At 35.8% G+C, this 144,179-nt stretch overlaps 1 long non-coding RNA gene across 1 annotated transcript; it reads left to right on the forward strand.

Annotated features, from left to right (window-relative positions):
• The first annotated feature begins 12,147 nt into the window (after positions 1-12,147).
• On the forward strand, positions 12,148-101,156 carry LOC142872292 (uncharacterized). The gene is made up of 3 exons (XR_012920502.1): positions 12,148-12,540; positions 85,407-85,523; positions 100,932-101,156. It is a non-coding gene; the product is annotated as an uncharacterized LOC142872292 (long non-coding RNA).
• Positions 101,157-144,179: the final 43,023 nt, after the last annotated feature.

Here is a 144,179-nt window from a genome sequence, read left to right on the forward strand (position 1 = left end):
TAGAAATTCAGGTTCAGGAAGGTTTTGTGTATTGCTGAAAGTCAAAGAGATAATAAGCAGCATGGACAAGTTTGGAATGCAGACCTGATTTTAGAGCCAAATTCTAAATCACCAGGTTACAGTGCTCTGGTCCACCAATAACAAAGTGTGACTCAAAAGCTGGAGAAGGATTTTTTCCTTCCTATGCTTCTCAACACCTTTCCTTCTCCAATTCCCATCCCTTTCTCCCACTCGTCTACCTCCCCCACCACCTATGGATGGACTATTGTGCACCAGCCTTGGAGCTCTAGAGCTATCCACAGAGGGTGTTAGCACAAGAAGAACTATTCTTGGAGAGAGATTCAGACTAGGGACTTGGTAAGTGAAGTATCCTGAGGGAGGGGCCAGGGACAAAAAACATCAACTGGCTCCTTTCAGAGCACACCAGAGCTTCTCTCCTGAGACTTCTTGGAAATAGAGAAAACCGTAAGAAGGGCCCAATTTCCTAGATGACTTGGGAGTTAACGTTGGTGGGATCTCCTTGGTTCTCCTATGCTGACAAGGCCCAGAACTATCCAGTTACACTAGTAACTGCCACAGACTATGTATCCACCAAACTCTTCTCAAATGCTTCCAAATCTGTACAATGGAGGGATGAGATGACATGGTGCTGAAAATTCTTTTTATAATAGCTCTTACAAACTACAAACCTATAATTCATTTTCAAACACCATATGGGACTTGAATTGGGAAACGATGAGAAAATGTTTTTATACTAACTATGATTCTATGAAGAAGAACCTAAGGCCACTATGAGGGGAGGGAAAAACAGAAGGAAAGAGATGTGTCTCAGAGCTAAGCAAACATCTAGAAAGTTAACATTTTTGAGACAGAACTTGACTAAAATGTTTTACTTCGCTTTCTTTATCTAGAAAATCCTAATATGACCAAGGAAATCATGACTGTAATCCTTTTTTACTGGGGCCACCTGCCCTGGCCTGGAGCCCCTAATTGCTTATAATTGGTTCAGACTCCTGGGCTTCCATCTTCTGAAAGGTGCTCAAAGTTATTATTCCCTTTTCTCGGTATTCATGAGAATCCCCATAAAAGTTAAATAGATGAAGGAATTAATTTATATAATCATCTTTCTATCTGTCCCTCTATCTATCCTTCCACCATTTATTCAATAGCCATTCACTTAGCACCTACCATGTGTCAAATACTGCGTGTACACTGGGGAAACAAGGTCCAGAAAAAAGACACTTTCTGCTCTTGGGAATCTGAAAAAACATCCAATGTAAGTGCTATGGTTTGAATAATTTGTGTCCTTCCCAAATTCATTCATATGTTGACATTCTAACCTCCAAGGTAATGGTATTAAGGAATAGGGCCTTTGGGAGGAGGTGATTAGATCATGAGGGTGAAGTTATCATGAATGAGATTAGTGCCCTTATAAAAGAGACCCAAGAGAAACACCCTTTCCCCTTTCTTCATGTGAGTACATATTGAGAAGTTACCATCTGTGAACAGAAAACAGGCCCTCACCAGAAAAAGAATCTGCTGCTGCCATGATCATGGACTTCCCAGCCTCCAGAACTATGAGAAACAAATTTCTGCTGTTTATAAGCTCCCCAGTTTATGGTATGTTAGCCTGAACAAAGATAGCAAGTGACAGGCACAGAGATCAAGACAATCTGTTAATTGCTATGACTGAGCTTGAACTGTAAACCAAGTTGTGTGCAGCACAGAACAGGGATACTTTATAAAGCCAGCAGGAGGAGGAAAGGCCTTTCAGAGAAGGACAAGGCTGAGGTGGATCTTAAAGTATGGGGCATTCCTGGAAGCAGACACATAGAAAGGTATGGGTAAGGGTTTGCACGGCACACTTAGGCAATAGCAAGCAGTTTTACATGAATCAAGCACACATGGTATCAATGAGGGGGAAGAAAAAGATGAGGCCATTTCATAGATAGGCTGGTGTAGTTTGCCAAGATATTTGATTTATCATGAGGATAATAGAGTTATTGAAATAATTCAGATGGGAGAGTAGACTTATTCCTCAAGAGAATTATGAAAAATAAGGGGTCCTTAAATTTACAATCCACTTGTGACTCCCAATGCCAATAGTGACTTCTTACCACCTATTTTCATTTAGTGGCATCTTCCTGTGCAATTGTTCTCATCCTTGTTTTTATCATCCCCAGTATCACCTGGGAGAATTAAAAGCCCTAATGACCCCACTCTACCCTAGTCCTGCTAAGTCAAAATTTCTAGAGCTAAAACCTAGACATCAAGGATATTTTAAAGCTTCCAGGTTATACCAAGTGACAGCCAAAGTTGAGAACTGCTATCCTGGTGGCATTCTAGCAGAACTGCATGAGACCACTCTGTCATACACCCTGTTGTCTCAACTTTCTTTTGCCACTCCTTAAGATACACACTAAATCCCTTTCCTGTCAGGTTTCATTCGGTATTTCTAAAGAAGGACCTCTCAGGGAGTTGCATGGGAGTTCCCTCCCTCAATTCAACCATAGATTATTGTTGGAGGCTGAAAATTAACTAAATATTTCAATATGGTGAGATAATTACTCTAATTTTACTCCTTGCACAGATAGCTGTGGAAGAGACACATTCAGGGAGGCAGAGGGAGATGAAGTGTGAAGGAAGAGAAATACTGAGGCAGAGTACAGGGTCCCAGGGATTAAGGACAAGAGGGTTATTCCAGGTAGAGGGATCAGAATGTGGAAGGCATGGAGGCATCAAAGAACATGTCAAAGATGCAGGGTCCATAGCATTTTTAGTCTATTCCCCACATTGTTGTATATAGTTAATTGTATACAGATCTACTCCTATTTCTAGCCTATGAGGACTTTGAGAGTAGGGGAGAACTTCTGGGGAGAACACAGCATGGTCTTTATTATATAATAGACTGTCATAAATTTGTTTTGTAGGAAAAGAACAAAATATAAGAGAGAATTCAGTCAGACAGAAGGTTGGAAACAACTAGCTTAAATATAATGAAGTGACTTAAAAATAAAAAAGAAGGAACATAAATATTCATGGGAAAATATTCACAAGATGAATTGAAACAAGGAGCTATTCTCACGAATGTAATACCAACTTAAGTGTTTAAGCAGTGTCTAAATCCCCTAATACCTGGTTTTCTTGAAACAACCTCCTCAATGCAGTGACTTGCCTTTGGTCAACATCCTTATCAATATGATCACTTCTCTCAAATTTTTCTCTCATTCTTTGAAGTCACACTTCAATTCATAAGGAATTTCCACTCTTCCTTACAGCTGTTGAGTGGGGAGTCCTAATAAGAGGAAGTAGCCCTGTGTGCTCACCCCACTTCCTTCCTGGCTGTGTCACTCCTGGGTCTGGGTCATCTAGCTGCAGCCAACATTCCCAGAGGATGTTGTGAATATTACTCACAGTGTAAATGGATCTAGGACACAACTGCTTTAGAGCCATATCTTCTAGCTTTCATTGTGTTAAAATTAATCACAAAGTCATTTAAACTTCACTGACATTGTTAAAACCAACATGGCTGAAAGTGGTTATGAATGTGTTTATTGTATACCTTTATTTCAAGGTTCTTACTTTCTTGTGTAGTTATGTATTGTCATTAATTTTTATAAAAATTTTTAAGGTGGAAATCAGGTGGTATTATCCTCATTTGGATAGATAAATTGTAACAAAGATGATTTCTTAAAAAGTTTTTGAAACAAATGTGGATTTATAGATAGGGCTTTTTTTTTTTTTTAGGTTAAAGCATTCTCAATAGATATGCATTGACAATAAAAAGGACACATTTGTCCTTTACTTTACTAAAGGAGGACAGTTTGGAGTTACATGAAATAACAGCTTCGTATCAGGATGTCTCAGGGTATTTTCCTAAGTGAGCTGGTTAGATTGGGTTAATATTCTGTCAATGGCTCTTCCATCCTTCTTAAGTTTGCCATTATCATTCCAAGAAAGCTAGTCTTGTCATTATTATAAAGTAGATGTTTGAAGCTCTGTAGCTGTCCTCTTGGCTTCATGTTTGAGCTTTAACATTTTGAAGATCTCAGATATGTTCCATTCCTTATTCACACGAAGTTCATTGGGTTCATTCATCCATTTCTTTATTTTCTATGCATCCCCCACCATTATCAGCAAACACCTCTTAATGACAAAGTACTTTACATCTCTCTGATTTAAACCACATATTGCTGTTTTTGAGCTTCAGTTTGAGCAAAACAAAGAAACCAACAACCATATATGGTGTAGAATTAATTGAAGAAAAAATGCCTTAATGTAAGGTTATTAATATGACTATTTTAAAATGCCTTCAGTTTATCTTCTCTAGATATGCTAATCTCAGGGTAGAGGTAGGTGAGGAAAGAGTTTATATGACTGCTCTTTCTCTGGGATTCAAAAAATAAGAAAATAAATTATGATGTTCAATTCCAAGGCAGCGGTAAAGATCAAAGACTCATTTTATTACAATATTTTTATTTTTATTGAGCAGATTCACTTTGGACTTTGGATTGCATTTGGAACGTTTACCTTTTAATAAGTGATCTGTTTAAATGTGGATCAGAGAACAAGGGTTTCTGTTTTACAGTTCAACTTTTGACCTTGGGGGATGAATGGGTGGAGGCTAAGAGGAAAAGTCCACTGTGTTTCTACTGAACTTTTTACCCTTAAAAAAAAATGAGCAGGTTTAAAGTTCACACAGAGCACAAGAGGTCTCCACTGGGGATTTCTGGTATTATTAACTTCCTGACCTCAGATAATTAAAAAGGAAGAGCAGAGCCACCTCAGACTGTGACTCAACTTTGAACTTTTAACCTCCCAAGTAAAGTATTTAAATTGTAAATGGTAGACCCTGGAAGCTTTCTTATTGCTATTAACTTCCTTCATCCCTGGTCACAAAGTTATAATCTAGGCCAAAAGCATAGCCTGATCTTTCCTTTTTATTTACTTAACCTCTTTTAGCAGAAAGGACTGAGAACACTATTTACCTAGAAATGACAGGTATTCTGGTGAAAGAAGTTAAGCTGAATTTTGGAGCTAAAAGCAACCATAGTATGTGTCCAGCTCCCTCAGTGTGGAAAAACAATACTGAGAACCAATGGGTTGAGTGACTTCCTTAAGGTCAATTAATAGAACAAAAGAACATCTCTGATTCATTAGCTGTATTTGTTGTATTTGTTTCAGTAGTAGAGGGACTCAAGCATGATTGGGGATAAGAAATATTTTCCTATATAAGGGTCACTGTACAAGATCTATGGCTTCTATTTTCACATAAAATTTTGTGAAGTGGAAAAATCACTGCATGGGAGTCAGGAGATCTGGGTCCTAAGTGACCTCTTCACTCTTATATGTTTTATGACTTTTGGAACTCATTTAACTTTTCCAAGTTGTGATTTGCTTGGTTATAAAATGGAATGCCATTGGAAGGAGGTAATAAGCATCTAAGACCCATTTTTGTTATAACATTTTTTGGTTCCATGGTATTCTTGCCTTAAGAATTCTTGCTGTGATTCATATTTAAACACTGTATAGATATACAATTCTAGGGAACACCTGGGTTTTTAAAAAATGTAGGGTAAGGCTAGATGGCTGTGGTTTTAGGATAATTGGTTATGTCATGCTGGGTTTGACGTTGATGATGAGGCTCTTTTTAGTTTAAAACAAAAATCTCAAAGGAAAGGGGAAATATAATGTAAGCAAGCATAGGGACAGCAAGAGGAAGAACAAAAGAAGCAGGGCAAACAAATAAGGGATGACCAGGAGAAAAGGCATTAGAAAAAAAGGGTGACAAGTAGATGGTAGCTCCCTTAATTGCAGAGAGATCCAGACAGAGCTTGCAATAGCGATGAAGCCAGTGAGGATGTTGTGAATCTGCCGGAGCCACATGCTGTTAATACCGAGGCTTAGATAGGCAGCTCTCGCTGGCACTTGCACAACACGCAGCACGTGGGACAGCCAGTATTGGGTGGGGGCACAATCTTCCCTCCTGCTATTTGCTAACACCTTCGCTTCCTCCATTTAGTTACTCACACCACTCTTATTCCCATATGTCAAGGAGAGTTCCCTTCCAACATTCTGTCCTCCTTTTCATATACGAGAAAGAGACCCTCCCAGTGTGGCTGCAAAGCGCAGAAAGATATTGAGCTCTGAAATGAAGGAGTGGGGTTAGCAATGATTATCTCAAGTTTCCTAGGTCCAAGGAGCAAGGAGGATGGAACTACAGGATGGGGCCTGGGACTCTTATGCAGAAACAGCTGGAGGAGAAGCCAAGTGTGGTGGCTGTCTGCCTGGAGGCCTGTTTGCATTGCCCTGGAAGCAGGGCATCCTGGTCACTGTCTGGTGAAAGTGTCAAACAGCTGTATTCAGCTTTGCTCACATCATAGATGTTTACCCACCTATCTCCTAGATCACTCTCAGATGCTTTAAACCAGTTTTCTTCTACCTTACAACTTCCTCTCCACGCTCTTCCTTCTGTGGGAGCCAGTCATGGCAGGTGATTATTATTTGAGCAAGGGACTGCACTAATATGAATGTCTCATGAGGCAATTGAAGTTGCAGACCAGTGGGCTGTAAATAACTGGTAATTGGGGTTTTTGGTGGGCAAAATTACCCAGTTATTTTCTGTGCCTGGGAAGCTCTATTCATTCACTAAATTCCTCCTACATTTTCTAGTCTTAAATACATTCTTTCCAGTGTAGATATCCAGTGCACAATCACATTAACCTAAAGAGTCCCTGAGGAGAGAGGTCAAAGGTCACCAAGCAGAGCATAACTGCTGTCATAAGGCAAATCATATTGTCCCATTGTCACTTATCTATGTCAACATCTAGAAAGGAAATAAAGCACTGAGTTTTGTCTGCCAGCTACCTCTGCAATGGAAAACAGAGGTAGCTGTTTTGCTACGATGCAAATATATTGCATTTGTGAAATTAAAAGGATATATGCCACTATTCTCAGTGATGAGCTACAGCAAGTTCCAGGTGGCCTAATTCAAGGCAATGATGATGATTCTATTTTTTTATTTACTTATTTTTCCTTTTTAAGAATCCGTGTAACTGCACCAGACCAATCTAGCTCAATTTTCAAGTAACAAAGTTGTGAGTTGCCTGGCATCACCTCATTGCAAGACCCAATCAGATCATGCCTCAGTATCCTGTGCTTATAAAACCCGACCCAGCCCCTAGCTTTGGGAGATAGAACTGTGTCTGACTTCTGTATCCGTGTTGTACTATCTGGCAGTAAGACTTTCTCATTGCAAAAACTTTCTCATTGCAAAAAAACCCAGTGCTTTGGTGTTTGGCTTTTCATTGTGCACAGGCAAATGGGCCTGGTTTAGTTTAGTGACATTCATACCTTAAGGCAATGAAGCGACAAAGAATTAAGCACAACCCAGAAAGCCAGTGCCGAATACTTTAGTATGTGAACTGTCTGCAGTGAGTACTTTCCTAAGACCAGGGCCAGTAATCCCCCAGAGTCAGAGGGCTGGGAAGGACAGCCAAGCACCTCACCCTGTTTCTGATCTATCCCAGCCCCACCCAAGGTAAGTTTAAGAGCAGTGTGTAATAAGTAGCCTTTGCTGGCTCTAACCACTCCCCACTGGAGATAGGGTCACAGTCCCAACTCAGCTATGAAGCCAAGACCTTACCTCTAGAAACAGCCAAAGGCTGGTGCATTCTCTGCAGTTGCCTGTGGTCCCTGGAAATGTTACCTCTTTTGGCATGAATATTTGAAAATATGATGACAAAACTGAAAAAAAATTAGCAAAATCACACCAGCAAAAAGCTGACAGGTGATTACTATTTGAGCAAAGAACTGCACTTTTCTGTTTCCATCCTCCCTACATTTAGATAAAGTAGATCCCCATATATTTGTCTGATATTATTCCTTTGGTTTGATGCACCCAGCTGGCAAGAATAAGTCATTTTGGGGGATTAAATTTAGTAGAGTATCCATGCAAGTGCCAGGAGCTCCAGAGCCCTTAATGGAACTTTGGCAGACAAGACAGCAATAATTGTACAGCAGGTACAATGGGAGTAGGAGGCTGGTAGTGCAAAGAACTGTAATCTTCTCCCTTCCTTTTCCCAGCAGTTCTGAAAGTGAACTAGTATCTAAAGTAGGTGTTATTTTAGATTGCAACTTGTCACAGCTAATGGAAACGACACTATCATGCAGGCAGATACCAACTGGAAATTTATTGGTATCTAGGGATGGCAATTGTTGGCTCATTCATTCATTCAATCAGTCATTTAAATAACATGTTTCATGCTCATCAAAAAGATGTATTAGTTTCCGGACACAGGAATCCCTTGGTGATCCCTGAGATATAAAAGAATGAGCTAGGAATTAGCACTGCTAAATTTCTGTTTATCCAGTACTGCTAGGCAGAGAGCATGCCCTCAGAGAAGCTCTAACAATTTGTGGAGTATTGCTGCATACTCTGGAGACTTCATTTAAAAACCAGACTTGATTCTTCTTATGGAGGGCCAAAGACACAGGCCCATTCTATTTCCGAGGGGAAAATTTGTATACCCTACATTTATGGTAGTTGTGTGGATCATCCTCTGTTTTACCTCCTTAATCTACTGTAACCATGTCAAGTTGAGGGAAGTACAGTCAGCCAACATATTACTAACTTATGTAGTGAATATCTACCAAATGCAAGGCATCGTATGAGACAAAAGATAAACATGGCCTTCCTTGACCTAAGGAAGGAACAACCTTTTCATATATAATTGTAATATAAGGGTAATTCTAGTATGGGCCATAGGAGAAAACGGTTTATGGTAAATTGTAAGAATCTCAGAGAGAAATGTTATTCATGAACATAGAAAGACAGGTATAAACATACATTTAAAATAATGGTACAGATTTTTTAAAAAACTTAAAACACTGCTTTATAAACACTGAACTGAGACAAGAATGTTAAAAATTTAGCAAGTAAAATGGATTACTACATTACTAACTAATGTAGTAAATAATAATTCCTTAGACTCTTGAAAATGGTAGTGTTTTCTTTTTTTCAATTAAAGTTTCCAGGAAGCCAGAGACTTCTGGGTAATGTTTAAATCATTGGAAATTGATCTGACATTTAATGGCAAAATGTTGACTCTCTAATGCCAAAACAAGGTCAATGGGTCAGGAGACCTCCATTACCTAACCTTAGCTGAACTCTTTATATGACATATCAGAGTATTGATCAATCTTGTTGTGCAGGATTGGGCAGAGAGTTCTATACCCCTCTTTTAATGTTCTTAAACATTAAATTGGGTCTGGAAAACTTATTACAGTCTACTATGATCTGCATTTATGTCTGATCTCAGTGAAGGAGTCTTTCTCTGTCTTTTCTTTATCTTCCTACTTTTATTTGGCTGTGGTCGTTACACAAAATTTAGGTCTTTTTATGTACATGCTGTATTCAGGATCTTAACACGCTCTAGACTTCCTCACTATATTTTTGCTTTCAAGCTTCATTGATCCTACTGGAATGGTAGTCACTTTTAATGTTCTTTGAGCTGTAGTTCTGAATGATAGAATGAAATTTGCTATGTTGCTAAATCTGCCTTTATCTTTGTGACCCATTATCAACAAACGAGTACCAGCTTAACTATGAACCATATTCTATTCTTACTTATGTATACTCTGTCTGGACTCTATTCAAGGGTTGATTGCTTTCTCAGTTTGCTTGTTAGTCCTTATCTTTTATTTGATTATGGAAATGTTGGGCATCAGCGGTATAAGCCTAAACTATGAACAATGAAGGAATCATTCAATTTAATTTCTGACACTGTTACATAATGGTTTTAGCCTTTCTAGGCAACTTTTATATATATTTTCTTATTCAATTCTCATCACACTTATGTGAAATAAGAATATGTGATAGTTCATAAAAGGACCCTAATACTTAATCAAGTCATTATAATGCATTACCATTGCAAATGACAAATACAAGCTAAATGAATAGTTTGTTCTGCAAAGAACCCAAGGCAGCTGATTCTTGGACCTTCATCTCCTTCTCAAGTTCTTATTATGACTATAAAAGTACTTAGAGGTGTGGTGGAGATTGCAAGTTGACCACTAAAATCTGTGCCTTACTTCCTCCATAGTAAGACAGAATCATAACTGGGACAGAGCTACCCAGGCACAAACTATATTTTTCTGCTCCCTCTGCAGTTAGCTGGGGCCATAAGATCAAGCAATCTCAAGTAAGTGACAGTAAAAGGGATGAATGCCATTCAAATCTTGCCTTGAAAACTTGCATGCTGTCTTTTTTGGCTCTTTCTTCCCTCCTATGTGCTGAAACGGTGATGATAAGAGGGACCTAAGAAGCCACATGTTGAAGATGGCAGTGCTAACCTCATTCTGGGTTGGGTTCCTGAGTGACTGAGTGGAGCAGAGCCTCCCCCCAATCCTCACTCCCAACACACACACACACACACACACACACACACACACACACACACACACACACACACACCCCTACCTGAACCTCCAGCCTTGGACTGCTACTTTAGAGATAAATCTGCTTCCATTTTATATGAGCTGTTACATTTTGGGGAATATTTACTTCAGTAGTTTAGCCTACCTAATTCATGTAAGTGACTACTTGATTTTACCACAAAAAACATCAAGAGCATTCAAGCCAGGGTTGGTGATGAGTCTGAAAATTATTAAAGCCCTGTCCATCATATATTTGGTGGGGAAGGGGAAGGATAGGAGAACAGGGGAAAGAATAAAAAGGGAGTAAGTTAAGAGTGGAGGAGGCAGGGTGGAGATAAGAGTTGTACTACAGAGATGTTCACATTTCCCAGAAATGAAAGTGAAATAAAAGCATCAAAAAATAAAACCAGACATTTCCTCCTTATTTTATTTTATGTTTTTTACTATGTAGAGTAAAAAAAATACCATACTCCTTTATGATGGAGTATTCCGAACTCACAGGATGTCACCAGGTAATGAATTCTAATTTCTTTGTGTTTGATTCACTGTACTGAACGAACAGTTTTATTCACTGTAGTAAATCAAACATGAAACTAACAAGGGTTCTAAGATACGCGCTGGAGAACAGGCACCCTGTACACATATTGCAAAGTAACCTCCTCATTTTCTTAAGTCTTTCGCAATCAAATTGTATCTTTTCTCTTTAATACTTGTCACTTAGTTATTTATCTAAGTAGGTCATCTCAAAAGTCTTGCATACTGAAATCCAGAGAAATATAGAGATAAGCATCACCAACATTTATTGATGAAACTATTACTTAATATCCTCCAGAGGTGCTAATGCAAACACATTCACATGAAAACAGACCCAGTAGAAACTTTAAAGAGATCTCACACGAGAAACCAAGGGGTTAGTGTCACATAGTCATCACTGCCCTAATGGTATCTGATCTGAACCTGGCAGAGCTTCAGAAAAAGCCATGTGTTTAGGCTAAAACAAGAATGAAAAAAAGGAGAAAGTTGCTTTCTTCTAATGTGTTAACTAGGGCATGAAGGTTTTATATTTAATAGTTTGCTAGTAGAACCAGTTGTACAAGTTCTCTACTCACCCTTAGGGCTTAGCCTTAAGGGAGAAAAATATTTTTATTCAGAAAACACCTTAAGATTTATGGCAGAATGTTTGAATTCGGTGTGTGGAATAAAGAACTGAGATTAAAGTTGTATATCTGATTTATTGGGACCAAGTTTGAAACTGAAACTGTTATATTTAAAAAGTTTTTCATGAGTGCTATACTTTCCACTTCTGTTTTTGGCATGAGGAAGTGATAAAAGATAGCTTCCTACTTTTACACCTCCTTCTGTGTTCCCTTATTATTAAGTTTTGGTAAATTTCTCATATTCATTTTCATCATTCTCCCAGATTATTTCAAATGTCCAGAAGTGATCATTCATTCATTTACTGGATCCAGGTGTTCTGCTCTCCTCAGTTTGAAGAAGAAATAACTTTATGTAAGAAATCTCTACAGATTATTAATATGTATGTCCCTCTAGGTTATTATTTGAGAGAAAGAGAGAGAGAGAGAGAGAGAGAGAGAGAGAGAGAAAGAGAGAGACCCATAGCTAGAAGCATAGTGTGACACAAAGAGAGGAGACAAAGAAACCATGAAGTCTTAAGGTAATAAAGTGATTTACAAAGTTATTGAACAATAACATGGTATTTGCACATTTTAAATTCCATTTTCTTTCAAGTTTCAGTGTCTCTCAACAGAGCCTTGGTGCATTCTACCGCGGACAGTACTACATGGAGTGCAGAGATGGATAATGAGTAAAGGAATATATGTGTATTTGTATGTGGAGTTTATTTCCTTTATTCCTCTCTCCTAGTCCAGTTAGTGGGAAGTATTTTGTTACTGTTTCTCTCATTTAACAACTTGTCTGTTTTGAGGAAGACAAATCAACTTCAACTTTTTGTGCCCCTTAGGGAAATACTTTATATCTAGTGGTAAAACTGATTGGTTTTATTAAAGACACTGTGCAATCTCTGCTGAAGGAAGAAAATTATATTTTCCTACACTGAAGATTGAACAAGAGAAAAAAATCTGAGTAAGTATTGTATGTTATATTCAATTTTAAAAGATATATATGGAGAAGGTGTAGAGATTGCCTTTAAACTTCAAGTTAGGAAGTATATATACATATACATGTATGTTACATGTTCATGGTTGGGAATATGAATGACATCATAAGGACTTAATAACTGTTCTTATCAACTCACAAATTAAAGTTTTCATTGCATTTAAGCAACTTTTTATTAACCCAGAGCAAAGTTCTTTTATTCCTTTCCTGCCATCCCTCCCTTCTCCCCACGTTTCCTCCATTCCTTCCTTCCTTTTTTTCTTCTCCTTCCTTTATTGGAGGAGCTAAAATAAATTTTCATTCTTAATTTTTTATCTTAAAAGCCTGGCTATGCAGCAGACAGGTGGCTTACAAAGGTATCTTTCATCCTCTTCCACCAGAACCTCTCTGATTATTTAGGGTCAATCCTGTGCAGAAGTTTTGAAGTTCTGAAACAATCGCAAAGTTTTATTGTCTCTAATGATTCTCCAGGACTATGAGAACTCAGGTATGTCAGTAAGACATTTGAAAGGGACAAGAAGTACAACAATTAGCTTTGTTTCATTCAAATTAGAGTGGCTGCATTACTTTTGTTTTTCCAGTAAAACCTGCTTCTCCCCATGTTTTTTTTTTTTTTTTCATATCCCTGAAGCCCCAGCATTCTGGATTACAAAAATATGTGACAATCCTATCAACAAATAGCCCATATTTTTGTTAAGTAAACAGAGGAACATAGAATTGATTTCTTATTACTGAAATGAAGCTGTTGTCAAATAGGGACAGTCTAAGCAAGAAGGGGAAATTCAGCCTGTTGCCACATCACTCAAGGCAAGGCTGTGCTTGGCATAAAAATGTATGGCAAATGAGTTGAAAATGAAGACTTACTACATTCCCTTTTGTACTCAGCTCTTCCTTCAACCTCTCCCAGGAAGGAGAATGTGTTTTTCCTCCCAAGCAAGGAGCAGCAGGGGTTATCTTTCCCTGGACAAGCTAAAATCTGTCTCCTTGTCAGAGGAGACAGACCAGGTCAAAGAGGACTCTGCCTCCCAGAAACAGAGTGCAGAAGTTGAGATTCTGGTTCATGACAAGAACGACAGGTTCTTAGGGAGGAATCAAAATGCCATCTTGCTTGCCGGGCCACAAATTGCAGCACTGATTTAAAAATTATACATATGACTTTTTGAGCCATGCCAAGAATGCTTTTTTCATTTTAGTGTCAGTGGTAGTTAGTTTGTTTGTTATGTGTGATATCTTTTTTTCTAAGAAGCATGAAACTATGCAAAGAACAGAAAGACCACAGTATAGTCCTGTGGGGATACCACAGCTTGAAAACAAAAATGCTAGTGTATTCAACATGTTCAGCAGGGAGTAAGAAGAGTAAATTGTTTGAAGCAGAATACATGTATTTAGAAGTATTTTCAAATGTCTTTTTCCCGCAACATTTTATTTTGAAAAATTTCAGATCTACAGAAAATTACAGGTATAGTACATAAACACTCACATGCCCTTCATGTAGATCTGTGCTGATAGAATAGCCACTATCCAAACGCGGATGCCTCTTGGAAAGTGGCTGGTCCAAATTGAAATGTGCTGTTCTATAAGTCTTTCTAAAATATAACTAATTCCTCAAGTTTTCTGAAAAGTGAATTTGGCCCTAAACCAAGCATATAAAAATTAAATATATGTATATAAACATAAGCTTCTATAGATATATAAGCTATATCTATTATATATATATATATATATATAAAACACATATATGTGTATCTATGTGTGCACATATGTATCTGTGGGTCTATCTTCTCTTTTGATACATCATTCAGAAAAAAGTGATCATCTGATAGGGGATGATGAGGGTGTAGTTATCCAGCTTCCAAAATGTCTTTGTTGTTTCTCTTCCTGCTTGGTAAAGAGTAGACTCAGGCCTAGTGAGGTAATTTATTCTCACATCAAATATATAATAAGTTAGAAATAACAGAATCTCTCTTTCCTGGAAAATAAAATAAAAACATAAATTAAAAATGGAAATCTTAAACACTACATTTCTCCTTGAGGATAGTGAATTTTTTTCTTTTTCTTTTGTATTTTTTTGGACAGAGTGTTGCTCTATTGCCCAGGCTAGAGTGCAGTGGTATCATCGTAGCTCACTGCAACCTCAAATTTCTGGGCTCAAGCGATCCTTCTGCCTCAGCCTCCCAAATAGCTATGACTACAGGAGTGAGCCACTGCATCCAGCCATGGCATTGTGCTTCTGTAAGCCAGTTTTAGATCTAAAACTCATCTGTGTAAAAGCCTCTTTGTTTTCCCACCTACTCCAATGCAAGGTAAAATATAAACATAGAGTTGTCACATTTATTTGGGATTAATTGTTATCCAATAATCAATATTCAGTGATTCAATATTGGTAAAATAGTGAAGTCATTAAAAATTTTAAAAGTTAGTGGTCAGTGACTTTGAGCCTCTTTCAGTCCCCTTCCATATACAGTGTGAACAGCCTGTTTAATAAGTAAATAGATCATGTCCAGATAGATGATATCCCCTTTCAGTAGTCTCTCATGAAAAGTTTTTGTTTATTTTGGTATATTTCTATTATAGTCCATAGCAATGCTGTGCAAGTTCCTTGGTAAATGGGTATGAATTTTGCAAACTGGCAAACTTGTTTAAAGCCAAGCAGAATGATAAGATTGACAATACTACTTGTATTATTAGTCAGCTCAGATTGCCATAACAAAATACCATAGACAGGATGGCTTAAACTACAGAACTTCTCATAGTTCTGGAGGAAGAGAAGTCCAAGATCAATGTGGGGGCAAGGTAGGTTTCATTCTGAGGTCTCTTCTCTTGGGTTGTATGTGGCTGCCTTCTTAATGTGTGCTCACATAGCCTCTTCTTTGTATCTCCTCTTCTAAGGACATTAAACTGAAGAGACCAGGGCCTCATCCTTAGAGCCTCATTTAACCTCAATCTTCATTAGTCTTATCTCCAACTTGACACATTGAGAGTTAGGCCTTCAAGATATATGAATTTTGAGAGGACACAGTTCAGTCCATAACCCTATCTAACATGAATTTTTGACCCAAGAAAAGGCACTGAATATAAAGAACAAGGCTAATTTTATGCATGTGTATGTTTATGGCTTAAACAAGCCCTGAATATATTTCCAAATGAGAGCTTCAAAAATATTTTATGGCATGTCAGTTTTGTTTGAGAAAATATGTTAACCACTTTTTTCTTGTTTTTAACCAATAAAGCAGCATATTTATTTGCATGAATCTTGGAAAATGAAGAAAGAATAAAGAAAATTGAAAGTATCATATATTATTAAAATTTTCTGGAGATCATTTTCCCAGTACCACATAAACACACACACACACACACACACACACACTATATATATGTATATATATATATATATATATATATATATATATATATATATAACTTTTACAAACTTGGAATCATATATCTAAGGAATGTTCTTCATCCTGCTCTTTTCCATTTAAAATTATCTCATGAGCATTTCCAAATTTTTAAATAACTTATGAAAATTTTTCTTATTTAAGGACTTTTTGTTGTTTTCATTTTTCACTATCATACATGTGCCATGAATTAATTCTTGCTTTTATTTATTTCTTGAACATAAATATTAGGTGCAGGTCTGATTATTTTCTCAGTATAATTCCCAAAGAAAAAAATTACTATGTCAAAAGGTATTAATAATTTTTAGATACTTGATTCATATTGCTAAATAGCTCTCCAGTAAAGTTGTATCAAATGAAACTTTCACATGATATTCGAGAGGGACAATTCATTTGCCAACACTAGTCATTATACTTAAAAACATCTTTCTCAATTTGTAAAGAAATCTGCATCTGGTTTTACATTTCAAGTGAGAATCAACTGTTTTGTTTTGTTTTTCATTGGCTTATTCTTCTTTTTCTACTTCTACTTATGAATTGGCTGTCCACATCCTTTTCCCACTTTCTTTCAGGGGAGTCAAAGTTTTCTTATTGACTTGTTTTTCAATTGATTTATTATTATTATTACATTCTTCATCATTTAACATTGTAATTTTTAAGCTTTGGTTTTCTTTTGACTTTTGATTTTGTGTATTTATTTCATAGAAATTTTCACACCTGTATAGTAAATCACTAAATCCCATCCTGCCTTGCAGTGGTTCTCAAATGTAATGTGCATCAGAATCTCTTGGTGTTCTCATTAAAACAGAGATTCTTGGGCCCCATCTTCAGGGTCTATTATTCAATCAACCTTTGATGTGGCCCTAACAACTGGTTTTAGCAAGTACTCCAGCTGATTGTAAATGAAATAGTTAATAAACCACACTGTGAAATACTGTGTTGAATTAATACTTAGAGTTTCTCCTAGTAATATATTGTTAGAGTAGAAAAGTAGGAGACAGGGCTGACACAAGATGTAGGGGCTTGAAAATTGGCTGCAGGTGTTAAAGTAAACAACACTTAGGCAGAAGCTAACCAGAGGGACTGATAACTGCAGGCAAGAATGGCTTCAACTGGCTTGTCAGCTATCTCTGCCACCTTACATGAACTTTGACTAATTACACTATCATTTACATTGTGGTTTTAAAATTTCTCTGACCTTGAAATCACCATGACAGTTTTGAGACAACCATATAAAGTATGAAAATTGGAAGGGACCCAATTCTAGGGATTACTATCCAGATTCTTAGTAAAAGCCAAGCCCTTGGCCTTGAATGTTCCTTCCCTCAATTAATAAAACTACAAAAGATCTAAAATCACTTTCTTTCAGTGCAGCTTCTCTTTTTTGAGCCTGATTGCTCTCCTCCTGAGAGTGTACTTTTGCTTTCAATAAAAGCTGTCACTTTCTTGGCTTACCTGGTGTGTCCTGAAATTCTTTTCCCGAAGAACACCAAGAACTTGGAAAAACCTACCATATCACATAAATAACTATCTATATTTTCTTACGTTTTAATTTTTTTACAACTACCTATTTAATTCATCTGGGATTTATTTTACTATGCACTTTACCCTCAAATATGGAACCATTTTTCCTAGTATAATTTACTGAAGAATATTTCCCCCAAATTTACAATTTTAACCTTTTTGTTTACTACAATGTTATAAGTATTTGAGGGTTTTACTAAGCTTGTCTTTCTGTCCCATTGATTTATCTATCTACTCCAGCTTATCATTGTTTTGTCTTCTTCTTTTTTTTTTTTTTGAGATGGGTATCACTATGTCACCCAGACTGTCACAATTTCCTGGGCTCAAGAGATCCCCCTGCTTCAGCCTCCCAAGTAGCTGGGATAACAGGTGTGAGCCACCATCCCCAGCTCCCAGTATGCTGTTTTATGTGTTGTATCTTTTGAGTATGTTTAGTACCATGAACAATGTCCCCTCCTCGTTACTCCTCGTACTCAAAAATATTTTGGCAATGCTCACCTATATAATTAAAAAAATCAGTCTTTCAAATTACAATAAATTGTTAAAAACTTTTGACTGGAGTTGTATTTAGTCTAGACTAGAAAATAATTTGAGGAGACTTCACATGTGTGTGACATTGTGGCTTCCCATATTAAAACATCATATATTTTTACTCGTATTTATAGCTTCTTTTTTTTAAAAATTCCTAATTGTCTTCATATAGATCTTCCTTATTTTCCAAATTTGTTTTTGTACTGTATATTTTTAAAACTTCTATCATAAATTATAAGTGGAATACTTCTCTATACTCTTTATAAATGACAGTTGCTAGTGTGTGTGAAAGCTACTGCTGTTTACTTACTTATGTAGTAATCAGGCAACTATTCAACTCTTGTATTCTCAGAGTTTCTAAGTTGGTTCCCTTAGGGTTTTCCAAAACACAGTCATATATCATCTGTACATATGTTAAAAATTATCTCCTCCTTTCCAAAGTTGTATTTTTCTTTTCTTGACTTATTAAGTTGACAAAAATTCCATAGTACCAAAATAAAATGACAGTAGTAGTCATATTTATCTTTAATTTTACTGCCTAAAACATTTTAATATTTAATATTTAATCATAGTTAAATATAATTCTGCCTATCAATATAAAATAAGCATTCTTTATCATGTTAAGGACGAGTCCTACTTATTGGCTTCTACAAGTTTTATTAGGTAAAGATGTTCAATAATTTCTAAAAATCAAATCAACCTTACTTTGTCATGTCATTTTCTTTACTTAGTGTTTTAAAATTTACCAAAGTGGTCATATAGTAGTTCCTCCTCTAATGTAGTAATGTGATAAAAATTATTTTTATAAATATTAAAATTGATTTTAGAAGATAAAACTAAATCTTGCTATGGTTTGTTATTAATTGATGTAGTAATTCTTGTCAGGATATATTGTGAATAATTTAAAAATATTATTTAAAGTATTTAACTCAATTGTGTACTATTTTAAAAAATAGAGCAGATTTAAGATTACCATTTGCATTCTGATTTAGTTTTTGAGTGGCAGAGAAAGGAATAGTGCTACAGCTAAATTCTATGAATTTTAAATAATCCTGAGTGAGCCAAATGAAGGTTCTAAATAATGTGTCATGGTGAAAAAATAGTTGAGATATCCTTTGGGTTATAATTTTCTAGTGTTGTATCACAAATGAAATAAGTCTAGGGTTTAATTGGTAGACTTTGCTAAGTTTTAGGATCATGGTTATTATTTATGTATATATCTAGTTCTGGCATACATGTTCAATTATAGTTCAATTATAGCATAGTAAATATATGTGATACCCAGATACTTATCAGACAAAGATGGGTCTCATTACTTTACTGTAGTATCATTTTGGTACTCTAGCAATGATGAGAAATGAATAAGTAAAAAGAGTTTCAGTTTCAATAGCAGTCTAATGATCTGCTCTTTTCATTTGTAAAGTTCATATTTAGCCTTTATTTAACTGTATTTTATATTAGACCCTCAACTTGTCAATTCCCTGATTTTTATGGCTCACATAAAACTTCTCTGTTTTTACATAAAATTCTATTTTTCTGGATACCAAAATACAGAGAAAAATATTTTTTCTTTTAAAAATTTTAGTTGGTTTTTGAAAGCCTTCATAATAAAAAGCTGGGTTAAGTTTCAATGTTCTAGTTTTCGAACATTGTCAAGATTGACACTTCCAAAATCAAAATTTGTCATTGCTTTTTCTCTGTCCATTTATGAAAGTTCACATGAAAAATTATAAATAAATACAAAAAGATTTTTCTCCTGATAGTTCAGAACTTTATTATACTGTTAAAATTGTTCCAAAGCAGGATAAAATTTAGTTTAAATTTGCAAAAGAAAGTCCTTTGCAAGATGATCGGGGTGGATTCCTTCCTGATGTCCCCAAAGGCAGACATTTCCTGCTCTATTCTTGTCTCTTCATCTTACTCTGATCTGTAGCTTCCCACAGGCATCTCTGTTTATCTGGTTTCCTTCCCTTCACCTGGGGCCAAAGAGAGAGAGGGAAAAGCTTGATTCCATATTAAGGCCTATTTGGAAGCAATCCTGGGGTGTAGAAGATATCAGATTTCACTGCCAGGCAGTGAGAAAGATGGGAAAAGGGAAAGGTAAAACAAACCAATTTAGTTGAATTTTTAAGACTTCCAATTCACCCTCAGGACAGGGATTCACAAAGATGTATTTCTTGCTTTTAAGAGTATTATAAAATAAGGACCAGGTGTGATGGCTCATGCCTGTAATCTCAGGACTCTTAGAGGCTGACGTGGGAGTATTGCTTGCAGCCAGGAGTTTGAGACCAGCCTGGGCAACATAGTAAGACCCTGTCTCTACAAAAAAATTTAAAGAATAACCAGGTGTGGTGGTGGCTCATGCCTGTAGTCCTACCTACTTGGGAGGCTGAGACGGGAGGATTGATTGAGTCCAGCAGTTCACCTGGGTGACAGAGTGATACTTGTATCACTTGATACTTTTTGTATCTAAAAAGGAAAAATAAAAGCATATTATAAAACAAGAGGAAGTGACCAATCTCTTCTCGTAACAGAACGCCTGGGGGAACATTAACTTCAGGCATGTGGATGAAAGAATTCTTACTAACTCTGAAACAGCAAATGAGCCTTCTGACTATCACTGAGTTTGGTGTGCTCCAGGGAACTATAGCTGGTAGGTTGGCCCATGGAACCTTACAGAGGTTCAAACTGTAGATACGAACTGGAGCAGCTCTAATGTATTCTTTACAGCAGAGACTGTAGGATTGTTTGAGGTCGTTCAAGTAGTATAACAACATGAGGGTCAGTAAAAAATCCTGTGAAGTGTGTAGCAGGGCTCCTACAAGAATATGGCGTATGGAAACCTGTGAACAAAAGCATGTTAAGAAACTGTGGTAAGTACAGACCAGAGATTTGGTTGATAGTAACCATATTAGTTTCCTAGGGCTGCCATAACAAAGTAATATAAACTGGCTTAAAACAATAGAAATTTATTGTCCCACAATTCTGGAGGTTGGAAGTCTGAAGTCAAGGTGTCTTGAGGGCCAGTTCCCCTCTTAAGGTTGTAAGAGAATCCTTCCTTCCTCCTAGCCTCTGGTGGCTTGCTGGCAATCTTTGGTGTTCCTGGGTTTACAGCTACATAATTACAATCTCTGCCTTTGTTATCACATTTTCTCCCTGTATATGTGTCTTCAGGTGGCCATTTTCTTTTAAGGACACCAGTCATTTTGCATTAGTGGCCAACCTTGCTTTAATATGACCTCATCTTACCACTAATTACATCTGCAACAACTTTAATTCCAAATAAGGTCACATTCTGAGGTACTGAGAGTTAGGACTTCAACATATCTTTTTTGGAAAAGACTCAATTCACCTCGTAACAATATCAAATATTATACAAAGTATGATGGACACACAAAAAAGATCAGTATACTTTACATTTAGGACATGATTGGTTACTTTTGAGAGAGCTGAGATCTAAATAAAAGCCAAGTTCACAGCAGTTGATTAATGAGTGTGAAGTGGAGAAGTGGAGACAGCAAAAGGTGAAGACAATGTCAGAGGCTGGCACAAGAGTGACAGAGAATAAGACTTTCTGAGGATCAATGGGTAGTCATCAGTACATAAAGCAAGTAGTCTGGAGTTAACAAGCATGTCAGTCAAATAAAGTAATGTTGGAATAATGCTCTAATCATGCAAGAAAATATATACAGTTTTATGTCCCAAAATGATGTTTTGGTAAATGATGAACCACATATATAATGGTGGTCCCATAAGATCATAATCGTGTAATTTTACTATATCTTTTCTATGTCTAGATACACAAATACTTATCATTGTGTTACAATTGTGTATGGTATTCAGTAAAGTAACATGTTGTACAGGTTTGTAGCCTAGGAGCAGCAGGCTATACCATACAGCTCAGGTGTGTAGTAGGCTATACCATGTAGGTGTGTGTATGTGTACACTAGGTACTTAGTCTATTTTGTACAACAAAATCACCTAATGATGCATTTCTCAGAATATATTCTCATCATTAAGTAATACATATGACTATAGTTCATAAAATTCTACTAGATCATGATGTGTTTCCTGTTAATATAAACTCCTAAGCTATTCTAATGAGTATTAAAATACTACTACTGATATATGTTTATTAAGTCAATATATATGTGTGTGTTTACAAACATACACACATAAATCCATACATACATAAATATAAAAATTTTCCATGCCTTTTACTATTTCCTAATATTACACAGCTACTAAAACAAGCAAATTTGCCATAAAATTGAGGTCTAAAATGAGAAAGGCATTTACAATTTATAATCTGATATATTTATTTTCCTTTCAAAATTTAGAAAACCATTTCACTTGATTTTTCTATAATTAAGTAAAAAACTGTGTTATTAAAATTTAATTCCCTCCCCAAACTTTCCAGAATAGTGAAGGCTTCTGGACGGTTAGAATTTTCTCTGCTAACCATACCTTCTATATTTAAATATTTATGAGTGTGTGCCAAATGTATATTCTGAAACACAAATAGAGTATGTTTTCTCGTATTTGAATACATATTTTGATTAATTAAACAGATGTTACACTTGTGCATCACTTTAGGGTTATTTGATTCAGAATAGCACTTGGTTTCAGTGATAACCTGAATTAGGTAAACTACTTACAAATATGCTCTTATTTTCTTCTCATAATCTCTCTCCTAAGGCAAGTAAACAGGAACAGCTGAAAAAGAACCTAGTGCTCCTCAGAGGCTATTGTACTGGCCTGGTCCAACTCAGGATGTGGGGGCATTTGTCCTTGAAAGGACAGCGAAGTCCTTCTGTGAAGGCCGTGGTGTTATTCATTCATAGGGAAGCTCCACACGGCTGGGAAGAGAAAAGCAGACCCCTGAGCAGTTTCAATATTGCCCCCCTCAGGAGCACCTGTGCCATGGACAGTTTCAATTACGATCCAACAGTGCAAAAAGCAGGGATGCAGTCAGGCCAGAGAGAGAACTTCTATTTTCAAACACAAATGAACAAAACAACCAATAGTATAAAGAAATCATTGTTCTCTCTGTCGAACTTGAGGCTCAAACAAACCCTCCCTGATTTAATGTGCAGATTTTGGCCTCACCCCCGTGCTCTTCTTGATGGGTCTGTGAGGCAGCACTGTCTGTAGCAGTGTGTGCCAGACGCAGGGACTTTTCCAACTGTCTCATGACTTTTGGGCAACCTTGCATTTTTGTTCAACTTTGAGCTGGGCTGTCTATGGTCTTTGCAGGTTTAGCTTTGGGAAGCTGCCCTCTGCTGGTCTTCGGTTGGTGGGAAACTCTTAGGTTCAGAGAGGGAAAGTGCTATAGTTGGCCCCTGGCTGGACCCTGGACTTTGGAACCTCCTGACAGAATTGCTTACCCTCATGTTATCAACCTGAAAACCTCATTAAGTGTTGCATCTCCAGTCCCCTGACTGTCTTGTGACCAACTTGACGGTATTAGGCAAAGCTCATTCCAGAAGGACTGTCATAAAGTTGTTGACTGAACTCTGTCTCGGGAAAGTTTAGCATGCCCTGGCGACTTTTATGCTCACACCACTAACTCTGAGAGGTCAAAGGTCTTATGTAGTATAGTAACGTTCTTAAAATTGACTCATAAACAGAGCTATGCATAGCAGACTCATTCCTGGTCTTACAGAGAGGATGTCAAATGGCTGAGCCGTGCACTTTCTCAAAGTCAACGGCAGCAGGGACGAGGAAGGGGCTGGTCATTTTAGAAGGAGCCTGGACAAAGGCCAAGTTGACACCAAACAAGTTGTCAGTCTCTGTGCTTTCCACACACGCTCAAGCGTTCCACTGAGCAGATACGGGGACAAAAGGAAGATAAATGTTACATGTTGTTTGTTCTGATATAACTGTCACTATCTCAGGGCACACACTCTCCATGAGAACACCTCTGTTTCATTAATCAGGTTTCTTTTGAAAATGTGACTAAATGTAAGTGATGTCAATTTATGCAGTTGCTTTTGCTTTGTAAATAGGCTTTTTAAAAAAACATATTTGGTAGATGCTAATATTTTCATGTTGGACGTGAGAAAGGTTATTATAGTACGTAATGTAGTAAAATATTTGTTTTGTTTAAAGAGAGAACTACTCAACCACTTTTATTTACATTCTTGGTCAACTTGGGTCAGGCTGCCTTAAAGAGTTCTATTTTCTAAAGAATAAGTCTGTGGAATGACTTCATCATAAGTTCATGAAACAAATACAACTTCAGGATTTTTGCTAAACACAGTACCCTTAATTTCCTAGAATAAGACAAATCATAGTTATCTTAAATAATTTTGGATAAAACTCTGGTTTATTATTTGATTCTAAAGACCTCCATGAGTTTGAAATAATCAAAACAAACTATTATTTTTGCTCAGAATAAGATAAAAATAACAAGACAAATCTACTAGTGAACTAATTTTAAATGCAACCTAAATAAAATATATATCTTTAAAGGACTGATTTTTTTTCTTCTTATGATCAAAGGCAGACAAGCTACAGAATTGTCTTTAGAAATTTCTGTTTCTAAAATGCATTGATTTCAATGAAAGAAAAATGGAATAAATCACGATTAATGATAAAAAGTTAAATTGTGTCTTAATGTAAGAAAGGTAAGGGGATTTTTATTTATTTTTTATTTTTTTAAGGAGCAAATAGGGCAGAAATTAGAGTGGCCAGCAGGAGGCTTCTTTTAGGTTTCTTCTCTTCCCCCCCTTAAATTAAGACCTAACCTGAAAATATATTTTACTTTTTAGTTTTATAAATAAGGAATATAGGGAAAAGTCAGGACTGCTAGATTTACATTGCTTCTGCTAGTCTAAACAAAACATCTCTTTCTTCTTTTCAGTTAATTCCTCTCTTCCACTTCCCTTCCCACCAATGTTCTTTCTCAAGACCTGTAACATGTGATCCCAGCAGTCTGGATTTGCCACTGCTGCCTCTGTCCCCACCACCAATGAAAAGTCTATCTTTAAAAACCTCCCAGGGAGGATTTGAATGATGGGCTTCCCACCAGACATAAATTAAAAGTAAATTAACAGCAAAGAAACATATTCTGGTTTAATGATTTAAATAGTAGTTACAAAAACCTGGTTTCACTCTGAACCTCCACTGAGAGGGATTTATGAAATCAGGGGCTTGAGTAGTAGTATGAAAGGTAGTGGGTAGCTATGTAATATGACATTTTAAAAGAGTGGTGTGTTTTCCCAGGAATTAGAGAGCGTGTGAAAAGCCTCCACAACTAGTAAGCAGAGTCTGAATCATAAGGAACTATAGCTCCATCATCATCCTTTCTTACATGCCTATTTTATAAATGTTGGCTCAATAGCTTTAGTAACAGAGCAAAACAATTAACCAGATAGTGTATTAAAAGGCAAAATTGTGACATTTTGTGTTATCCAGGTGAAATCTCAAGAGGAATTGAAACTGACCACATGTAATTTTTCAAATAAGAATTAGAGAAAGCAAGGAATATATCTATAATGATTTTTTTTTTTTTTTTGAGACAGAGTCTCACTTTGTTGCCCAGGCTAGAGTGAGTGCCGTGGCGTCAGCCTAGCTCACAGCAACCTCAAACTCCTGGGCTCAAGCGATCTTCCTGCCTCAGCCTCCTGAGTAGCTGGGACTACAGGCATGCACCTCCATGCTCGGCTAATTTTTTCTATATATATTAGTTGGCCAATTAATTTCTTTCTATTTATAGTAGAGATGGGGTCTTGCTCTTGCTCAGGCTGGTTTCGAACTCCTGACCTTAAGCGATCAGCCCACCTTAGCCTCCCAGAGTGCTAGGATTACAGGCGTGAGCCACCGAGCCGGGCCTATAATGATTTTTTGAAGTTCCAAGTAACCCAAAAGTCAGGAATTCCAAGTTCAACATGCAAGATACAAAATTACGTTAGAATTTTGTTTTACTGATACAAAATGAAACTTTGATTGTTGGAATAAAACAAATAGTACAGAACAGGCTGGCTTAGAGTCATGTTTCCTAAACTGGGGTACATGGCATTGGGACATGGGTTATTGAAACCACGGAATGAGCCTGCAGCCTTTTTCCCATTGTGACAATTTATGTGTGGATTAGGGATAAAAGAAGATTAGTAATTTAGCTGGCAAGAATTTAAAATACTTTTATGCTACCCTACTAGGGAAATTTTATAAAGTGGAATATAAAATTCAAATGATATTTTCTAAGGCCTCAATGTTTATGTCTCTTCATGTGTTGACATCCTCACCCCCAAGGAGTTGATATTAGAAGGTAGGACCTTTGGGACGTGATTAAATCACATGGGGTGGAGCCCTCATGAATGTACTTAGTGGCCTTATAAAAGAGGCTAGAGAGAGACCCCGTCACCTCTTCTCCCATGTGAGTACACAACAAGAAAATGCCATCTATAAAGCAGAACTTTAGCCCTCAGCAGACACCAAATCTGCCAATGCCTTGTCTCAGACTTCTCAGCCTCCAGAATGGGTTGAAAAATAAATTTCTATTGTTTATAAGCCAGTCAGTTTATGGTATTTTGTTATAGCAACCCAAACAGACTAAGACAATTTGTTTAAGATTAACCTTCAAGAAATTTTGAACATGCAAAGGTCCATTATAGCATGACTCCCAGGTATATTAGTTCAATAAATGCTTTGGCTGCCAAACTATCAGATTTCTTGTCTTGGCAGAGTGGTTGATTGATATGATTTCTGGCAAGTTAGTTAATTTTTCCTGCATTAGTAAAATTGGTCACAGCTTTTAACTCAATTGGGGAATTATTAGAAAATCAGAATTAGAGTCGAATACAGTCTTACTTTAAATTATTTGTATAGATAAAGAAATAAACATCACTATAAGTTCTTTTATTCAAAGTCTTGGGATCTACCTGAGAGCAAAAGAAAAGAGAGGGGTTGGAAGCAGAGATATCATGACCTATTGCAAAAACATAACTGTGATTTATATGTGCTTGCATAGCTTTGTCCTTTACCGTACCTTAGTTCTCAGGGTTATCCTTCAAAACAGGGAAGAGATGCATTTTTATTACTGGGTGATTTAACTAGTGGCCAAGATTATGACTTATAACCTTGGATTTTAAGACTTCTATGGGCATAATTTGAGGCTGAAATTTAATACGTTCCCTCTCTGGTCCTAAAAAAGAGGTCAGTAAGGGAAGTATTCTTTTATCTAGTTGTGGTTTATAAAACAATTCCTGGGAATGACATCACAGTGCATCTTGGTCCAAATTACTCCTCACTATCTATGAGTACAACTACCCCAGGGAAAAGATGTCCTTTGCTATTACAATGGGCCTCTGATGAGCTTTAAAGGAAAAGTGCAAATATAAAACCCCCAATATTCTTTCTTTTTAAAAATAGTGTATCACTTTCCTTGTTTTTAATTTCTTTTGCTCTTTTTGAATGGGAATGAGAAGTGAAAGTTAATGTATGTAATCATGCATTCACTGAATGTGGTTATCCTTTGAATTTTCCTTGCCTGGTTATTATACTATTTTGAAAAACTTTGATAGGAAAATATTAAGAGGTAAATGAATGAAAGGTGTATCAGTCAAATATAAGGCATTACCTTTTAATTAAAAAATATGCCTAATCTTTTTTCAGGTGTAGGCTATTTATATCCAATTACACAAAGCCTATTGGTAAACAAAAGATAGCTGATTTTCTTTCCCCTATATTCCCTCTTCACCCTCAGTGTATTTTTTAATATTTTGTGCTGGAGGCCTCTTTACAAAAACACACAATGCTATATTCAACAAATTACATGTAGAAAAGGGATCTTAAAGCTTATCATGAGGTGATTGTACTAATGTATCTAATCGTCCATGCCTCTGTATTTCATGCCCTTTAGTCGTGACCTCCCCCCACTGTCCTAACTTGCTTGTGTGACTTGCTTTGAACAATGGGATTGTAGCAGAACTGATGCAAGCAGAAGCTTGAAACGCATTTCCGTGATGCTTCTTCCTTTTGTAGATCCCTGCCACTGCCATGAGAGCATGCCCTGGCTAGCTTGCAGGAGAAATGTAAGAGGAGTCTAATGAGGGCAGCTGAGTTTTCCCAGCGATGCTATCAAGATCACCTAACTATGGTTAACCATCCAGCTAACAGAGTTGCATGAGCGAGCAACTGAGCGAGCTGAGGTCAGGTGGGCAGCGTCCAGAGAGCAGAACTTCTCAGCCAACCCATTAGTTGAAAGAAAATAATAAGTGGTTGTTATCTTCAGTCATTAAGTTTGGAGTTTTGTTATGCAGCAATGGCTGATGGATACAGGATAATTTGTTCCAGACTTCCCATATAAGATGTAAGAGATGTAAGAGAACTGAGTCTGGGGATTTACATTTTCCCCCACTTTATTGCTAATACCTCCCAAATTTTAGAGTTGAGAACTCTAGTTCTAAATTACGTAAAAGCAAGAATAATTACTGACAAAGTTCTCAATCCTTACCAGCTAATTCCAGGTGATAAAGTAATAAACAATGTTTCCTGGAATTACTTTGATTAGTATTACACATAACATTAAAGATTTTGCCAAGCCTAAGCAATATATTTCATTGCAGAAATTGTCACTCATGTGAAGTGATTCTCTTGTGCAAAGGAAAAGCTTCATATAGAGTGCTGAATTTGTAGTTGCATTTCATGCTTAAAGGAGTTAGCCCTGTGAAGCATATTACAAGTGTCCTCTAGAGACTGAACTGGTTTCCAATTGATTTCAAGTTGCCATTCAAATCACTGTCTTTCACATATAACAACTACATTGTGTCAATTCATAACTTCTCAAAAACTACTGGAAATAAAATCCTAAACTTTGGAACTAAAGAAAAGATTACTCTGGAATATTTGTCATAATTTTCATAATTTTTAATATTACATGGCTGTATACTTTCCAGACAGCCCTTGTATGTAAGGGCAACAATATTATAATTTAGGAGGGTGTCTTTCAATTATGACTTAAGCTTTTAGACCTAAAATATGGAGCTTCTTATGGAATGATATTTCTCTTATGGTATTGTATTTAGATTGATAAATGTATAGATTCAGAATGGTTTTCTCTTCTACCAGTGATTTCTTTTTATTAAGTAGAAATCTCATTTTCTCTAAAATACCTTAATGTCCTGATATAGTAGTTTATTAACTATATGAAATTTTTTCAGCTTGTTTTTTATTTTTTGATCTTGGAGATAGGCAATAATAAACAGTCCCTAAATGCATTTTTCATTTTTCTGATGATGATTTGCCTTTAAGGACCAGGTTTTCAAAACATAGAGCACAAAGCACTGGAATTGATTCACTCTGGTTTTCATTTATTTATTGGGTGTTTGCCTTTGTGCCAGTTTTACAGTGTCATCAGTTGACTACAATAAATCTATATGTATTCTGTTTGATTTCTCTAGTCTTCCTTTCCCAGCTTAATTTATTATTATTATTATTATTATTATTATTATTATTAGTGTGTGTGTGTGTGTGTGTGAGAGAGAGAGAGAGAGAGAGAGAGAGAGACAAGGTTTAAAAGACTTAAAGAGATAAAATGTAAAGACATAGTTTTGGGCAGAAGAGTTATGCCTAAAAGTTTAAAGACCTATGCTCTTCTTTTACTAAAATTGAAGAGAACCCATATGGATATTATGGTAATTATTACATTGTTCCAAGTCATAAGTTATTTTGTCCTTCCATGAGACCTAAATTCATCCCTATACAAAATAAATCTGATAAAGATTTCCAAGTCTTTATTGCAAATCACTTTTTTCTTCCTTCTTATATTTCTCTCTCCTCACATTTTGGTATTCATTATGAAGGTGAGAACAAAGACCAGGAAGGGATAAGCTTCCATCAAGTATAAATTCACTTTAAATAAAGGATTTATTCCTGTAAACTAAGGTGTAAATTAGTTTTCAGTGTATGAATAGAGAAATTATAAATACATTTTGGGGGCATAATAATGTCTAGAGTCAAGAGGAACTCTTTCAAAAAATAAGTATCTCTTATAAATTTGTATTCTTGAAAATTAAAAAATTTAAATCTACATTTTATTACTCCTCAGACCATCTTTCTCTTAACTGTAATTTTCCTTTTTCTCACTATTCCTGAACCTGTTAGAGGAGAAAAAAGTGAACATGTTGGAAAAACATAAAAAATGTAAAAAAAACAAAACCCAAAGAAACAAAGTCCCTAGTGTATTAGTCATCTATCGCTATACAACAAATTACCAAAAACTAAATGGCTTATATAAACATACATTTAGTATTTCACAATTTCTACAGGCCAGGAGTTGAGGAGAAAATTAACTGGATCTTCTACTCAGGACCTTTCACAGGGTACAATCATGGTGACCTCAGGGGCTGCGGTCTAATCTCAAGGCTCAACTGTGGGAGGGTTCACTTCCAAGCTCATGGATTTGGTTATTGGCAGAATTCAATTCCTTGCAAGCTCTTAGTTAGAGGACCTCTTTAACATGGTAGCTTTCTTTATATTAAAGCCAGCAAGATGGCCACTTCCGTTGTTTCCACATCTTTGCAATTGTAAATTGTGGTATATGTATATTATTCAGCTATAAGAAACAATGGTGATATAGCACCCCTTATATTTTTCCTGGATAGAGCTGGAACCCATTCTATTAAGTGAAATATCCTAAGAATGGAAAAATAAGCATCACATGTACTCACCAGCAAATTGGTATTAACTGATCAACACCTAAGTGAACATATAGGAATAACATTTATCGGGTGTCAGGCAGGTGGGGGGAGAATGGGTATATACGTACATAATGAGTGCGATACACACCACCTGGGGGATGGACACATTTGAAGCTTGGTGGGGGCAAGAGCAATATACATAACCTTAACATTTGTACACTCATAATATGCTGAAAAAAACCCCATTAATATACCACATACACACACAAAAAAAAGCCAGCAAGAGAGGGAGGATATGCAAGCAAGAGGAAAGCCAATCTTTTGCAATGTAATGACTAAAGTGACATCTCATCACTTTTGCTATATTGTGTGCATTAGAAGTCAATCAGTAAGTCCAGACCATACTTGAGAAGAAGAGATCATACAAGGGCATGAGATTATACAGGAGGCAGGGATCACTAGTGCTTGTCTCAGGAGTCTTCCTACCACAGCTAGAGAAGTCCAATTGTTATTGTCCTAATGTTGTATCCTTTTCCTATAAATATGTTTTAAAGCAATTTTTTTGTTCATCACATTTAATTACATATAATGTAATATCACAACCAAATGATAATATTGTAAGATGCACACACACAAAAACCACATTAAATTTGCATGAAATGGTTAAGCATTCCTCTCTGGAGTGCTCTAGTAGGATTAGTGTCCAATATTTTGCTGGGGAGCTGTTTTCAGGTTTCACTGTACCTGTGATTTGTTCTCTTCTATAAAAAGAAAAAGTGGGTTATATCTTTTTGCTCTGCTCCAGGATGGGTCAAATAAGATACAGAAGACAACCACATTGAGAAATGAAGAGATGCAAAGGCCTAGCATGATTTTCACTTGTAAATGGTATTTCCTACAATATTGGAGAAACAAATTTCTTAAATTCATTGATTGTGCATTGTATTGCAATGGCTAGAGCTGTAGAAATAGTTAATAAAGATTCTTTAAATGACATCTAAATGTGAAGAATTTCAGAGATTGAGAATTCTCTGTAATTGACAATACAGACTCTGATAATATAAAGAGCAGGTCATTCCAACACACACTGGCATAGAAGAGCAAACTGGGAACTATGGAAGAGGAGAATCCAAACCAAGTCAGGTGAGAAACATTTCATTTCTCCTGAAAAGGTTTTTATCAACCCACTAGTATGAGGCTAAGGTAGACATGAATAGTGCTCACTAATATCCAATTCTTCTTTCCCTCTGTGCTGATAGGAGGTTACATTTCTCAGATCTTTTGCAGTTAGGCAGGATCATGTGACTTTCTGGCCAACGAGTAATGATCAGAAGTGAAGTGTGTCACTTGTACACAAGAATGGGCCTGAGATCTCCACGTATTTTTTTCCTTCTGTTCTGGTGACCAGTGATTTTTCAAATGGTAGAATCTGTAGCCTGAGTCCTTGATTGACTGTGTAAGGAAAAGCCTCTGCCATTGACCAGTGATGGACATGTGGCATGTCTGAAGTGGTAATTCTTTTTTATGTTAAGACCCTTTGTCTTTGTTTTCTACGGTTGCTGTAACAAGTTACCACAAACTGAGTGGCTTCAAACAAAGCAAATTTATTATTTTATTCCTCTGGATGTCAGAAGGCCTAAAGTCAAGATGTTGTCGAGGCTCTATTTCTACTAGAAGCTCCCAGGGAGAATCTGTTACCTTCTATACTTTCTAGAGGACACCTAGTTGTAGTTGTACAGGAGAAGCCAGGTTAGCAGTTAATAGACAGTCATTCAGAAAGGGAGTATTCTGAGTGTAGACTCTTCTTTCTAGAATACTCTGACCCAAAGGATGAAGATAGCACAGTTATTAAAAGAATAGGTCAGGTCAAATGTGAATCATTTTAGTATATGAGAGACTTGACCATAATTATGCCCTGAGGGAAGATGGCAGTGGAGGACAAGTGGTTGAAAATGCAAGCAAATATAGGATTATTGATGGAGCAAGTCTTACCAGGCAAGGGGACCTGATACACGGAGAGAATGGTGACAAAGCTCTGAGCTTCTCCTAAAGTAGAAAGAGAATTGTACAGTCAACATTGCTTGATTGCACTGGTCCCATTCCTTTTGCAGAACTAAATACTTAACCACTGTCAGGGAAGAAAAACACTTCCTCTCCTTATTTACGTTCAGTGGTTGGGGACCCCATCTCACTTTGACAAAAGATAGATAGGATTAACTGACTCCCATGATGATGGCATTAATCTATTTATAAGGGCGGTGCCCGCATAACCCAAACACTTCCCATTAGGTCCCACCTCCCATCACTGCCACATTGGGAATCAAATTTCCAACACATGAATTTGTGGGACACATTTAAACTCTAGCACAAGAAAATTGGAAACATTGGTAATATATCCAAGGCTTTCATGTGGAATGTCATATTTGAGAATGATGTGGATGGAAGGATAGACTAGCAGGAAAACAAAACCTGAAGTCTATTCATATGCATATGGAGCACACAAAAGAAGCATCTCACTAAACAGCTAAAGTTAGGGCTTATAGACCTAATTTAAAAGAGAATATGGAGAGAAAAAAGCTTCTATGGGAATAACACATGAATTTCTTTGGGAAAGACAAATGGATTCTTAGTGGAACAAATGGAAGTTAAGGAAGTTTGTGATAATGTTTGTTTATGCAAGTGTGGGTTGTCTTTTCCCATCTTCTTCATGGTCATAAAATTCCCCCAGAGAGAGAATTCATGATGGCTAAATTCTTTTGAAAGTTTCTGCTTTTAGGCAGATAAGAAGGATGTAAAAAAAGATTCTTCACAGTGGATTCTGTCGTTCCAGCCTCTGCTTCTGAATCCCATCATTTTTTCCATCTGAAAGTTTACTTAAAGCTTCACAAATAAGGGGCTGGGTTATTTGATCGACCCATATCCTGTTGAACCTGTCTTCCATTTCTATGAATAGGTTAATCTAGATAAACAGTTGCGTTTCAGTTCAGGAGGTGGTAGTGCAGGTTGGGGTAGGGTAATCACCAAGGCCTTTACTTGGGGCAGCAATTATGTAACAAGAGGCATTTCTATAAAAACAAAAGAGAAACAGAAATTCATGGTTGGAACAGACTATAAACCTAGTTTGTTTGTTTTGTTTTGTTTCTGAGTCCAGAGCACAGCCAGTTGAGATTTTTGATATTGGGTTTGAAGTACCTTTAGGTAGTGGAATGAGGATGATAGGGGCAGTGTCACAATCATGGTTATTTTTGGGACTAAGTGTGGGAAATGTAGATGTTGTGGTAAACTTTCTGAGTAGCCCACTCTATGATGGTGATAAACCCTTTGAACTTATATCAAGTCCCTCAACTTCATCTTGCAGGACTTCAGGAAAAGTGTACATTTTTACTTCTCAGTGATGCCAAGTCAGTATGGTTGGAAAAAAATTGAAAACATTAATTACTGACAAATTACACAAGACAGAAGGATCCAGTTTACAAAGAGGTAAAAAATATCTCAAAGGCAATAAATAGCACTAGAATCTGATAACTCACAAGGATTATAATTTTCCATTGAAACAATATTTCTCTCTATAATCACCTCCATTTTGATAACAAAAAATTAAAGAAAAATTGCTAAAATTACTATTGTTTAAAAAATGTCTGGTCTCATGGCCTGATCATTTATATAAATGCAGCAAGAATGGTAATTGATCACATAGGCTTTTTAAAATTTGCTTTGCTAGAATTTTTATAAGGAATCTCAGACTGTATTTTTAAAAATCTTTCAAGGCTAGGAAACCGAACCAAAAACTCTCACCATCAGAATCCACTTGTACCATAGATTTAGGTGAATTCCTCTCTTCTTAAAATCCATCAAATGTCCTAATTTTCCTGAGTCTGACAGAAAGTGACTTTCCCTACTCATCTGTAATGCTGGGAGCCCTATAGCCTAGGCAGTTTTTCCAAGAAGGCTTTGTAAGTATTGGCTCCATAAATTCAACCCTAGATCCTTTAAAACTGCCTCGTCATATCTGATTCTATGCACATCATTTTCAAATATGACATTCAAAGTCAAAGCCTTGGATATATAACCAATGTTTCCAATTGTGCTATGGTTTAAATGGGTCCCCCAAATCCATGTTTTGGAAATTAGATTCCCAATATGGCCGTGTTGGGAGGAGGGACCTAATGGGAAGTGTTTGGGTCATGGGATTACCACCCTTATGAATAGATTAAAGCCATTATCATGGGAATCAGTTCATCCCATCTCGTTTTCACTCTCTTGTCCTCTCTTTGTCCTTCTGCTTTCTGCCATAAGAGATCACAGCAAGAAGGCCTTGTCATGTGTCAGTCCCTTGATCTTGGATTTCCCAGCCTCCAGAACTGAGAGGGAATAAAATTTTGTTCTTTATAAATTACCCAGTTCCAAGTGTTCTGTTATAGCAGCACAAAATGGACCCTTACAATAAGAACAAATTCTTATTGAACTTATGCAAATAACTATATTTCCATGAACATAAAAACAGTAAGAGTTTCCAAATTCTGGAGGGGTCAAGTAGGGAGATAAAGATAAATGCTTTATTTTTGTTTACTAAAGTATAATCTACTGAACTGTTGTGATTTTTTAGATAGCTTAAGAGAAAAGAGAAAGGGTTTCCTTGAATACTCAAGAATCAGTAATATTCTGAGAAAGAGTCATAAAAAGTCATAACCATTCTCCATCAGTTTATTCAGTCTCAGGTTATTAAATCTTGTTCCCTTTGATCTTGGGTTAGCAGTTTTATGAACTTATCAGTATCTCCATTAGTTCTGGAAATTTTTACTTAGTTCAGTGGTATAATCTAAAAGTTATTTTAGGTGATGTCCTCAGATGCCTATATCCTAGAGTACCTGTCACAGACCTTTCCATGGGTCTCTGGATCTTTTTTGCTAAAGACAAAGCACAAAGCAGTTTGGCCTGTATTTGATTGCAAGAGCTTTCAGGAAGTCATCAGAGGGGGAATAATAACTATTTGTGAATGACAAAAGGCTTAAAATAGCCATGGTTAAGGACCTGATGAGAGATAATTTTAATGCAATTGATTAGAAAATTTGGTTGTCTCTGTGACATAAGAACATTGAAGATAATTGGAATTATGACTGATCACATTATACTAGGACATATCATGGACAGAAGGACATTGTCAAATTTCTATAAGCCTTATATAAGTTTTGAAATACTTGTATTAGTAACATATATCCATATAAATATAAGCTAGGGAAGGTTAAGTTGGCTTCGTATTTGACAATGGTTTCTATGTAATTTAGCACATCAAATAAACCTAATTAGTTTAACATCTCTCTTTTTATAAGGTGAGAGAACAAATCCTTTGTGAGTTTTCAGTGGCCTCTCAGAGATTTCAAAGTCTGGTTGAGGTCAAGAAAATTTCACTTAGAATTTGATTTTGGAAAGTTGTCAAAAATATCAAAAAGTTTGAACACTGATTAAATAGGATCACAGATCACTATGAACCAATATTTATTTATTTGACCAACATGACAATTAAAATTTTAAGAGTAATATAGGAGTAACATGATTATTTAAATAAAAAACAGAACTTGGCTCTTTTAATATGGAGAAGATTTGGTTCTTTTAGATGATTGAAGATATGACAAAGACAACATAAAGCACAGGAAAATATGAGGAGACACAGAATCTTTGGTCCCTAGGTGAGTTACTCAAAAGACAAAGAAAACCCTTCTACAATCTCATATAAAGAGGAGAGAAATAATCTAAGAAATCTCTGTTCTTTTAACAGAAAAAGGGAACCAAATTCTAGTTTTCCATGTGTGTATTTTGCTATTTAAAGCTTATTTTAAAACCCTATAATAAATCCATTCAATCTTAGCCAGCTTGACCATATTAGATGTCTCTCTCCCTCTCTTCTCTCTTGCAATCTTTCCACTCTCTCTCTCTCTCTCTCTCCTTTTCTCTCTCATTTTCCATGGAACCTTTTCAACTTTGTGTATCCATTCTGGTTTTTGCCCTTCACTGTCCCCTTTCTCATTCTGGAACAACCTATAATCAATCTCTAAACATTTACTTTATTACTCTCCTTTTTTCCTTAATAAAAACACATCCTACCTTCTTGGAATACTTTGCACATAAAGTTTTCCCCTCACTCTTATTTTTCCTAGTAGTTTCATTTACATATATTGATTAGAATTCTTAACCCTTAATAGCCTTAATTTCCAGACAAAATGATAAAGCAGAGCTTTGAGTTACTCCTAGGATCATATTGGTCTTTTTACAAAGACAAAATTTGTAAGATGAGAATTACTGATTTTAATTTCTTTCTCTTGTTTACTTGCAAGCTATTTTCAAAAAATTGATAATGTTGATCTGCCTATCCAACCACATTTTTAAAAATCGGTTTCTTTTAAATCAGGGAGAAGATTTTTTTTTAACTAAGGTGGAAATCAAAAAATGTCTATGTTCTGGGACTTCTGTTCTAAGGCACACTTTAGAGCAGTGTGTCTTTGGCATGTGTGTATCAGTCATTTGACAAAGATTTTGGGAGGCATTATCTCCCTAAAACATAGTTCCACTTTAACCCAATTAACCTTCAGAGGGAAGGCTTCTATATGAAAGAGTTCCTGTTAGGACTTGAATATCAGCCTCCAAATGTGTCAACTTCTCATTTACAGGAGGGCCTAGAAGAGGGTGTGATCATTTGTTATGTTGGTAAGGAGGATTTTTTCCCTCCAGAGGGCTATCTGGCTTGTTGCATGATCACAGAATAACTGTGGGTGAGAGGTTTATGATTGATGTGGATTTTAATTTTTTGTAAATGTGATTTCTGCTCTATAGTTTTGTCAAAAGATTCTTTTAGGCTAGCCATAATACTTTTGTCTTTCTTTCAATTTGATCCTTCCATAGGTACAAATAGGACATTGGTTTAGGGTAAGAGTTCTCTAAAAATATTTTTTAAATATAAAGCTTTTTCAAGGCCGGGCGCGGTGGCTCATGCCTGTAATCCTAGCTCTCTGGGAGGCCGAGGCGGGCGGATTGCTCGAGGTCAGGAGTTTGAAACCAGCCTGAGCAAGAGCGAAACCCCGTCTCTACTATAAATAGAAATTAATTGGCCAACTAATATATATACAAAAAATTAGCCAGGCATGGTGGCGAATGCCTGTAGTCCCAGCTACTTGGGAGGCTGAGGCAGAAGGATTGCTTGAGCCAGGAGTTTGAGGTTGCTGTGAGCTAGGCTGACGCCACGGCACTCGCTCTAGCCTGGGCGACAAAGTGAGACTCTGTCTCAAAAAAAAAATAAATAAATAAATAAAAATAAATAAATAAATAAATAAATAAAATAAAGCTTTTTCAATCAAAAGATCCATCATTTGACCATTGATGATTTAGGATCTCCAAAGGTATACCTGTTCAGAAATGTGGCTCAAAACCAATATGCCTTTTTATGGCTTAATCATGGACACAAGAGGCACCCCCCAAAAGGGTGCAGAAGATACAGTTCCCATGTTCCAAAGTCATTACTATCAATAGGTAAAGATAAAGATAGAGAATTAGATGAGCCCTCTGAAAGCTGGCAATGTCAGTAGGATGCAAGTTCTAAATGGGATGCTCAGGCTACCCAAAATTCTGTCCAGCCAACTACAAATTCTTAAGGCCCCCAATATGATGGTTATCCACGTCTGAGCATAGACCCCACAACCTGTTCCTGACTGGCAGGCAGAAAACCAGAAAAAGAACTCTCTCACTAAATCCAAGCCAAGCTTTCAGGACACAAAACAAAACCAACTGGACATAATGGTTATTCCTGGGATGAAAAGGATATATAACAAGAATACTCAAACCAAGAGTCACAATACCTAATGAACTATTATCTATAAGTGTTTTCTTATGTTACTCTAAATCTTGGTGAACAAAGACAAGGAGAAGTTCTTATTGCCCTTATTGAACTGGACACTGAGAAGAGATCAGGGAGTCTGACTGGTAAGGAAATTTACATTTGCTGGCTTGGTGGCTTGGTCAGAGATCCTGAGATCCCTGCTACAGCCTCCAGAGTGATTCCAAATCCAGACCATCCCATTTTCATTGACAATCTGCTGAGGAGGAAACACTATTATTCTACCACTTAGGTTCATGTCTTGGAGGCCTGCAGATTAAATTGGCAAAACACAGACTAGCAAGAAAATTAAACGCCAAAGTTTATTTATATGCATATGGGAGCACACAAAAGAAGTGGCTCACTAAATGGCTAATGTTAGAGGCTTATTTACCTAATTTAAAAGGGAAAAGGGAAAGGGGAGAAAAGTCTCCTATGGGAAGCACATATGGGTTTCTTTAGGACAGACAAATGGATTCTTAGGGGAACAAATGGGAGATAAGGAAGTTTGTGATGATATTTGTTTATGAAGGTGTGAGTGGTCTTTTTCCATCTTCTTCATGGCCATAAAACTCCCCCAGAGGGGGGGATTCATGATGGCTGAATTCTTTTGAAAGTTTCTGCTTCTAAACAGATTAGGGAAATTCTGAAAAAAACTCTTCGCAGTGGTGTATTATAGATCCCTCCACCACAATCCCATTACAGCTATTCTCTACCTTAACTTCCAGGTTTGCCCTGCTACATAGTGTAAGATATAATTCCTGGAATTTTCATAACTAATGACAGTGATGTGAGCTGTATTAAATATAGTATATATTATATATATTTTAAATCATAGAATAGTTGAACTTATTAGATGTTTTAGCTATCTTTATTTTTGAACCATTATGTACTGTAGGAAATGCATGAAAGAATGCAGAAACCTTGGCTAACATTTCATTCTCCCCCAAAGCTGTGTGATCTTGAGTCTCTAATTTGAAACTTGTTTTTGCTTTCTTATGTGAAATGAGAACACTAATAACCTTATTGATGAGCTATAATGAGATAAAGATGATGAAGGAGCTTGACAGACTGCTTGGTGCATAGTAGGCATTCAGTAAATTTCAGTTGAATCTAAATCTAGCTGAACCCGACTTCTCATGATGGCAACGAACTAATCCACTTATATTTTCCATTGCTTCCATTCAATCCTTGTCTTGCTTTTAATATAGTTTTAATCAGAGAGGGAGGCAATAGTATATTCTGCCTTTTTCACTGAACATTATCTGATATATCTTTACACTACATTAGCATCATGTTATCCCTTTTAAGGTCACTGTGCTATGTTGTCACTAAAAATCAGTGAAGTGGAATCACACAGTCATTTGCAAGCACTAGATATTTGTTTGGCAAGGTGGAAGCTTATACTTTTAGATCATAAATTAATGGCTAAGTTAATCTTCCTTTTTTAATTAAGAAAGGTCAACCAAGCATAAATGTTGATTAAACAGATGATGGTACCAAAAGCAGCCTATAGATAATATATATTACACAGATTACTTATCCTGTATCTCTCCATGAAGAGTAAAGAAGAAATCAAGGTGATTGTCCAAAATACATATGCATAAAATCTAACAAAATAATTTTTACCTGAACCACATCTGTGAATTTTTTCATAAATTATCTGTTTAATTCCTTTGATAATCCATTTAGCTCTTAGAAATTTTATCTTAACCCTCTGTGTTTCAGCCATTAAAATGATTATTTTTCCCTTCACTATTTTATTCATGTAAAGATTGAGATGATAAATAGCAAAAAGAATGACTACTAAGGTCTTTATAGGAGACCAAGAATAAAGGCAAAATACAGAATATAAAAAAATACAAAATACAAAAAAATTACAAATTTCTCACATTGTTCTGAGTGAGAGTTTTTTTTGTTGTTGTTGTTGCTTTGGCCAATATCTCTTAGTCTTGGGCAAAATCTTAGGGAACTGGCAACCTAGATTATTTCTATAGGGTGTAAATTCATCTGCTGTTCTCCCAAATGAGTTATTTATTTTTAAAGAGAAGTCAATGTTGAAGTTGTGACTATATCAAGTTAAAAGGTAGCTTAAATCCAGTGATGAAAGTGCTAGCTCTCATTCCTTCTCTCTTATCTGTTTGAATTCAGGTGTCTGTAAACCTCTGGAAATCTTTGCTTTTTTCCCTCTCACCTCCCTACTAGTTCACACTCAAAGAGGAATGGGGTATAATGTTTGTTGTCTAAGTGCTAAACATAAATTGAATCATTTAATGGGTTTAGACCCAAAGCAAAGGAATAAACCTCCTAAGAGAAAGGAGACAGATTGTTTTTCTCAAAGAACAAAATATTTTAACTCCATTCATTTGGTATTCTACTCCATTTGGTAGGTACTCTTTTCCTCTTATTTTCTCTGTTTATGTTCAAACATCTAAATGCATTTATCAGCTTGTCTTTAGAGACTCCCTGTGAGAATAGGGATTTGCATTCACTTTCAAAGATCACAGCATCTTGGTATAGAAAACATTCACACTGCTGAGAAAAGAGGCAGTCTATACTTAAAGTTTACAAGTGTCACTTGAAATCTGAGCTCTTAAATAAGAAGGATGACATCTGGTCATACGTCTTATGCTCTCTATACTCCTGCAGTCTGAGCAAATAACCAAACAAGTAACCAAACAACTGTTAATTGCAGTAAAACCTCTGATTTACCCTACATTGATTAAAAAATGTAAAATAATCTAAAAGTACTGATGTTTAGTTTAGAGGCATCAGTTATATAATACAAACTTGGAAGCATATAGAAAGTATGATTAAGGGTTAATTGAACGATATCTTTAGAGGAATTTTGCAAAATTTCCAAGAAAATAAAATAATATACAATATTTTAAAGGCTTTATAATTCTGACTCGTTTATTACTTGAGTGTAGACATCTCCACCCCAAGCCAGTCCTAAGCAGTTCATATTAATGAAGGATTTTATTGCACATTCAGTTTTCTGTCAAGGACACTATTTTCCCAGACACTCATGTGACTTTCTTCTTTTCCTTGAAGTTTCCACTCAAATATCACCTTGATCAAACAGCATCCTCAATGTCCCCAAGGCACAGTGTAGCTCTTACCATTGACATTTTGTGAATTTATTTGTTTTGTGTCTGGCCTTCCATTAGACTGTAAATTTTATGAAAGCAAGGACTTTACTGGTTTTGTTAATTCTTTTTTCTCAGTACCTACAAGACCTCCTGGTATATAGTAGGCTCACAATAAATATTTGTGGAATGAAGGAACAAATGGGATTTGCTTGACTCTGCTGCAAAAGAATGACTAAAGAAAAGACATAAATGAATAAATAACTGGTAGAATGCTAACACAATCAAAAAAAGGACCATTTCTTTTCATTTGGATGTCTCAAATCTATTTGTTGTCGTGGTGTTTTTTTGTGTGTTTTGTTTTTTTGGCTGGGCTTGAAATGTAGGCATTCAGCCAAGAAGCTGCATGCTGACTAATGAGATAGAGATACACATTTAGCCCAGCAATATTCATGCATTCTATATGCATTCATTTTTCTGTAGTGACATTTTAATATATTTTGGGGAAGATATTCCCAAGATAATGAAGATATGTCGAGTGAGCATTGAAAATGATGAGTCTTTTTCTCCATTATCAAAGACAAATACAGGTGTGTAATATATGCAGAGCATTGGAAGTAGGGGAAGAAAATGAGAGAATCTCAAGTAATGAAAAGAAATTAAAGCTCTCCAATAATTGAAAGAAAGGCCAAACTGAAAACATAAATCTCTAGACTCAGCAAGGATTTATACTGATGTGGAGTGAGTGGACCAATGGCTTTCATGATGTGATTCATTTTGAAAAAATATGTCATTTCCATTGCCAAGAAGGGTTCATGGTTTAGTGAAAATTTCATCTTTAGACTAATCACATGAGCTAAATTCTAGCCCTATATATTCTGATATGAAGAATGAGCTATTTCTAGCTTATTCATGAAATTCTAAGCATAATGTCAAGGAGGGATAGTCACGGCTAAGGTATGATCTTGATATATTTGCATTAGGCCTTATGTTCAGTGTAGAAATTTCCCTGTAACATTACATGAAATAGCTTAAAGTCCATTTAATTGAAGAGTGCTTTGTACCCTGACCAAATGACCAAGAAAGACATCAACTCACTTATAAAACAGTCTTGATGGTCAGACCAAAGGGTATGTGATGGTGAATTATTTTCAGCCGACATACACAGAACAAGGCAGGAAAGAATCTGAACAAGTCACTTTAAAGCAGGGCCGAATTTGAGATAGAGAGAGATCAGTAAGTTTGGGGACTGGGCTACAAATAACAACTTTAATTAATCATTTTTAAATAATTGATCATGATGCAGTAAATTGAATTAGAACATCTCCTGTAATACTAGTTATACAATAGCAAAATTAGGGCAGGTAGTTTGCACAGTTTTTATACAAGGGTATTGATGATTACAATGAATCTAGCAATTTATTGGGAGAATGGGGAATCTGTCTAGACGGTAAGTCAGGCAATAGTAGCTAATATAAAGAATACATAGTGTAGATCATCTTACATTTGTAGGTATGCTGTATTTTGGGTTCCATATATTATACAGTTAAACTTTTACTTGTCTTTTCTCAAAACTTCAGGAATTGGGCTGTTTAATTCAGTCACTAATGAGTTAATCTTCATTTCTTCTGATTAGAATAAGTTAATATTCATAGAAATAGAGGAGAAAGAATGGAGGACAAAGAATAGGTATAAAGGTAGATGCATGAGTGTGCATCATGGCATTTGTTGTCAAGCTTGGATTTAGAACAGCAGTGGGACTACTTAGTACCATTCCAGATGATGACTGCCAGGGAGGTGGTCTTCTGTTGGAAGATTGTCTACTTGATCATCCAGGGACTAAAAGCCAAAGTTGAGTCATCATAGTTTTTAAAACTTAGCAGTTGATGTTGTCATACTCAAGAGGAATGTATTTTTAAGTCGAACAAGATTGTTATAAGTCATGACGTCACCCCTTGACAGATCCTCTATATCTGTGTCTGCCTGCAAGTCTCCAACTTGTTCCTGTAGATTTACCCAGGCTTTGTTTGTTCTTTTATTTACAGAAAGTGATACAGATACAAATTGACATAGGAAAATGCCACTTTAAAGCTCTAGCCAGTATTTCCATTTGTTCTGTTCTGAATTCTCCTAAAGTGGTCAAATTCCAAAAGCAAACTTAGAACATGAAAAAAAATAAATAAATAATGATCTGAAATACAATGCACAATTGAAAAGCTTGCTCTTTTATCTTATCAAGTGGTGGAACTTTTGCCAAGATATATAGAGTGAGTTTTCCAATGTGATATATAATCAGCATAACATTTTTCTTTTTGGAACTAAAATTAATTTAATTATACTATTTATTGGAATAAAATATACAGAATACAGAATAGAAGACCAAATACAATTAGGTCCCAGTGAACTTCCAAAATAGTTTTCTCTAACAGTCACATATGAAAAGAAAAAACAAACAAATAAATATAAAGGCTTGTTTTCCTGAAACACCATCTGTTATTTTTGTTTGAATTAAGCTCGGTGCTCTAAAGGTTGTGGATACTGTGCAGTAATTAGTATCATTATGGGAGATGTTGTTACTTCTATGTATTGGACTTCTCCAATTAACAACTCTAGAATTCCAAAATGATCTTTTATAAGAGGTGGGACTAAATGTCTTGCTTTCTCTAAAACATGGACAATATAATATTGCATTATCAATTTGCTTAGTCTGAAATGCAAATAAAATAGAAGCTTGTTTTGTATATTTTCCAGGTAATTGTTGTTTTCTTTATACTACATGTATAGAGACTTTGAAGAAAGAGGTTATCAAATTATTATCAAATATCTATAAATACTATTAATTTCTCTACCTGAGGAAAATTCATTTTCTTCTTAGTTATAAGAGAACTAGATTCTTTTCCCCAAAGTGACATCAACAAATTTCAAGTACTTTTATGTACTGTATAAATATCAATAAATTCTTTATGCATCATTCTCCCCCTGCAGAGCAAAGATAAAATACTCTTTTGAAACAGTTGTGCAGAAATATTTAATTGCATGACATGTGGTTATATATATTTTATGTAAAGGCTATATCTGTCTCTTAACTTACAATTAAAATGACAAATTTAAGATTCATGTTTCTCATGCATTGCTCTTGTAATATTAAAAAATATTACACTTGAAGTAAACCAAAAAAGAAAACTAAATGGTGTCTCTACGTAGACCAAAGCTATTCAAATCAAGTCTTTTACCCCAACTGTAAATTCCAGTAGAGAGTATTTGAAAATTCACAAGACTCTGTAGGGTGCAGCAGTGATCTGGCCATGAACTTTATGAGAGTTAGTGCTATGTCATTGGGCCCTCTGGTCAGTGTCAGGGATTGCCACCTGGTTAATTTATCTAATGATAATGATGATAATAACATTAAGTGTACACTCAGTATGTACTGAGTGCTTTACATAAATTAACTCATCTAGTTATGTCAACAAACTCCTTATGGTAGGTATTACTGTTATCTCCATTGCACAGGTGAGAAAATTGAAGTAAGATACTCTGTGGTCCTAGGGAAGAGAGTGGCAGATCTTAACCCAGGAAGCCTGACCTCAACACAAAAAAGTCTCAGCATAAATAACCTCTACCCAAAAAAGACTGTCAGCAGCTGAGATTTGCCTTGTGACTGTCTTAAAGGGCAAACTGCATAAAGAAAAGCCAGTGCATGAGTGAGGGCTCAGGCTTTATGATAGTCATAGCAAGCCCTCAGATGATACTTCTGTATGCCAAGCACTTTATGTATATCAATTTATTATCTATTTATTTATTTATATTTGTTTATATCTTTTGAGACAGAGTCTCGCTCTGTGCCCTGGGCTAGAGTGCTGTGGCGGCATCAGCCTAGCTTAAATTCCTGGGCTCAAGGGATCCTCCTGCCTCAGCCTCCTGAGTGGCTGGTAGTATATAGGTGTGCACCACCATTGCCTAGCTAATTTTTTTTCTTTTCATCTTAATTTACAGATTTAAGTTTATTTGCCTCTTTTTAATTTTCTTTTTTTTTCATTTTTAAAAATTCCAGAATATTGTGGGGGGTACAAACATTTTGGTTACATATAATGCTTTTGCCTCACCCAAGCCAGACCTACAAGCCTGCTCTTCCCCCATACAGTGCACTCAGCAACCATTAGTTGTAAGTTTACTCACCCCTATCACCCACCTCCCACCTGACTGACACCTGATGAATATTACTTCCATGTGAGCATCTTAGTGTTGGTACTATTTTCAGTAGAGACAGTGGCTTGCTTTTGCTCAGGCTGGTCTCATACTCCTGACCTCAAGTGATCCTCCCGCCTTGGCTTCCCAGAGTGCTAGGATTACAGGCATGAGCCACCATGCCCAGCCTTATCAGTTTATTTAATCTTCATAACGCCCCTAAGATAGATATTCTTTTAATTTCTACTTTACAGTTTTGGAAATTGAGACACAAAGAAATTAAATAATTTGCCTAGAACTACTATAGGAGGTAGGGACACAGGGAAAACGTGGCTGCTTGGAGCAGGATCTCATTGACTTTTATGGGCTCACAGTCACATTTGTCTTCAAAGGCTCCCTCCTCTCTGAAAAAAAATACTAACAATTATATTTTATCATTGCTATGAAGATTAGTAAATTATTATATAAGAAATGTCAAACATTTCTTTGACATGAAAGATTTTTTTTCCTTATTTTAAAGGAATTAAGACATTTTCATGGACCTCTTAAAAAATTGGGAATCGTAGGCACTGGGTCCACAATGCCTAATGTGACTTTTTGAGTGAAGTGGACTTTTTAGATAAAGAGAGAAACTGTCAGGATAGCTACACATTTCGATTTAGTTAGGCTTGTCAAAGCTTTTTCAATTTTTTTTTTTTTCTATGAGACACTTGTAACTTGTCTTGTTGGTGATGATACAAGTAATATCAATGCTGGGAAGGGTATTTTTCCTCACATATTCTTCCATCTAAATGCTTTTCATATTTAAACTGAAAGTTGTTCATTTCTACCTCCTAACTCCTTTATGGTCTCAAGGGTATAGAATATCTTAAATGTTTGTTATGGAAAGGCTTGGGGTAACTTATCTAAGTTCCTGGACTAAGTATTTTTACTTATACTGGAGGATTTTTCAAATAATTTCTCCAATACTCAACATTATATTTTGTCTGCTGCATTCATGATAACTTCTCACTAAAGCATATGTCATTAGTCCATCTTTTATAAGTAAAATATTAATAAATCAAGGCATATACTGTATTCACTGAGAAATGTGCATTAATGTATCTTACTTTTAAAATGACATTTAATTGTGGGTAAAATTGATCAATGGGAGAGACATCTTTTCTCTCTTGGGGACACATGAAAGGGCTTCTAAAGCTTATTCAACTTCCCCATTATGAGCCATTTTTGAATCCTTTCATCTTTGCTGGCAATGATATAAATGAAATAACAAAAGCAGGATGAAAAATCTGCAATTCTTTACTGAGTTTCAAGTCTAATAGGTTAGACATGTGACTAATCTGACAAGGAGTATTATACCTAAGTGACTGTTTCATGGTTTTCAAGTGAGATTGTCATCATAGGACTTTAAATACCAAGTGAAGCACACCTTTGGAGAAAAATCACAGCTTGTATAGACCTGTGGGGTATAGAAGTAGCAGTATTTTTACAAGAAATTGGGTGGCTTATTTTTGAGAAATTGAAACAAACTAAGGCTTTGCAAAATGCCACTGTAGCTACACCCTGGAGCCCTTGCCTATGTGAGTGGCTATTGGTTCTCAGTGCTACTGTTAGGCTGCTGACACAAATGTGCATTGTATTCACCCTGAGAACTGCCATCTTGGAGAGCAAAGGATCACCTTCTATAGCAATGAAATAGGTATGAAATGGTAGAGCAAGATTATCACTCACTTGGGGGCTCACTTAATCTGGAAACATGGTGCCTGTGGTGGTTAATCTTGTTTGTCAACTTGACCAGGCCACAGGGTGCCCAGCTATTTTTTCCAACACTATTGTGGGTGTGTCTGTGAGGGTGTTTTGGATGACATTAACATTTGAATTGGTTGACTAAGTAAAGCAGATTGCCCTCCTCAATGTGGGTGGCCTCAATCTAATAAGTCCAAGGCCTGAATAAAACAAAAAAGTTCATACTTCCAAGTAAGAGGAACTCCTTCTGTCTGACCACTTTGAGCTGGGACATTGGTCTTTTCTGGCCTTTGGACTTGAACTGAAACATCTGCTCCTCTTGATCTAAAGCCTTTTGGCTTACAGACTGGAACTACATTATTGGCTTTTCCAGGTCTCCAGTTATCTAACTACAGATCTTGGGAATTTTTATCCTCCATAATCAGTGAGCCAATTCCTTATGCTAAATCCATATATTTTTCTATCTGTCTCTAGCTACCTATCTATACAAACATCCTATGGATTCTGTTTCTCTGGAGCTCTCTAATATTAATATAATGGGTATGGGTTAAGTAAAGCTTTAAGTTCCTGCTTTGTAACATATCAAATATTTATCCTTCATAATTTGGTCAAAGTAAAGCTAGCACATTGTAGGCTCTCTAAAAAATTTATTACATGGAAAAAAGATGATCAGGCACCGTTTCACAATGGAAGTCTTTGTTCCAGTCTAGCCATCCAATTTTGCAAGTTTTCTTACTTTATAACTAGTGAGCAATGGCACACTTCTGCATGATGAATGGGCTACCATGAAAAGGTGACCCTTTAATGGCAGAGGAGGGCATGAGCGGAGGGCAGCAAGGACTGGGCATGTGTACTAAGGACCTCCACTGGAAGCGGTGCCCTCCTGCTTTCACCGGAAGTGGGTGTGGTGCAGCCAGCAGGGCGCCATTGTGTGGTGTCCCATCCTACAGAGATGAGACCTTTAACCAAGATGAAACTGAGCAAAGAGCTGAATGAAAGAGAGGCTGATATTGCATTGGTACCTAAGGTGTCCTGCCATTCTGTGTACAAGGACAGTGCCTGGATCTTCCTGGTAGGGGTTCTTTATGAACTGACTGAAAGAGATATCATCTCTGTATTCTCCCAATATGAGGAGATTGTTGACATTAATCCCATGTGAGAAAGGAAGACAGGGTAATCTAAAGGATTCTGTTTTAAGTGCTATGAAGACCAGAGGAGTACAATTTTGGCTGTCGACAATTTCAATGAAATTACGATCAATAGTTGATCAATCGTGATCAACTATCTGAGTTGATCACATATGCAACCATCACCCCCCTCGGGATTCAGAGGACTTGGATGACACCACCAGAGAGCTCCAAGGAAAGGACTATGGGGCCCAGACCCCCTCATTTAGTTTATCTGAAGACTCCAGTGACAAAGCATTCTCCTAACAGTGCAAAGAAGGAAAACAGAAAAGACATAAGACTGAAGTGAAGACTGCTCTGTGAATTAAAGACGTGGAGGGACAGAGAGCAGCCACCGTCCATCCATGCCAGCCAGAGACCAGGATACAAAAGAGAAGGACATCCCAGGCTCCAATAAACATAGTAAAGTGAAGTTAGAGTCTAGAGAGGTGCACAAGCCCTAATTTGTCCTGTGGGCACGACCACTGCTGCAGGCGACTGCTTCCTGCAGGGCCCAGAAGGAGCGTGAGAGTGAGATGTGGAAGAATAACCCAGATTCTGAGCCCAGCCCTTTGGCAGAGGCAGGAGGAGAGCATGGTTAGGGCCAGAGGTTGAAGCTCAGACACGTTTCAGCCGTTCTGAAGGCATAGACACGCAAATTCTTTAATCCCGGGAACCACAGGCCAGACCAGACTGTGGCTTCCTCAGATCCTTATAGTTTGAAGTGAAGTGTGATATTTAAAATGCTATGGGTTGGAACTTTTTATTTGATACTTTCTGTAAAATAAGTCTCTGGGTCAGAATTTCTTTAAAATTTGAAATCTTTTTTTGTACAACTATTCAAAAAATTATTAATAATTGAAATTACATTACAGGATTTATATGGCTCCTTTTGTAAACTCCCTGAAGTTTTTGATGCCTCAGAATTTGAATAGTACCCTGTAGTGGTTCACTATGTAGTCACTCCCCTCCCACAGTGTCCTGATTAAATATTACCATTTTCTGTGTGACAGGATGTACAGAGGTTAAAGCACTGGATTAGATGATCTCTATAGTCTTTAATAGTTCTAAGCTTCTTAGGTCACTATGGGAGAATTTCAGCCAGCATAGTGGGAACTAATTGCTATTATGTATTTTAAGTAAGCACTAAAGAATATTTAGGCTCCTACTCCTATATTATTTTATGGATCAATAGTAATGAAAGATTTGTTGTTGTTTCCACTATAACTTTAGCTAATGATAAAGTTAAGGACAAAAGATATTCTTATGGAAAGTGATATCAACTGAAATCTGTGACTGATCATGGTGGATTAAAAAGAGTATCTCTGGTAGCACATTCTTTCTATTCTTCTCTCTATATACTTATAAATACCTATACATACCTGTATATATAAAATTTAAGAAAGCATGCTATTTTATTCTCTTTCACTAGAAGTTGTTTTATGTGCTAGGGATCTTGGGATATGTAAAGTGATATGGCATAATTGGAAATGCATAATGTTTCGTGGATTCTGTTAGTATGTGATGTTTGATTGATGAGCATTTCATTCCCATTTGCAATTTCACATTCTGCATATAGACAGAACTGCATATATGAACTTGCAAAGGTTGCTACTTAGGGTGGAAACCTTAAGCTAACCTTTTAGAAATTGCCTGTTCACTGTAAATAAGAAAAAGAAACCCTGAAATTCTAATATCTTGAATGATTTTGAATATATTGTGACTTCGGGCCATTCTTTGTACAGGAAATTTGTTTGGCTTAAAAATTTTCTCAAAAAAAAAAAAAAAACAACCAAAAAACTTCTACTAATTTTGTTCTACTATGTAAAAAATTACCAGCATTATAATCAAGCGTATTACTAATCAGCATTTACTGATCTATGAAAATTTCTATAGTAGGCATTTACTATGGATTTTGAAGAGTTCTCCTTTTTGATTGTAATTTGTTCAAAAATTAACTAAAAATAGAAAGTTCTCATCTAGTTATCAAAACTTGACTGTTTTTCATCTTTGCCCACGTGTATGCATATTTTGCATAATTTTAGGTCCTTAATTTACTCGTTTATTTGTTTATTCATTCATTCAAGGAATATGTCTTAAGTTTCTAAGCACCAGGTGCTATACTATAGTTGGGATTACAGAAATGAATATGACACACTGCCTGACCAGAGGAGGTTATAGATAGTGAAGGAGATACACATATAAACAGTTAACTTAGAAGTATGTAAAGAGTATTTTCAAATTGTAAAATGAGATGAGACACAGAAAACTAAAGGGAGCAAATGACAAAAGACATTGCAGGCAGAGTTTTCAATAGGTTCTTGAATCTAGGGGAGATGCAAGTAGTTCAGCACCAGTAGGAGTACAATGTTCCCTGCATAACAATGGGAAATGAGTCTGTTGAGAAAAGGAGGGGTGCGAATGTTCTTGCGTGCTATTCAAACTATTTGAGCCTCTCTTAGCTTTGAAGGAGTCAAGGATTTTAAAGAGAAAGTGATCAGAAATATATTTTTGAAAGAACACATGCTGGGAAGGTGGAGGATGAATTGTGCTGGGGAGGATCTGTAAGCAGAAAGATGAGGAGGGTGACGATTGCAGTAGTTTAAGGCAGATCCTGAGGATCTCAACTAAGCAGCTCAGTGTAGGAGATAGAGAGGAACTAAGGTTCCTAAATCAACAGATATTTAGGAGGTAATTATAGGAGGAAAGAGAAGACTCAAATTTTTGACTAGAGAACACAAGAAAAGGAGCAAAGTATATGTGATTTTTTTCAGTAGTAGTGGGGAGGAGAGGGGAGCAGTAGGGAGGAAGTGAGGGAGTGGAGGGTGATGGCAGAGAAGGTTGAGTTTATTTTGCCTCTTGTTGAAGTCATGCAAAATAACATGTTCACAGTGGCACAGAATTGAACAATTAGGAGATTATTTGTGACCAGAGTAGAAGTTCACAACAAAGGTGGGAGAGAACACCAGATAGCCCTGAGAGGTGAATAAAGAGAAACAGCAACTTCTAATATTGTCTTTTGCTATTTTTATATGACATACGCCTTTCTATAATTTTAATAGTTCTGTAATATGCAACATGATGAATATAACATAATTTAGCAAGCTTTGAATTATTTTTCTCTTAAAATAGTAGCACATTGAGCATGTTTATACATATGTTTATTTCAATGCTGTTGTTTTTTATATTATTTCATGGAATATTTTCTCAGCAACTGGATCATTGGGTTGCAGAAATGAGTAATTTTTGCTTTTTGTTTTTTTCCAAGCCATTTACCATCATTTATGCATATGGTATTAGGGAATAGATTCATTCTTAAAGAATTTAGTGAAATAAAATGACAAAATTCTGAACTGAAATTCATAGCCTTGGTAAATATGACTTGATATACTATTCATTTGGCCTAAGGCTAATAGTTTTTCTCTACTATCATCCATTTGAAATAAGGTAGTTTTTGAGTTACTGAGACTCCCAACAAAAGTCATTTCTTGATTTCATCATACTCTTGCTTGGGTGGCATACTTGTTTTTCTTGTTATTTAGAATTCTAATAGAAGGAGGCAAAATACTCGTTTTATTTAACCTTGGGAAAGTTAAATTTTATTCTTGATTCTGTTAGGTGAAAGTGAAATTGACTGTGTCATTTGAAACTTCATTTGTGGAGTCCTTGGTGGTTTCCCAGATTGCTTCACAGTTGAGCTGCCTCTGGAAGAGCAAGCAGGTTATATTTTTGATGCTTTGCATTTATATGGAGGAGTCCATTTATTGTTTAAAATGTGTGACATTAAATAACCACAGTTTCTAAATTGAAGATAAAGTGTAAGTTAAATATTATCTGTTATCAAAGATGATTACTTTATAAGAATACATAATTTTGGGTGAATCCATTACATAAAATTTGATAATTTGTTCTGAAATAATTAAGTTGTCTTGATAGCCGTAATGTTGATTTTACTGTCTTCTTTTCCCCCAGTGTTTTTGCTTTTCAGTTTGTACAAGAGGAAGAAGACACATGATATGCGTTTGGCTCATGTGTCTGACTACGGCTCCAGCGGGAAGACTTTATACAGCTGAAGCCATTGCTTTTTAGAGACCTTTTATTTTGAGCAGCTGCCTTAACAGCCTTCATCTTGTTACATCACATGAGATATATCTCTGCAGTAGGAAGAGAAAAAGACATGACTGTGCAATAATTTTTGACTAAAATTTAAAATTGCAAAACCCAAAACAGAGATAGATGTTCCTGAAGCCATATTTTTATAATATGTGAGAGATACACAATTTTCTTATCCTCGTTGTAAAGCATTCCTCTAACCCCCAGGATGTTTTGTTTTGTTTCATTCACATAGTCAAACTCTTTGTTTGCAATAGACTACTGTATTTGGGTTTAATAATTTGAGCCCTTATCCAAAAGGCATCTCAAAATAGATTTCAGGGCTGAACATTCTGAAAGACAGTTTAGTGCTTCCTTTACCTCCCTATATGCAAATCAAGAGCCTTAGTTCACCAGTTCTTAATTTAATATAAGGGATAAATTATGCTTATTTATCTCATTACACTTAACCAGAGTAGTAGGCTGGAATCAAACCATTGCTTTATATGTGAGATGTGGCAAGATGTGGCTTTTAGCCTGTAATACCAGAGTCAGCAGGCAACATGGCTGATGAGAGTGTCAACACCTTTCAGGCATTCTTAGTGCTTTTGAGTTTAGAAATTCATAGGTTCTCTAAAAGCAACAGTAGTAGCATACTTAACTGACACATAACATTTCAAGCTACATGTACATAATTGCAGTGTATATGATTAATATAAATTATATTAATTGCTTGTTTTACCCGTATTGCTAATTGGCTGAATTTACTAATTGCTTTGGTATGTTAAAAAATGATCCAAATTACCTTTTCATTTCAGTTAAGGAACTAGTCAGAGAATATACACTTTGATTTGTTGAGAGGTGGAAGTTCTGTCCTAAAACAATGTCCTTGGGCTTCTAAACTAACACCCAAATGGAGCTGCAACATGTATTTTGATGCTTTGATTCGTTTGATTCTTTTACTCTTTAAAGGCCAACATTTGACCATAAATACACACCTAAGATAAAATATATTGAGTTCAGGAGTTTGGTCTTCTCAGTCGGTGAGGACTTCATATTTTCCTCTGTAAACATAAGTTTTAAAAGAATGGCACATAGTAGGCAATAAAAACAAAATAGGAGGTATCAACTTACCAGACTTCAAACTATACAAGGCTATAGTCATTAAAACAGCTTGTGACTGGCACAAGAACAGGGACATTGACCAGTGGAACAGAACAGAGAACCCAGATATAAAACCATCCTCATATAGCCAACTAATCTTCGACAAAGCAGACAAAAACATACACTGGGGAAAAGAATCCTTATTCAATAAATGGTGCTGGGAAAACTGGATAGCCACATGTAGAAGACTGAAACAAGACCCACACCTTTCACCTCTCACAAAAATCAACTCACACTGGGTAACAGACTTGAACCTTAGGTGTGAAACTATTAGAATTCTAGAGGAAAATGTTGGAAATACTCTTCTAGACAATGGCTTAGGCAAAGAATTTATGAAGAACACCCCAAAGGCAATCACACCAGCAACAAAAATAAACAAATGGGACCTGATCAAATTAAAAAGCTTCTGCACAGCCAAAGAAACTGTCAAGAGAGCAAACAGACAACCCACAGAATGGGAGAAAATTTTTGCAAGCTACACATCTATCTGATAAAGGGCTGATAACTAGAATCTATTTAGAACTCAGGAAGATCAGCAAGAAAAAAAATCAAACAACCCTATCAAAAAATGGGCAGAGGACATGAACAGAAACTTCTCAAAAGAAGACAGAATAATGGCCAACAAACATATGAAAAAGTGTTCAACATCTCTAATCATCAGGAAAATGCAAATCAAAACCACAATGAGATATCACTTAACTCCCAGTGAGAATGGCCTTTATCAAAAAGTCCCTAAACAACAAATGTTGACGAGGATGCAGAGAGAGAGGAACACTCCTACACTGCTGGTGAGACTGCAAACTAATTCAAACTCTGTAGAAAGCAATATGGAGATACCTCAAAGCGATACAACTAGATCTACCATTTGATCCAGCAATTCCACTACTGGGCATCTACCCAAAAGATCAAAAGTCACTTTATGAAAAAGACACATGCACTCGAATGTCTATAGCAGCACAATTCACAATTGCAAAGCTGTGGAAACAACCCAAGTGCCCATCAATTCATGAGTGGATTAATAAAATGTGGTATATGTATACCATGGAATACTATTCAGCTTTAAGAAACAATGGTGATATAGCACCTCTTGTATATTCCTGGATACAGCTGGAACCCATTCTACTAAGTGAAGTATCTCAAGAATGGAAAAACAAGCACCACATATACTCACCAGCAAATTGGTATTAACGGATCAACACCTAAGTGGACATATAGGAGTAACATTTATTGGGTGTCAGGAGGGTGGGAGGGGGGAGGAGGGGATGGGTATATATAACCACAATGAGTAAGATGTGCAACGTTTGGGGGATGGACATGCTTGAAGTTCTTACTTGAGGGAGGAGGGAGGTATGGGCAATATATGTAACCTTAACACTTGTACCCCCATAATAAGCTAAAATAAAAAAAAAGAATGGCACATAGTAGATGTGATAATGGAAACCAATGCAGCAGAAATATGGACCACAACTCTGAAAAGTCCAACACAAAGAATAAGTAATATTTCAGAGATGTGGCCTTTCTTTGGTGTTTTTTTTTTTTTTGAGACAGAGTCTCGCTTTGTTGCCCAGGCTAGAGTGAGTGCCATGGCTTCAGCCTAGCTCACAGCAATCTCAAACTCCTGTGTTCAAGTGATCTTCCTGCCTCAGCCTCCCGAGTAGCTGGGACTACAGGCATGCACCACCATGCCTGGCTAATTTTTTCTATATATATTCGTTGGCCAATTAATTTCTTTCTATTTATAGTAGAGATGGGGTCTTGCTCTTGCTCAGGCTGGTTTTGAACTCCTGACCTTGAGCAATCTGCCCACCTCGGCCTCCCAGAGTGCTAGGATTACAGGCGTGAGCCACTGGGCCCCACCTCTTTGGTGTCTTGATCACTCCAGTGAGATAGACTTAGAAGAGAGTAGGGCCAGGAAATCCCTCTCTGACAGAGCTTGCCTTTGGCGTCTGCTCGAAGCTGTGTTTGCTAGTAACAAGCTTGAGTAATTGGCTAAGTTTTATCATGCCATCTCATATTTAAACTCTTAGAAGACTGATATGCTTAAATAAGCTTCAACATAGATTGGGTTTATACAGGGAGCTAAACTGAAAGAATAATCACAGAGCAGAAATAGATTCATATGTAGTATTTTTATACTTTAAGTAGTTACTTCTCAGGATTAGTATTGTATTTCATTTGATTTAATATATAATAAATAATATTAAGAGTAAAGGTATTATACTATTAAACTCCTTAATTGGATATTTCCATAGGAATGCGTATAGTTTTTGTCCTTAGCAATTTTAGTTAGTAATGATAAACAGACAATATGGTAATTATTGAAATATTGTGTCAGTGCCAATAACAAAGTCTTATGTTAAAATGCTAAGGAAATTTCCGTGTAAAGGGTTACCGTATTTTTTATTATAATTTTCTTTCCACAATATATTTGAAACATTTCTGGCATGTTTCTTCATCTTGTTTTTGTATTTTTTTCAAACAGGATTTTTCAATATTTTGTTACCACTGATATAGGAAAAAGCAGACCTATTGTTAACATTAAAATGGTATTGAGATTTCCAATGCTATTGAGGTTTCCTATTTTTCTTTATGATATAGTGTTTGTATCATAGTGTTTCTTAGAATAGTAAGCACTTTTTTTTGGAAATAAATTTAGTGAATTGCCAAGTAATTTCTCACGTAAAATTGACAAAAAGTAGTACCATCTGGGCTAAGCCATTAAAATATCAGTACAACAGTAACTACCCATTATATTGACCAACCAGTGCTTATCCATTTTTATTCATCCTGATCTAGATATACACTTTCAAGATAAAGAAGGATTTGCTTCCCTTTTCAATTGGTTATGAATGGAAGTCATCAATTTCTTTTCTGGCTTTTCATCATAATGGTTTGAAATAAAGAGTCAGATGTATGGCTTTTCAATTTCTTTTACTACTTTATTTTATTACTTGATTATTTTAAGGTCAAAGGTTTCCATTTCCAAAATACATAATAGAAATAATAAAGCAGTAAAATTTAGACTTAGATAATATGAACATTTTTCTTAAAAGTGTCAACATGATTTACAAATTACTAAAAGGGCAGTAAAATTTGAATTGATAATAGCATAAACTTTACCTTAAACTGTCAGAATCATGATTTTAGAGTTATTTGATTAATCTATCACTAATAATTATTTTTCTTATCAACAGAGAAGATGAAGTAAAACCTAGTTACCTAAGCAATCATTAGAATTGGAAACACTATATGTTCATACATTAATTTGTTTTTATTTACCCAAAGTCCATATTTCTGCTACATCTATATAAGATCAAGTTTATATAATAAAACAGCTGAAGGAAAGTGAGGTTTTCTAGTTGAATTAAACTCAAATAGCATTTTTATGCAATTTATCTGGAGAATTGAATTAAGATAATTTCTTTTAAAGGCTGTATGTAGGAGATAATTGCATCAATTTTTTAGTTGCTATGATCCTGACCATAATGTCTTCTTTTGGATTTCTTTTTAAGGTAGGATTGCAAAATCCTTGTAAAATTTGAAACTGTGTTCCTCATCTAGATAATTTAGCATCTTCACAAAAATCCTGTCATAATTCATTTGGAAAATAATACCTCTGCATGTCTAAAATATTTTTTCCATAAGAAGAATGTTCCATAAGGAAGAACGATTGGCCTGTTCCTAGAGAAAATGCTATTAAATAATGTGTTATGGGAACAGATAGCACTTTATGATTTTTTTCAACATAAATCTTGGTCAGAGAAATTATTTCACAATAGAAAAGCATCAGAAATAGTATAGAAATGGTTCTGCTGATGACTGTTAAGTGAAAGGGCACCAAATGAAGCCGTCATCCATGATTGCAAAAACTGTTGCCATCCCCAGGAGGCTTCTAGCATTTGGTGTTTCTAGAAAGCTACAGTATAAGTAATGCTGGAGGGGAATGCATTTTTTGCTAACTAATGCTCCCTAATGGCAACAGACCCCCTAGAAAATAACTGAAAATAATTATTATAATATGTTCCGTGTATCAGCACTGTATTTATTATCTAATGCACAGTGTTCAGTATACATAAACAGTAGCCAAGATATTAACCACCTTATTAATATACTTGTTGTTAAAGATCTTTGAAGAAAAATCTACACACAAGCTTTTTCCTTAGGGAACAGTAGGAATGGGTTCCTTAAAAGTGTACAACTATTTTGAAATATCCTTGACCTATCCCAGTGGGAGAATACTTACATGGTAGGACTATTTGGCAAAGTGCTTGAAACATTAGGACATAGCAAAAATGGCTTTGAAATGTTTTCTTCCTCAAAATACTTGTGTTACCAGGACCATTTTACATCTCATGCCTGGAGTGCTTAAAACACTGTGATACAGGTGTCTGATTCTGTATTGGTCAATATTTAAATCCATGTGTCAGTAGTAAATGTGCTGATTAGTAGAGTGGAGGACTTCTGGGAGCTCCCCTGTCCTTTACTGACAATTCTTCTGTAAAGTAAATGCCAGTCCTGCAGGCTATTAATAAAGACAGGAGCTCCCTTGTTCATTAGACACAGCAGTAAAATGGGTAACATAGCTATAGAAACATATTTGCAACCTGTTCTTTTTGCACAATTTACATATAATTACTGCTATCCCTATTTACCCAAATTAGCAATGTAATGGAGTACTCATAGCCTTTTTGTAGGTTCCTGTGACCTTTAATTGGCACTCATTTCAGACAATTGTCATATTAGATATTGCTATCCCCATCTTTTGCAATTAAGTTTCAAAGTTATTATCATGGTATTTTTAATATTTTGACATGTCTTTTTTTAACTTTAAGTTGAAGACCATTATTCACCCCTGGAGGACTCATCATGTTGGGTTCTTTCAATTGCTCCTCTAAAAACAATGCTTCACTGGAATAGGTCTCATCTCATCAGGAATATGGGTAAACAATCAGCTACTTACCTCTTTTGGCTGAAGCCAAAAGAATCCCAAATGAAAGAAACAGACACAAACCAATCTGGTGATGGTGATTAGAAAATTCACTAGTGAAATGAAAGCTTATCAGTAATAATAATAAATAAACACATATAATACTTCCTATGTACCTGGCACTATTCTATTAATAAAAACTGTATCTATATTAACACAGAAGTTTTTGAAGTAGATACTATTATTACCCCTATATGTCAATTGAGAGAAAGGAAGTAAGAGAGCTTAAGAAACTTTCCTTAATCATCCAGCTAGAAGCCACTGCAGGTAGAATTTGGCCCCAGACGGTCTGGCTTCAGAATCATCCTTCAGTCATCATGTTTTATCACAGACTTCATTCCATGATGTCTTTTCTCCAGGCTTTTTATTTGATTGTTTTGTCTAACTTTATTATTTTTGGGGGGGCAAACATTAATGTAATCTTTCATATTTTTTGTTCTTTCTTTCTTTATTGAGGCTTTAAGAAACATTTCTTTTTAATAATAAAAAGTTACAGTTGCTACAAAATTGAGCACCTAATTTTTGAGAAGTTGTTCTAAGCCTTCATTTGTTTCTGGCCTGACTTTGTCTGAATCATCAGTCACAAATCTGAATAAGGCTGATCTTATAATATTGCCATGTCCAGGTCTCCAAAAATAACTGTTGTAGAACATGACCTATCATTCTTATGGATTCTGTTGAATGATGAGCTCAGCTACTTGTACAAATCATTTTATTTGCCTTCTCCTTTAATACTGTTTTTCAGCAAATCAGGGAGCAGTATTTTATGTTGTGATGTTGCTCAAAATAAGAGGATTTTACATTTGTAAAATGTGTTTTTATATCTTAGCCCATTGTCTGTTAAAAACAAAACCAATAAAGTTTTGCCATGTTATCGCTGTTTTTAAAATAGGAATTATTTTCCAAATCAATAAATACCATGTTATCATTGTCATCTCCTTAAAATACTTTTAAAAATTGAAGTAAGGGAGGCTTGCTAAAGATAGAATTTAGCAAATGGCAAAGGGAAAAAATGATTTCTTGATTGTTGGATCAAATGCAGTTGAATTTTGACCTATGTGTGATGGCCTTGTCCACATTCAATGACTACATTGATTTATTTTTTTGTTGATTTGAGGATTTTTTTGTCAGCTTTAAAGATCAATTTTTGCCATATTGCTCAGGTTGTCATGTACTTTATTTGATTTTGTCATTGAAAGATAAAAGATTGCTCATTTATCAATCAAAGATGTGTCCTCGGTAAAGATAGACAATAAAGATGTTATTTGAGGAAATCACTGATGTTGAGGAATATAACTTTATTAGTATTTTATTCAACCAGGTTGGCTATTATGTTTATCAAATTTTGTAGATAATGATTTACATGCCACTTATTAAATGCCTCTTAGTATATGGTGATGATCTATATTTTATGCCAAGTCAGCCAAAAAGCCTTGTATAGCTTTTGGTTTATAATCTGGGAGAGAAGAAGCAAGTATAATTTTAAAGTGTAAGTTTAAATAATGGATTTATTTAAATGTGGAAAAATCACAGAGATTACTGCATTTTCTGGTACCCAGGACCATCTGAGAGTGTTTAACAAAGGGAGGTCCCCCTGCCTTCTAGCTAGTCAGAGAACATTTCTTGAATAGGTGCATTTTCAAATGCAGTTAGGAAGAGAGGAAATAGCTGTTAGTAGGCTTTATTTGAGATAACAAGGGCATTTTAGGGGTAATCTATAACATGGGAAAATACAGATGTTGAATGCTAGCACTGGGGGTAACATTAAATATAGACCTGGAAATAGACATAAATAAAAAGAAGGTAGAGTTAAAAATTGAAGACTTACCTTAATTCTATGAAAGTGGTCTTTTAATGAAGCCAGAGTGCTATGAAAATCCTGTTTGCACCTGGAAACAATGTGTAGAATGTGTTAGGTTTAAGTTAAGGTCTCATCCTCTAACATATTAGTCATTAAATATATATTGTAAAGCTCTTTCTTAACCTGTGTCTGAAGTACCTGGAAAGCACTCATTAAAATTTCATTTATACTTGGCGATAGGCAGATTATTCCCTAGAAGATTGTCTAAATGCTGTTGAGAGATGTAATTTGACTAGTAAATTAATGATTTCTGGTGATCTTAATGTTAACATAACATTTGGAGGCATTGCTCATCAGGGGTGCAATATTGTGTTTCACAAGATGCATGAGACAAAGGCATTTAATGAGTTTTGGCTGCGCTGCACATATTGTGCACAATTCTGTTCAAACTGTTACAGGCTTCCTGCCAAGATATGTGGGAGAAATTGCCTAAAAGATTAGTAGGAGAAATGGTCCCATCCCCTGCTGTGTACCCTTGTGATTGGTTTGTCAACAGTTGGGGAAAATTTTGGTATAGACAGTAAACAATTAGTTAGTGTCAGTTCATGGGAAGGCTGGTCTCCTCAATAAGATTTATGAATAGGGAAATAGTGACACTAGTATATTTCCTTCTTTGTGATAAGTGATGGTTTTAATAGGCAATGGCTACTCCTATAATTCATTATTCATGCTCATTCACATTTTAAATAAGTATTTCCTGTGATAAATTCCATTTGCTATACTTCTAAAATGAGATGGCTAGATACATTGCAAGTTTAATATTCCATTTTTGTATATATAGCAAAAATTTAAAATTATTCATATCTTCATTAAATTTTAAACATGAATAAATAATAATTAAAGTTGTTTCCCATTAATAGTCTGCAAATGAAAAGTGGCAAAGGCTGTTATTTTGCATGGTCTACTGCTTAGAGGACATACATACTTAAACATTATTTGTGAGTTGAAGAATCATCGTACAATGGAAAAATAAATTACCTATAAAACTTTAAACATACACAACTGGAATAGTTTTATTAAAGATGGTTTTGCAAATTTTTAAAGATATTTTCTTTGCTGCCTTTCAACAATTTTTTTTGTATGTTATTTAAAAAATAGCCATTCCTACTTTATCAGTGTATAAGTATTTCACTTAGTAACAAACTTTAATATTTTTTGTTACACTGATGCAAAACTTCTTAGGCAACATTTATTGAATGTTTGCTATAGGACAGGAACTATTCAAAGTGCTTTATGTGTATTTACTCATTTAAGTCTCACAAAGATCCTAGGAGGTAATTATTGTTATCAGCATCATTTTATAGAAGGAAAAAGTGAGAAACTTGTCCAACTTTCACAGCTGGAAACTGGTAAAGTGAGTTTTTAATCCTGATGGTCTGACTACTGAGTTAGGCCTTTGGGCCACTATGTGTGCTACCTTTTCCAGATTACCTGGGAATAAATGTGCTGGGTAGAAATGAACGGTAGAATGTTTCAAAATTAGAGGCTATTTTTAAGAGTGCATAAGAGTTCTACTTTGCAAAACATAATAGCCAAACTAAGATTTTAAATGATTGTTTGCATTCAATACTATTTTTTTGTTTTTACCATTTTAACCATTTTTAAGTAGACAGTTCAGCTAATATAAGATACATTCCCATTGTCATGCAAGCGTCATCACTATCTATCTCCAGGACCTTTTCATCATACCAAATTGAAACTTAATGGATATAAATCCATTAAGTAATAACTAACTCCCAGCCCCTATTCTCTTCTACTCTCTAGCACTACTCTTTTTTCTGTCTCTATGAATTTGTTTATAATATTATAAAATGCTTAAACAGTTTATATTCATTTTAAATAGGTTAAAATTTTAAGGATACTTACATTTGCAATTCTCATTCAGAATGCAAAGTTAAAGTTCCACTCCATCTCTGGATTATCACAGTATTCCCTATTAGTAAAGTCAGATTAATGAGACTTTACTAAGAATTCCAAAAGGCTACCCTCCTACCAGTATTGCTGGTGGTTACTTGGACATTGTTGATACCAACTGGGTATTTGAGAACAAGATGAGCCTTGTCCTATGGCTTGTTTTGACCTTTAGAAATATACCACTAAGTCTGGTGAACACTTGTATATATATTTTGAGATTCTTTTCAATCTTCTTAGCTTTTTAGATTCCTAGGAAGCACAAGGATTACCCATCACCAAGCAAGCAACAGATATCAGGGATTCTCTCTCTCTTCCCTGGCATACCCTAGACCACTTTTTTTAAAAAAATATTTTTGTTCTTAAGCATGATAGGTACAGGGAAATGGAGAAAAATGTTTATTTTGAGCCAAGTAAGGCAAAAAGATTGGAAATTATGGTCTCACTCCAAAAGGACATTCTTATTCTATTTAAGAATATTATAATAAAGAATGGTAGACAATTGGCCAAATTTATTTCCCAATGAGAAGAGCATCCTGATATAAATTCATGCAGTTTTACTTGGACTCCCACAAATTTATGTGAGATTGAAAGGAAAATTCTCTGACAAACTCAGATATCACTGTTTAATGTCCAATTTGGGTAAGCAAATGAACAAAACCAATGATGGGTAAGCCCGGGGAATGAATAAACCCACTAGGTATTTTCCAGAGATCATTTTTCTGGGTTTGGGCTTTCCTAATGTGGCCCTGGGAAGTTTGCCCCATCCCATATGAAACCATCCTTGGACCTGATACAGTAACTGTGACACATAAAGCTAGTTCTTTTTTTTTTTTTTCTCTCTGGGAAATTGCAACAGAAAAAAAATGAAATATGATAACACTTTACATAAATATACTATAGCACATCCTTGGCAATATTGTTTCTTAATGGAGAGAGGCTGCATAAATAAAAATATAGTTTTGCCAAAGCATAATCTCTCTTCACAGCTGTAGACTACAAGAAGAGTATTTGCATGGTTGAGTTCTAAGATGAATCCTTCATCATTTGAATTGCCTGCTATTTCATTACTATTTTTCTTCCCACAGAGAAATGCCTTCATGATGCCTATGTATGCACGTGTGTGCACACATGAGCGTGTGTGTATAGGCAGTGGGTGACAGGGAGGCAGGATAGGAAGGATGAAAGTTTGAACAAATACTAGCAAGAATGAAGTAGATACTTAGTTCATCAGGATTCCAGTGAGATGTGTGAGTGTGTGTGTGTGTGTGTGTGTGTGTGTGTGTGTGTGTTGGTAGAGCTTGCGGAGTTGAGGGTAGATATTTCAGAATCAACTGTGAGACATTTTCAAACTACCGTTTGTTACTTCCCACCACAGTTCTCCAGATATCAAACTCTCCTGAGTTTTCGAGGAGTAAGAGTTTGTGTCATTTGTAAATGCCCTTTCGGTGGTGGTTGTGGTACCTCCCTAAAGCCCACTTATACACATTCTTGCACACGGACACAAAAGCACTTATACATGCATTGAGAGCCATTGCCTTGACTACACCCTCTAAGCAGGAGAGAAAAGGAAAGTCTAATGAGGGGCAGGCCTAGCCTTGTTGCTCTGTTACAAATTTGGGAAGATGGCGTCAAGTGGAACTGGGGATTCCAAGTATGTTTCCAAAAGAGAAAGTAGTGATAGGTATTAAAGAAAGAGAGAGAACAAACTAAAAACATGTGTGGAGCCAATCTAGGAAGCATCAATGCTTCCAGGACTGAGGCCATGAGGATATAACCTGTGGATTTGTTAGCACAGCGTTAGATCCTATAAAAAGAAGTAAAAAATCAAGTTAACATGTGTTGTAAGATAAACATTGAATTGTTTTATTTTTAGAGTTGATATTAATGATTTATTTTATAAATTGCTCAATTAAAATAGAACTCTATGGTCCATTAGAGATCGTATGCTTTGGGTCACCAACCTGTCCTGATTTGCCCAGGAAATTCTCAGTTTTAGCATTGAAAGTCCCTTGTCTCTGGGATCCCATTGGTTGTGGGCAATCCACAGTGGCTGGTCACTCTAAGTTCAGAACATCTTACTTATAACCATAACTTTATTATTTTATGGATGCTCTTCTACTGTATATTTTGTCTGTTTTCATCTTCTTCCATAACAAAAACAAGTTGTAGCTGGGTATGGTAACTCATGCCTAGAATTCCAGAACTTTAGGAGGCTGAGGTGGAATGATCACTTATGCCCTGGAGTTTGGGGCTAGCCTGGCCAACAAAGTAAGACCTCATCTCTACAGAAAAAAAAAAAATTAGCCGGATGTGGTGGCACATGCCTGTAGTCCTAGCTATTCGGGAGGCTGGAGGCAGGAGGATCACTTGGGCACAGAAGTTTGAGGCCGCAATGAGCTATGGTCATGCCACTGTAATCCACCATGGACAAGAAAGGTAGATCCTGTCTTTAAAAAAAAACCCACAAAATAACAAGTAATAGTAAATAATAAAGTAAATTTCTTTTGAAATACAAACAATAGTTTTGAAGCAGATACTTTTGCTTTCAAAGGAAGGAGGCAAAATGTTATTGAAAGCAGTTGCATTTAATGCTTAAAGTGATATTTCCTAAATTGGATGCCTGGCTGGTGACCAGATGTTCTAGGAATGCATCTTAATTGATTATAATGTCTGGTTTCAAAATGCACATGCATGTGTTTGGAAAATTTATCTTTTGGACATGTGTATCTTCCTTAAAAATAATTCACTCCGATGCAAAGGAAAAGGGAACAGGTGCTAGGGTCATTGTTCTTAGATAATTGATCAAAGACTGTTTCTTTTAGAAAATAGAAGCCTTTTTCACTATATATTTCACACTAGGCATTTCTTTAGCACCTTATATTAATATATTTTGCTATATTGTGTTTTTATTTTCATGCAATTTAAAGCATGTTTCAATTTTCTTTTTAACTTGTTCTTTGACTCATGGGATGTTTAAAAGTATATAGTTTAATGTCCAAATATTTGGGGATTTTACAGATATCTTTCTTTTATTGATGTATAATTTAATTTTGTTATGGTCAGAGAAGGCACTTTGTATTATATCAGTTTTTAGTTGGATGAGGTTTGTTTTATAGCACAAAATATTATCTATGTTGCTGTTTCATGTCCACTTCAAAAGAATGTTTAATCTGTTGTTGTTGGGTTTTCAGTTGATATTGTTATTGAGGTCTTCTAGATCCTTAATGGTTTTCTGTCTACTTGTTCTGTCAATTACTGAGAGAGTTGTGTTGAAATCACTATCAATAGATGTAGTTTGTATATTTTTTTCCTTTTAATTCCATCAGTTTTGCTTCATGTATTTTGAAACTAGATACGTACATATTTAGAATTTTTATGTCATTTTGGTGTACTCTTAAGCATTGTGTAATTTTCCTCTTCATCTCCAGCAGTATTTCTTGTTTTGAAGACTGCTTTGATATGAATATAGCCACTCCAGCTTTCTTTCGATTTGGGTTTGCATATGTTTTTCTCATAATTTTTAAAAAAGAGTTCCTTGGAGATATTTGGCTCATGTTTTGTTATTCAATTTGAGCATCTCTGTGTTTTAATTAGTATGTTTAGGTATTTTACCCTTAATGTAACCATTTACATGGTTTGAGTAAAATCTGCCCAACTTGCTATTTGTTTTCTATTTTTTCAACCTGTATTTTTCTTGTATTTTACCTTTTCTACCTGCTTTTGAATTTCAATTAGGATTCCATTTTAACTTGACTACTGGCTTATTGTTTATTCCTCTTATTTATACTCTTATAGTAATCTCCCCTTATTCCTGGATTTGCTTTCTGCAGTTTCAGTTACCCACAGTCAACTGTGGTCTGAAAATATTACATGAAAAATTCCAGAAATAAATAATTCATAAGTTTGAAATGTGTGCCACTTTAGTAGCATATTTAAATCTCATACTGTCCAGGGCTGTCCACACAGAATATGAATCATTCCTTTGTCCAGCATATTCACATTGTAAACCTACCTATCTGTTAGTCTCTTAGTGGCTGTCTCAGTTATCAGGTGAAAAAAATATAGTAGATGTAGGGTTTGGTTTTATCTAGGGTTTCAGGCATCCTCTGGGGGTCATGGAATACATTCCCTGCTGATAATAGGGGACTACCGTAATTATATTAATTTTAGTGCTTTACTAGGGCATACTATATATATATATATATATATATATATACATATATAATATATAAATTACTAATATTATTTTTTGACTGTTAAATCATAATTGTATACATTTATGTGGTACAATTTGTTTTGATATGTATACATTGTAGTGTGATTAAATCAAGCTGATTAATATATTAAATACCCAGTTACCTATTAATTTTTATGATGAGACATTTGTAATATACTCTCTTATTTTGAAATATTATTGTTTATAGTCACTCTGTTGTACCATAGATCTCAATACCTCTTCATCACGTCCATTTGAAGCTTTGTGTCCTTTGATGAAAAACTCTCCATTCCTACCTTCCCAATGCTTTGTCACCTCCTCAAGCCTCTGGTAACCATCATTCCACTTTTTACTTTCGTGAGTTTAAATTTATTAGATTCCACATATATAAGTGAGATCGTGTGGAATATGTCCTTTGTGCCTTTATTTCACTGAGGATAATGTCCTCCAGATTCATTCATGTTCTTGCAAATGACAGGATTTCCCTCTTTGCAAAGGCTGAATAGTGTTCTCTGGTATACATATATACCACATTTTCTTTATCTATTTATTCACTGATGGACACTTAGGTTGTTCCCATATCTTGGCTATTATGAACAATGTTGCAATGAACATGGGAGTGTGATATTGTTTTGACACATTGATTTCAGTGTTTTGGGGTATATACACAAAAGTAGGATAACTGGATTGTATTGTAGTTCCATTTTTAGTTTTTAAAGGATTTCCATACCATTTTCCATAATGGTTGTATGAATTTATATTTCCATTAATAATGTATGAGTTCCCTTTTCTCCACATCCTCTCCAGCAATATATTTCATCTTTTTGATAAAAGCCATTCAAACAGGTGTGAGGTAATATCACTTTACTGTTTTAATTTGTATTTCCCTAACAACTAGTGATGCTGAGAATTTTTAATGTACCTATTAGCCATTTGTATGTCTCCTTTTGAGATATCTATGTTCAGTTCTTTTGCCCATTTTTAAATTGGATTGTTTTCTTGCCATTGAGTTATTTGAGTTCCATATATATTTTGAATATTAACTCCTTATCAGATAGATGTATGGTTTGAAAATATTTTCTCCCATTCTATGGGTTGTCTCTTCACTTTGTTAATTATTACTTTTGCCATACAGAAGTTTTTTTATAATAGTGTGATGCCATCTCATTTGTCTATTTTTGCTTTTCTTACCTGTGCTTTTGGGATCATATCCAAAAAATCATTGTCCAGACCAATGACTTAGAGATTTTCCCTATGTTTTCTTCTAGTAGTTTTACAGTTTCAATACTTATATTTAAGTCTTTAATCCAGTTTTAGTTGATTTTTTTAATATATGGTATAAGATAAGGGATTATATATGGTATAAGATATGATCCACATTTTTCTGTACGTGGATATCCAGTTTTCCCAACAACATGTATTGAAGAGACTGTCCTTTGCTCATTGTGTATCTGGGAGCCTTTATCAAAAGTCAGTTGATTGTGAATGTGTGGATTTATTTATGAGTTTTCTATCCTGTTCCATTGGTTGATACGTCTGTTTATATGCCAGGACCATGCTGGTTTTTTTTTTTTTTAATTTCAGCATATTATAGGGGTACAGATTTTAAGGTTTCAATAAATGCCCATTTCCCCCCCTCCCCCAGGACCATGCTGTTTTGATTACAATCACTTTATAATATATCTTTAAAATAAGGGAGTGTGATGTCTACAGCTTTGTTCTTTTTGCTCAAGATTATTTTGACTCTTCAGGTTCCTTTGTGGTTCAATGTGAATTTAAGGATAATTTTTTCCATTACTGTGCAAAATGACATTGGAATTTTGATAGGGATTGCATTGGATTTGTAGACCACTTTTTACAATATTAATTCTTCCAATCCATGAGCACAGGTATCTTTCCATTTATTTGTATTTTCTTTAATATCTTTAATCAGCTTTTTTTATAGTTTTCATTATTTTACCTACTTGGTTAATTTATATCTAAGTATTTAATTTTTTGCTAGTATAAATGACATTTAAAAAATTTCTTTTCTGAATAGTTTCTTACTAGCATATAGAAACATTACTGATTTTTGTATGTTGATTTTGTATCCTGCATATTTACTGAATTTGCTAATTAGTTCTAACAGTTTTTTTGGTGGAGTCTTTAGGGTTTACACTGTCACCAAATGGAGATAATTTCACTTCTTCCTTTCTTATTAGGATGCTTTCTCTTTCTCTTGCCTAATTGCTCTAGCTAGGAAAAACAGTATTATTTTAAAAAGAAATGATGAGAGTGGGCATTCTTGTCTTATTCCTGATGTTAAAGGAAAAGCTTTCAGCTTTTCATTGTTGAGAATGATGTTAGCTATGGATTTCTCATATATAGTCTTTATTGTGTTGAATCACACTTGCTCTATGTCTAGTTTTTTGAGAGTTTTTTTTATCATAAAGAGGTGTTGAATTTTTCTGAATGCTTTTTCTGCATCTATTGAAATAATTATACAATTTTAATTCTTCATTTTGTTAATGTGATGTATCACATTTATTGATTTGTATATATTGAACCATCTTTGCATCCAGGAATAAATCCCATTGATCATGGTAAATGACTCTTTAAATGTGTTCTTGAATTTGGTATGCTAATAATTTGCTGAAAATTTTTTTATCTATATTTGTCAGGGTAATTGGCCTACAATTTTATTTTCTTGTAGTGGCCTTGTCTGGTTTGGTATCTAAGTAATGCTAGCTTAGTATAATGAATTTGGAAGTATTCCATCTACTTTGCTTTTTTGGAAGAGTTTAAGAAGAATTGCTATTAGTTCTTTGAATGTTTGCTAGAATTTAGCTGTGAAGTTATTTGATCCTGGACAATTTTATTATTATTATTATTTTAGTAGGAGACTTTCTATTACTGATTCAGTATCCGTACTTGTCATTAGTCTATTCAGATATTCTATTTCTCATAATCAGTCTTGTTAGGTTTTATGCATCTAGAAATATATCTACTACTTCTAGGTTATCCAATTTATTGGCATATAATTGTTCATAGTAATTGCTTATAATCCTTTGTATTTTTGTGGTATCAGTTGTAATGTTTCCTCTTTCTTTCCAACTTTATTTAAGTAGTATCTATTTTTCCTAATCTAGTTAGTTAATTGTTTGTCAATTATGTTTATCCTTTCAAAAAGCCAGCTAACTCTTAGTTTTGTTATTTTTTTAAAACTTTTTCTCCTCTCTTTCATTTTCTTACTAGTAAAGTGAGTCACTTATATGTAGAATATAGTTGGATATTGTTTTTAAAACAATTTTCAGCAAAATCTATGTATTTTTGTAGAGGAATTTAATCTATTTACAATCAAGGTAATTATTGATAGGCAAGTACTTGCTAATGCCATTTTGTAATTTGTTTTTAGTTTTCTTGTAGGTCCTTTCTTTTTTGCTTTTTCTCTTGTTATCTTTCTTTGTGGTTTTATGGTTTTCTGAGGTTGTATGCTTTGGATCCTTTCTTTTTATATTTTGTGCAACTATAGTAGATTTTTGCTTTGTAGTTACTATGAAGCTTACATAAAATATCTTATACTTAAAACAGGCTACTTTAACCTCATAACAACACCTTGTGTTTTATCACATATAAAAACTCTACAATTTCACTTTCTTCTCACCATATTTTTGATGTCAATATTTACATTTATTTTTGTAATTTATCTTATCAATTTGTTGTAGCCATAGTTCTTCTAAAAATAGTTTTATCTTTCAACCCTTCAAGTAGAGATAAAATTTCTTTACACAGTACACTTGTAGTATTAGAAAACTCTAAGAATGACTATTTATTACTTATATCATTGAGTTTTTACTTTCATATCTTTTGTTACTTATTACCAGCCTTTTATTTCAGCTAAAAGAACTCCCTTTAGGAATTCCTGTAGAGCAGGCCTAGTGGTGATGAACTCCTTTAGCTTTTTTTGTCTGAGAAGGTTTTTATTTCTTCCTCATTTTTGAAGATTTTCTGGGTAAAGTATTCTTGGTTACAGGTTTTTTTTTTTTTTTTTTTTCTTTCAGCACTTCAACTATATCAACCCACTCTCTCTTGGCCTGTAGAGTTTCTGCTTTAAAATTTTCTGGAAGCCATATTGGGATTCTCTTGAATGTGACATGTTTCTCATCTCTTACTGTTTTCAGTATTTTTGTGTGCATGATTTTTGATAATTTGATTGTAATGTGTCTTGGTGAACTCTGAGTTGAATTTGATTGGCATCTTCTGAGCTTCTTGTAACCAGGTATTGTCATCTTTTCCCAGATTTGGGAAATTTTAGCCATTATCTTTTATATATTATTTCTAGCACACTAGAAGGTTAGTTTGCTTGGTGGTGTTCTATAATTCCTGTAGGTCTTCAATCTTTTTCTTTGTATTTTTCTTTTTGCTCTTCTGGCTGGATAATTTCAAATGTGCTGTCTTTGAGCTCACTGAGTCTTTATCCTTCTCGATCAAATCTGCTATTGAAATTTGCAATTAAAATTTTTAGTTCAGTTTTGTTCTTTCCAGGATTTCTATCTATTTCTATATTTTTATTTCTATTTCTTTGTTATGCTTCTAATTTTATTTGTGAATTGTTTTTCAAATTTTACTTTCATATTTTATATATTTTTTTAGTTACCTGAATGTAATTAAGTAGTTTATTCTGAATTCTGTGTCAGTCAGTTCATAGATCTCTTTTTATTCTGGGTCAATTATTGGAGCTTTAATAGTTTCATTGGTGTCATATTTTCCTGATTTTTCACAATCCTGTGTCCTTACTTTGACATGTGCATATTTGAGGAGATAGGTCCCTCGTCCAGTCCTTACAGATGTTCTTTGGTAGATTGACCACAAATATTTAGTCTAGTTTGGGATTCTGGCTGGGCTGGCTGGTAGTAACCCCAGACAGGTACATATTGCTATTGGGTTCTCTAGTTGGTCTGGGTTGCTTCCTGTGCTCTGAGGTTGAATGATACTGCTAACAGTGCTCTGTGATCCAATAAGACCATTGGATGGACTCTGCTGGGTCTGCTGGCTAGGCTCTGTGATCATCTCTGATTGGGCAGGGTTTCAGGTTGTCTTCCCTGGGTGGGTGGTACTGTTTTTTGAAATCTGTTTGAAAGGGCTGTGTGATGCATTCTGAGGCTGGGTGAGGATGGGTTCTGAACCAATTGTTCCATTGGTCGATGTGTCTTTTCTTATGCCATAATATTTGATTAATATAGCTTTATAACTTATTTTGAAATCAGGAAGTGTGATGAAATCAACTTTGTACTACTTGCTCAAGACTGCGTTAGCTATTAAGTGTCCTTTCTGGTTCCATGTGAGTTTTAGAATTTTTTTTTTCTATTTCTCTGAAAAATACCATTAGAATTTTTGATAGGGATTGCACTGAATCTGTAGATTGCTTTGGGTACTATGGACATTTTAATAATATTAATTCTTCCAATCTATGTATATGGTACAGCTTTTCATTTACTGTGTTCACAATTTATTTCATTATTGTTTTATAGTTCCCATATACAGATCATTTACTTTCTTGGTTAAATTTCTAAAGAAGTGTTTTATTCTTTTTATTCTATTATGAATGAGACTGTTTTCTTAAAATTTGGGGGATGGTTTGTTGTTAGTATATAAGGACATAACTGATTTTTGTATGCTAATTTTGTGTCCTGCAACTTTACTGAATTTGTTTATTAGTTCTAATGGTTTTATGGTGGAGGCTTTTTTTTTTATTTTTATTTCGGCATATTATGGGGGTACAGATTTTAAGGTTTCAATAAATGCCCATTCCCCCCTCCCCCCACAAGTCTGAGTCTCCATCATGACCATCCCTCAGATGGTGCACATCTCACTCATTATGTATGTATATACCCGCCCCCTCCCCCCTCCCACCTGCCCAATACCCTATTACTGTAGTACCTATGTGTCCACTTAGGTGCTACTCAGTTAATACCAGTTTGCTGGAGAATATATCTGGTGCTTGTTTTTCCATTCTTGGGATACTTCACTTAGTAGTATGGGTTCCAGCTCTAACCAGGAAAATATAAGATGTGCTATATCACCGTTGTTTCTTAGAGCTGAATAGTACTCCATAGTATACATATACCACATTTTATTAATCCATTCTTGGATTGATGGGCACTTGGGCTGTTTCCATAGCCTTGCAATTATGAATTGTGCTGCTATAAACATTCGAGTGCAGGTGTCTATTTTGTAGAGCGTTATTGGATCATTTGGGTAGATGCCCAGCAATGGGATTGCTGGATCAAATGGTAGATTCACTTGTATCGCTTTAAGGTATCTCCATATTGCTTTCCACAGAGGTTGAACTAGTTTGCAGTCCCACCAGCAGTGTAGGAGTGTTCCTCTCTCTCCGCAACCACGCCAGCATTTATTGTTTGGAGATTTTTTGATAAAGGCCATTCTCACTGGGGTTAAGTGATATCTCATTGTGGTTTTGATTTGCATTTCCCTGATGATTAGAGATGTTGAGCATTTTTTCATATGTTTGTTGGCCATTCTTCTGTCTTCTTTAAAAAAGTTTCTGTTCAAGTCCTTTGCCCACTTTTTAATGGGGTTATTTGATTTTTTCTTCCTGATTTTCGTGAGTTCTAAGTATATTCTAGTTATCAGTCCCTTATCGGATGCATAGGATGCAAAAATTTTCTCCCATTCTGTAGGTTGTCTGTTTACTTTCATGACTATTTCTTTGGCTGTGCAGAAGCTTTGTAGTTTGATCATGTCCCATTTATTTATTTTTGTTGCTGCTGTGATTGCCTTTGGGGACTTCTTCATAAATTTTTTGCCCAGGCTGATGTCTAGGAGAGTGTTTCCAACTTTTTCCTCTAGAATTCTAATAGTTTCATACCTTAGGTTTAAGTCTGTTATCCAGCGTGAGTTCATTTTTGTGAGAGGTGAAAGGTGTGGGTCCTGTTTTAGCCTTCTACAGGTGGCTATCCAGTTTTCCCAGCACCATTTATTGAAAAGGGATTCTTTTCCCCAGCGTATGTTTTTGTCTGCTTTGTCAAAGATTAGATGGCTATATGAGGATGGTTTTATATCAGGATTCTCACATCTGTTCCACTGGTCAATATTCCTATTTTTGTGCCAATACCATATTGTTTTAATTACTACAGCTTTGTAGTATAGTTTGATATCTGGCATATTAATGCCTCCCATTTTGTTTTTGTTGCCTAGAATTGCTCTTGATATTCGGGGTCTTCTTTGGTTCCATACAAAGCGTAAAATTATTTTTCCTATATCTGTGAAGAATGCTGATGGGATTTTAATAGGTATTGCATTGAATCTGTAGATCAGTTTGGGTAGTATAGACATTTTGATGATATTGAGTCTGCCCATCCACAAGCATGGTATGGATTTCCATCTGTTTACACCCTCTGCTATTTCCTTCCTCAGTGTTTCATAGTTCTCCCTGTAGAGGTCTTTTACGTCCTTGGTTAAGTATATTCCTAGGTACTTTAATTTCTTTGTTGCTATTCTGAAGGGAATTGAGTCTTTGATTTGGTTCTCAATTAGATTGTTGTTGGTGTATATGAATGCCTCTGATTTCTGTGTATTGATTTTGTATCCTGAGACTTTACTAAATTCATTGATCAGTTCCAGGAGTTTCTTAGTTGAATCTTTGGGGTTTTCTAGATACAATATCATATCATCAGCAAACAGTGAAAGTTTGATCTCTTCTGCCCCAATTTGGATGCCTTTGATTCCATTTTCCTGTCTGATTGCTGTAGCCAAGACTTCCAGCATTATGTTGAACAGAAGTGGAGATAGTGGGCAGCCTTGTCTGGTTCCAGTTCTAAGTGGGAATGATTTCAATTTTTCCCCATTCAGTATGATGTTGGCTATGGGTCTGTCATATATGGCTTGTATCTCTATGCCTATTTTCTTAAGTGTTCGTATCATGAAAGGGTGTTGAATTTTGTCAAAAGCTTTTTCTGCATCTATTGAAAGAATCATGTGGTCTTTGTTTTTGCTTCTGTTTATGTGGTGAATTGCATTTATAGATTTACGTATGTTGAACCATCCCTGCATCCCTGGGATGAAGCCCACTTGGTCGTGGTGGATTATTTTTTTGATAAGTGTCTGGATTCTGTTAGCTAAGATTTTGTTGAAAATTTTTGCATCTATATTCATTAGGGATATTGGTCTGTAGTTTTCTTTTTTTGTTGCATCTTTTCCTGGTTTTGGTATCTGAGTAATATTCGCTTCATAAAAGGTGTCGGGGAGGTTTCCGTTCTTCTCGATGTTGTGGAATAGTTTCTGCAAGATAGGTACTAGTTCTTCTTTGTAAGTGTGGTAAAATTCGGGTGTGAAGCCATCTGGACCGGGACTTTTCTTTTTAGGGAGATTTTTAATTGCTGTTTCTATTTCAGCTGTTGAAATTGGTCTGTTCAGGGAATCTATTTCTTCCTGGTTGAGCCTAGGGAGGCTGTGTGTTTCTAGAAATTTATCCATTTCCTCCACATTTTCCAGTTTGTGTGCATAAAGATTTTTGTAGTATTCATAAATTGTATCTTGTTTCTCTTTGGGATCAGTTGTGATATCTCCTTTTTTATTCCAGATGGAGCTTATTAGAGATTTCTCTTTTCTGCTTTTCGTTAGCTTAGCCAATGGTGTGTCAATTTTGTTTATTTTTTCAAAGAACCAACTTTTTGTTTTATTAATCTCCTGAATAGCTTCCCTGTTTTCAATTTCATTTAGTTCTGATTTGATCTTGTTGATTTCACTTCTTCTGCTGGGTTTGGGGTTGGTCTGTTCTTCTTTTTCGAGCTTTTTGAGTCATTTCATTAGATTGTCTATTTGTGATCTTCTTGTCTTTTGGTTATAGGCATTCATGGAGATAAACTTTCCTCTCAGAACTGCTTTAGCTGTGTCCCAGAGGAGTTAATAACTTGTCTCTCCATTGTCGTTTTCTTCATAGAATTTTTTTTATTTCCGTCTTGATTTCTTCATTTATTAAGTAATCATTTTGTAGGAGGCTGTTTAATTTCCACGTTTTTGTGTAGAAATGTGAGTTTCTGTTAGGGTTGATTTCTACTTTTATTCCACTGTGATCTGAGAAGGTACATGGTATGATTTCTATTTTTTTAAGTTTCTTGAGATTTACTTTGTGTCCTAGGATATGGTCAATCTTAGAGAATATCCCGTGAGCTGATGAGAAGAACGTATATTCAGTGGATTTGGGGTAGAATGTTCTGTAAATGTCAGTCAGACTCAATTGTTCTAGAGTTTTGTTTAAGTCCATTATTTCTTTATTAATTTTCTGTTTGGAGGATCTGTCTCATGCCGTCAGTGGGATGTTGAAATCTCCGGTGATTATGGAGTTGCTATTAATCCATTTGCTTAGCTCCAGTAGAGTTTGCTTTATCAATCTGGGTGCACCTAAGTTGGGTGCAAATATATTTAAAATTGTTATCTCTTCTTGTTGAACTGTGCCCTTCACCATTATATAATGACCCTCTTTGTCTTTCACTGCTTTTGTTGGTTTAAAAACTAAATTGTCTGAAATTAGAACTGCCACACCAGCCTTCTTTTGGCTTCTATTTGCTTGGAATATTGATCTCCACCCTTTTATTTTTAGTCTATATGCATCCTTGCAGGTTAGATGTGTTTCCTGAAGACAGCATATACTTGGCCTGTATTTTCTTATCCATTCAGCCAGCCTATGTCTCTTGAGTGGAGAGTTTAAGCCATTCACATTTATTGAGAGAACTGATAGGTAAGATAGATTACTGTTCATTCTGTTGGGTTGGATGTTGTTGCTATGATTTCTGTCTTGAGCCATTGTAATATCTGGCCTGTAATATCTTTGGGTTTTGGTTGTTTTTATATCCGTGGGTTATTATTATGATGTTCTGTGCGTAATGCTGTTTTAAGTACTTCTTGTAGGGCTGGTCTTATCTTGGTGAATTCTCTGAGCCTTTGCTTGTCTGAGAATGTTTTTATTTCTCCTTCATATATGAAGCTTAGTTTTGCAGGGAATAATATTCTAGGCTGGGCATTGTTTTGTTTCAAAAGAGTGAGAATGGGGCCCTAGTCTCTCCTTGCTTGTAAAGTCTCATTAGAGAAGTCTGATGTTATTCGAATTGGCTTTCCCTTGTATGTTACTTGCTTCTTTTGTCTTACAGCTCTTAGAAGGGCCTCTTTAGTTGATACTTTGGTTAGTCTGATGACTGCATGTCGTGACGTCTTCCTGTTTGCATTGAATCTCCCAGGGGTCCTCTGAGCTTCTTGAACTTGTATATCAATATTTTGAGCAAAGCCTGGGAAATTTTCCTCTATTATATCTTCAAACAGCTTGTCCAAACCTTGAGTGTTGTCTTCTTCCCCTTCTGGTAAGCCTATGACTCTCACAATAGGTTTCTTCACATAATCCCACAGGTCTTGTAGGCTTTGCTCTTTTATCTTGTTTCTCTGCTCTATTTCTGTGACTGATTTATTTAATTGGAGGGTGCTATCTTCAAGCTCTGAGATTCTTTCTTCTGTTTGATCTACCCTGTTCTTGAGACTTTCCACTGTGTTTTGTAGTTCCTTGAATTGATTCTTCATTTCCAGGAGTTCGGATAAACTTTTCTTCCTTGTGTCTATTTCTTTTTCCATATCCTGGATGCTTTTTGTGGTTTCTTTGTGTTGGTTATTGAGTTGTTGTTTCAGCTCGGTGAGTGTTCTTATGATCCATATACGAAATTCCTCTTCTGTCATATTGGTGGCCTGATCTGGGTTGGTGTCCGTTTCTAGGGGGCTGGTGTTCCTCTTTGGGGGTGTGTTTTCCGTTTGGTTCTTCATATTTCCTGAGTTCTTTTGCTGATTTCTTCCCATGTCGATCAGTTGTTGTTTCTTTCATTTAGGTTATCGTTTGGGTATTCACACACCTTGTTTAGTTTCTGAGGCGTTAGGTGGTGTCTGTGAGTGAATCCCTGTGTGGTCCCTGTGTATTGAGTCACTGGGTGCTGTGGAAAGGCTGTACAAGATGCCAACCCTGTCAGTAGGTGGCGTTTGCTTGGAGGAACAGGCTATGCTGTTGATTTTGTGTCCTGTTGTTAGCTCTTGTTCTGGGCGGAGCTGGGTTGAGTAAGCCTGCCCTCAGGCAGTTATCAGGGGTCAAAGTTCTGTTCTCTGCTTCCAGGAAAAGCTGTCAGGGCAAGGCTGGAATGGTCCCGCTCAGCCAGAAAGTCCGCGCGTGGGGGTGGGGCTGTCTTAGACCCGCAGTCTGGAGCGGGTCTCGCTTCTTTCCACCCTCCCCAACTCCGCAGCTACTCCTGAGTCTCTGCCAGCAGGCCAGACCACAAGCCACCAGTCCTCCCCAGACTGTCATGCCGGCGGGGAGGTTCCCTGCACAGGAAAGCCACCTGGGCTGGGCACATGGCCTCCTCCTGGGAGGAGGGTTGCCCTCTAGGATGCTGTTCCACCCCTGGAGGCACACATACCTCAGTAGGCTGTTCACGTATAACCCTTCTGTGCCCTGGGCAATGCTAGCCCTCGGTGCAGGGGATCTGGTCTGCAGGTCCGACCTCCGGGTCCCAGAGTTCAAACTGTATCCCCACCAGGGAGAGGATTTCCGGTCCCAATTCACCCACAAGGAGCCCAAGCTGGGTCTATGTCTCTCAGCCTCTGAGTCTGCACCATTCTCCTGGGAACACCATGCCAGCAGCACCTGGGAGAGCTGGTGGGTAGGGAGCTCACAGTCTGAGTTCCCCTGAGTCAGCTGTAGGGTCCCAAAAGGGAAGGTCCCATTCCCTGGAGGTGCCTCTGGCTGGTGGCTGTATTGTCTCTCTAGGCAGCCGCGGGTAGGTTCGGCAGAGGGGAGGAGGAGGCAATATGGCGCCTGCCGCGCGGCTCAGGTCTGTGCACACGGAGGTGCCCGGAGGAAGTTTGGAACCTGGTGCCACGTCTGCTACAGGCTCACCGCTGGCTGGCGGCGGCCGTCTCTGGGCTGGTGTCCGCAGGTCTCTCCACCCGCTGGGGAGCCCACCAGCAGTCCCAAATGCAAGGGAGGGGAAACAGCAAATCCACCTACCCTTGCCGCTGGTCTCTGGGCTGCTCCGGTGGTCTCAGCCTCCAGTTCTCCTCCGCAGCCTCCTCCCGTGGAGTCTCCTGGGGTGTCAGGTACCCCTACTTCCAGCCCTCGTCCACTGTATGCTCGTCTTCTTGCTTCTTTTTTCTAATTTCTGCTAGAATCTGTCTTTTCTGCAGAGATACTCTGTCTGGCGGTGTTATTTGTCCGCCATCTTGCTCCTGTTATCTATGGTGGAGTCTTTGAGGTTTTCTATATGTAAGGTCATGTCATCTACAGAGCTAATTTTACTTCCTTCTTTCTAATTTCTATGTCTTTTATTTTTTTTTTTTATTGTCTAATTGCTCTGGCAAGAACTTCCAGTACTATGTTGAATAGAAGTGGTATAAGCGGGGGTCCTTGTCTTGTTCCTGATCTTAGAGGAAGATTTCAGCTTTTCCCATTTAAGTATGATATTAATTATGAGCTTATCATATATAGCCTTTATTATATTGTGGTACATTTCTTGTGTACCTAATTTGTTGACAGATTTTTAATCAGAAAGAGATATTGGATTTTGTCAAATGTTTTTTCTGCATCTTTGAAATGATCATATAATTTTTATCCTTTATTCTGTTAATATGGAATATTATATTGATTAATTTTTGCTTGTTAAACCATCCTTACATCCCAATGATAAATCCAACTTGGTTGTGTTGTATGATCCTTTTCATGGGTTCTTAAATTCAATTCACTAGAATTCTGTTGAGGATTTTTGCATTTATATTTATTATGGTTACTGGTCTATAATTTTCTTTTCTTGTAGTATCCTTGTCTGGTTTTTAGGTAATGCTGGCCTCATAAAACATGTTTGGAAGTATTCCCTCCTCTTAAATTTTTTGGAACAGTTTGGGAAAGCTTGCCATTAATTCTTCCTTAAATGTTTTGTAGAATTCATTAGTGAAGCCATCTGGTCTTGAGCTTTTCTTCGTTATGAGGTTTTTGATTAGTGAGTCAATCTCCTTATTTGTTATTGGTCTGCTCAGATTTTCTCTTTCTTCATGATTGATTTAATCTTTGTATATTGCATGTTTTTAGGACATTCTTCATTTTTTTAGGTTATCTAATTTGTTGGGGTGTAGTTGTTCATAATATCATAGTAGTTTCCTATATCCTTTTACTTTCTGTGGCATTAGTTTTAATGTCTCCTATTTCAGTTATAATTTTTTTCTCTTTTTTTTCTTAGTTTAGGTGAAGATTTGCTGATTTTGTTTACCTTTTCAAAAAACCTACTTAGTTTTATTGATCTTTGCTGTGGTTTTTCTATTCTCTATTTCACTTATTTCTACTCCAATACACATTATTTTATTCCCTTTACTAACATAACACTCAATTTGTTCCTTTTTTCCTAGTTCCTTTTAGTTTAAGGTTAGGTTGCTTATTTGAATTCTTTCTTTGATAAGAAAAAAACACCTAATGTAGATAAACACCTAATGTAAGTGTTTATCACTATATTTCCCTCTTAGAACTACTTTTGCTTTGGTAAAACTTATGCTATAAGTTTTGGTATGTTGCATTTCTTTTTTGTTTGTTTTAAAGTATTTTAATTTTTCCCATTTAACTTTTATTTGTTCTTCATTTTCAACCTATTTATATCTTTAAAGCTAAAGTGAGTCTTGTGTAGGTAGCATATAGCTTTTAGATATTGTTTGTTTGTTTATTTATTTTAGAGATGGGGTGTCACTCTGTTGCCCAACCTGGCCTCAAGTGATACTCCTGCCTCTAGATAAAATCCACTTAGCCACTATATATCTTTTGATTGGAGAATTTAATCCATTTATATTTAAAGTAATCATTGATAGGTAAAGACTTTTTCCTGGATGTAATAGTACTCTTGGTTGAGTTTTTTTTATTTTAATACATCACCTCACTCTCTCCTGGCCTTTGACTTTTGACAATTTGATTATAATGTTTCTCAGTGGAGACCTCTTTATATTCAACCAATTTAAGATTCTTTGGGCTTCATGGATGTGAATGCTTATTTACCTGTCCAGATTTTATAAATTTTTTGGTCGTTATTTTAAAAATAAGGTTTTTTCCTTCTTTTCTCTCTATGTGCCTTCTGTAATTCTATAATACATATATATTGCTTTTCTTGATGGTGTCCTGTAAGTCCTATTTGCTTTCTTCACTCTTTCTTGTTGTTGTTGTTTCTTTGACTGGATAATTTCAGATGATGTACCTCAGAGTTTGTTTATTCTTTCTTTTGCTGGATTGCTTCTGCTGTTGAAGCTCTCCACTGAATTTTTCAATTCAGACATTGGATTCTTTAGCTCCATAATTTCCATTTGGTTCTTTTTTTATGATTACCATTTCTGTTGAACTTATCATTTTGTTCATATATGGTTTTCCTGACATCATTTTTAGTCAGTGTTCTCTTGTTCTCTTACTCTCTTATCTGAGCCTGAAGGTGATTATTTACAATTATTTTTCAGGCAATTCATAGGTCTTCATTTCTCTAGGGTCAGTCATTGGAGCTTTATTTTGTGCCTTGGGTGGTGCTATATTACCTTATTTCTTCTTGTTCTTTGAGTCCTTGAATTGGTGTCTTCTCATTGGAAGGAACAATCATCTCCTCCAGTCTTTACTGATTGGTTTGTGGAGATAGACATCTTCACCAGTAGCCTGGCTAGAGATTCTTGGCATCTTACAGAACTTTTATGTGGATGCATCTGCTCCATTCCTCTTGTTTACTCTTTGGGGAAAGTTTTGTATTATGTGCTGTCTCTTGAGCTTGCAAAGCCTAGCCTGGTGCTGAGAGCCTTTTGTTTACCTTTGGTAGGGCCGTGCCTTCAACTGTTCAAGGTTGTACATCTTCTTTAATTTACCAGTTGAGCTGGTTACTAAAATCTGCACTTGTGGTGATCATGTGCTGTCTGAAAGATTTTGTGTACAACATCTGTTGGGGGCATGCAGATGCCATGCATGGAGATGTAATGCATAACACCAGCTACATGGGTGCTAGAGGTATGTGTTGGTTGATTGGATGAAGTCATAGGTTAGTTTTCCTGTAGGGCTCATGAGCAGGTCCTTACACAGGTTAGCAGAACCTGTGGCTGGCTATTGAAATCTGTGTTCCAGTTGCTGTGATCGTTTACTCCATCTCCCTGCTCCTTCCTGTCCCTCCACACAATTTAGCTCTTTTGATTCCCTCAGTGATATGGATAGGCAGCATCATGAAGACTGGGGAGGCTGTGCACTTAATTTGCTTTTGCTTTTCCCTGTTAGAGAAAGCATGGACTGAGGGGACCTCTCTTAGCACCAAGCTGGACCACCTTGGGGGAGTTATTATGTGGGTATAGTGAAACTGTTCTTTTTACCCTCTCCATTGAGTCTGTTCAGGTTTTGTTTTGCTCTACTAGCGGCCTGGAACCTCTTAGTTTGGCCTTGGGGCTCCCACAGAAGTATGCTTTCTGTAGGGTTGTTGCCAAAATTAGTGTTTCTGTGGTTAGATAAGGGCTGGAACTTTTTATTCTGCCATCTTGCTAATGTCATTACCTACTAAGTTTTGAAATTGGTTCTAATAATCTCTTAATGAGTTTGTATCTCAGGTCTTTATGTCACTGATGTCACTAGGGCCCCATGTTATGTGGAGAATAATAACATATAACTTGTGCAAATCATTTGTTTATCATCAACTTTCTTGATAAACACTTTATTTTACATTAAAAATGAGAAATTTTGGGCTAATTACTACTGAGTGTTTTTTTTTGAAAAAAAAAGTTGTTTATAAATAATAAAATAAATATCCAGCTTTATTATTATACCATATAAAAATGACAAAAGCCACTATAGTAAGAATTTTGTAATGATTTGTAACAGCATTGCTCAACCTCTATTCCATCATAAATTTCACATGCCTCTAATCTATCATTTCTCATGTTTCCTATTAATTTACTTGCTAGGCACTGATGGTTAAAACTATACATTGGATTTTAATTTTATTGATCATATAGTTTTCAGTTCTAGAACATATATTTGATTTTTTTTTTTGGTAAAACTTCTTATAGTTTTCTATATCCTGTGGATATATTCAAGCTTGTTTTTCATTTCTTTAAACATTGTAAGCATCTATATCTGTAAGGTTTATATCAGTATTTTTGTGGATTTCTGCTTCTGTATTTCTGCTTCTTTTGTTTCTGTGGGTTTATGCTTAGGGTGGTGTGTGTGTGTGTGTGTGTGTGTGTGTACTAGTGTAATTGTGTTGTTCATTGGTTTTGAAATTCTATTAATGAGAAGTTTTAATGTCAAGATAAAGATATATCCTTTTGAAAAAAATCTAAATCTGTTGCTGCCAGGTATATCAGGACACTGCTAATCTGGGAAGCTTAAAACTAAATTCTCAATTTAAGTTTTGTTTTGTTTTGTTTTGACTTGTTTTATTCTGTTCATAATCCATGTGATGTAAATTTGAGGCATAAGTGCCCAAGAGGTTGGCTTCTGGCTTCTGATTTATAATCTCTGAGAATGTTTTCCTTTTCCCTCTTATGCTTATTATTTTAAAAAGGTCCCTATGGGTAGGGTTGTTTACTTCTATTTCATCTTTATCTTGATGTTATATTCTTTTGGCATCCTAGCTTAATATTGAAGTGCCTTATTAAATGTCAACAACTTGGGTAAGACCAGGGTTTTACTTCTGCTTCTCCCATCCTATAATACCAACAAAATCATCTGATTTCAATACCAACTGAAGTTTTTTACCCTAATTAGCTCCATGGATTTCTGTTTTAACTTAGATTTTAGCCTAATTTTTTCTTACTATCTCTTTATACATTTTTATGCTTTTAAGAAGATGTTTCTTATTTTTGTCTTGCCTTTTTCATTGTTGTCAATGAAAGTGTTAGTTTAAATAAGTTACTCCATCACTACCCCATCACCAGTATGTATTCTTGGAATGCATTTTGCTGGCAGGGAGGAGTGCCATGGCTGGGACTTTAATACAACCTTGTTCTCAAGGGTTTATACTGTATTAGTCTAAAAGTAGAAATAATAAAGATAGTTTATGTTGATTTCCAAAGAGGTAGTAGGTAGGTATAATAAGGGCTACTGGTATTCAAAGGATGATTTAATCTCCAAGGGAAAGAACATTTTAAGTAGGTCATGTGGATAGGCCTTAAAATGGAGCTAGGTGGGTGGAGACATTTCAGGCAAAAAGATAGAGTAAAAATAAAGTGTGAAAGTAGAATGAGCATAGGGTGTTTTGGAGAATAATGAACATGGTACTTTGTCCAGGGCTTAAGATGACCCTCAACACATAGTTTGACTTAATATTTCTTGACTGACTTAATGAATGGCAGGTTATAAGAAGGAATTATCTTCTTAAGAAAATAAAGTCAAAGGGCAAATAACAGGAACATGTGAGGAAAAGGCAGAAGTTTTTCTGGGCATTATTTAGAACTGAGAAGAGAGGGTTAGATCATCAAATATTGGAGAAAAGCCCTAAGGTTTTCTCTTTTTTCCCCTTCAAATTTTGTTAAAGTATAATTTACACATAATAAAATGCACTCATTTTAAGTGTACAGTATGAGTTTTAATAAATGTATAAACCATATATATCATCAAATCTAGTTGTAGAATACTTTTACCACTTCCCCAAAAGTGCCTGTATGTCACTTCTAGTCAATTCCCACTATCCCTGGCCCCAGGCAACAAATTACTTGTTTTTCACAGTAAAATAATTTTTCCTTTTCTAGAATTTCACATAAATAGAATATTTTATCCAATCTTTTGTATTTTTCTTTTGCTCAACATATTTTTGAGATTTATCTATGCTGTTGCTACATCTCTGTTCTTTTTTGACGTTTAGCTGCAGAGTTACATTCCTTTGTGTAGGTGTACCACATTCTACTTATCTGTTTACCTGTGGTTAGAAATTTTGGTTGTTTCCAGTTTTTGGAAACTGAGAATAAACCTGCTTGTGAACATTCAGGTGCAAGCAAGTCTTTGTGGACATATATTTTTATTTCTGTTAGATAAATACCTGAAAGTGTAATTTCTGGCTCACATGTTAGGTATATATTTAACTTTTAGGGAAACTATCAAACTGTTTCCCAAAGTAGCATTTTACATTCCTACCAAGATTGTATGAGAATTTCAGTTACTCTACATACTCTGACAATTGAGTATCTTTTCATGTGCTTATTAGTCATTTGTATATCTTCTTAAGTGCCTACTCAAACCTTTTGGGCATTTTAAATTTTGTGTGTGTGTTCATACTTTTAAATTTAAGTGTTCTTTATATATTCTATGTATATCCTTTGCCAGATATATGTATTGCCCAATCTGTGGTTCATCTTTCTTAATAGCTTTTATTGAACGGCAAAAAAATTTTTCAATTTTAATGAAGTCCAACATATTCACATATATTATTTGTTCATAGGTTATCCAATCTAGATGTCTTCATTTTCAAGCTTTCAAGGATTTCCTGTTCCATTTTTTTCCTAGAAATTTCACAGCCTGATGAACCACGTTGAGTTTTATTTGTGTATGATGTTGGGTAAGTGTTGAGTTTCAGCTGTTTCCTTATAGTTATTCAGCTGTCCCAGAACTATTTGTCGAAAAGACTTTTTCCCGTTTAATTACCCTGTCATCTATATTGAAAATCAATTAACCATGGTCTGGATGAATCTGTATCTGAATTCTCTATGCTATTCCATTGATCTATGATTTTTTTACTCTGGCACTACTTTTTCTGATTACTTTAAATTTAGTCTTCTTTTATCTTTGTTTTCCAAAATTGGCCATTCTAATTTCTTTCCATTTCTATAATTTTTTAAATTAGCTTATAAATATCTAAAGATTAGTCTTCTGGGATTTTGACTGGGATTTGTTGGGTTTATAGATCACATTGGAAAGAACTGACAATTTAACACTCCTTCAATTAATATGGTTTATGTATTCTTTTATTTAGATCTTTTTAAATTTGTCTGAGAAATGTTATACAGATTTCGGGGTATAGGTCTTACACATTTTTTGGTAGATTTTTCTCATAAGTATTTCATACTTTTGGATACTGTACTGCTTTAAATTTTTTATTTAAAATTTCCAATTGTTCTTTGCTAGCATAGAGAAATACAGTTAACTTATACATATTGATCTTGTATCCTTGCATACTGATGCTTTGTGAAATTTATTTGCTTTTTAGGTAATTCCTTAGGACTTCCTGCATTGATGATTATGTTAAGTGCAAATAGATAGCTGTAAGTCTTAAGTTAATTATATTTACTGGTGAGAGGCGGTATCCTTGCCTAATTCCAGTATCATGGAGAAAGTATCAGCTTTTTCCATTTAATATGATGTTTGCTATAGGTTTTTCAAAGATTTCTTTTATTGTTTGTATAAATTCCTTGACATTCCTTGTTTGCCTAGATTGCTGAGTATTTTTTTAATTCATGTATGAGTTTTGAGTTTTTTCAAAAGCATTTTTTCAAATGCTTTCTTTTGCATTTATCCAGATGATTATATGCTTTCTATCTCTCCTTCTCTCTCTTTTTAAATATTATTTTGATGTTTGAATGTTTAATTGCCCTTATATTTCTGGGTGAATTATAGTATATTTTAATATGTTGCTGGGTTTGATTTGCTTATAATTTCTTAAAAATTTTCTGACACTACAATTTATTTTGTTGGAAGACTTTTCATTAAAAATAATATTTGTATAACTGACATAAATATATTCAGTTTTACTATTTTTGTGTTTGTCAGTTTTGGTAGAGTATGTCTTTCTAAATAATTTTCTCACTTCATCTGTGTTGTCTAATTATTAGCATAAGCTTGACCATAATATTACCTTATAGTATTAATTAATATTCCTTTATACATTCCTTTTAATATTGGTAGGCTCTACAGTGAGCTTCTTTCTTTAATTTACAAAATATTAGTAATTTATATTTTCTCTCTCCTTTTCTTGATTGGTCTAAACTAGATGTTTAGTTGATCAATTAGATTGATCATTTCAAAGATCCAGAATTTCCTTTTATTGATTTTATAAATTGTTGACCCATTTTTGTGCTTTGAGTTTTACTCTTAGCTTTATTTTTTCTTCTTTCTACCTCTTTGGGTTTAATTTCTCTTCTATACTAGCTTTTTATGACAGAAGCTTTGATCATGGATATTAGACCTTTTTCTTAATATAAGCATTTAAAGTTATAGATTTACAGAGTATAAATTACACATCTTTAGCTGCAACTAAAGCTTGAATAAGTTGTTCTTTCATTTTTTTGTTCAAAATATTTTCTAAATTCTTATGTGACCTCTTCTTTAACCTGTGGCTTATATAGAAGAGTTTCATGTTATTTATTTATTTATATTTCAAAATATTATGGGGGTACACATGTTTTTGGTAACATGGATCACTTCTATAATGCTTGAGTCAGGCGTATAAGAATGCCCATCACTCAAAGTGTGTTCATTGCACCCATTAAGTAGGTTTTCATGCATCCCTTCCTCCCCCTCCTCTGTACTTGATTTCCACTGAGTTTACCTCCCTCAGTGCACATATGTGCTCATTGGTAGGTTTAATAGCAAGTACAATTTAATAGCAAGTACATGTGGTGTTTGATTTTTCATTCTTTAGATACCTCATTTAAGATAATGGTCTCCAGCTTCATCCAAATTGCTACAAAAGGCATTAATTCATCCTTGGTATACATATACCACATTTTGTTAATCCACTCATGAATTGATGGGCACTTGTGTTGATTTCACATCTTCACAATTGTGAATTGTACTGCAATAAACATTCAAGTGCAGGTGTCCTTTTGATAAAATGACTTGTTTTCCTTTGAGTAAATATCCAGTAGTGGTATTACTGGATCAAATGGTAGGTCTACTTTTAGTTCTTTGAAGAATCTCAATACTGTTTTTCATAGAGGTTGTACTAATTTGCAGTCCCATCAACAGTGCATAAGTGTTCCATTCTCGTTGTATCCACACCAACATCTATTGTTTTTGAACTTTTTAATAAAAGCCATTTTAACTGGCGTAAGTTGATATCTGATTGTGGTTTTAATTTGCATTTTACTGGTGATTAGTGACATTGAGCATTTTTTCATATGTTTATTGGTCATTTGTCTATCCTCATCTGAAAAGCTTCTGTTCATGTCTTTTGCCCAATTTTAATGTGGTTGTTTGTTTTTCTGTTATTGATTTGCTTGTGTTTCTTGTAGATTCTGGTTATTACCCCTTTATTGGATATATAGCTTGTGAATATTTTTACCATTCTGGGGGATGTCTATTTCCTCTGTTTATTATTTCCTTAGCTATGCAGAAGCTTTTTAATCAAGTGTCATTTATTTATCTTTGTTGTTGCTGTGATTGCCATTAGGGTCTTCATAAATTCTTTGCCTAGGCTGATATCTAGATTAGATTTTCCTACATTTTCATCTAGAATTCTTATGGTTTCAAGCCTTAGGTTCTTACAAAACATATGCTACATACACTCATATGAGTGAAGTAGACAAGCCCCATTTAAACAAAAGAAAATTCAAAAATATAAAGTTACAGATGCTTCAAATGACAAGGAATCAGTGCAAGAACTCTGGAAGTATAAAAAATCAAAGTGAATGGATACCCCCAGAGGGGAACACCAGCTCTCTAGCAATGGATACTAACCAAAATTAAAATATGGAAATGACAGATAAAGAATTCCAATTATGAATTGGATTGGATTAAATGGATTCTTTCTGATATTTTCAGGTTTTTGTTTCCTTTTTCTTCTTTTCCTGATATGTTTTTGGTTAAGCATTTTGAATTCCATTTTATCTCCACTTAAATTGTTATCTAAAATAATTATTATTTTAGTGATTGTTGTGTGTTTTGGTTTATAAAAGGCATATTTAATTATTATGGTCTACCTTCAAATAATATTATATAATTTCTTTGCCATATGACAGTATACTGCCATTCCTCCTTCCTGTTCTATATGTTACTGTTATTATATATTTACAACCTATATGTGTTATAAATCGTAGCATATTGTTTTTATTTTTATTTAAAGAGTCAGTTATCTTTTTTAGGGTGAGTACAGTGATTTATATTGGTGGTACTTGACAAAGTGGGTCTCTCTAATCTGATCCTCTTATTTAGGAAGTCTGGGATGGAAACTGTGTTGAGGTTGGGCTTTTTTTTAGTGTGTTGGGACATTGAATTACGGCAAGGACTCCCCAGCACCTGAAAATCTGTCTCTTCTTCTCTTGCTATTGCTGGGACTGGTAGTCCCAAGTCTCTTGCTCCTTGGTGGCTATGTGGAGCATAAGGTACACTACTCTTTTCCTGTAATCAAATTCATCATCATACCAGGAAATCAGGTGGACAAAGTGGTCATTGTGAGCAATGATAGCCCCATAATCAAATCGGAAGTATAGATGTCACTGTTAAAGTCATAGGAGACAATCGGGTTCTCAGTGTAGCTCAGGATGTCCTTTAGGGGCCCTCTGATACCTGCTTTACCACCTTCTTGATGTCACCATAATTGGTACATTTCTCTACCTGGTAGAGCAGATCCACAGCCAACACACTGGAGATGGTGACACAGGAATCCAGGTCAGAGAATTTTCCATTCAGCTCCAGGATAACCTGGCTGACAACGTTGGCATGTCCAGTAGATGTATAGATGATGTTCTGAGCAGTCCCACACTGACATGCTAGTTTCTTAAATGGGCAATCCAGTCTTCTTGTGTCAGTTATGATGTGGACTTTGGTACCTCCATGAAGCCAAAGTTATCCTGGATGATTTTTGTCTGAGGGGCAAAGCAGTTGGTGGTATGAGGCATTGCTGAAAATTTTGAGGGAGTTATTATACTTTTCATAGTTCTGGGAGTCAGGGATGGAAACTCTGTTGTGGTTGAGGGCATCATAAATATGAAGGCATCAGTAGAAGGGGCAGAGAAGATGACTCTTTTGGTTGCACCCTTTTAATGAGCCCTAGAACCAATGAACTTCACAGCATATTCAGCACCAGTATCATTGCATTTGATAGCACTAGCATCTTGCTTCTGGAAAACAGAGATGGCCTCCCCATTATTGAAAAGCTTCTGATTCTCAGCCTTGCTGTGCCACTGAATTTTCCACATGTAAACTCATATTGGAACATGTAGACCATGCAGTTTACACAAAGAAGGAGTCATGGATGATGACAGTCTCCTCTTTTTTTTTGGAGTTAAAAGCAGCCCTGGCATCCAGGTGCCCACTGAACAAATGGGCTTACTTGGCCCTTTGTGATTATGTCTCAGGCATGTGACTGAGTGGCACTGCAAAAGAACACGTGGCTGTCTGTGGAACAGGGAGGAACACAGACCTAATTATTTTTTAAGAAGCTTAAAAATGAAGACAATCTTCTTTTATATTTACTCATATGTTTACCATTTTTGGTGCTCTTTATTCCTTTGTGTAGATTCAAGTCTCCATCTGGTGTAGTTTTCCTGTGCCCAAAGAAATTCTTTTAACATTTCTTTTAGTGCAGATCTGCTGGTGGAAAAATTTCACAGCACATGTTTATCTGAAATCTTTTTTTTTCACCTTTTTGAAGGATATTTATGCTGTGGTCTCAGGGTTTTAACCAGCAGAGGGCGCTGTTCCTCTCTACAGTCTGAAACGAAGATAAATGCTGAGATGCTTCCAGCAGACCTCTCAGCTCTCAGTGAAGCTGGAGTCCTTGTCTTCGTTCTGAATTTGCAGAAAGGGTCGTTTCCACTCAAGGCTTGGCAAGAGAAGAGAACAGCTGCTCTATACAGTCTGCTAGATAAATGAAAATATTAGTAGGAAGTAGTACTAATAGTTTACTTGAAATAGGTCAACAAGAATTTGTGGTGTTATTCAGATACTAAATTATTTTTTTCCTAGCAAGACATTTATAAAATAATACTAGTGTATTATGGCTTAATTTTCAATTGTGAGAAAGAATTGGTCTAGGCTTGCTTTCAGGATAAGAGGCAGGTCTGTTTGTCCTCTCCAAGGCAGTGCTTGCTACTCATGTCTTTCTCTTGACAATGCTCATAACTTTTTCATCTTGTCTCAGAAGTAGGTAAATCAGAGCCATAATATTAGTGATTTGGACGTGGATTCCAAAGCAGTTGGTCATTTGTCTGAAGATTATATTCTATTATTAATTTCACCTTAATATATGAATGTAATGCTTTATTTATAGAGAATCTTATAATCTGGTATGAAATAGAAAGAGGTTTCCCACCTCTAAAAGCTCATAAAATAGTTTACATGTAGAAGCACCCAAATTTTGTAACACTAAACTGATGACCAGAGCCTATGTTATACAACAATACAAAAATTGTTTGTCAATATATTTTTTCATAGTATATGGGAACTCATGAATGATGGTGCAACTTTTCTACAACAGAACTTTTGCCTATTATATTCTGAAGAGAATCATTATTAGATAGGCAGTTGGATATACTTTGATAGACCTGACTCTACAATATACTGGCTATGTGACCAACATATTGAATTTCTCTAAATCTCAGTTCCCTTTTTGGTAACATTGGAATAACCATATTGTTTAGCTCACAGGGCTATTGGGATTTTCTTGAGATAATATGTGTAAGCCACACAGTATAGTATCTGTCACATTTTGACAGGATAAATGTCAAGGATTATTTTAATTAGTTTTTATGTTCAGGTAAAGAAATACATAAAATTAAAGAAAAATTATAATCTCTATTCTATGGCTACTTCAAGAAGCATGGAGGGGATGCAAAAACAGAAGCAGATGGATAAATAAATACTAATGATTTTCTAATTTAATGGAATATCCAGTAGCTCTGATAAAACATAATGCATACGATTTTTTGAACAGCTTTCTGTTATAAGTCAGGACTAATGGTTTGATATAATAGAAAAGCCACTGGATTTTGTCCAAAGACTTTTGTCCAAAGACTTTTGTCCACAGTCTTTTGTCCAAAAACTGCTTTATCATGGTTGTATCACTTCCTACCACCTAGTTTTTGCACATACACCTATTATCCCCTCTGGCCATACATGGGAGATGAACCTTTTCTAGAGTTCCTTGTCAAACATGAGAAAGTTTCTGATGCCTTGCCTGGGAGGGCCACTGGCTGTCATGAATAGGCGATGTTATATTCCTGAAGTAACTGGACCTCACCTCTTATGGGCTGAGTTGTATCCCCCGAACATTTATATGTTGAAGTCTTGACTTCTAGCTCTTTAGAAAGTGACTGTATTTGAAATAGGGATGAGGTAATTAAGGTTAAATGAGGTAATTGGGGGTGATCCCTAATCCAGCAATGGATTGATGTCCTTATAAGAAGAGGAGTTTAAGACACAAACATGCACAGAGGGAAGAGCATGAGAAGACACTAGAGGAAGACTGCCATCTACAAGAGAGAGGCCTTCAGAAGAAACCAACCCTACTGACACTTCTATCATGGATTTCTAGCCTCTAGAACTGTGAGAAATAGATTTCTTTGTTTAAGCCACTAAATCTATAGTACTTTGTTATAGAAGCCCTAGCAAACAAATACACCACCTGTCACCTTTGCTCTAAGTCTCCTGTTAGCATGACTTCTCCAAGGGATTGGGGACTCTACTATGTAATAATGTTCATAAACTTATGAGTAACACCATTCATGCTTTTCTTGTGTGAAAAGAATTAAATATATCATCTTTGCCTGCAAAATGAAAAATTACTGACCTGAACTCACGTTTGAAAGACTTCATTTTCCTCTAAGTGCTGAGGTCTGACAATATGTCACATATTAAAGTCTGCCAAGATATTGCAATGGAGCTGTCTGTGGCTTTTCTTTTCAACTGTGTGAAGGAGAACAAAGAAAAGATGAAGGTGCATTCTCTTACTTTCTTGAGGTTCATGTGTGAATATTGGATGCTACTATCTAGCCTATAAGAAAAGTGAGTACGTACGCAAGACAAACTGAAGGAGTGCATGCTTTTAGAAAGCCAAAAGGACAGTCCAGCTGTGCTGAATGTTACAAAAGCTTACTAGTGAAGAATTCAAGTTCTGAAAGTTAAATTGCCAATTGGTGCTTTGGGTTCAATTGCCAGCTGGCTGTCAAAAGCAGCAGGTTCATTTCAAACTGGGATGACTGTAACAGCATTTTAAATTAACACCCAGTATTTGTTGCTGCTGCCATAACAAATTACTACAATTTTGGCAGCTTTAAAACAATATCCATTCATTATTTCACAGTCCATGAGTCAGAATTCAGGCACAACATGACTCAGCAAGGCCCTCTCAGCTCAGCATTTTATAAATGCTGAAATCAAGATGTAAGCCAGGCTGGGCACTTCTTATCTGAAGACGCTGGGAAAGAATCTGCTTCCAAAGTAACATTCATCTGTTGGACAGGTAGGAGGGGGAAGTGAGGATGGGTACATTTATACCTAAAGGATTTGCACTGTCTGGGGGATAGACATGATTGCAACTCTTACTTGAACAGGTGCAAAGACAATTTATGTAACCAAAGCATTTGTGTCCCTGTAATACTCTGGGGGGGGGGGGGGAAGAATCTTCTTCCAAGCTCACTGGTTGGTTTCAGAGTCCAGTTTCTTGCAGTCCTGGGAATGAGGTCCCTATTTCCTTGAAACACGGCCCCCTTAGTTTTAAAGCCAATAATAGTGGGTCAAATCCGTCTTGCTCTATGAATCTCTAACTTCTCTCTCTAGCTTCTCTGGCTACCAGACAGAGAAACATCTCTGATTTTAAGGCGCACATGATTAGATTAGTTCCACCTGGATAATCTTTTTACTTTAAAGTCAGCTGATTAGTAACCTTAATTACATCTTCTAATTCTCTTTTGCCATGTGATTGAACAAATTCTTGGGAGTAGCTGGGGACAAAGTTTAGAGGGGACAGAATTCTTCCTACCATATATCCTTAGGTGACACCCTTTTAATTTACTTAAATACATTTTTATTTCATTTTGGAATAATTATGAACATGCAATAGCATCAAAATAATGACATTTTGACTTCCATAGATGTACTTGTGTTTGCATTTTTTATTTTTTATAATAAAATCTTCACTTTTCTCTGTGATTTATCCTAACAAGGAAAAAACACTTTCTGGCAGTGATTGTCAAACTTTAGAGTGCATGAGAATTACCTGGAGAGCTTGTTAAAACACAGATTTCTGAGCTACACTCCTGAATTTCTGATTCAGTACCAACAAGACAGAACCTTGGTAATTTGCATTATTAATAAGTTCCTAGTATTAGTATTATTACTACTGATCCAGGGTCCACAGTTTGGAAACCACTATCTTGGGTTGTTTTATTTCTATTTCTTTACTTATGAAAAAGCAAAAATGTGCTACTTCATGTTTTTGGGAATACCTGCAATATTTGTGTTGCTCTAATTATTTTATATTTACCCCGTAAAATAATGTGATGAGAAAAAAATGTGACATGGAAAGAGGGAAACCTATCATTAATGATATTTGGGCCATTTCCTTATAGGCACCAGAAAATGATGAGTTTGTTCTTTATCTCTTATTTATTTTCTTTACCTAAATATTTCCCTATGAAAATGAAGCACAAGTTAGTAAAAAGAAGAGTAGAAAGGGAGATCCAAAGAACGTGAATCATTAACATTCAAATGTTTTCACTGGAAGTAGAGTTTCCAGGAAAGTTTTTTGAGACAGTCTCACTCTGTTGCCCAGGCTAGAGTGCCATAGTGTCAGTCTAGCTCACAGCAACCTCAGACTCCTGCGCTCACGCAATCCTCCTGCCTCAACCTCCCGAATAGCTGGGACTACAGGCATGTGCCACCATGCCCGGCTAATTTTTTCTATATATTTTTAGTTGGCAAATTAATTTCTTTCTATTTTTAGTAGAGATGGGGTCTCGCTCTTGCTCAGGCTGGTCTCAAACTCCTGAGCTCAAAGGATCCACCCACCTTGGCCTCCCAGAGTGCTAGGATTATAGGCCTGAGCCACCACGCTGATCAAGCCGGGCCTGTCAGGAAAGTTTTTTTGAATTTGATTTAATTCTCATTCTTCCTTTAGTGAACCCAATAGTCTAAAAAAATATTTGCTAGAATTTTTCCCCAAAGTATAGTAAAGTATTTTTGCCAGTGATATCATTGTTCACATTGGATAATTTCTATTCTAAAATGTGTATCTCCTTTTCATGGAGGAAGATTTACCAAAAAGATATTTCACAGTTAAGGTGGAGAACTTTTAAGTAAATTAGGATATTGTTTTTTTACAGATGACAATTATTTCTTTCATATTACAGTATTCTTAGTAATAGTAATGATTCCTAATTCTAATGGAGATATTATTGATAAAGTGGTTACTATATTTCATAACACTAAAGGTGAAAACTGGAATCTGTAAATGGAGACATTTAAAAAACATTCTCTGTCCAATTTTCTAAAAGTGAAGAATATGGCAAGACTGTAAGATGCACTAGGTAGGGGTTTTGGAGGTTGGGGAGTATAGAAACCAAATGGAAGTCTTGGGGAGAAGGGAAAAACTCTAATGAAAGACAAAGGAAAAAGATGACAATATCAGTGAAAAGGGTTACTTTGCTTTTTCTCAATGATGTTAAGTGGATTTCCAATTCTCTTCTGTGCACTATTTTCCTCAGTAGAGGTCCAGTCAGGTTGCTGGCTTCTCAGAACTCAGATGGGAAAAGTAGGAAAATATATTCTCCAACACCTCCAAGATTCTGCATAGAATCCTTTGAAGTCCAGGCAATCTGACTCCCAAATAAGTTCCTCTAAACCCTGACCATGTCTGTTCAGAAGGAAAGAGCACCAAAGGCCATGGGTGAGGGCAAATGGGTTTCCATGTTAAGGTTATTAAAGAATTTATAGTATCTACGTATGATTTTATTACTTAACTTTTAATATATTTGTTTTGAGTTTGAATAAACTGAAAAGAATATATAACAACAGGTTTTGGTAAGAATAGACCTAGTAGCAATGCCATAAGTTGTTTGGGGCAGTTCATTACATAATAGGCAAATAGGTCTGTATCCTGTGTAGGACAGATCATTTTTATATAGTGGTGAAAATGAATCAGAAGCAAATAAACAAGATTTCCAGTCAGTAAACCCTGGGTTTGCCTCTGATCCCAATAGTTTGTGGATTCCGGAATAACAAACCCTAAAATGCTCCCTTATATCAGTAAATCTGTGTGTGTGTGTGTGTCTGTGTGTTTACACAAGGATGCTTCCTTGGGAGCTTAGAAACTGGAAACAACTCAAAACATTACAGGGGTTTTGGCACACAAGAAGCCAGAAGCAAATATGTGCTAGGTGCTACTGTATATTTTCATTCTTTAAGGAACAAATTGCTGCCATTGATCCTGGAACCAGGCAGCACTCACACACCATATTCTGAGGTTAAATGGCTGGCCTACCAATGGAAGTGAATTTTCAGTGTTGAAATATCTTCCAAATCAAAATCTAGCAGCATGTGGGTCTATGAGATGAAATAGAAAGGCCCAGAATAGGTAATTATAGTACTACCTCATAAGTTTGGGATCCATTTGTTTGTTTTATGTATGATGTGACACAGCTCCTAGTTACCTCAGAGGTCCATTCTAATTTGAAAACTGTTGTTTTATTTTGTTTGTTTGTTTTTTTATATTACACCAGTCTTTGTGTTTTATTAGACACAGTAATAATAATTTATAGTTAATATTGTTTTATTCTGCAATGTATTTTTTAACTGAGGAATATTTTTGAGATATATCCATTTTGAAACAGACAGAAAAAAGATAGACTTCATTCATTCCTTTGGAATGCTGTCTGGTTTTCCATTATAAGCATCTTCTACATTTTATTTATTCATCCTTCTATTGATTGACATTAGGTGGATTACAATATTTTGCTGTTATAATGATGTAGGGAACATTCTTATTTGTCATATCCACATGAATCCATGTTTGCATTTCTCTGGCACAGATATTTAGAAGCTAACTTTCTAGTGCAGGAGGAAGCTTGGTTATAATTTTTTTTGGTGATTATTTCTATAAAAAAGACATCCGCACTAGAATGTTTATAGCTGCACAAATCACAATTCCAAAGATGTGGAAATAACCCAAGTACTCTTCAACACATGAGTGGATTAATAAAATGTGGTGGATGTATACCATGGAGTTCTACTCAGTCACAAAATACAATGGTGATCTAGCACCTCTTGTATTATCCTGGATAGAGCTGGGGCCCATTCTACTAAGTGAAGTGTCACAAGAATGGAAAAGCAAGCACCACATGTACTCACCACCAAATTGGTATTAACTGACTTAACTGACCAACACTGAAGTGCACATATAGTAGTAACATTCATCGGGCGGCGGGCAGGTGGGAGGGGGAAGAAAGGATGAATATATTCACATCTTATGGCACCGTCTGGAGGATGGACACACTTGAAGCTCTGATTCAGGTGTGGCAAAGGCAATATATGTAACTTAAACATTTGTACCCCTGTAATATGCTGAAATGAAAGCTGTTGTATTTGGGGAGAAGGGAGGGCTCTTTTTAGACTGCCTTATCTTTTAAAGGCATGGTAAGGGAAAGGCAAAAGTGAAGGGAAGAGGTCAAATATGCCACGGCTTTGCAGGATATTTTGCAGGAAAGTACAGCAATGTTCTTGTCTACCAGCTAAAGTGCGTGTGACATGCTAAGCACTAGGCTAGGTGTCTATATTTCGTTTTAATATCAAACAATTTGGAGAAATTGAAGCTAAGAGTGGCGGAATGATTGTGAATGGATTGTAAGTCTGAGCGTATCTTGTCCAAAGCCCACTCTGAATCCTGAGCTGCTGCCGAAATCTGACTGAATCAGCCACCAATGACCTGGGTGACTGTAAAATCACAGTGTTCTTATTATGTAAAACAATGGATCATCTCTAAGGTTTATTCAAAAAGGTCTGAAAACATGACTGTATTTCTAGGAAGATAAAAGGCATTGGCAAAATCTCCTTCACTACTTTCAGGCTGAGAAGTAATTTCCCCCAACTTTGTAAAAGCCCTCACACCTATTTAACTTCAGTTTATGCAAAGTCCTTTGGGTGTAAGTAAATGAAGTATTTTAACAAAGTAATTTCTTTTAGAAAATAGGTAGCATAACAAATAACAGAACAATTGGCACCAGGAATAACTTTCTTGGTTTTACTTATTCTAGATTGGCTAATTTATTTTTATGCCTCAAGAGGCATAAGAAACATTGAGCATGGTCCCAGTTAAAGTCTTGTCACAAGTGTTATGGTACCTGCAAGGAAGTCTTGACTCCTGTTGCAAGACGCTAACAGACCTGGCCCCTGCCCACCTCCCCAACTTGTCTCTCCACACTCAGCTGAAGCCACATTGGCCTCCCTTGCTGTTCTTTGGACAGTCCCAGCTTCACTGCCTCAGGACCCACGTATTCTGTTTGGAATGCTCTGCCCATAGATATTTTCATGGTTTATTTCCTCTCTTTGCTGAGATCTAAACACAGAAGGCTCCAAATGTTTGCCTACACTGTACAAAATAGTGTGCTCCACCTGCCCCCTCCAACACTCTCTGTCATTTTGCTCTGCCCTATTTTTTTTCCATAGCACTTACCTCTTATGCTATATTGCACATTTATTTTTATTTATTTTCTCATTTCCTCCCACTCCAGATTGTAAGGTCCAAGAGGGCAAGGACATCATCAGTCTCATTTTATCAGTCTATTCCAGCCCTCAGGACACTCCTGGCCATGTCACTGCCCGATGAAGCCATATTTGCTGAATGAAAGCAGCTAAATGTGTGGTTGCAGGTGACTTTTGGTTAATAGTATTTGATCTGAATGAAGCTTCTCATGTCAATTAAAACCCAAGCAAAAGGGCTAATCAAATTATTATTTTTTCTCTGTCTTTGCCTTAAGTAATAGACTGAGAATTCCTGGGATAGGGTGAGACGCAGAAGCTGGCATCAATTTAATTAAAAAGGAGCTGTTTTAAATAGCAGAGTCATTCTGACCCAGTGTTAATGAGGGAAAACTGATGTCGCAGCTGGGGCTCCTATCCTGGCTGTGCTGCTGCTGCCTTGCAAGGTGGCAGGAGCACGTTCTGCTGCGCCCAGGCAGGTGGTGCCACTTGTCTGGGCAACTGGGGCATCTCCTGCAGGAAGGTCAGCCACGTAGTACCATTAATGTGACAACGTGGAGGAGCCCTTCCCTCTACAGCAGGTCAGCAGGAGAAAAAACGCGTGAGGATATTGGAGTCAGGAACTGGGATTAAAAACCCTCCTAAAATGCCAGTATATTGAGTAACTAAATTTATGAGTGATAAAGACATTGAGAAGAGAAAGGCAGAGGAGAGGCAGAATGATGCATGTGCCTTCCCATTGCTCATTTATCTGTACCTTCATGCTCACGTCCTCCTGGAGAGAGGAGCGCCTGGGATGCTTCAGTGAGCCTTAGATATACTCCCAACATATAGGTTTACTCTCCTCAATTTTCAGAATATGCTGTGAAGAAAATGTTCGTTTACATTAATGACATTTTGTTTTGAAATGGACCATTTATATAACACATTACCGAATGCCTACTATATGGCAGTCTTTGTACTCGGAACCAAGGCCACAGAGTGTAATAAGACATAATTTCTATGTGAGGGCATGCAAGCAATGTTAAAAATACCATGCAAAGGGAGTGAACTAAATATTATGGGCTCCCCAAGGAGAGTGTATTATAATTGGGGGCCTTAGGAAAGGCCTCAGTTAGAAGGTAATATTTGAATTTGAAAGATGAACAGCACTTTTGTCAGACGGAAAAGCCACGGAAAGGGCATTCCATACATAGAGAAAAGAGCATGTACCAAAGCAATGGATTGGATTTAGGTATTGGCAAGAATTTTGGCTCGTATGTGTGCTTGTGTTTGCACACATATGTGTGTGTGTGTCCACTTGGGGGAGTGTTATAGAATATCTGTCATCATATCTGTCGTCAAGGTTTGTTGAAGAAAATCTCAGCCACTCTATATATTGCAACTTTGAAATGTTTAATACACAGATTAGAAGCTTCTACTCATACTCATTGGAAGGCTTTGGAAGAGAATAAGATCATCTCAGTGCAGAACATTTATGAAGTGATTCTCACGTGCTCACTCAGAATGTGCTTCCAATCTCATGGCCACCCAAGCATCTGCTTGCAATTTGGGGAATAATACCCTCTAAATCTTTAGATTTGGGCTTGGAAGGATTTACTTTCCAAATTCTGTGTGATGCCTGGGAGTGGTAGACTCTAACTGAAAACCACACGGGGAAGGGTACTCACAGCATCCTTTTTGTTGCTATACTCTTTTTGGCAGTGTAGAATAGACTTTAGAAGGACTAGGATGGTACTGAACTGATGGCAGACAATCACGCTCAGTGAAAGACAGGCAAGGCATGCTGGAGTCTGATTGTACTGGCTTTCATGACATAATATGTGTTTGCACTTTATTTATTTTGGAATCAGTAAAGTAGTTACTGAATGCTTTAACTCAGGGAGTGAAATGATTAACTGAGTTTTAGAAAGATTATTTCTTTTATTACCAGAAAATAATCTTATAAATTTAAAGAGAAAAAACGAATGAAAGAAAGAAACTAATGGCACTGATAAATAATTTGTTGTTTGGATTAAAGGGAAATACAAAGCTTGCTTCCCAAGCTTTGTCTTTTCCTTAACAGCCATGTTTTGGTTCTGCAAATGTGACTTGAGCAGCTAGCTATACACCAGCACTGTGCTTTCAGGAGGAGAAGCACTCCGATGGTCTCCATTTTCACTCTTCTCAAGCCTTACTCACCCGGCTAGAAACAAAATTCTATCTGCAATGGTCACCAGTGGACTTTGTGGCAGAGACTGCTAGCTGTCTACTAAAGATTTGTGTTATCTTTGCATAATGTAGAGGTTGCTATGAAGTCACTGATCAGCCACTTTATTCCCCACCTCTTTTCATTCAGGTGGGACCATGTCCCTGAATTCTGTTCAATGGAGTGTGTGTGAAAATACACCAATTCCAGAACTGGTGCATAAAACCTTCCACACAACCCTTCAAACTCTTTTCCCATCTGTTGGATGGATGAAACTTTCCTGGATGACATTGAAAATCACATAAAAAAAGGCAGAGTCACCAAAACCTTCGGTCCCAGAAGCATCTTCAATTCTTGCACCACATGCCACCTCCACCTCCACCACCACCAACCGGGCCTTATTTGAACAACAACAACAAAAATACTTCTATTTCATTAATCTACTGAGATTGTGAAGCTTTTCTATTACCACAACTAGTAATCGTTTTCTCTTTGCTTTTCTGTACCAACACGTACCATCTCTTTAGCACACAATGCCTGTGGGCATTTAAATGAGAATGTCTTTTGAGCACTTGAAAGTATAGATAAGGAATTTAAGATGTTCTAAATATACAGAATTTTGGAGTTGTTAGCACATAGGTAGTAGTTGAAATCGTAGGTAAGGGTAGGATGATTCAGGGAGAATGGGTAGAATGAGAAAAGAAGGCCAAAGAAAGAATCCTGGGGAGTTGAGCAGTAAGGATGCAGGTAGAGAAAGAAGTAGTAGCAAAAACTGTGGCCAAGAGAATAAACTGTGTTTTGTCCTAGAATTCATGAGAATTCAAGGGAAAAAGACTATGTCGAAGGATAAATAACATTACACTGGAGTGCAGAGACAAAAGTAAAATTGCTGTGCACTAAGGAGTGAAATAAGGTAGTGAAAGTAGAAACAGAAACCACAGCTGATTCTAGAAGCTTAGCAATAAGGGAAGAAGATACATACCTTTAAGGTTAGCAAAATGAGCAGATGAATTTTATAATAAGTATGAGGATACATTAAACAAGTTTTCAAACTGAAAGAGAAGAGCCATGACAAAGTATATAATGAAGAGTAAAAGGTAGTGAATGCTGAAAAGGCCTTGGAGGACACACAAAACAATGGAAGGTCCACAAGGAGAGGGGCTTTGTCTGTCTCATTTCACACGGTATCCCTGGGCTTGGAATATTGTAGCACCAGAAGGTACGCAATATTCACTGAAGGAACATAGGAAGACAGGAGGAAGGGGAAGAGAACATAAAATCAATAATACATATTAAAGTATTATATTTGGAAGAGGAGCAAGATATTCTCTGGGACAGAAGATAAGGGGGGAAAGCTGGGAAACATGCAGATAATATGGGAGGTGGGGTTTGTGACTGATGTCTGCTATTTTCTGTTTAAGGGAGGAGGCTTGACCATCTGTTAAAAATGAGTGGGTGAGTCTAGCTAAGTGATTTAAGAAGAATGGTAAAGGTTTGTAACAGCTATTGGCATGAATAATACGGTTGTTTACTTGAAATGAAAATATTAGGTAATACTAACAATCATGAATTATGCAAATGAATGTGTTCATTTGAGATTGCTTAAAGAAAGATTTCTAGAGAATAAACCAATGAATACATGGAATCTTTGATAAGGTTAGGGGTTAGGTTTAAGACCTGAATATAAATTTGTTTGCAGATTATCCAGAGCAAAGTTGATATTTGTGTATTGCACAATTTCAGACACAGTGTTAGTCTTTCCCTGTGAACTTTAAGTTTCTTTCCTAATATCATATTAGTAGCTATAATATAGTGTCATATGAACTTCATCATTTGAGTAAAATTATAAAAAAAGCAATTGTCCTTAATTCTCTGATACAGATACCAAGTCTTAGTGATGTCATGGATATACACTTTTGGGCTGCTATCCTTTATGCTAAGGCAACTCAAAGGCAATGCAATGAACATCATCTGTGGAAGTCTTTTTGATTATTACTATATTATGATTTATATTATGATGGCTTTTTCTTTGAGAACAGAAGCTGTTCCTCCAGGGAGATAAAATATGAATCTTAACTTTAAGTGCATACTTCTTCACTGCTCCACCCCATAGAGTGGCTCTAGGATTTCATGCTTCACATGGGAGTTGAAAGTTTTTGTTTATAATTTTATATTCTTATTAGAGATCAGGCTGTTGAGATTAGAAAGTTTTTATTTTTCAATTAAAGTGTGGTGATCAATATTTCCTATTGTAAATATCTATATTAATAAAAATACTTTAATTTTGCCATGATTTTTTTTTTGTCTTTGAACTGTGTATGTACATAAAAAATAAATTGTAGATTAAAAGGTTTTATCATATCTGGAAAGAATATAAGAAAGTATTTTTTGTGTGTGTAAATTTTACTAACTTTTTTTTTTTTACTGTAGTGAAAAACAGATACCATGAAGTCTGGCCTCTTGAGTTTTAGGTATATGGTACAGTATTATTTTTTTAGGATCTAAACCTTACTAGAATTTTTATTCCTCAAGTGGACAGTATGTGTCTACAAAGAAAGAAATTAATTTCAAAAATTAGTTTCATCATGCTAATACAGAGTTTGAGGGTTTATGAGTAACTACAGCCCAATAATGAATATGTGTTAATCATTCTTGTATTGTTAACTATAAGCACAATGTTGCATAGCATATCATTGAAATTTTTTCATCCTGTGTTACTAAAACTCTATACTCATTGAATAGCAATTTTTCCATTTCTCACTCTCCCTAACCTCTGGGAAACACTATTCTTCTTCCTATTTCTATGTGTTTGACTATATTACATACTTCACATAGTGGAATCATGCAATATTTGTCCTTCTGTCACTGGCTTATTTCACTTGGCATAATGTCCTAAAGGTTTATCCATGCTGTATCATGTAATGGAATTTTGTTCTTTTTTATGCCTGAGTAATATTCCATTATATAAATATATACAGCATTTTATTTATATCTATCAATGAACTCTTATATTGTTTTTACTTCTTATCTACTATGGATAAGGCTACAATAAACATGGAAGTGCAAATATCCTTTCCATATCCTGATTTCAATTCTTTTGGATAAATGCCTAGAAGTGGTATTGCTTTTCATATGATAGTTCTGTTTTTAATTTTTTGAGGAATCTCCATACTATTTTCCACAGTGGCTGCACCATTTTACCTTATCACCAACAGTGGACAGCATTCTAATTTCTCCACATCCTTGCCAAGAGTTGTTATTTTCTGTTTTTTGTTTTATTTTTTATAATGGCCATTCTAACAGATGTAAGGTGATACCTTATTATGGTTTTGGTTTGCACTCTTGTGATGATGAGTGATGAATATGCTTTTTGGCCATTTGTATATCTTCTTTTCATATGATTGTTGACCATTTGCATATCTATGGGGATATGTTTATTTTTCTTTTTTTGTTCTTGAGTTGCAGGAGTTCCTTGTAGACTTTTATATTAACCTCTTATTAGATAGACGGTTTACAAATATTTTGTCTCATTCCATAGGTTGCCTTCTCTGTTTTTTATTTCCTTTACTGTGCAGAATCCTTTTAGTTTGATGTAGACCCACTTTTCTATTTTTTCTTCAATTGCCTGTGGTGCATATTCAAGAAATCATTGTCAAGACCAATGTTATGAAGAGTTTATTTAATGTTGTCTTTTGAGAGTTTTATAAATTCATGTCTTATGTTTAAGTCTTTAATCTATTTTGAGATGGTTTTTGTGTGAGGTATAAAATAGGGTTCAAATTCATTCTTTTGCATGTGGAAATCCAGTTTTCCCAGCACTGTTTTTTGAAAAGACAATTCTTGCATAGTCTTGGCATCCTGGCAAAATTCATTTAACTGTATATGAATGAATTTTTTTTCTGGACTCTCAATTTTGTCCCATTGGTCTATTCTGTCTTTATGCCAGTACCATACTCTTTTGATTTCTATAGCTTTATAATATGTTTTGAAAGCAGAAAGTATAAGGCCTCTCGTTTTGCTCTTCTTTCTCAAGGTTGTTTTGTCTATTTGGGATCCTTTGTGGTTCCATATATATTTTAGAATTGTTATCTCTGTTTCTATAAAAAGTGCCACTGAGATTTTGATAGAGATTGTATTACATGTGTGGAACACTTTGGATAGTATGGACATTTTAACAATATTGTCTTCCATGCCCTCTAAAGAGCCAGAATGCCAACACAGACGGGCTACTCCTCTCCTCACTGCCAAAAGAAGACGTCCAGGTTGTGTACCTTCTTCCAATTCTAACATAACAAGCCACCTGCTGCTTTCTGTTATTCACAGTGACCTCCAGGCTTCCATACTATGCCAGTTCTATTAGCATGCCAATTCAGCTAAGTTAGGAACCAGTTTCTTGGGCAAACCTCTGAAAAGCTGGCTGCTCCACTCTTCATTTTCTCCCAGGAGAAGATATGGACTTAAGTATTCTCACCTGGCATTGAACTCTGCCAACTTGGGGTAGGGCCTTATGTATGTAAGGTGAACTTGCTCTTCTTACCCATTTATATGCAACTATTCTCTGCTTTATGCTCACTTGGGGTACTATCACATCTTAACTAGACTTTGGAATTTCTCATAAAGGTGTTTAGTCAGTATTTTGTTGTACAATTGATGTTTCTGAGTGGGAATGAGGGTCGGAACTTCCTATTTAGCCATCTTGCTGATATTATCCCTATTGTAAAGTATTTTGAAATATTTCAATATGTGGATAATTAATTTTATTCAGTTCACTCATGTCATAAAGAAACTATCCATTAATAAGACTGCCACTTGAGAACATGCAGGTAGCCAGCAGCATTGAAGAATCAAGAACCTACTCATTCCAAAAAAATAAAAAATACTTTTTAATTGATTATTAGTATATAGGCATCTTGTCCCTCACTTTGTATGGGGGGAAATCTTTTTTACATTGAAATACGTAGCATAAATAGGATATTAGTAGGTAAAAAGTGAGCTGACTCCTGGGTTCTTTAATTGTAAGCTTTAATCTCAGCAATATGGAGTGACCTCTTATTGTTTTGAAGTATCCTCCTCCCAGGAGAAGCTGGGGATTGGGTTAGAGGTGAAGGCATGTTCTGAAGAGGGGATTTTTACTTAGAGATGGGGAAGATAAGATTTAAGCAACACATTTCTAATCTTTCTTTATGATGCAGTGTGGCATTTTTGTCATCATTTTAATGGTAAAAAATCAATTTTATACCCAGATATTCAGGAAAGTGTGGAATTTTTATTTCGCTTGTTTTTTTTTTTCTCTTTCTGGTTTGCTCCCCTTCTCACTGATGTTCTCCATATCTTTTTCCTTTATATCAGTTTACTTGTTGCCATCTCTTCCTGTTGAATGCTTTCATGCATTTTATATTGCTCCTTGTAGATTGTCATGCATACAGTACTCATTAATTCTAGTTTATCTTTCTTCTCCAATGACCATTGTGTTTTCTTTTTCTCCTTTATCTGACCCTCCCTTTCTCTTCCTTGGAATAATTGCTTATTGCTTACAAGGAGTGCCTTGAATGCTAATGCTATAAATCAGGCACTGATTTTTAAACAGAATCCAAGGGTTGCATTTGTAGCTGGCCTGATTCAGTATCTGCCATATGCCACTGAAATAATCTATTGTTTATCACTGTTTTATTGTGTTCTTATATGGTTTTATACTGCTTGGGTGTGATATGGCACTGTTAGCATTATCCACTTCAAAATTAAGCAAGCCAGCTGGAGTAGTATAATTTAGAGGGGTAGCACATGGGGTTGTGAATGCTGACATCTTGATTGTGCTCAGAGGGTGTCTCTTAGGTTTCTTCCTTCCCCAGTTTCACCCAAATAAAGCATGAAAATTAAAATACGAATCCACACTCACTCCTCCACATATGCACAAAAATCTTTGCATTGTTCAGGCTTCACTGAAATATCAAGAAAAGGAAAACAATCGTCTATGAAGTTCCTTTAAATCATAACAAGTTTGTGGTATTAAATATATTCAAGCTTTAAGTGATATTTAAATAATGTCTTGATGAGTTTTTTTCCCAATATATCTTTCCATATTTTTTCTCATTTATTGTCAAAATATTTTATTTATTCTGCTCATTCCCTCCCTCTCTTCTTTCCTTTCTTTCCTCTACAAGTTCTTACAAAGCATAAACTGTGAGGCAGAGTCTGAGATTTCAGTGATGAACAAGATAGGCAGGGAGATATTTTACAGCAGGCATACAATATATAAATACATAAATAGTGAACAAGCTATTATTTTCTATACTAAGTTTTATAAAGAAAATAAGTCATAGTTACATGGTAGAGATTGATGGTTGAGAGTAGATTGGCTATTTTCCTATAGAAAGTCAAGACAGACATCTCTGAGGAGGTGGCATTTGAGTTGACCCCTAAATGACAAGAAATTGCCAAACACAGGAGGGTTGAGGCCTCAGAATACCAGACAGACAAACAGGAAATGTGAGCTTCATGGGGTTTAAGGAACATAAAACAAGCCAGGAACAGTGAATTGAGAGGAAAAGGGGAAGGCCGTGTGTTCAGAGAGGTAGGCAGGGTTCTGCTTATGTAGTCTATTGGGTGTCATGGGGGAGAAACTGGATTTCATTCCAACTGTTACAAGAAACTATAGGGAAGTTTTAGCCAAGGAAGTAATGTGCTTTGATTTGTGATTTTTAAAAGATCACTATGGTTTCTGCATTGAAAATGAGGAGAACAAAGCAAGGTACAATAAATATTTTGTCCTAGACTACGAAGTCACAGAACAAGAACCCTTGTCTTATGACTCCAAGTCTAGTCCTCTTTATCATTTACCTTGTGACCTCATCGTTTTCTATTTTTTATCATCATTTTGTCCTCCAGACATGATCTTTGTTCCCGTCTTCCCAGATTGTCCTAGCAGTTACTAAATTATCTTTTTATTTATTCTTCTCATGCATTGACCTTGCTAGGTTATAGAATCATGTTGTATTGTCTTTATTAAGGCATGCCCTTTAGTGAGGGTGTGCTTAGTGCATGTGTTGTATCTTTAATTAAATGTAAAAATATGGTTCTAGTATAAAATCAAACAGATTAATACCTTTGTTACTGAGATGACACTGAGAAATCGGGCAATAGTGGAGGAAAACTAATTCTTAGTGATTGCAAGTGATTTTCATCAATGGCTTCCACTAGTTCTATTTAATTTTCCAGGGGAAAATGATTACTTTTGTAAAAATAACTCTTGTATAGAGAAATCTGGGTGTGGGGAGATAATTCATGTATAATTTAAAAAGTGGAAATTTTAAATGAAGAATGGATAATATGTTGCTGTCTTAATTTAGATAAAGCAAAACAGAATAAAACTGTTACAAATCTTATTTATTATTTTTTCATTAATTTTTTTATTCATTTATTTATTTATTCAGCATATCTTTTTGGTGTTTTGGAGGTAGGATCTCGCTCTGCTGTCTGGGCTAGAGCTTGGGCTAGAGTGCTGTGACATCAGTTTAGTACACAGCAACCTCAGACTCCTGGGCTTAAGCAATCCTTCGGCCTCAGCCTCCCAAGTAGCTGGGACTACAGGCATGCACCACCATGCCCGGCTAATTTTATTTTTCTATATATTTTTAGTTGTCCAGCTAATTTCTTTCTATTTTTAGTGGAGATGGGGGTCTTGCTCTTGCTCAGGCTGGTCTTGAACTGCTGACCTCGAGCAATCCTCCCACCTCAGCCTCCCAGAGTGCTAGGATTATAGGCATGAGCCACTTCACCTGGCCTCAACGTATCATTTTTATAACTTTTATTTCAAAACGTTAGGGTGTACAAGTGTTCTTGGATAATCTACTTCTCTAACTTTTTCATGTATTCTAGCAATTTAGCTCTGGTGTTCATCTTGCATATCTCTGCCAGATCAAACATTTTAATCACATTTTCCCATTGCCAATCCTTTACTTTGCTCCCCTGACTCCCTATGCCCACACTCCTCTGCCTTTGATGGAGCCACTTGATCTTTACCTGTACATTCAAGTTCAGTACATTCTCTGGAACATGTCCTGCCCTTAGTCTGGGGCTATTTAAGGTATCTTTCCTGAGTAATTCATAGCACATGGCATCAAAAGTCAGTCTTACTGCTAGGTCTGCTTGTGGTTCTTTTGCTTCCTGTTTTTAAGGATGATGCACTTTTCTTTTTCCAGTGTACAGTTCTCCACTTGAAATCCTGTTTCCCCTCAAGTAAGGCATTTCATTAGACTGAAAATTCTAATCTTGAACCATAGTCCTTTATCTGGGCCAAAGTTCTCTGTCTAGTCTCCGCACACTGTGTACTTTGGTAAACTGTTTGCTTCACTTCATAGCATATTACCTTAGGTGATGGGATATTGTCTCCTGCTTATGCAAACTGAGGAAGACGCTAAAGTCTTTTCAGACATCCATTTCCTACTCACAGGCATTCTCTACAACCCGTTCATCTTCCTAGTTCCCTCACCATACATACACTGACATCTGTAAGATCACAAATTGCTTTCTGTCTGGCATATTCAATGAGCTTTTTAACAGACGTTACTCTCTGATTCATTGCATGCTTGCCTTCTCTAGCATGGTATTATGATGGTTCTCTTCTCTTCTCTGTCTTCTTGAAGGGCTTCCTTCTTCATCTGATTTATCCTTTAATGTTACTGTTTCTCAGGCTTTTATCTTTGAGTTGCTTGTCATTTTTAATACTCTGTGGGTAATCTTGTCCACTCTCTTGTTTTAACTGCTATACAGCTCAGCCTTAACCCCCATGCTATGGATTCATATATCCAACTTTGAGTCAACCACCCGTAATCACTTTGATCTTAATGTTTTGAAACCTGAATGTGTCACCTTCCCTCTAAATTGCTCCTCTTCCTAAATTGCTTTCTAATCATGTTCCTGTCCCCCAGTTCCATATCTACCCAGCCATAAGTTCTGTAGGGAGGGCAATCATCTTTACTGATTCAAATATTAATTTCGTTTAGAAACACCCTCATAAAATAATGTTTAACCAAATAGCTGGGCACCCTTTGGTCCAGTTACATTCATAAATAAAATTAACCATCCCAGTATTTATATTGTTTTTATAAGTAGAAAATCTGCTTTACTTATTCAGATGCTTAAATGTTGGATGCATATATGTATATACTTGTTATCTCTTCTTGATAAATTGACCCCTTTATCATCATATAGTGATGACAGATATTTACTGAATATCTTTGTCTCTTATGACAGATATTTACTGAAAGTTAACTTTGGTATAGAGACAGCCATTCCTGCTCCTTTTTGGTTACCATTTTCATGGAATATCTTTTCTCATCTCTTCACTTTTAGTCTATGTGTGTCCTTAAGGCAAAAGTGTACCCTTTATAGGCAGAATATTGTTGGATCTTGTCTTTTTAAATTCACTCTACCACTCTGTGTCTTTAGATGAGAATTTAATCCATTTATATTTAAAGTAATTATTGATATGTAAGGGCTTAATATAGCCATTTTGTTAGTTGTTTGCTGACTGCTTTATAGTTTTTTTGTTCCTTTCTACCAATCTTGCTGTCTTCCTTTTTGTAGTGTTATGCTTATATTTCTTTCTCTTTATCTTCTTTGTATCAACTAAAGGTTTTTTTCTTTGTGGTTACCATGGGCTTACATAAAATATCTTATTGCATTCTATTTTAAGCTAATAACAGCTTAATTTCAATTGCTTTCAAAGTCTGTACAATTTTACTTCTCCCCACACATTTTGTGGGGCTATTTATGCCACACTTCACATCTTTTAATTTTGTACATCCATTAAACAATTATTATGGCTATAGTTATTTTTAATACTTTTGTCTTTTAACTTTATACTAGAATCCCAAGTTATAGTGTTTGAAAAAAATTACTAGTGGATTCAGCAATTTTTCTAAGTAAATTTTGAATTCCTTCAACTAGACCTCTCAGTTTATTTTCAGACAACATGAAGCTGCTCTAGGCTCTCCATTTCTGAAACACTGGTAATTTCTTATTATCTCCAGTGAATGTTATACTTAATAAACGCAGGGAGGCAGTTCTGTGTGATGTTTTTTTCAGACTGGTCAGACTTCACGTGGCAGAGTTACTAAGTGTTATTTACTTGGAAGATCCTCTGTAACCTAGAAGTCCTAACTGCCCTCACATTAAGGATGACCAAGAGACACTTACATGGTGGCTGTCTACAAAGGCCTGTGACTTGCAAGACTATAAAGGTTCCTCTACCCCCTGGCCTCCTCTCTGTCTAATGATATTAACCATCTAAAATCTTAACAGACTAAATATCTATAATTTGTATATTTGGATTAAATAGGTTGAGGCCAGACATGGTGGCTCATGCCTGTAATCCTAGCACTCTGGGAGGCCAAGGCAGGCAGATCGCTAAGGGTCAGGAGTTCGAAACTAGCCTGAGCAAGAGCGAGACCCCGTCTCTACTAAAGAATAGAAAGAAATTAATTGGCCAACTAAAAATATACAGAAAAAATTAGCTGGGCATGGTGGCCCATGCCTGTAGTCCCAGCTACTGGGGAGGGTGAGGCAGAAGGATCACTTGAGCCCAGGAGTTTAAGGTTGCTGTGAGCTAGGCTGATGCCATGGGACTCTAGCCTGGGCAACAAAGTGAGATTCTGTCTCAAAAAAAAAAAAAAAAAAAAAAGAAAAAGAAAAAAGAAAAATAGGTTGGAAAGAAAAAAAATAGGGTGTGAGTGTGGGATATATAAGAGTAATCTCTAAGACTCTAAAATTACATTATTCAATATAATATGTACAGGTGATTGAAAATATCACATATTTTTCATTAACTAGGAAAATTAAAATTGAGTATGGAATCTGTTTTTCTCTCTTCATTTCCCTTTCAGTAGATACATATATCTATAGAGTTTATATAGAAAGAAAAAAGAACAGGAAACACATTCAAGCTCTAATACTCTTTGTTTCTAAGTAGTCTAATGATAACTCTTATAACTAAGAAAAAAGTCAGGAGCCTGAAACAGGAATCATGAGATCGTCCAACTATTTCACATCTCAGTAACATAAGTGAGTTTCTTCTTAAATTACTGATTAGGGCGGATACACTCAAGAAAAGCATAATGGGTCATATCTCTTCATGACAAACTCAGGTTGGCTGCACAGTTTTGAGCTTTTTGGAAACTTGTCAAAGCAAATATATTGCTACATATCTCATTATCAGTTGGAAAATTTAGCATTAAGGAGTAGCCTTTTTGAAGTGAATTTTCAGAAAAAAACAAATGAGTAAATCTAATATTAGGACAATGATTTGCTGAACCCTATTTACAATTTATTTCTTCGATTTATTTTTGTTCATTTACTATATTTGAATGCCTTTTATTTATTAATCACCTATTATTCTATATTTTGCTTCAATATATTGATTTTTTTAAATGGATTTTATTTCATTATCTGAAATATTTGAGGTGGGGTATACTAATTGGAAAGGGGATTTAAATATGATTACTGGATAAAGCACTGGTTAACTTACCAAGTACAGCTCGCTCAGTATACAGTGAAAAAGCACACAATCAATTCCTTCAATTATAGACAATGACTTAGGCAGAGATCAGAGAAAGAGCTCACATGGAATTTGTTGTGGTATATAAATTCTATAATAAAATCTAACAAGCATTTTTTTCTATAGACTCTCTGTTAAGACATGGGGATAGTTTTATCATATAGAATTATTCTTTTTAATAATTTGAAGATGACTTTTAGCTAGGATACAAGCTGGAAGGTAGAAGAAGCTTTTAGGAACTTGGAACTAATGGGTACCTTTTGTTTATAAAATGCCTATTTTACAAAATGAGTGTCACGTATAGGATCTCAACAACACTATAAAGTAGGCATTGGGAAAGCTGAGCCTAGAATTTTAATTAGGGAAAGCAGCATGGGGTAATTTGGTGGTTTTTAAATTGTGTTCTACATCAGGGCTTCTCAAGTTCACTATGCACACACACCACCTGACGATCTTGTCACATGGTAGATTCTGATTCTGTGAACCTGGGATGGGGACTGAGATTCTGCATTGCTTTCATGCTTGCAGGTATGCTGATGGTCACTTTGAAGGGGGCTTTGGAAGAGTTGTCACTGCCTTAGGGTGCTAGGAAGGAAAGTGGGAGAGGTCCAGTGGAAGTCCTTAAGACTTTTGTCCCTCTTCAACCACAGTGCCATCACTTTGATCTGATCATATATTGAAGTTACACACTGGATTTTTTGAAGAATTTTTTTTGTTTGTTACTAACTTTTTTCTCTTAGCCATTGGTTTCAAAGTCTTGGGGGAAAAAAACCTCACTAGTTTCCCATCATGCCTCTGGCAATATCTACTCTCAATCTCTCTGGACGTGTTTGCTCTTCCCTAAAGTGAGTGAAATTTAAGACAAATCTCCAAGGTAACTGTCAATACTATAATTTCTAAAGTAAAACTGCTAATGAATGGTAAATCTGAGGTTGGCCCCAGATCTTCCAAGTCTAGGGCTCTTATCACCACAAACATTTTTATAACATTTCTATAGGCCAGGAAACAAATATGACTCTTGTCCATAATGAGTAATGGAGGAATCGTTGGCTTTGCTAGAAGATTTCATTACAAAAATTCGACCATAACAGTGCATATTGGAAAAGAGTGTGAAAATAGGGGAGAAATATCTGCCTCTTCCTATTTATAGATAATTCTTGATTATCTTGGGAAATGGAAAATCAACAAATCATAGAATAGAACTGGAAGGGATCTGGAAGTTTTTCTTATTTGAGTGTATTATAGCGGCCACAGAAGTTAAGTAACTAGTCCCAAGGTCACTGCAATAGTGGCACAATTCAGACTACCCATTAAATCTCCTGACTATTATATAAATTCTTCTGCATCTCTTTTAATCCTGTAGCAAACCTTCCACTAGTACTGGTAATGTAAAGTTATTGTGGTTGGTTGAAGGCTTCATACATCTTGTTTCTTCCTTCATCCTCCTCTTCCAACTCTCCTGCTATGCCTATCATTTGATGAAGATGATATAAACAGAAGCAGTGCAGCAGATAGTGGGACCAAGAGAAGACAAAGAATACACACCAGGGAGCTGAATGCCAACCAAATTGCATAAGCCCTGCTTATCTCCACTGTGGTAATTGCCAGTATCATGCATACTTCAGATTCTTTGGTGTTCTTAGTGCATTCTGGTGTAAAAACCCCTAACTGAAATCCTGGGTGAAAGGGTAGAATTTTGTGATAGGATAATGTAAAATCATGGTGAAAAGAAGAGATAGCATTGAAGTAGGTTATATAAATACCATCAAAAAAGTTTTGAAATTCAATAATAGAAATTTTTGTTATTAATATACTTATTATTTTAGCAGAGTAGCCAGTATTTTTTTGAGAAGTTAATACATAGTAGATATTATTAACTCTCAAGTGTATCCGATTTCAAATCTGCATGTTGTCAGAGTGATAACTAAAAAAGTTGGAAAAGACAGTTCACTAATAGACTCTGACCTTACCAGATTGATTTTTCATTGAATCTGCAGTTGTTTGACTGAATGTACCGAATCATGTGGTTGCCTAGGCATCTTGTGACCAATCTTGGCAGGTCATTTAGACCTCTCACCTTTTATCTGGCCTTGTGATGTAGAGGCTGTATATACCTTTGAGATCTCCTTATTTTCTTTAAGACACAAAGAACTATTTAAAACACATCAATGGTTTATGCTTCTGTTTTCTTTCCATACCACTTTGGGAACAAATGCAAACAATAAAGTTAATCTTATTTTAGGTGTAATAATTGTCATTTCAGTATTTTTGACATCAGTGGTTGAACTGGTCTAGATTTTGTTGTTACATTTTAATTTTAATTTTGTATAAAAGCATCAAGGTTCATTTTAAAGGATTGAATTAGTTGCTTTCTCAGATATATCCTTAAATTCCCTTTTTAATCTCCATTGTTCATCTATTAGCTGCAAATGTTAAACCCCAAATTCTACTATATGTTTCCTTTGGATAAAAATGTTCTATGAGGTTCAGAGCCACTGTATAAAGTAGTGTTTATTACTAATCTGTCAGAATGACTATGTATTCTCTATGTCTAGTATTACGTTATTGGGGAATGCCAGTCTTCCTTCTATGAAAGCCATTCTATATAGAGATTACCTATGATATACCAGGGAATGAAGAATTCAGCACTGAATACAACAGATGATCCTGTATTCATGGAGACAGCATTCTAATGGGAGGGTATACATTATAATATTATGGACATGGATCATATTCTTCTTAGTCCTCTGCCTATTTCCATCTACATCTTTGATAATAAGACATTCTGTTTTCTCAAAGAAAATTTCCCTGAAGACTCTAGAAATATTATCAGCAAGACTCATTTGGAATTTACACATTTGTAATTTTGTAGTCATCTACCTTTGTAATGTGTAAATGTCTTTGCTTCATAGACTTTTGAGTTTCTAAAGGAAGGGGTCACAATACACATTGTTTTATTAAATTTTATTTTGCAACTATTTACACACACAGGAAAGTGTAAAGAAACATAAAGTGAACACCATCCAGCTTAACAAATAAATCACTACCTGTACATTTGCAGTACTCTATATATTCCTCTTTAATCATGTCCCACCTTATTCCTGCCTCTAGAGGGAGCCACTTGTGTTTATTTTCCAATATATTAATTACAAACACCCTTAAGCAGTACATAATACTCTTTTGTATGTCTTAAAATTTTATATAAATAATATTATACCATAATGTCTTTTTTATTTGACTTTTTATCTCAATATTTATGTTGATAAGAATCCTCTACATTAATGGGTATACCTGTAGTTTATTCCTTTTCTCTGCTACATAGTATTTTGTTGTTTGAACAAAGCACAATTTATTTATTCTTTCTGTTTGTGGAAATTTGGGTCTTTTATTCTAAATTCCTACTCTTCTAAGTCTTTATACTCAAAATATCTGTGGGTAAAAGATAATAACTAACTACATGATTTTTAATCCAAATTATAAGTTATCATCATATTACCTTCTTTATTATAATGGAGACTAGTTCATCTTATTTAGTTAACAGTATGTTTTTCAGTTTCAATATGTCTTCATGGTGAATGGCTATGATGCAAAATTCAGCTAATTTCCTTTACAGTTTCAAATGCTCAGATTTCAAGTTGGGATCACAATCAGGAAGGGTGAGAGCTAGAGTAGAGAGAAAATTTTCAGGATCACTACAGGGAATGAAAGGTCCAAATAGAATTTGTTAGGAACTTAACGATAGTACCACCTACTCCATATAGTGAAACATTGCTGCTAAATGTCCCTTCTAAGCACACAAGCATGCAGTTGTGCAGTGTTTCAGCATCCTCTTCTGGACAGGTCTTAATTCATGTGTTATTTATGAATGAATTGCACCTTTCACAGCTCTTTTTCCATAAGAAAAACTTCCAGAATTGCTTGAAATGCAGCCATTGGCTCATGGTTAATATTACTTGGGGCTCTTACTTGAGGGGGCAGGCGGGTATGGGCAATATATGTAACCTTAACACTTGTACCCCCATAATACACTAAAATAAAAAAATAAATAAAATAAAATATTACTTGGGGCTCCAGAGGATAGGCTTCCCATGGGTGCTGAAGGGCAAGAGAGGCTTGCTGCCACTCCATTGTGTAGTAGATGGGTGTATGTTTGGCTTTTCTGGCACAGCTTGATTTAACCTACTGTGCAAGCCATGTAATTGGCTTAAGTCTGTTAGAGTCCCTCAATATTGAGTACAAATCTCATAGAAAATATAAACGTGCCAAGAAAAAAAAATCACTTCATCAATGACTAGTGTGCCCCTTTCCCTATAATTCCAAGTTGTGCTGCAAATCAAGTAGACAATGTAGAAATTCAGATGCCTGTGTGATGATTTTGTTATTTGGCATTTATCTCAGCAAATGAGGGCATGATGTCATATCACAAGAAAGGTGCGATGATAAGTGCAAGAACAAGTCATCCCTTAACAAGGGAAGATTAATGTGCTGTTCTAAAATGGAACTATTCTACGTGCTGTTTACTCAAAAGAAGTATGAAAAGTGAACAAATGGAGCTGTCAGACAAAGTGCTGATGACATACAAAATATTGGAATAAACAGCTGATGATGCACCAAGCATTAAAAGACACATTGATACCCCTGTTGGCTCCACTGCTCATTTATTTCCATGTGGTTGTCCTCTTCTGAATGTGGTATAACTTCTGCTCTGTTAAGAACTTTCCAGATTGGGTCTTCAGAGTTACAGAGAACCAAAGAGTTGAGGAATTTTTCATTGACTATAAATTAATAAATTAAAAGAATTCAAAAAAGATAAGTTAAATCAATTATTGTGGTTTACAAGGAATCGTTTTTAATTGGCAATTAATTATGTTAGACAGAATTACCATGGTAGTGATGGGCTAGCTGCTCAGAAACCTGTTGCTTTTTTCTATGCACGTGGGAGGAATACATTTCTCAGAATTCTTTGTAGTTGAGTTAGGGCCATGTGCCTAGTTCAGACAAAGACAGTGGGAATAAAAGCGTTGAAAGTCAGGGATGTGGTGAGCATTGTGGGAGGAAGGGCACACCTCTAACCCTTCTCAGGGAGAGGCAAAGATATACAATGTTGGTGCTCACCACCTGGGCATTGGACATGCTTGAAGCTCTGGCATGTGGTGGGGGGAGGGGTGGCAGGCGCAATATATGTAACTCTAACAATATTTGTACCCTCATAATATAATGAAATAAAAGGAAAAAAAAAAAAAGAAAGTCAACTCCAGGATTAGTGCCTAAAATCTCTCATGAGATCCTTCATTCACTTGCTCTGTGTGTCTGATGTGAAAGACTCCAAAATGGCAAAACCACATGATGACCCGAACTCAGATTCCTGAGTTATCCTTTGAAGGAGAGACATCCAAGAAGGCTTCCCAATGCCCAAGGACTTTCTATGAACAAGAAAAGTTTCATCTTTCTCTGCCACATCCCCCACTTTTTTTTATTTCAGCATATTATGGGGTTACAAATTTTAAGGTTTCAAATAATGCCCTTTTCCCCCCTCACTGCACAAGTCTGACCTTCCAGCGTGACCATCCCCCAGATGGTGCACATCTCACTCATTATGTATGTATATACCCCCTCCACCCCCCACCTGCCCAATACCCAATTAGTGTAGTTTCTATGTGTCCACTTAGGTGCTGCTCAGTTAATACCAGTTTGCTGGTGAGTATATGTGGTGCTTGTTTTTCCATTCTTGGGATACTTCACTTGGTAGTGTGGGTTCCAGCTCTAACCAGCGGATTTGTTCTGTAAAATTTGGATTCAGTCAAAAGGCTGCACTTAAGGACCTAAAGGCCACAAGTGGCCTTAAAGCCACAGGTTCCCCATCGCTGCATGAAGGCTACTCTTTCCTTCTGTGTTATCCATGTGGATGGCAAAGATTATGTATTTTACCAGCATAATTGTCTGTGCTTTTAATTGTCTTAATTTCCCAATTATGCAAGATGAAAACAGGAAAGAACAAAGGTGTCTCACTTAGGAAATACCTAAAGTCTCCACAATCCTGTAAATTCCCATGCTTATTTTTAATTGCTTGTCACTTAAGGTAACTATTATTTCTCAGGTAGTCATGATCTTATCTCATTCATGGATCCAATTCTCCTCTGAAAACATTTTCATTTTGGCTTTCTCAAAATTCAGATCCTAAGTATAGAACAAATAAAATAAAAATATTAGGATATCTTTTATACCTAAACTCTCTTTCGGAAGATTTCCCAGAAAGCTCCTGGAAAATCACATTTATTCTTTTGCTTATAAAGAGATGTGCTAGAAATAATGAGTTTTTACATTTTATTTGCTACTATTGTATGAGTTTCATGGTAAAGGTTGTCAAATTATAAGAGACGTTCAGTCTTTCCCAGGTTAAGTTTGTAAAGGTAAATGTTATTGATATAAATATTTCAGAAATTATATGCTTTATGTGAAGTCCTTGGAGATTTGTCAATGCCAAGCTTTTCAATATTTTAGCCTCTGGTGAAATACTGATCAAAATTCTTATGAAATAGTTCTGTCATGTTTTTGTGTATTTATGAGAGGCCTATTGTGTTTTATGATGTTAAAAAACAATAATAGAGCATTCTTTGTTATAATTTCAATTATTACTTCAAATGTTCACTTGTCTACAACCTTACTTTTTTCATTTGAATATGTTGGAGAGACAGCTCTCCATGGGTTTCTCACACTCCTATGTGTCTTGTGGGGAATGTCAAGATTTCAAGGCGCTGATTGCTCTTTCACCTGGGCCAATTCTCAAGGCTGTGCTCTCACTAGTTACTTTGAGTTGGTGAAGTAAAGTTTCCCTCTGAGACAAAGATTAGACTTGCTCACTGCTTACGACAGAAGTGATGAATTTCCTGAAACTCATGTTCTTTGGGCTGTGACATAAACCCTAATGCACAGCATCCATCCGGGCCCTCTTTGTCACCCCTTGGGGCTTGGGTACAATGGAGAACATTGCAACTTCTATGTTCATGCTGCCTGCTGCGATGTGAGTGATAAAGTCCTCTGTCTCTGTTCAAGGTGTGTGATGTCTTCTATGAGCACCCGTGAAACAGTAAGAGCAGATCTTAGTGGCTTGTAAGTAGAATAAAATCAAATCCCACACCCAACAAAAGCTAGTGTCTTCTAGGCTAGTGGTTCCTAGATAAGAGATACACGTTGGAATAACATAAGGAATTCTATATGTATTTAGGCCCTACTTCAGACTTACTGAATCTCTTTACTTGACATTCTTGGTATATTATGTATATTATATCTCAGGATTATTATATGGTATATAGCAAGATTTTTTCTTTTTAAAATTTTTCATACATTTGTATAAATCATTCGATGATGTTTCTGAAAATAGACTTAATATTTAGAAATTTTGGAGGGAATGATTTTATTGTCTTTGTTTTCCATGTTACAGAAACAATCATATACTCCTGTCAGTTGCATTATTCACATCAGAAACTTCATTGAATTTGCACATTTGGAAATTATTAGTAATACATTAACTATAGTCATTCATTCTTAGAGTATTTGTTTTACTCTGATGTTTCTGTAAAGGCTCTGCTATAAGAAAGAGGGAAGAGTTTGTGTCTTCAACAAAGAAGGAGAGTTTCAGATCCTCAAGGACAAGGACTGGACTCCAAACTGTTGACATATCAAAGCTGCTCTTACATTGCTCAGAGCAGGGGATAGTAACCATGGCCTGCTTCCCCCAAATGTTCACTGTTTGTGTAAATAACGTTTTATTAAAACACAAGCATGCCCACTTATTTATGTATTGTCTCTGGATGTTTATTGCTACAGTGGTAGGGTTGAATAGTTGTGACTTGGCTTGCAAATTCTTAGATATTTACTCTGGGATTATACAGAAAAAATTTGCTCTCAGACTATACCAGTGGCTTTCACAACTGTTTTACAGCTGGGTTTCACAACTGTTTTTAGTTGAAAAGTAGTGGCTTCGTGAAACTCATAACACAAGATCCAGCACAGCAAATTTAATTACATATATCTAAAAGTACTAATGAAGAATTTTTACTGTAGTAATTTATTTGGAATATTGTTGTCTTATTTTTCTATTTCTGGGATATATGAAGAAGTCCTGTCTTAAGCTATTAGTAACCCGCAGCAGTTTGGTAAACTCTGCTTTTGTAAACTGAAATGAAACATTTTTAAATTATATTTATTTCTCACTGACCTCCTGGTATTCTAAAGCTACTACTAAGTATCTTTACTTTTTATGGAAATATAGTTATGTACATAGGTTCAAAAAGAATCTGTCCTCTGTTTTAACAGGTTATAATTGGACAAATCAATTATTCAACCAAGGCAAATGTCATTTTTGAAAATAATACAATTTTAATTAGATATGACAAGTCATATTTAAGGAATTAATGTTGATTTTATGTGGGGTTAATGCCTACAAAGCCACCCAGAAATATTGGCTTACAGGGTTCTAGTTTTATAGATGATAAGGAAGTCACTTTCATAAAGAGGAAAAGCTTTAAAAAATTTGAGGGACTCCCTAGAAGAGAGGAATTCACTCAAACTTATAAGGTACTTCAGATAAACTCTGAAAGAGATAAATAAATATTAATCTCAAAGAGATTTATTATCACTCTTACTACACCTATGTAAACAATCAAGCCAACAATAGTGGGTGGGACTAACTCCTTTGCTATAATTATGATGCTAAAGTGGAGGGTGGTTGAAGAATTGTATTAATTTCTCATGCTACTGTAAAAAATTACCACAAATGTAGTGGCTTAAAACAACCCAAATTTATTATCTTGCAGTTATGAGGTCAAAGGTCAGAAATGGGTCTCGCTGCGCTAAAATCATGATGTCAGCAGGGTTGTCTTCTTCTGGGGGTTCTAGACGGGAATTGGTTTCCTTGATTTTTCATGCTTCTAGAGGCCACCTGCCTTCCTCAGCTCCTGGTCCCCTTCCTTCATTTTCAAAGTCAGCAATTGCATCAGTTCAATCTCTGCTTCCATCATCACATCTCCTTCTCTTCCTTTGACTTTCTTGTGCTTTCTTTCAATATGATTCTTGTGATAACATTGGGCCTTCCTGCATAATCCAGGATAATCTCCCAACCTCAAGGTCCTCAATTTAATCACAACTACACACTCTTGTTTGCCGTGTAAATTAACGTATTCACAGGCTCTGGGGATTAGGACAGGAACATTTTGGGAGGCATTATTCTGCCTAGCACAAAGACTACAGGAAAAAGTGAGAAAGATGTTGAAAAATGGGCAGAAAACAATCAGTAGGTATCTCAATGAAAACTAAGTGCTGCCTCAGCACATTCTTTCTGGTCATCTGATTCTATGGTGCTTCTGCAACTTTCATTACCTCTAATCTTCTTAACAACTCTGTAAATTGCAAATAACTGATACTTATTAAGCAGAGGAATCTTGGCTGTAGACATGTAAATGTATTTTGTCCATTGAAAATACAATCGCTTTCCCACCGCTACTCCCACAGTCACATTCTTCATAGAATAAGCCAGTTTTATACATTTCATCTTGGCATGACTTACTGCTTATATCAGTTTAGTTCTTTGAAATATCCTTTAAACAAACAGTAACATCTTATTGGTTTCCTTATTAATTAATAAGCTATAAGCAACCTTTGACCCATACGCATTTAATAGTCCTGTAAAATTCACGAATATATTCTCTCTTGTTTATCTTTTAACATGGAGACTTTCAGCCTACAAAAGTAGGTAGCATGGTGTAATAAAATTCTATCACTTAGCTCCAAACTTACAGAAATAGGCCATAAATTGTTTTAAAGAAAGCTTGTTTTGACCTTAGGGTCTATATCACTGGGAACATACAAATTATTGTATTTTAAAAACTCTTAGCAAATTTTCTATTTGTGTAGTTATTCCATCAACAGGATATTCACATATGTCAGAGTCCTAGAAACTATCTTGGATGACAAATAGAGGGTTGACAGCTGTTAGATGGGAGAAATCAGGTACTCTGACAAATTCGCGGACCCTCTATTGGGGTCCAATGACTATTTACATATGGATTTTCTTTTTTACATTGCAGAGAAATAAACTATTTTGCTTAAGCTATTTTATTTTTGTTAGTATATTATATACAATAGAAACTAATTCTATTGGATACAAAAGAGAATCATATAGAATTAAATAATAAAGGATAAAAAATTATTGACTAAGAAAAAGACAAACTAAAGAATAATTAAAAGATAATTTGATCTGTAATGTGGAATTAGAGATATGTGTGATTTTCCAATTCCTAATACATTTAAATGAGAAGTTGAAAAAGAATGACTCAGGTGAAAAAGAAATCTTTGAATTATTCAAAAGTAACTTTTTAGACTTTCCTAGTTGCCTTTCATATTGATTTTAATATTTGTTTTATATATAAAATTTTCATTATTTTTATTTAAATGATGTTCTATAATTCTAACTAATCTTTAGATTTTTTATTAAAGTTGAATGAAGACAAATCCTCATTTTCAATGAATATCACTAAAATATTAAAGTTTTCTATGCATATTTTTGTTACGATTTAAAGAATATAAATAGATATTTTTTCTCCTCAACAATTTGATATATTTCTACTACATTTGACATAGGAATGTTAGAATTCTTTTTCACTCTGACTCTAATAAGTTTTAGAAGTCTTTAAGCCCTGAGATGATGTTATGGATAATAGCCATACCAATAAATATTTAATTTAACATAACACCCGATCTATTTAGTAGATATATGTACCAAAAGAAATCATAAGAATAACCTTCAGATACTCATTTGCTATTCAAAAAGTGTCAAATAATTGGTAAAGTTAAATATTCTAATCGTTTATTTAAAAAATAAAAATGTCTATATGTTAATGTAGACCTATAAATTCAAATACAGTTGACCCTTAAACAACATAAGGGTTAGGGTTGCCAACTCCCACACAGTTGAAACTCTATGTATAACTTTTGAATTCCCCAATACTTAGCTACTAATAGCTTACTGTTGATCAGAAGCCTTATTGCTAACATATGCAGTTGATTAACACATATTTTGTGTGTTATATGTATTATATACTGTATTCTTACACTAAAGTATGCTAGAGAAAAGAAAATGTTGTTTAGAGAATCGTATGAAAGAGAAAATATATTTACTATTTATGAAGTAGAAGTGGGTCATCATAAAGGTCTTCATCCTCATCATTTTTATGTTGAAGAGATCGAGAGAGGGAGGAGGCTAAGGAGGCATTGGCCTTGCTGTCTCTAGGGTGGCAGAGCTGGAAGAAGTGGAGGGGGAAAGGGAGGCTGGAGAGACAGGCAGACTTGGTGTAACCTTACAGAAATGCATCTTAATTTATTTTCTGACTTTTTTGCTTTTCTATTTCTCTAAAGAGTTTCCGCGTCTGTGTCATAGGAGGGTCCACGTGGTAAAAAAATCAAAAGGAGTCTTGAATAATTGGAAATCTTCTACCAGATTGTCTAATGTCAACTTGTCTTCTGAGTCTGCTTCTTGTATATCTTCTTCCTCATCATTCGGCACTGGTTCAGAAACACTCATCTCCATCAGTCATCTTCTGTTAATTCCTCTGGTGTAGTGTCTTTTAGCTCTTGAATTTCTCCAAGATCCATATCTTGAAACTCTTCAGCCCCCACCCCTTTTTGTCATATCCACAATCTCTTTCATGATTTCCTTGATTAGCTTTGTTGTAAATCTTATGAAGTCATGCATGACATCTGGACACTGTTTTCTCCAGAAGGAATTTATTATTTCAGGCTTGATGGCTTTCACAGCCTTTTCTATAACATTGATGGCATCTTCAATGGTGTAATCTTTCCAGACTTTTATGATGTTCTATCAGTGTTCTTTTCCATAGCACTGACAATTCTTTCCATAGAGTACCATATTTAATGAACCTTAAAGGCGCTTATGACTCCCTAATCTAGAGGCTGAATTAGAGATGTGTTAGTGGGCAAGTAGACCATGTCAGTGCCTGCAGTGTTGAACTCATGGGGTTATGGGTGGCCAAGGAATTGTCCAATATCAGAAGAACCTTAAAAGGCAGTCTCTTATTGGCAAGGTTCTTCCTGACTTCAAGGACAAAACATTGATGGAACCTATCCAGAAAAAGGGTTTTCTCTCTCCAGAACTTCTTCTTATACAACTAAAAACTGGCAGCTGGTGTTCATCTTTGCTTTTCAAGGCTTAGGGGTTAGCAGGTTAAAGAGAAGGGCAGTCCTGATTGTAATCCTGACTGCATTTGCACAAAACAGTAGAGTTAGCCTATCCCTCTCTGCCTTAAATCCTGGTGCTCGCTTCACTTCTTTTCTAATAAATGCCTTTTGTGACATTTTTTTCCCCAGAAAAACTTTCAGATGCATTAAAATCTGTTCAGGCAGATACCTTTCTCCTCAATAATTTTGCTCATGATGTTTGGAAAATCGTCTGCTGCCTCTTGGTAAGCTGAAGCTGTTTCTACTGTTATCTTGACATTTTAATTTAATTTTATTTATTTAGTTTTGAGACAGAGTCTTGCTCTGTCATATGGGCTAGAGCACCATGGCAGCAGCCTAGCTCACAGCAAACTCAAACTCCTGGCCTCAAATGATCCTCCTGCTTCATCCTCCCCAGTAGCTGGGACTACAGGAGTGCACCACTACACCCAGCTAAGTTTTTTCTATTTTTAGTAGAGATGGGGTTTTGCTTTTGCTCAGGCTGGTCTTGAACTCCTGACCTCAAGCAGTCCTACCACTTTGGCCTCCCAGAGTGCTAGGATTACAGGTGTGAGCCATTGTACCTGGCCAATCTTGACATTTTTAAAGCTAAACCTCTTTCTGAAATTATCAAACCATCCTTTGCTGGCATTAAATCCTTCACCTTTATATTCTTCACCTTCTTCTTGCTTTAAATTGTTGTATAATGACTTCACTTTTTCTTAAATAATATTAGAGTCTATAGGTATGCCTTTCTTATAACAATTCTGTACCCCCATAAAAGCTACAGTTTTAATATGAGACAAAAAAGATATTTCTCAAAAAGTGCAAGTCTTTTGTGCTTGTAGGTATAGCTACCATGACAGCTACAGGAATTTCCCTTTTATTTAATTTTTATTTTTTACAGTGGTCCTTGAGCTGGATTCATTTATCTTCAAATGGCAGGGAATCACAGCTGCAGACCTCAATCTATGATTCATACCAAGCAACTCAACTTTCTCTTATAATGTCATGACTTCTCCATGCTTCTTGGGAGCACTTCCAGCATCATCAGTGCACTTCATATGGTCCCATAGTGTTATTCAAAGTATATGGCATTGCACTAAACATGATGAAAAACAGTAAGAGATCACTTTTTACTGTGATACCCAATTTACTGGAGAGGCAAACTGTTCACATGGAGATGATTTGCATCGCATGGCATTTTAAGTGGATACTCACAACACTTGGGCTCACAACAATAGCAACAGGAGGTGGCTATGAAATTATTATAGTAGCATAGTATGTACTACAGTTAATTTTAAGCAATTATGACTTTATATTGCATCTTTACCTTTGTTTACATTTCTTTCACTGAAAATGGCACCTTGTATGATCCAGGTTTGTGTAACTTTGATAAATTTTAACTTTTTATAATAGATTTGTGTATATTTTATAGTAGTAAATGATAAAATAGACTTGGAGCTATGTGTATTTTATGCATTCATGACACATTGAATTTAACTTTTTAAACATTTTTTTGATATTTCTAGGCTATGTGGTTTGTCTGTTTTTTCAAATTATTGAAAATCTCCCCCAAATTTCCCAGTATATTTATTTTAAAAATCTGCATATAAGTGGACCCATTCAGTTCAAACCTGTGTTGTTCAAGAGGCACTCCATAAATATTCAGGAATGAATAAAGAAATATAAGAAAAGCCAACTATGACATCCCTAGGGGGTGCTCAAGCTCTAAGTCTTGTTTACTTATGCCTTTAGCCAGAGGAAAATTTTTCTCTACTGTTTCAGTGTAATTTATTAAACATTTGTTGAATACTGTGGGTTTCCTTAGAATTGCAAAGATAACCAAGATTCATTTTTTGCTCTTGAGGCATTTAGACTAGCAAGTCCTGCAGGTGATAAATCACAACAAGGCAATCCACTAAGGCAAAACATCTGGGCTTTTAGACTAGCATGATTTAAGGGGTGTTGCAGCACCCAAAACATTTACTTCAATACTATGCCAACTAACATTACAGACCACCCTGAGTCATTTTTAACTGTGCCCTCAGATTCCCTCCTTAGGAATTTCACTGAAGCTTGGGCAGTTCCCAACCAAAGAATATCTATGACTGGTAAAAATTTAAGAAGCTCTTTAGAAGTAACTTTCTCTTCCTCCTTAGAAATAACTTCAGGATTGACCAACTTAATTAGCATAGAAAATCTTCCTCTCTTTGTCCTTTAAGGCAAGTTACACATTATTCGATGGTCAGTAGATCCATTTGTATTAATGGTCACATGCATTTTGCCATATGCCCCCAAATTTGGGCCAGAAGTCCCTAAGGGATAATGACCTCTTCCTGGCCATGGCTTCTAATTGCAAATGGCTACAATACCATAATTTGAATAGAGGTCAGATAATCATTCATTGAGGTTTTACATAGTACAATTGCATATTTGTTTTTCCTGGCAATGATCAAAGGCTTTCAGTTGTGCCCAATTGGAGAGTGTGATTTTTAAGTGCCTAATACTTAAATTTATTAACAACAAAAAGACACATATAACCGGTGCTCTAAACTGAGCTGGAACCTATAATTCTCTGAGGCAAGAAACTTATTTTAACTGTTAGGAACTGTGCAGCACAGTGTTTATTTTTTGATGTTAAATTGGGAATTAGATAGGCAGAGTAGTAATTCTTAATAGAAATTGCTTGGCTCACTCCCTATGCCTCACTGAAAATTTATATCCTAATATTAGCTTTTCTGTATTCTGTAAGCAAGATAAAACTCAGTTTTAGTAAAGACCCCTGTTAAAGGGTAGTAATTGCCATAGGAGGATCCTAATTCTTATCCACCCCTTAGGTAGTACATGCAAACTGAAATAAAACCTGGAAACATCAAGAGGTAGCGGATCAAAAAATAGGGAAAGGGTAATGCATAATGTTACCTTGCATGAGAAAGCCTTTCTCATCATACAAAGAACCAACACAGATGTTTCTAAATAATGTCTGGTTCCACAAAGAATGTGTTCCTTTAATAGCAAGAGCCATATTTTTGTGTTATGCTGGCTCACCACACATTTAAAATTGACATACATTGGAGCACTTCAAATTTATATCTTCATTTAGGCCATTCATTTAATAGGTCAAATCATCATTATATTTCACTGGTATGGTGGATTTTAATTCATTTAACATTTTAATCTTTCATCAGTTTTTCATTTCAGGGGATTTCACAGCATATATGGGATTTGTATAAATTTGTGTGCAGTAAATTTATTCTTTTAACAGTTTTATTCTTTCATCAGAAATTCATTTAAATGGATTCCACTATATATCACTTCCCCTTCCAGTGCAGCTTTAGGTCAGGCTGTAATTGATGCAAAAGCAATGAGGTATTAAAAGAGATAGGAAATATCTGAAATTGGAAAGAGTTCAAGAAGTGGGCTATTGTAAGGGCATTACGCTCCTCAGATAAGGTGGAGAGGGGAGAATAATATAGCATTTTGATCTGAAGCTTTGCATGCTTTATAATTCCAATTCTCAACAAAGTCAAAAAGATCTATTTTATCTAAGCTTGTGTCTTTAAAATAAAATTAACTGCTTCAGTGCCCTAAAACAGCCCCCATATGGCCATGTGAATGTACATGCTTGTCTTTACCATCCATTTGAATTAATGGCACAGCTTCTTTCAGTGAACATTCTATCTCTTCCCTCCCCCCGCCGACATTCATTTAATGACATCCAAGTGATAAACATTAATATAATAAATACAGTAGCTATGGAAATAACCCAGGGAAGAGGTGCATTTTATCATGTTTTCATATAGAAGTAGATGAAAATCACCAGTAGTGCATTATAGCTGGCGACAGAAAACTGCAGTATGAGAGATGCCTCTACGAAAGAACAGAGGTGCTAGTGCTGGCTTTGTGTGCATCAGAAAAGTAAAAAGTGACCTTGAGAAAGTCCTCTTTGCTCTCTAGGTCTCTGCAAAGGAAGTGACTGCTTTTATGGTGCCTACTGTAAGAGGGTGTTGATGTCTTAGACTGGCTAGTGAAATGTGCTAGAGAAATGGCAAGTGGAAATCAACCCTTGTTTGAATTTGTTAACGTTTTTTTAAAGAAAATAATGCCTTAGGAGGAAACAAAAGAAAAGGAAGAAAGGAAGGGAAGAAAGGGAAAAAGAGGGAAAAAAGGAAGGGGGGGGGGATGGACTTACTTTTTGATATTGTCGTTGTTGTATTTAATATACTCCTTTGTGAGACTGACAGCTACTTATTAGTCTTCCCCTGGTTTATTGGCACTGTGGACTGCCTGTTATGCCAAGTGTCTAATAAATGTTTGTTGAATTGAATTGTATGGAATTCAAAGAAGAAAATTAATAATGCTGGGAAAGATGATCCAAGCCCATCATCCCCCACCCTCTCCAAACCCCTGCAAGGTCATAGTATAATTTGGTATTATAAATATGAAGTCAATTTACTTATCACTCTATCCGTAGAGAATGTCCCTTAATGCATCTGGCTAGGGTAAGAAAGTAGCTGAGAGAAAAAAGGTTGCACTCAGGCTAACACCAAAATTAGTATTTCTAATGACAATGATGACAGGTCATGCAAGGTTGTAAGAGGATTATATGAGGATCACACCTTATTTCTGAGCTCTCTTGCAGCTTCTCTTATCAAATCATAGAGGGCCATCTATATGTTTACGTCCATGGCACTTTTTTATACAGGAGTTTACAAGTAAGTTGGGAGCAATCACTGGATTTTTCTATATATTCAGGGTAACTCTGTTGGTTCTAGATCCCACAGAATATAGAAAGTCTGGTATATTTCCATTTATGTCTTTAAAAAGCGGCACTTTTCAACAATGGCTTAGCGGAGAAAGGGAGAGAGAAAGGAACTATATATATATATATATATATATATATATATTTTTTTTTTTTTTTCTTTGTGGGATTTTGACACTTCTGTGGACTGCATGCTGGCAAATCTGGTCATCAGTTTTCCAAGTCTACGTAGGGGAGGCTTCTGGTCCTACAAAGGGTGCTGTTTGCTCCAAGAAGTTTATTACAGGAATGTGAGTGCATCTTACCGGAGGCTAATTTTATTTGGATTTAACTTATCAGCCAAGCTGTCAAACTACAACTGGGAAGGTGAATTTCACTGTGTGGACAATTATATGACCTTTCAAATGATAATTGCATGAATTCTTACGCAGGCATATATTGATGGAGGCTGACAGATGTTAAAAAGGGCAGCACCACGAGCCACACCATGGAATCAAGGATAAAAATCATCTTTCCACTTGTCCTTCCTCTATTGCTATTTTCGTAATGCATGAAAACCTTGTTTCAAATGCAAAATATGAAGTAGGCCCTCATTTATCTAACTGATCTTGCCCACATGTTTCCTTTAGTTTTGGCTGCTCTTCCAACCAACAACTTCCTGCCAGCAATTTCAGGTCAATCTGCTCATCTAGATGGTTTTCTAGTTATGACTCTTTTTTTTTTTTAATATTAGTAAGATCTTTACTTACTACTTGAGTAATCTGGTTCAGGATGAGTTAAGAAAGCCTGCAAAACTGTAGTTATCAACTTCATGAAGATTGAGCTCGACCATGTATTACAGAATTTGAGCATCATTAATGTTGTTAGAGAAGGTATAACGAGTTCCCTCTGCACTTTTTAAAAATTCATGCTTACGTGGTGTATCCTTTTCCATATTTTTACTTTTAATCTATCTATGTTGCTTTTGAATTGAGTTTCTTGCAGACAGTGTAGAGTTGGGTCATGTTTTTTGACCATTCTGCCAATTCTTTGTTAGTATACTTGTATATTTAGACCATTTACGTTAAAGGTAACATGATAGGGCTTAAGCCTGCCATATTGTTTGTTTTCTGTTTATTCTACCTATTTATAATTTCTATTTATAATCTCTCTGTCTCTCTTTTCTTGCCTTCCTGTGAGTTACTTTGCCATTTGGGGGGATTCCATTTTGATTTATCTATGTTTTTAAGTATATTTGTTATGGATTGAATTATGTCCCCTCCAATTCATGTGTTGAAGCTCTGAAGTACAATGTGATGGTATTTGAAGATAGGACTTTGGGGGAGGTCATCAGATTTAGAGAAGGTCATGAGGATGACACTCTCATGATGGGATTAGTGCCCTTATGCAAGAGGAAGATGAAGAGATCTCTTTCTCTCTCTCACTTCTTGCACAAAGAACAGGTCATGTGAGTACACAGCAAGATAATCACTTGCCTACAAACCAAGAGAAAGGGCCTCAGAATGAAACCTACCTTGCTGATGCCTTGATAAATTCATGTGAGAAATAAATCCATGATGCTAAAACCACTTAGTCTATGGTATTTTGTTATGGCAGCCCAATCTGACTGATATAATATTTCTTTGTATAGTTTTCTTAGTCATTGCTTTGGGAATTAAAATATGTGATAAAACTTATTGTGGTGTACTCATATAGACATTTTACCACTATGAGTGAAGTATAGAAATATTACTTCCATTTAGGCCTCTTTGTCCTCCCACTTTTAAAATACAGTTAACTTGAATATTTTCTCTTCATTAATTGAGCACTATATCTGATAGTATTCTCCTAGAGAGGGCAAGAGGGGGAAAATGCTCATTTTATAAATAGTGCTTGGTAAATTGTATATTCAGAGGATAAATATATATATATCTCCATCTGTATCTCTCACTATGCATAAAAATCTATTCTAGATGAAGTGCAGGCCTGCAAGTAAAAGGTAAAATAATAAATGTTTTAGAAGATATATAGAAGAATATTATCACTTTTCATGCTATCCAGAGAGGGGTTCATCCAGCATTGTTCTAGATTACTGTCATAACTTAAAGAGGAACTTTCACAATGTCCAGAGCTCTTGATGTTCTGCAAATGAAGGAAGAGGATTTCCTTAAATTCCTTGCAGCAGAAACCCACTTAGCAAATGGAACAGTACATCTACAAAAGGAAAAGTGATGACATCTACATCATGAATTTGAAGAGTACCTGGGAGAATCTTCTGTTGGCAGCTCATGCAATTGTTGCCCTTTGAAAAGCCTGCTGATGTCATATGCTCCAGTGGCCAGTGAGCTATTCTGAAGTTTGCTGCTGCCCTGGAGCCACTCCTGTTGCTGGTGCTTCACTCCCAGAACCTTCAGTAACCAGATCCAGGCAGCATTCCAAGAGCTGTGTCTTCTGCTAGTTACTAATCCCAGAGTTGAACACCAGCCTCTCAAAGACATGTTTTATGTTAACCTGCCTACGATTGCTCTGTGTAACACAAATTCTCTGCATTGTGTGGACACTACCATCCCATACAATAAGGAAGCTTACTCGGTGGGTTTGTTGTGGTGGATTCTAGCCTTTGAAGTTCTCTGTATGTGTGGCACCATCTCCCGTGAACACCCATGGGAGGTCATGCCTGATCTCTACTTCTACAGAGATCCTGAAGAGATTGAAAAGGAGGCCAGGCTGCTGCTCAGAAAGCTGTGACCAAGGAGAAATTTCAGGGTGAATGGACCACTCCAGCTCCTGAGTTTACTGCTGCTCAACCCGAGGTTGCAGGCTGGTCTGAAGACGTGCAGGTGCCCCCTGTGCCTATTCAGCAGTTCCCCCACTGAAGACTGGAGCACTCAGCCTGCAACAGAAGACTGCTCTACAGTTCCCACTGCTCAGACCACTGAATGGGTGGGAACAATCACTGAGTGGTCTTCAGTTGTTCTTCCACAAGCTCTTAAACAAGATGAAAATAAGGTTTACAGAAAATAAACATCAGTCTCTAAAAAGAAAAAAAAAAGAATATTTTTAAGATCTTAGATTAGGCAAACATTTCTTAATGGCCCAGAATCAATAACCACAAAAGAAAAAAATTGATAAATTAGACTATTTTAAGTATATCTGGTCATCAAGCAGCACTACTTAGAGTATTAAAATGAACCTACAAATTGGGAGAAAATATTTTGCAAGTCAATAAGAAAAAGATAGAAAATCCAAGTAGAAAAATGAGTAGACATCCAGAAAAGAGGATGCCAAAATGACCAATAAACATATGATAAGCTATCCAACTTTGTTAGCCATTAGAGAAATGCAAATTAAAGTCAGAATTTGATACTATTGCATGTCCATCAGAATGGCTAAAGTGAAAAACAGAAAATACCAAATATTAGTGAAGATATAGAGCAACTGAACTGTCACATGTTGCTGGAGGAAAGTACATTAGTGCAATTATTTTGGAAAATAGTTTCTATATTAACTAAATTTAAACATATGTATAGCCTATGACTCAAGAGTTTCAATCCTAGTTATATGTTCAAGAGAACTGTATAGGTATGTTCACCAAAGCATAAATATAAAAATATTCATAGCAGCACTACTCATAATAGCCCCAATCTGGAAACTACCCAAATATCTACCAATTGTAGAACTAATAAATACATTATAATACAATCACATAATGGAATCCTATACAGCAGTAAGAATGAGCAAGTTACAACTATAGCCACAGTATGGCTGTATTGAATAAACGTGGAACCAAATGAAAGAAACCAGATACAAAGATCACATAACATATGACTACATTGTATAATATTTATACACAGATAAAACTTACTTATAGTGTTAGAAGTCTGGGTAGTGCTTATCATTTGAGGGAGGAAATGATTAGAAGAGAGGATAAGAACGTTGGTCCTTGGCATGCTGGTAATTTTCCATTTCTTCATCTGAGTGTTGGTTACATGAGTGTGTCACACTTGTAAACATTAATTGAGCTTACATTTGTTTTGTATTCTTTTTTAAATATAAGTTATTGTTTAAGGAAAATATGACTGTATTTTAAAATATAATCAAATTCTATTTAAAAATAAAATAAAACAACTGTTTGTTTAGTGTTATCAGTTTTAGTGTTTATGTAATCTTTATGAAATCTGTTTCCCCAGGCCACAGTAAAGGAAAGGACAATAATCAAGAGGTAGGAACTGGTGACAGATGCTCCTTGCTCTCTAAGCAACTGCTGTGGTTTAGGAATCATATCTCATGATTCTTCTCCTTTAGTTGAACAGATCCAAGTACAGTCCATTTTGTCTGATATTAGTGTAACCACTTCAGTTTTTTGTTGTTGTTGTTAATTTTTGCATGGTATGTCTTTTTCCATTCTTTTACTTCTAACCTATTTGTTCTTTGAATACAAAGTGTATCTCCTGTAGTCAGTAAATAGCTAGATCATTTTTTTTTATCCATCTCCTAATCTCTGCCTTTTGATTAGAGTGTTTAATCACTCTATGTTTAATGTAATTACTAATGAGCTAGGATTTATGTTTCACATTTTGGAAGTGGTTTTCTGTGTCTTATGTCTTCTTGAAGCTCTATCCTTACAATACTGCCTTCTTTTGTGTTAAATATTTTCTAGTGTAGTATTTAAATTCTCTTGACATTTATTTCATTATATTTTTGATGCACACTCATGATTGCCCCATGGATTACAAATAATACTTAATTTATAACAATCTAGATCATATTCATGTTATCTTAATTTCAGTGGTATAAGAAACTTTGCTCCTACATAGCTCTGTTCCCTCACTTTCCTTTGCTGTAATACTGTCTAGCAAATGACATCTGTATACCTTATAAGCCCATCAACTGAGTTTCATAATTAGAGCTTTGCATAATTGTCTTTTAAATCAAATAGAAGAAGAAAAATAGTTAAAAACACAAAGTACATGCGGCCTTTTATATTTACTTATATAACCTTAACCAGTGCTTTTTATTTCTTCATGTGAATTCAAGTTACTATCTAGAGTCCTTTTATTTCAGCCTAAAGTACTCTTGTTAGTATTTCTTGTAACAACAGTGATAAATTATCTCAGTGTTTGTTTATCCTCATTTCTTATATATATTTAAAGAATAGTTTTACTGGATGTAGACTTCTTTGTTGACTATCTTTTTCTTTAAGTGCTTTGAATATGTTGTCCCACTGTTTTCTGGCCTCCATTGTTTCTGATAAGAATTTAGCTGTTAATCTTAATATATATCTCTTATACATAGAGTTATTTCTGTCTTGATGCTTTCAAGAATCTTTTTGTCTTTCAACTGTTTGCTCTATCTAACAGTTTGATTATGATCTACTTAAGTGTGAATAACTAACATTGCCAACAACACTTGTGTTGACTTTACTGATTTTACTATGGAAGTGAAATCTGTCACCAACTCTTTTCATTAAGTTCCCAAAAGGTAGCTTCACATTGCCTTGGACTTAGTACGTATATATGTCTGTGTCATCCCTCAAAGTTAACTAAGTGTGCACAAAGATATCTGATCACTCTTATTGCACCAGGATGAAGGCCAGTCCCTTTGCTTTTCATTTCCTGTCTGGAATATTCTCCTTATAGGGCTGCCTTTATCTCTCCTCTTGTTGAAGTTTCAATAGGTGTCCTTCAAGGTTTTCTTTGCCATTCTTCTAAGGAGAATCAAACATCTCATGCAAGTAAAACTGATAGTATCATCCTCAACATTATGGAAGTAAGCCTGATGACTTGACTTTTCTTCCTTTCGTTGACCACCTTGTCTCAAGTTTTCTTTCCTGAATTGATAGATGAAGATGACAAATTAAAGAGATAAAGGATTTATTGAAGTGATTGAGATTACTGTGTCTCAATAGAATATAATTACTTTGCCAAAGAGATTAGAAAGTATCACAATAGTAAAGAGTTATGAATTGGAGTGAAGGACAGGGACATCTGCTTTTGGTCTTCATTGGATTCCTTTCCTCTCTTCTTACCAATTGCAGGGTTCAGTAAGGTCATATTCTGGTAAACTGTCTTTGAAAATAACTGTGCTAAGTGACACATCCAACTTTAAAATTAACTCTCCCACTTGGAAAGAGAGTGATTGTAATAAGATAGTGGCATAGGACTTTGAGCTCACTGATTTTCACAAATGGAAAAATAAACAGGCTTTGATGAATTTGTTCCTCATTGGTTTATAGAGCATATAGTTCTGTAGTGGTCTTTTTGTCGCTTTCCTTAGAGAGGCTGTATATGTTCAGATAACTAGTATTCCCTGTCTTTCAGGAAATTGCTAGTACAAGAGAGAATAAACAATAACCAGGTAACTGAATGATAGAGTCCTGAGATTCTCTTCAATTTGACTCTTATGTTTTGTTTTGTCTTGTTCTAACTGCGTTAGTGGTTATTTCCAGGAACTCCAATTGGTCACGTTGTTGGGAAACTTATTAAAAATGTGGGGGGGGGGAGGGGGGAAATGGGCATTTATTGAAACCTTAGAATCTGTACTCCCATAATATGCTGAAATAAAAAAAAAATTAAAAAAAATGTGATAGTGAGAAGTACCAAGCAGGGGTTACCACACTGATATATTTGGTTATTTGGCTCCTCCAAATCTTGTGTTGAAATTTGACCTGCAGTGTTGGTGGTATGGCCTACTGGGAGATGTTTGGGTCATGGGGACAGATCCCTCATGAATAGCTTGGTGCCCTCCCTGTGGTAATAAGTGTGTTCTCCTTGTATTAGTTTATGGTGAGAACTGGTTGTTTAAAAGAGCAAGGCACTCCCTCCTACCTCTCTTGTTCCTTTTCTCACCATGTATACACCTGCTACCCTTTTGTCTTCTGTCTTGATTGGAAGCTCCCTAAAGCCCTCACTAGAAGCAGAAGCTGGCACCATGCTTCTGTACAGTTTGAAGAATCATGAGACACAGAAACCTTTTTTCTTTATAAATTACCCAGACTCAGATATTTCCTTAATAGCAACAAAAAATGAACTCACACACACACACACACACACACACACACACACACACACACACGCACACTAATACAGTAGAATAAATTGCAGTGCTCTTGTGTTCTTTTATTAGAGTCAGGATTCTTTCAGAGATAGATCCAGTTACTGAAGGAGAAGTTGACTATGGTTGAACACTGATAGTTTTTCTCTGAACTGAAAGACTTGTATGTATGCTTTTATAATCCTCTGTCCTAGTAGATTATCTAATATTGCTGTTTGAATCTCTACCATCCTGTGGTTAGAAAAGTATTCTGTTACCAAAACTATTATCTTTAAACAGATCCTGGTTCCTAAATGGTTTATAAACCAGAAAGGTTTTAGGTACTGTCTTAGCTGGCTAGAATGGTTACCCATGATTGCAATCAGTAAATACAAAAACTCTAGATCTGCCATCCATGAATTTTGGCATCAATCTTTTTTTTATTAAGATTAAGATTTTCATTTAAAAATATAGTCAAGAAGAAGCATTTCTTAAACTATACATATCCTAGGCCTTTAGCAGATTAATATTAATTAGGCTATTAAGAAATGTCCTATTTCCTTAAGTACTAAGTTTGACAGTTGATAACTCTGATATTTCACTTTGACACTTCTTGTTTTATTTTTATTTATTTTTTGTTTTTATTTTATTTTTATTGTGAAGGTACATCCTCAGTCTTTCAAATGCATGTCTTGGCTTATGAATATCTTTCAAACTTTTTATAGCAATTTTTGTGAAATCATGGATAAGTCAAAAATTTGTATTATTTCAAATATGAGTTCTGTCATGGAACCAATGCAGCACAGACAGCTTGAAATATCAACAAATTGTTTGGGAAGGATGTGGCTGATCAATGCACAGTAGTCAAGTGGTTTGAGAAGTTCCATTTTGGTGATTTTAATATTGAAATTAAGCCACCTGGGCAAACTGACACCAACGTGGATAGTGATGAGCTAAAAGCTGTAGTGGAAGCAAATCCATCTCAACCATGTGCCAATTAACAGCAAGGTTTGACATAACTGTCCCAATAATATCGGACCATTTGAAACAAATCAGCAAGGCGAAGATGGGTACTGGGTAGATGGGTACTGCATGAATTAAACAAGTATCAAAAGAGAAATCAGCTCAAAGCTTGGCTTTCTTTGCTGTCACGACATAAAAGGCAAACCATTTCTACACAATGTCATTATTTCTGATGAAAAATGGATTCATTTTGACAATTGCAATTGTTCAGCACCATGGTTGGATGAAGATGAAGTGCCGGCCAGGTGCGGTGGCTTATGCCTGTAGTCCTAGCTCTCTGGGAGGCCGAGGCGGGTGGATTGCTAGAGGTCAGGAGTTCGAAACCAGCCTGAGCAAGAGCAAGACCCCGTCTCTACTATAAATAGAAATTAATTGGCCAACTAATATATATAGAAAAAATTAGCCGGGCATGGTGGCGCATGCTTGTAGTCTCAGCTACTCGGGAGGCTGAGGCAGAAGGATTGCTTGAGCCCAGGAGTTTGAGGTTGCTGTGAGCTAGGCTGACGCCACGGCACTCACTCTAGCCTGGGCAACAAAGCAAGACTCTGTCTCAAAAAAAAAAAAAAAATAGATGAAGTGCCAAAACACAGTCTAAAACCTAATATTCATCAACAAAAACTAATGGTGTCTGCTTGGTGGTCCAGTGCTGGTATTATCCACTATAGCTTCATGAAACTTTGTCAGCTGTTATAGCAGATGTCTACTGCAACCAACTGGATGAAATGATGAGGATGCTTGTGATTAAACAACTGAGATTGGTCAGCAGAGACAGGACAATTCTCTTGCAAGACAATGCTTGACCACATGTCACACAAACAACACTGCTCAAACTACAGAAGCTGGACTTGGAAACTCTCTGTCATCCACCATATTCACCAGACCTTGAACCAACTCATTCCCACTTCTTCCAGGCTTTAAACCACGTCTTGCAAGGGAAAATATTTAATTCTCAACAAGCTGTGGAAAACGCCTTTCGTGATTTCATTGCCACTCACTTTCCAGGCTTCTTCACTGCTGGCGTAAACAAGCTACCGTTAAGATGGCAAAACTGTGTCAATAGTTTAGGCACATCCTTTGATTAATTGTACTGCTTCTTGTTTGAGATATAATAGACTACCCTTTTATATGAAATCAGGCATTTCATATATAATGACCTTATATTGGTTATCACATTGATAAAGATGTGAATAAACTGAAAAGGATATTGAAGAGAACAATGAAAATGATTAAAGGGATGAAACAGTGTCAATATTAAAGGAATAGGTTCTATTTAGTTTAGAGATGAGAAACCCAAGGGAAGTCTTGATCACTATTTTACAATTGATTGAAGGCTTTTATGGGGAGCACACCTAATAGGTATTCTTTCTGTCCATGGAGAACAGAATGAGCAAACCGATTTAACTCTTTATCATCATTATTATCCTACTTGCTGATTAACTGCTTAGCTAGATATTAATGGAGTTTATTTCCCACTGCCTAAATCACTCCCTGGAAGTAATTTGGACCCTTAGAGTTGTACATTAATTTTTTTCAGGGCCCAGGGCCACCATTTAGTACTCTTGAGCAATAATGTTATGTACTAAAGAGTACAGAGCAACCTGAAGCTAGCTCACTAATCATTGAGTTATAGGTCAAAAAATGACTGCAAGAGATCATCTGGCCCAGCCTCCTGAAGGGAATAATAGAATCATAAAAAATAGGGGTTTTATTCACTTCTTATTTTAAAGTTCTCCAGAGATGGACACTCCACGTCTTTTCTCATTCTATGTAATGAGAAGTCTATGTGAGTGTATGTTAATATACTAACACACACACACACACACACACGTTCATTACATACATTTCCTAAACATATGAAAGCATTTTGTTAGATGCTGATGGTTAGGGGATGGGAAGAGGAGGGTGTTGAGTTGAAGAAGAAAAGAATCCATTGATTCCTTTTAAAAATAGACACACTAATAAATAATTAATGTAGAAGAAAATATTTATGAAGCTCATAAGTCTAATTTTTATTTCTTCTCATGTTATACAAGTTTATGTAAATGACTTAAGAAACTTTAACTCATAATGAGTTAAATATCAGTGTTACATGCCCACATAGCTCCTCAAACTGGTCAAAAGGACAGATCGAAGTTCAAATAGCAAAATTAACTAGCATGATTAGTGGTAAGTAGTAGAGCTTTAAGGTAACTGTTAGATCCTCCTTCTGAAGAGAGTTGAGCTACTATATTTCATTTTATAAGTCATTAATATTTCTGTTTTTCTTCAATAAGATAAATGTAATATTAATTTATAATGCAAGAGGGAAATGAGTCCTGGTGAAGTTTGATATTGTCAATCATAAATCAATTTTTTAAAATTTAAAATACTATTAAGAATCTTTTGCATTATGATTTGAAAAATCACTGTTCTGTGCCATCATTATTTCTTCTCCTATTTATGAATGAATGTAGGTGGTATCTATAATTCCAACTCTCTGCTTTGGGAGTTATACCTCCAGGCTGACATGCCATCTCAGTATGTCAGAGAACTAGTTCCCAGCTTGCTGCACTCAATTTCTTTCTGACAGCCAAGAAATTTGATTTTATAATGAGGTGTAAATCATAGAAAAGGGTTTTCTATAAAAGACTTCAGTAGAGATGAGAGTAGGAGCATAAGAGTTTATATCAATGGTGCTGTAGGATTAAAGAGAACATCAGAATTAAGGACACACAGAGATGAAGAGAGCTTCAGCCTACACGTGTGTACCCTTTATCTGTATTGCATATACAGTGAAGGTGAAAATTAGCAGTGGTATATTTCACATTTGGATCAATTTTTCCAATGATGGTAGTCGAGTGGGCTGTCTAACTGACAGAGGCATGGCACAATGTATGTAATAATATTTGACATCCTTCTGTGACTTTCTGCAAGGCAAGGAGAAGGTGAGGAGGGAATATTCTCCCTTCCTACTCCTTCACAATTGAACTTAATGATAGGGTGACATCCTTCCAAAGACCCTAGATAAGTAGAACTAAGAAGGAGAAATTAGGACTGTGGTATAGAGTAATCTTCTAGAGACTGAGGTGAAAACTAGCTTATGACCTAACTGATGGAGAAGAGAAAGGTTTTATTTTGGGATTTGATATTGATAGTATGGTGTATAGTCAGATTTTTATTTTATTATATATGCATCTTTTTATATATTTAACATTTTAGAGGGTGTGCATAAAGCAAATGATCAATGTATACCCAGGCAACCAGATGTATAACCAGGTTGCAATTCTGCTTCTCATACCAGCACCATAGTTCCCCAGGTGAACTATTATCAGTTAATACTGGGTCAGCATAACTATTTCCAGTATTGGGGGTCAGTATACATCTATCGTTCTTATTTTTAATTTTCTAGTCAGAAAATAGTAGCATTTTTTAATAAAAATAAATGTGACATGATCTTGGATTATATGAAATTATAGCTATATAATCACAGAAAGCCAAATAAAATATTGGTCCAAAATACACATTCAGGTATCATGTACAAAGTTTAAAACATTTACATGAGAATGATAAACTGTAGTTAAGTTTCTGAATATTTTACTTAAGTAATACCAAACATCCATGTATTTAAGAACTGTCTAGCTAACTGGATATTTCTGTATGCAATGCTGATATTTGGCAATATTTGTCGATGCATTTGTTCATGTACCAATTACATGGAGATATGCAACTCTTTATCATCTGAGATAAATTGGGCTGGCAAAGGGGAAATTATATATTTTCTTTTTTCATTATATGTCTCACATGCTGCCAATTCATCTTTCACCATAGTCAAGGTTTAAGAATGTTGTTCTGTCAGTCAAGGTGCAGGAAGTGCACGTAGGGATTAATCGTGGATACAAAAGCATCTTCTATCTAATATCGAGCTTATATCACAACTTGGATGAATTTCAAGCCCATTGGCTTTCATCTCTATCTATAGATTTATTTGCCTTTTATATAACACTTTGAGACACTCTAATGTTGCTGATGAGGCTTATGAAGATGATTCATAAGAAAAACCTATTCGTTTCTCTGTATTTGCTTGTTTGCACATCATTCCTCCTGTTGGATTAGTGAGCAGAAGGAATTGGAAAACCACAGGGGAACGGTTTAAACAGGATAATGCAGACATTAGAGAATGATTAACAGTAATTTCACAAAGGTGGAAGGTAAGCTGCTCATTTTTATGGAATGGAACAAATGTGTTTGGAATGATTAACAAAATAAGACATGAAAAAATAGAAAAACGTAGCCACTCAATTCTATTTGGGCAACAAACCATATGAGATATAAATGCAAATTCTCTCCCAAATTCACATACTTAACATTATTTAATCTTAAACTTCAGCTAGACTGTGGCTAACAATTGGCATGCAGCATGAAAACCATAGTGCTTAAATGTTGGCTTTCCCAGTCAGTTAAAAGACACTTTATGTGACATGTACCTTTTTGGAATCTTTTTATCCTACAAGAGCTAACGTAACTCAGTGCTTAACAATAGAATTTCAAAGAAGCCTAAACCTTCTTCCCAAACTAATAGGTCAGACAATTCACTTAAATCCTGAAAGCTTCTAATTATCCTGTAAAATAAACCCATTCATTCATTCATTGATTCATCCCACATGTATTTAAACTCTATTCTATGCAGAACACTATCTTAGGTGTTGTGAGAAATGCAAAAGAATCTATATAGGGCGTTGTCTTGCAGAAGCCAGGCAAGGACACCTCTATTCAAAGCTAGTTTGTTACTATCCAAAGATCCTTGTTTCACCATCACTTAGGCCAGGTTGAGACTAGCTTTCATTTGCAGAGAGTTGCTATTGCAACTTTTTGAAACAACTTCCAATATCATCCAAGGACCTTTTCCTCTTTGCTTCCTTGACGGTGTTCAGAGGCAGTCGGAGCCTAAAAACTTCTTTGGAAGTGTTGTTTCTAGAGCTCCCTGGCATAGGACCCCACATACTTAGCTTTACTCTATTTTTACCTCACTCTGGCTCATGAATCAGAAGAACTCAAGGAGTGTGTTTTGGAGCTTTGATAATATGAGGAGGTTCATTCCTAAGAAGGGTTAGGATTGTTCTTGAACCTTAAACCACTGCTAATAAAATTGTGGCTCATAGAACAGTAGCAGGGGCATCATCATTTCAGAGCGTCTATGAAAAGCAGGATCTCAAGTCCCACCTCAGACCTAATGAATCAGAATCTGCATTCATACCCATACACTAGTGAAAGAGAAATGAAGTGAAAGGACCCTCTGTTATATTTTTAATTTGAATTCAGATTAAGACACAGTGGTTAGGGTGTGATTAATGAAGTCTTGGGTTCAATACCCAAGAAGGTAGGGATTACATATTTCAGCGATGTTTCCAAAATGCCCCAAATGGTGCTGACATGAAGTAGACACAAAGGATAAATTTATATGTCCTGTATAACACTGAGCATATAGTTTTCTCTGCACATGGTACTATACATAATTGTTGAATACAGATTTGCAGATAGAAATTTGGTATTTCAATCACCATTCTCTAATCCTTAAAAATGCATTATCTTCAACTTGATGAATTCTTATATAGATGAACTTCATTTAGTCATTCTGTAAATTTTATACTATTCCCTTTGCCAGGAAATTTAGAATAAAGAAAAGATATTTTCTTGCCCTCAGGATGTTTAAAGTCTAGTTCACTGACAGTTATAAAAACATTAATAAATGCAATGGTGAAGGGATATACTCACACATACACAGTACAATAGAAATGTATGTGTGTGTAAGGGACGTACACACACATACATAGTACAATAGAAATGTAGATAATTTAGTTTTTCTGAAGTATACCAAGAATGGCTTCACAGAAGCAATGTTTGAAGTGAGAATTAGTGGATGAGTAGTACTTAAAGACAGAAAATTTTGAATATATCCCAGATGAAGGAACCAAGGTGCAAGGGAGCTTAAAAAGTAACATTTCTGGGGTTAGGTTAGGAAGGGAAAGAAAGGGTACATGAGACTGAGCAGGAAGGCAATGCCCTGACCAAGCGAACCCTTGCAGGCTTGTTAAGGAGTCATCTGTGTGTCATTGAGCAGACAATGTGGGAGCCATTGAAGAATTTTGAACAGGACATGACATGGTCAGAGTTATACTTTAGAAAGTATGGGGAGTAAGAAGGAATTACAGCCAGAGTCAGAAAGACCAGCTAGGAAGCTATTGTACTAGTCTATACCAGAATTCATAAGATATCCGACTGCAACAGGGAATGGAGGGGATGGAGAGAATGGAGAGGGAAGAAATAACAAAGATTCCCTCCTTGACCAAACTCTACTCAGGATTTCCTGAACTATTTTCAACTAGGCCTCAACTTTAGGACTTCCATGTTTTTCTCTGCATTGTCTACTTTCAGCAAGAACTGACAAGTCCATTTAGCCATTACTGATAGCTGATTACCCTTAATTTCTAATCAGGCTCCTCATTCTTCACTATTCCCTAGGAGATGTTGACCATCCTGGCTTGCTTCCAGCAAGAATCCTATTAGGTTGGTGTAGTCAGAATTTCCCCTTTGTCCCTGATATTCATTCTTAGTAATTAAATATTTTCCATCCACTGACCCTTATCCTTCTCTTTAGCTATAAATTCACATTTTTCTTTATTGTATTTGGAGTTGAGCCCAATCTCTCTCCTTACTCAAAACCCCACTATAGTGGTCCCTATATCTATCAGAATAATGCCCTCCCCAATAGAGTCTGTTTTACCATTTTTAAACAAGTATTATTGAATAATTTTTTATTTAATAAAAGAGAGAGAAA

Source organism: Microcebus murinus, chromosome 1 (genome assembly GCF_040939455.1).
Source record: "Microcebus murinus isolate Inina chromosome 1, M.murinus_Inina_mat1.0, whole genome shotgun sequence".
In the NCBI taxonomy this organism is placed as follows: Eukaryota; Metazoa; Chordata; class Mammalia; order Primates; family Cheirogaleidae; genus Microcebus; species Microcebus murinus.